The 144,179-nt window shown below is 40.2% G+C and overlaps 1 protein-coding gene and 1 pseudogene across 6 annotated transcripts in view; both read right to left on the minus strand.

The window, feature by feature from the left end:
* Positions 1-18,287, minus strand: part of LOC311068875 (protein NLRC3-like) — a 25,427-nt pseudogene extending 7,140 nt beyond the window's left edge. The window contains exons 1-3 of the transcript XR_014609522.1: positions 16,437-18,287; positions 5,285-5,458; positions 5,021-5,194 (exon numbers count right to left, since the gene is read on the minus strand). The product of XR_014609522.1 is annotated as a protein NLRC3-like (transcript). The remainder of the gene's footprint in view (positions 1-5,020; positions 5,195-5,284; positions 5,459-16,436) is intronic.
* Positions 18,288-39,521: 21,234 nt separating this feature from the next.
* Positions 39,522-97,124, minus strand: LOC311068870 (uncharacterized protein). Of its 5 annotated transcripts, XM_084091620.1 has the most exons (12): positions 96,962-97,124; positions 95,581-95,683; positions 94,243-94,340; positions 71,225-71,604; positions 70,861-71,133; positions 66,991-70,077; positions 51,822-51,995; positions 51,558-51,731; positions 51,294-51,467; positions 51,045-51,203; positions 40,553-40,599; positions 39,522-40,472 (listed from the first exon to the last, which is right to left on the minus strand). In XM_084091620.1, exons 3-12 carry the CDS (start codon positions 94,288-94,290, stop codon positions 39,892-39,894), a joined length of 5,097 nt encoding a protein of 1,698 aa, XP_083947746.1. In that variant the 5' UTR covers positions 94,291-94,340; positions 95,581-95,683; positions 96,962-97,124; the 3' UTR covers positions 39,522-39,891. The 5 variants fall into 5 exon arrangements, with proteins under 5 accessions (XP_083947746.1, XP_083947748.1, XP_083947750.1 ...); XM_084091622.1 differs by lacking the exon at positions 95,581-95,683 and having other exon boundaries at positions 96,962-97,065; XM_084091624.1 differs by lacking the exons at positions 94,243-94,340; positions 95,581-95,683 and having other exon boundaries at positions 66,991-70,074; positions 96,962-97,087.
* Positions 97,125-144,179: the final 47,055 nt, after the last annotated feature.

Here is a 144,179-nt window from a genome sequence, read left to right on the forward strand (position 1 = left end):
TCACATAGAGCCTCTTTCACCTAGATATCATCATATAGAGACTGTGTCTGTTCCCCGAACAAGGACATACAAAAAACTTCCAAACCCATCTAAGGGTAAAAATTTAATTGATGTTCAACAAATAAAAAACAGCTATAATACAGATGAGCAAATGATAAAGCTCAGGTTGCTGAATATTCGATCCCTTACTTCACAAGCACTTATTGTTAATGATATGATTACAGACTATAATCTAGATGTGCTGTGTTTGACAGAAACCTGGCTAAAACCAGACAATTATATTACTTTAAATGAGTCCACCCCGCAAGATTACTGTTATTAACATGAACCTCGTCTGAAAGGCAAAGGGGGAGGTGTTGCTGTAATTTATAGTAATATCTTCAGAATTAATGAGAAGTCTTGTTTTAAATATAATTCTTTTGAAGTTTTGGTGTTTAATGTATCAGTATCTAGTGTAAATGATAAATCACATTTGAGATTTGTGCTGGCTACTGTATACAGGCCACCAGGGCACCATACAGACTTTATCAAAGAATTTGCTGACTTTCTATCAGAATTAGTACTGGCTGCAGATAAAGTACTAATTGTTGGTGATTTTAATATACACATAACGAAAAAGATGCATTGGGATTGGCATTTAAAAACATTCTGAACAACAACAGTGTTAGACAACACGTGTCAGGACCTACTCATTCTCGTAATCACACTCTAGATCTAATATTATCACATGGAATAAATGTTGATTCTGCAGCAGAGCGATGACATCTCAGATCATTATCTAGTCTTGTGTAAACTTCATGTTACAAATATGTTAGACCTATCACTTCTGCCACTAAAGACTGCTTTATTAATAAACGTCCTGATCATTTTCATCATCTCAGCTTCCCAGATAGCTTAGAAGAACTCAATATTGCAAAACTTTTAACTCTCTCTTTTCCAGCACTTAAGACACAGTTGCTCCTTTGCGCTTAATGAAGATTAAAGAAAATAGTCCAACGCCGTGGTACAACGAGCACACTCAGGCCCTTAAGAGAACAGCCAGAAAAATATATTCCAATATATGAGTTGGAATAGTCCAACGCCGTGGGCCCTTAAAGGAACACGCCGACTTTTTGGGACTTTAGCTTAATCACCGCATCCCCTGTCAAAGATACTAGAAAAGGCAGTATCCTTGTTCCTTTTTAGAAAGAAATGGTATCTGCAAGGATTTCCAGTCAGGATTTAGACCGTACCATAGTACTGAGACTGCTCTCATCAGAGTCACAAATGATTTGCTCTTATCATCTTATCACTGCTGGCAGTAGATCCTTTTCCTATTTAGCATCAAAACTCTGGAACAATCTTCCTACCATTGTCCGGGAGGCAGACACAGTCTGTCAGTTCAAAGCTAGACTAAAGACACATCTCTTTGACCTAGCATTCACATAATACATTTTAGACTTCTATAATTCAATATTAGGCTGCATAGATTAGGTCAGCCGGAACCGGGAACACTTCCCATAAATCCTGATGTACTCGTTACATCAAAAGAATAATGTTGTCTATGCTAATATTAGTCTCTCTGTTTATCCCGAGGTTTACCGCAGTCAGCCGGATCCAGACCATATCCAGATCTGATGAAGGACCTTCGCCTGGACGTGACGACAACGCAGTCCTGAAGTGTCAACTAGTCTCTCCCCTGTGAAGGCCCCCCCCCCACTCCCTTTACCTCTGTACAGATAAAGCGTTGTTGGGATAATTACGTGGAAGCGATAAAAATTCTGTATTATAAACTTTAAGGCCAGACAAGTAGTTTGTTGAGGGTTGGTTTGTAGGAAAGAACTACACGCCTGCGCACATATATTCAAACGCACATACCCATAGACTGAACTCGTAATGCGCATGTGCACGCCATCAGCGTTCTCACTGGTTCGCGTTTTTAAATTTTGCGTAGAGAGAACTTAAGAGTTTTCTGTTAAAACGGTGTCGTGTGTAGGGGTCTGACAGGTCAATTTAGCTCAAAGGGAATTATTAATTTATAGGGAATTCGAAAGAATCACTTATTACGGTCGAGCAAATGACTCGTCCAGCGTTCATTTGAAACGGCCGTAACTACCAGCTCTGCAGCGGATATACATATACATACACACTATTTATTAGCAAGGTAACTTAAATCAGCAGTTTAAGACATTAAATTCGTAAGCACATAACACAAGAACAATTATCTTTAAAATACAAACAAGACTTTACTGATTATTCTAACACATAAAACTAATATCTAACACACGCACACACATTCATACGAGTTGCAGAAAGAAAGAGAGTGAGGAAAGAATGAGTTTTAAGAATGAGATGATGAAATACCAAGCTTCTATATGCACTTATAAGACATGCCCTGAATGAACCATCAATCATTAATTTAACCCTTCTATCGTTTCTTAGGCGGGTTATTAAATTTATATCAATGCAGCAGTTCAGCTAAGAGTCTGGAGGCTACTTGCTTGTCTTTGAGTTCCTTTTGGGGATTCCCTTTATCAGCGTAAAATACGGAAACGAAAAGTAAGAGAAAGAGAATTGAGACCAGAGTAGTTAGATGGCTTGAATGAAGCTGTTTAACCCATGTTCTTCTGAGTTTGATTTGAGTTCTTTCGTCTGCTCGTCTACATGGTTACTCGTCTGTCTGGATGCATTCTAATGCATTCTGGAATCTTCTCTAGCAAACCTAAATCATGCATTATCTGTGATCTCTTTACTCTCCAGCTCTAGCAGAGAGTACAGAGGCCACAGTTTAGACATCATTACTAGTATAAGATTACGAAACATTTTACACAGATTTCAATCAAGCCACCTTCATAATTGTGAACATACGGTCGTACTGATAGGAAACAAGACACACTTTCATTCGAACATATAATAGTTATAACAATTACATGACTAATCATAATAGACACATATATAGGTTGTAGACACAATATAAAATTATGTAGTATACGATGTTTGATTATAAGTCAGTCAAGAATTGTTTTGGGATGAATTTATGTATTTTGATATGTAAAGTCTCTGTGGTTATAAGAGATTTCAACCCTGGGGTCGTTCAGAGGTCCTTAAGAAGAAGAAGATCTGTTTTGTATATCTGTTGTGGGATCAAGCAACCTCTGCCGTTATCTTGGTCGGGCCCTGATCTTTGCCATCTCTGAACCACTCAGTCTTTTCCAAACTATCTAACATTGACAACTTTCTTCCTTTAGTTGGACTCATCTCTTTGAAGCTTACATGGCCATAAAGTTCTTAGCTGGGGTTTTTCGTTGTTTTTAGCGTAGACTGGCTGGAGCCTGGATTATATGGTTCTGGATTGGTGATTTGGGGTCTGAGGTGTTGAGTTCTGTGTGGAATTATGTTTAAATGAATCACCTGGAAGAATCATTTGTGTTTGGTTCGCCTTCATATCCTACACGTGTTAGCGGCCCCTGAGTTAATAACTAATGATCGTTGCGACGGAAATGAATCAATCAAAACTTTAGCTGGACAATAAGTTTATTCTAGAGCTGCTATAAAGCCAAAGCAATCTCTGTTACTTTAATTTCCTATTATCACTGTAAAGCTGCTTTGGAGCAATCTACATTGTTAAACGCGCTAAATAAATGAAGATGACTTGACTTGACTTGAATTTATATTTGGATTGTTAACTATATTCTAAATAAATGAAAGAGTGAGATACATATATATTTATTTTGTCCTCGCATTATTTCTAGTATTTCCCTCTAAGTGACTCTATTTCAGAAACTTTCATTTTTTTTGTTTTTTCAATAACCATGCATAAACATTATTCTCTCAAAAATACAAACATGTACATACATGTTGCTCACATATTATGGTAGCCCTGTTTGTGCTGAATAGAGTGTAATTACACCTTTGCCATTAATATGTTTATAAGCAACTAAAAAAAGCACAAATGTCAGGGCATGTCAAAACAACTCAAGGACCCCTAAAACACATTAGACCCCTAAGGGTTAAAACAATCTATACTGTTAAAAGCACTATATAAATGAAGGTGACTTGACTTGACACCATGACAGTGGCGTTTCATTTCTGAAACCACGCTTTGGATGAATCGGATGAACCAATGATTCAATTGACCAATTATAAAGATGGATCATTCCTGAATGAATCAGCCGTTTGAATGAAACTAATGAATGATTCTGTAACAGTTCATTGTATTTGGACTTTGTTTTCACCATTACTCTACCTCAGTAAGCTCGTTTATTTGTCACCATGGTTTCTAATTTGATTACTCATTGTTTTCAGCTGTAGCCTAATTAGTTCTCTTTGTTTTCTCCCAGTATATATCTGCCTGTGGTTCAGTCTTCTGTGTTCGGTTCTCATTAAGATTTGTTCTGAGTTTGGTTTAGGTTTTCCTTGTTGATGTTCATCTTGCCTTCTACCTGCACCACGCTTAGGAAACGTGACAAATTCAATGACTTAATCATCAATACATTTACCGCCACCTACTGGTAGTTTTAGTTTCTTATTTAGAGTATAATTTCATTATTATTATTTTTTTCAGATTTCCATATTATAAAAAAAAACATTAAAGGTATAGTTCATCCAAAAATTAAAATTCAGTCATCCTTTACTCAACGTCATTGTCCAAAAATGTATGTGTAATAAATTCTATGCTGAATCATATATTTCTTTCTGAAGCTACTTTTTGTAATGTCTATTTGATGCTTTACACAATGACTTGATGTGCGACTAATCTGCTATTCATTTGATTAATTAATAAGATTGTTAGATTGATTAATTGCCACATCATGTTAATAATCAGATTAAAAGTTTTAACAACTTGACAGCCCTATTCAATATATTGGTAATTAATACTTTCTATGAGAATTTATATTTCAAGTTTTGACTGTAAATGTCACGTCGATAACGCTGGAATAGCTCTACACCCAAATGAGAGTAACCGACTTGTGGTCAGATCACCTGAGACAGACAGATCTTAATACCAGGTGTAAACCAGGCCTCTTATTGTCCCACATACTTGAGTATCTGCAGTGCGCAGTTTGGATCCATCTGTTTGTCCGAGAGCAGCTTGACTCCTGATTCTCCTGGGTGATTGTAGCTCAGATCCAGCTCTCTCAGGTGTGAGGGGTTTGAACTCAGAGCTGAAGACACATAACCACAGCCTTCCTCTGTCACCATACAGCCAGACAACCTACAGACACACACAGTCAGACCATCTACAAACACACATCAATATTATGAGTGGCAGACTGTAAATAATCTCTCATATGTTCTTAAATACCTTAGGATCTGCAGCTGACAGTTTGGGCTTTTCAGTCCATCCGAAATAATCTTCACTCCTGAATCCTGCAGGTCATTGTTACTCAGATCCAGCTCTCTCAGGTGTGATGTGTTTGAACTCAGAGCTGAAGACACATAACCACAGCCTTCCTCTGTCACCATGTAGCCAGACAACCTACAGACACACACAGTCAGATCTGATCAGAGCTGATGACACAATTTCACAATCCTGACTAGTGAGATTACAGCCAACAAGACTAGAAGAGAGTAAATACTGCACAATAAGTTTGGGTTCAGGGTGCTTTTCTTTAAAGAGCATCTTGCAGGTTTTTTTATTTTTTCAAAATTAATATAACCTTGTATAAAAATACCATATGAAAAGTAAATGCAGGATTAAAAATTGTTTTGCAAGACATAAGGGCACAAATTTAATAGAAAACGTTTTTTTTTCACCATCGCGTCATTAGAGCTTAAATCAGGCCCAAAAAATCAAGCCCGACCCAACCCGAGCCCGAGCACGTTGTGTCCGAGCCCGGCCCGACCCGTTACGTTCACTGTAATTATGAGCCCGAGCCCGATTTAAACCCGACCATTTTTAATATGTGGGCCGTTATAACCAGGGGCGGCGCCAGAATTTTTTTTAAGCAGGTGCTGCTGTGCTCATTTAGGCTACAGGAGGGAGCTGCGCAGTTATATATATATTATAAATACTATTAATAAATGAGCAAAAATTGGCCACGCAATATTCAATATTCAATTATTTTAATTATCACAATTAAAGTTTTAATTTTATTAAATTGAACAAGCACAACATTCAGCATTCAATCAAATATTCTTAAATATTCATTATTATTAATAATGTTACTTCAACATATTGTTATTTCAACATAATATGTGTGAGCAACAAGCAAGATGTGCATTTGTAAATTCGGTGACAGCGTGTTTTACGAGTTTCAAATGGTGTGACCGTGGCGCGCCGGCGACTTCATGTCATGATTATAATATCTGCTATATTGCTTTTTATGTATTAAAACCAGGCAATTGGTTGATGGAAAATGTATTAAAATTAAGACAATTTATACTAAACGAAATTCACTTTAAAGAAAAGCTTTCTTCAAAACAAAACTTAACAAACTTGAAACTATGTGCTTATTTAATGGCTAAAACACGTACTACAGACTCTCTTTTTGTACAAATTGCAGCACATTCATTTTATTCTGAATTTTGCACATGTAAGTTGAAAGGCATTTGTTTGTAGTAAAACATATCTGTAACATTTATCAAGTTCATAATTGTGCGTGCATTCATTAATTATTATCTTAATGAATAGACCTAATGCGACAAGGAAGAAGCATGCAAACTAAGTTGTTTGTTTATTCAGAAATAGTTGAATGGATCGGAAAACAAAGTAACAAAAGCGGATATTGAGGACTGAGGCTGACTACTATAATAATTTCTGTCATGGCAAGACTGCTTGTCTGTTCATCGTGGAAGTCCCCGTTTTTTTTGTTTTTTTGTTTGCTGTCATAGGTGCGCATTTAATGCACGAGACAAAGCCAACACATTATGTTGTCACTCCCCACGACTAGTTTAAAATGTGTCCATACCTCCGATTTTCCTCCAAACTTGCTCAAAGTTAATTCTCCTGTTTTAATTTTTTTCTTTGCTTCTTCAAGATCCATGTCGCACTTAGAATAGCAACAGAATAGCCTACAGCACGCACAGCAGGTGTGATGCGAGACTGCGAGTGCAAGTGGACTAGACGCTGCGCATGACACGTGACGTGCTTTATCAAGGGCCCGACCCGACCCGGCCCGAGGACAGTGGCGGGAAATATCGGCCCGACCCGAGTCCAGGCTCGGGCAGAGAATTAAAGCTCTACGCGTCATATGACGTCACGAGAGGGAGTCGTTTGCCGGCTCTGTGTTCGCTCAGTGCTGAGTAGGTTGGTATTAAGTTGGAGCGGTCATGATTCAGTGTTTTCGGTGCTTATTGTATTTCAATTAATCATCGTCGTGGTAAATGATTGTGAATTATGGCCTGTCAGGACATCGAGTCCACAGGTTTCCGAATAAGAAAAAGGACGGTGCGATCTTCCGTGCCTGTGTGCGTTCTGTGCAGGGTAAGAGACGGGACTTCACTTCAGCTTCTGCTTTGAATAACGCGGTAGTGTGTAGCGTTCACTATAGACCGGATGATTATAATCCCGGCGATATGTGCACACTGTCCCGGCTCCTTCATCGGGTCGCCCGGTGACGGTCCGCCGTCAGCATGTGGTTCGGCCACCAGTGGGAAACATGACGCTCACGGATCCGTCAGAGATCACTTATTGTACATCTGTTTTACAAAATGTGCCTGTCTTAATTTAATTCATTAACATATCCTACATAAACTTGTAATGTAATGCATTTATGCGTTTGTTATTAGTCTGCAGCCGACACTTATTATTATTAATATAATATATTATGTTCTATTATTCATTTTCAATCTGTACAAACCGACTTTATTGTTTATGTTGTGTTGGCTGTTTCTACATATAAAGTTTTTATACAGTAAGACAGTTGTGATTGTGACCATTTTTTTTTATTCATCGTCACCAAATGGGTCAATTCAAAGCCCTCTTCCTCTGGAAACTGTCTCCTAATGGCTGACACACACAACACATGCAGGTAAGGGTCTAAATACTAGATTTGCTATTGCCTGATACATGATGATAATAATCTGTACAGTATTGTGATCTGAGCATAGTGTTATACATGTCGTCGGCTAACGTGAATACATCTATAAGCTAACACTGTTCTCTCGCCCTGTTCTCCTCACACCACAACTCACCGTTGTTCTGTCTAATCCTGGTCTGTCCTGCTTACTTGGCTTCATATCAGGCTCATAATTATATGATATCATCATAATTATATAAATTATATATATCATAAGAGTAAACATTTAGGCTACAATTCCCCCAGCTTTCCGAGCTGTCATTGCGATCCATTGCTTTCCTATTGTTTACTTTGACCGCTCTCCCTCCCGTTACGTCACTTCCGGTTCGGCGGTTTTCAAATGCGGAAGTAAAATTTTCTCACAAAAACGACTCCAGAAGCCTAAATAGCGTTTTATAAGTATATGTTTATATTTAAATCTAGTTCCTACATTATTTTTCTATACATTGGCTTACTGGGTACTCTAACCTGCAACATGGGCTTTAAAGGGGCAGCAGTAGCACCTTAAAAACTAGAAAAACAGATGAATAAATAATTGGCAATACAAAGATAAAATAAAGTAAAATATTGTGAAATATGTGATCGTTGTGGAGAAGTAGTCCACATTGGTGGATGAACAGCTTGACACTCACTGTCCATAGGGTTCCCTTGTCCATAGCATAGTTATTCTAAACTGAGGTAGTATCTATTACAAAAAAGTAAATTACAAAATTTCAAGTTAATAAAGGACTGTCAAGATATAATGTAGATAGAATCTGTTTCACATGGAGTTGGGCCATGAGGTCAAAGACTGTCACTTTCGGCTCTGACCACACCCCCAGGTGAAGTCACAGGTCCATTATCCCCAGAGGCCTTGAGTCTCCAACTTCAACCCCTAGATAGGGTCAACTCACAGTAACATTATATGAGATACTGAATTATAACATACACAAAGTAATCCTATTTTAGCTCCTACAGTGTTCAAATTGAAAAGCCACAATTTAAAAACAGCATTTACTTTTCAAAATGCTCTTAGTCCACACTAGTGGTTTCCAAAAACTGTCTGTCTACACTAAATCATCTAAAAATGCTTAAACCCTTTTACAGCACCAATAAAACGACCAAAGTAGACCAAAGTGCTATACAGAAGAATATACAAAAACAGAACACAACAATATATAACTCATACAAAAAATAAAATACAATATAAAACAAATTAAGAACAAAACATACGAAAAACAGCCAAACCCAAAAAAAAAAAAAGAAAAAAAAAAGTCAACCTCTGGTGTTAAAGGCCAAAGAAAAAAATATGTTTTTTTAGAAGGGATTTAAAACGAGAGATTGAAGAGGCATGTCATACAGGAGCAGTTGATCAGCTGACCTGAGAGAACGAGTGGGTGTATAAAGATGAAGTAGCTCAGAAATGTAGGGTGGGGCAAGACCATTTAACGATTTAAAAACAAATAAAATAATTTTAAAGTTAATCTTGAACTGTACAAGAAGCCAGTGAAGCAAGGCTAAAATGGGGGAAATGTGCTCATGTTTATGCGTTCCTGTTAAAAGACGCACTTGTTTTAACTACTGCTCTAATCTGACTGTCTAGCTTAAGGTCAGAGTCGATTTTAACCCCTAGATAAGTGATGACTGGCTTAGTGTAGGCTACTGGGCCAAAGCACCCAACTCAACAGAACGGGTCCCAGTGGTGCCACCAAAAATCATCACTTCTGTTTTATTCGCATTAAAACTTAAAAAATTAATAGCCATATCATATCATTTATATCATCAAGACACTCCATTAACGGTCTGACAGTGTCATTCTTTTTAAGAGGCTTGTAAATCTGGCTATCATCCGCATAACAGTGGAATGACATGCCATGCTTCCTAATTATTGAGCCAAGCGGCAGCAAATAAAGAGAAAAGAGAAGAGGGCCCAAAACTGAGCCCTGAGGGACCCCACAAGAGAGAGGTGCAGAAGAGGACTCAGAGTTCCCACAGCTGACACAGAGAGTACGACCTTCCAAATACGACCTGAACCATTCAAGCGCTATGCCCTTTATGCCCACCCAATGCTCCAAATGAGACATCAGAATTTCATGGTCCACAGTATCAAATGCAGCAGTTAAATCAAGAAGCACAAGAAAAACATAAGTCGCTTTCTGACCAAGTAGTTACAGGAACTTGGTTATAGGAACTGTCCACTTCTAAACAGTTCTATGAACTACTCTCCCCCAAACTCGGTTTTGCTGTTTGCGTTCGCACTGGCCAAGTGGCCATAGGAACTGGTAGGAGGGGTAAGGGAGTGACGCAAGCACGGTGACTTTTATTTTGATGGAGCGACGGACTTTTATTTTGACGGCGCTGAGAACGCCAGAGCAAACAATGCTCGCATTCTCTGTGTTCATTAGTTAGCAATCTGTCTAACAGTACTGTTTAACATGTTATTAGATAGAATTGTTATAGAAAGTACACAGTATATGAAAAAAAAGTTATTAGCCTATGCCGTGTGGTTGATGTCCAGTGTTGCTAGCTGAGCAGAAATACATACTCATGTTTGACTTGGTCCCCTCAAAGTTGCGTTGGATTTTCTCTTCAGCATAAAGGTTTAGATGCCCAGCTATCACTGTTTTCCATGTTTGTATCTAGTTTCTGGAGTAAATATATAGGCTATAATCTGTGTGTTTACATATAGCTGTTTTAAAAATGGCAGGTGCTGGTGTTTTGCGTGCGTTCGGTCATCAGCGTACACTAACGTCACGGGTAGTTCCTATAGCGCTGGTTTAGACCCTACTCTGTTCCTAGAACTAGAGTTGTTCCTAGTCGGCGTGTTTGCACCGCAGGAACATACGGGTACTTTAGCCAATAATTATAGGAACTGTGAAAAGGTTCCTCAGGTCGGAAAGCGGCTATAGTCACCAGAATCGGTAGCTAAATAGATACCGTTAAAAACTTTTAAAAGAGCCGATTCTGTGCTGTGTAGAGATTTAAAACCGGACTGGAAACTTTGAGGATATTGTGGTCTTTCAAAAAAGCCATTATTTGATTTCATCTTTTCCAGGATTTTTGAAATAAAACGTAGTTTGGAGATAGGCCTGAAATTTGCAAGATCTGCAGGATCAAGACCAGGTTTTTTAAGCAGAGGTTGCACTACTGCATGTTTAAAAATTTCAAGGACCACACCTGAGGACAGACTACTATTAACAACTGCAAGAACAGATGGTCCTACAGTGGGAAAAACCTCCTTAAAGAGTCGAGGAGGGATAATATCATGTGGAGAACCTGAGGGCTTCAAATGACCAACAATCACCTGTAACACACACAAAGTCACAGGCTCAAACTTATCAAAGACAGCAGAGCAGAGGACAGAGACTGAGGGGTCCCAGGCAGAAGGTGAAATTACAGCCCTAGTGGAAGTGACTTTATCAATAAAAAAAGCTTAGAAAGTTTTCACAGGCATCAACACAGACAAGTTACGGAACATTAATAACTGAATCAATAGTTTTAAACAAAACACGAGGCTTATTACAGTTTAACAGAATCTCTCTCTGTAGGCACGGCATGGTGAGCTCATACCTGCTTACGTCACAGGGCACCACAACTTCCAAAAGGAAAATTCAACTGCAGTAGTCACGTTCAACCTGAAGAGGGCAGCACTCAGATGTTTTTACACCATATATAGTAGAATTAAAACACTTTATACCCAGTCAAGCCAAACATAAGAATACTTAAATACTATAAAAGGGGCTAAATGCGCATTTGACTTTATTCTACTTTAAACCACTAGATAGCACAAAAATACAGCTCAGCACTTTTCCTAACAATCGCTTTTGATGATGCACATGCACTTGATCCTTGACTCGATCGCAACGCAAAGATGATTCTGCACTAATTTGATCTAGCTATATTATATATATATTATACTATATATTATATTATTATTGTATATATATATTATTATATATATACAAATTAAGAATGAAAAAATATCAGTAAATAACAAACAAGCTAAAACAAAATTATTTAAAGTGAAACTGAAAGTAACTGGTGTTAGGCTCACGTAGCCTTAAGGGAGTCGCACACCGGACGCACAGCGCCGCGCCACGTCTAGGACAACTCGAGGTATCACACATCGGACGCGCACTTTCTCAGTTTATGGCCAGCAATATTGTTATGTTTAAGGACATTATGAAATTAAGATAATGCCTGTACTATGTTATGATTGTACTGTACAATTAAATACAATCATTGCTAAGACTGCAGCCTGAATTCACTTTACCTCAGAGCGTCCGTTAACTGAATGAATTGAGAATATCACCTGAAAATCCGATAACATCAGCAATTTTCATCCAAGCAGCTGATTTCTGTGAATGAATGTAAAACTAAATGTATATTGCAGCACAGGGTGAAGTCAGTATATACATTAACGACGATTTGAGACAAGTAAATGTACATTTAATGTAAATCTATGTAAATGACGCTCTGTGGCGTGGCAGCATTTTGAATAAGGTCCTGAGCCATAGCTGGGCGCCGCGGACAGACGCCGCCGGTGTGTGTACACTGATAGAGAATAATGTGTTCGAATTTAAAAGACGTGGTGCTGCGCGGTGCTGAGCTGCGTGTCCGGTGTGCGACCCCCTTTACTCTATCATTCGAATCCAAATGTTTCCATATTTGTGATGTATTTGGATGTTAAATTATTATTTATTATAGGCTTCATACTTCACTAGCTCGAATGCTAAATGTGGTTGGAAACACCACAGTGGAGCGGTGCTCACGCTGAATGGCACGAATGGTATTACTGACTATTTAAACTGAGCAGTGTAATTTCTTATGTTAGGTTGACCATTTTATTTTGATAATGAACAGGCTGCGATGTCAAGTTTGCAATGCTGGAATATGATGTGTGCGCGTGTAACAGGTGTTATATTTATTTATTAATTTCACTCAATCTCTCCCTTTGTTATTACCATTTGTTATATTTATATACTCATTTATTATTCTGGAATATATTATTCTTTTAATATTTCATTTAATTCTTTTAATGTTGATTTCTTTTATTTGAGATGTCATGTTTCTATGGTTATATGGTGATTTTTCAGTATTGCTAAATATGGCGCGTGGCTCCTTTAATACTCCTAAGACCCGAGCTTTGGTTTGGCGTGCATTTTAGATTTCTTCTAGCTTTTTGGGGTTAGGAGGGACCAATACATATAATAACCAGATATTATCTTTGAACATGAAGCACTTTTTGAAAAAAATTATGTCCACATATGTGGACACTGGCTCTGTATTCACAGAAAATATCAATACACCATTGTGTAACAAAGTGCAAATCTTTTTTATTTACAGCCTGTGCCTGAACATTTTTTGTTGTTACTCTTGTATAACTTCTGAACATACATACATACATACATACATATTCCGCTTATCCGGGGCCGGGTCGCGGGGGCAGCAGTCTAAGCAGAGATGCCCAGACTTCCCTCTCTCTAGACAATTTGGAGGGACTGTAAGGGGCCGGTGCTTAGAGGATCGGGCGGCAGTCGAAGGCGGGGGCCTCGGCGACCCGATCCCTGGACCCTGGAGGGGTGCTGGAAAGTGCTCCGACTGGGGACTCCGTCGTTCTACTTGGGGACTTCAACGCCCTCGTGGGCAGCGACAGTGACACCTGGAGGGGCGTGATTGGGAGGAACAGCCCCCCTGATCTGAACCCGAGTGGTGTTCTGTTATTGGACTTCTGTGCTAGTTACAGCTTGTCCATAACGAACACCATGTTCAAGCATAAGGGCGTCCATCAGTGCACATGGCACCAGGACACCCTAGGCCGGAGGCCGATGATCGACTTTGTGGTCATTTCATCTGACCTGCGGCCGTATGTCTTGGACACTTGGGTAAAGAGAGGGGAGGAACTGTCAACCGATCACCACTTCTGAACATTGATATGGAAAAACAAAATTTATATCCAAATAAAAAACATATCCAAAAAAACTTGAAAATTTGCTTTCTTTTTTGTAACACTCCAAAACTTCAACTTCTCCAAAGTGAGCGAGCGTGTGCGTGTGTGATCCTGTGTAAGTGTGTGTGTGCGCGCACGATCGCGAGTGAGCAAGAGTGTGCGTGTGTGATCCTGTGTGAGTAAGTGTGTGTGTGCGCTCGAGTGAGTGAGCCAGTGTGCGTCACGAAGCTCAGTGCAACTACAAGTTTTCATTTTTTTGCTAACATTCTTATACAGTTTCATCGAAGCTAAGTCCCATTGTCCACATATGTGGACATCAAAGTTAGCAGCCTTGTAAATCTTTCCTGTTACAAAAGTTTGTCAAATGTGCATGCCATTTTAATCATACAACACTATTATGCATAACTTAACAAGAATCAACAATGAAATGTTATTAATTTTTTTACCTTGTGGACGTTTTGGTCTGATGTGGACGCGTGACATTTCGCCTGTGTTCTCCGCCATCTTGACATTATTATTGTTACGTTTTTCTCCTGACACCACCAGATGGCAGTGTAAGTGTCCGCGTTTGTGAAAAACATGTTCCGGTTACACAGAATGAAGTATTATGCTGCACACAGCCAAAAATGTGATGTCCACGTATGTGGACACGGGGTCGTAGCTTATGTTTCGGTTCTGGTTGCTCTCCTTCAGTTTGTGATAAGCGTGACTTAAGAGAGGTGAGTTGTGCTGAAGCTCAGTCTCAAAGGCTTGATATGAGTTTTGTTTATTGTACTAAAAGGTAATTTTGTTCTTTAATGCACTTTAGTCTTATTCAAACATGTATGAAGTTTGTGTTGCCCGGTCTCGTTCATCTACCCACACAACGTAAAGCTAAACGAAGAACGGTCACGCATGAGGCGCCGGTGCGATCAACATAAAAACATACTCCGTCATTTTGGTCATACAGATAAGAGTAGGATTGATCGAAACTGCTAAGTATTTACTTTTATTTGTGTACACTCACAATAAAACAGAACATTGTGCTTTTGTAAAATAAATAAAACAAACAGGATGTGCTTTCTGTCGTCTCGGTTTCCTTTCCGTCAACTTGTTTGTGGAGCGCCTCACAAAAATAACCCAAACTAAGCAGCGTACTGTCGCACAGTTTATTTTGTGTTATTAGTCTGTTAATTATTTAAGTCAAATATATATTTGCCTATTCCTTACTATGATTTTATGAAAAACATTTTTTTTTTTTTTTTAAATGTAACTCCATTTTCCTTAAATCATCCTGGGGACCCAGGGTTTGAAGACCTGTGCTCTAGGGAACTGAGTTTGGCACCCCTAGTGTAAGTGAACCTCAAGGAATATATTAAAACAATGTAAAAACTCCATGTCATGACTTGACCTTCAGTGAGGCGAAATAAGGGACACCCATACACGAACCCTGAGAAAAATGTGTCAAGAGCTCGGAACTGATTATTTCAACATGACACAACATGGGAAACGGGATCAAGTATGTGAACTTGCAAAGGAAAACATTTGATATGATTATTTTGCATCTGATTATTTTATTTATTTATAAATATAGATAATAAAAACATTCTAAACCAGTAGTCACGTTTTTGACAATTTTGCATGGATGGGATGATTTTATTTATTATTTTATTTATTTACTACTTAAATTGTGACTAAATTATTATTTCATTAATTGTCCCATTTTTATTTAAATAATTTCGCACCTTTTAAACTTTTAAAAATGCCATAAAATATTTATGACAGATATGATCACCATTTATTATGCATAGATTATTAATATTTATAAACGATAAATTAATAAATAAGATTAATTATAATATATTAATTAATCTGTCTAATAACGTCTACAAATTTAATAGTTACCTGTCTATCAAGCTCTGACAATGTATGGAATATTATATTAAGAGATTATCCAAAAACAATAAAACAATAGGCCTAAACGTTATACCTTTAAAAGCACAGATTTGTCTGTCATGGCACAATGCTGTAAGTCAGAAGTCCACCGGGTGAACAAATTAAACTGTGCAGTTCGCCTTACGTTCATCATTAGTTACAGGACAGACCCACTGATACCTTTTTCCCATTCAGATATCTGGAGATAAGTGAGCTCAACATTATAAAACTGCGCATTACGCCTGTTTATGGCGCATGTTCTTGAAACTGTCGCTATGGGGAAAAAGACATAACATGCGATCACGCGCTACTGAGCTTCTCTACTATATCTTGTGAAATTGATTTCATTAATTACTATTAGTATTATTCACACTGAAAAATCCTTATTTGTTTATTTAACTATGTGGGTCTATGTAATATACGGGACAAATTGCGTCCTGTATTGGTTTGATACGGGACGCATCATTTTACCTTTAAATACGGGACGATTGCGTATTCTACGGGACGGGTGGCAACCCTAGTCATGACCCCTTTAAAGATGTAAGGTGCATTATTAAAAAGGATTATTTAGCTATTAATGATTAAACACTCACAGAGCTTTTCTGCAGTTGACCACAGCTGGTACCAGTCTTCTTCAACCCTCAGCTGATGTGTTGTATTTCATGGGGTTCAGCTCATCCAGCGGCTCCTCTGAGATCTGAAGCATGTAGGAGATTGTAGAGCATTGAGACGGAGAGAGTTCCTCCTCTGAGTGTTTGTCTGATTTCACAAACTCCTGAATCTCTCTGGACAGAGTCTGATCTTTCACTTCAAGCAGACAGAGGAACAGATTGATGGATTGATCAGCTGAGAGATGATTAATATTCTGCTCATCTTTGATCTCCTGTTGAATGTACTGTGTGATTCTCCTGATGGTCAGTGAGCTGTTCATTGTGTGTGTCAGTAGATCCTGTAAGAGTCTCTGATTGGACTCCAGTGAGACGCCCAGCAGGAACCGCAGGAACAGATCCAGCCGTCCATTCTCACTCTTGAGGGCTTTATCTACTGCTGATGTTAGTAGATCATACAGAGAGTCAAATCTGGAAAAATTGAATTCATGCAGTGGTTCCTTGTTCTTTATTAAATAGCAGTAAAACACATAGAAAGCAGCGAGAAACTCCTGGACGCTCAGATGAATGAAGCTGTAGACTTTCCTCTGATGAATCACAGATTCCTCCTTAAAGATCTCAGTGCAAATCCCAGAATACACTGAGGCGTCAGTGACGTCTATGCCGCTCTCTCTCAGGTCCTCCTCATAGAACATCACATTGCCCTTCATCAGCTGATGGAAAGCCACTTCAGCAAGTTTCACAATCACTTCTCTGTTGGACTGCAGGAGTTTCTCTGGATCTCTCTCTTCATACTTCTGATTCCTCATGTTGATCTGAATCAGCAGGAAGTGGATGTACATTTCAGTCAGAGTTTGAGGGATTTCTGCACTCAGATCTTCTTCCAGGAGCTTCTGAAGCACAGTGGAGGAGATCCAGCAGAAGACGGGTATGTGGCACATGATGTGGAGGCTTCTTGCTCTTCTGATGTGTGAGATGATTCTGCTGGCTTGATGCTCGTCACTGATTCTCTTCCTGAAATATTCCTCTCTCTGAGGCTCATTGAATCCCTGAATCTCTGTCAGACGGTGGATGTATTTGGAGGGGATCTGATTGGCTGCTGCTGGTCTGGAGGTGATCCAGATGAAAGCCGAGGGAAGCAGATCTCCTTTCATGAGCTTTGACATCAACACACCCACTGATGAAGTCTCAGTCACATCAGAAACTTCCTGAGCGTCTGAAAACATCAGTGTGATTCTGCTTTCATCCAGACCATCAAAGATCAACACAACTTTACACTCCTCATAAATCTTTGAGTCCAGATCTTGAAGTTCAGGGTGAAAGTCCAGCAGAAGTCTGTGAAGACTGTACTGATGATCTCGGATCAAGTTCAGCTCTCGAAATGGAAGCACAAACATGAAATCTACATCCTGATTGTCTTTTCCCTCGGCCCAGTCCAGGATGAACTTCTGCACAGAGACGGTTTTCCCGATTCCAGCGATGCCTTTAGTGAGAACAGTCTTGATCTGCTCTTTCTCCTCGCGTCCTGGTTCAGGAAAGGCTTTAAAGATGTCATTGCAGTAGATTGGAGTGTCTTGTGAGTGTTGTGTTCTGGCTGTTTTCTCCATCTGTAAAACCTCATGTTCTTCATTCACTCCTCCTCTCTCTCCCTCTATGATGTAGAGCTGTGTGTAGATCCTGTTCAGGAGGGTTTCATTCTCCTGGAGTTTCAGTCCCTCAAATAATCTCTCATACTTGTTCTTCATGCTGGTTTTGTGTCGGTCTTTGACTCTCTGTAGTTCATCATTCACTGGTTGAGGAGAATCTCCAGTCGGATCATCTCTATCCACTACTCTGCTGAAACAACAAAAAAGGGGGAAAAAGAAGATGATTTGATTAAAATAAATGATTTAAATCTATAAATAAAATGAAAATATAGTAAATCAATACAGATGTCAATCTGAATAATTAATGTCTTACATTTCAGTTCCAGTTCAAAAGTTAGTTTTCCATCACAGCTGAAGGTGACAGAGACCAGGAACAAACTCACTAACTTCACATCAAAACCTTCATCCTCAATCTGACACCAGAGATTCTGTTAGACAATAAGTTTCTTATATCTGGACATCGAGATCAAAGTTAATTTTCCATCACTGAACGTTTGTCCACAGATTTGAGGTAAAATCAGAAATAAAAACCGAACTCATCTCTCTGTGTGCATTCAGTGCAATATATATCATATTATAACAATTAATATTAAAGATCTGGCTAATTTGGAAAGAGAAATCAAAAAGAGGGAATCAGAGATGATGAAAAAGACCACACATGAAGGCTTGAGATATACACCAAGATTGAAATATAGGTATAATGATAAACTATCTAAGAAGGTTGAGTTTAGATTGTTCAGGGCAGAAATATTTTGAATCTGGCGATAAATCAGTCAAGCTTCTGGCGAACTATATTAAACACAGAGAAATGTCTGCGCTAATTCCTGCTATTCAGTCACTGGGGGAATAACTGTTACTAAGCCAGAGGATATTAATGAAGTTTTTAGACATTTTCATTTGTATTTATCCACATCTTCCTGTGAAGCAGGGGTTGGAGATATAGAGGTTTTCTGGAACTCATTAAATTGCCTTAAGTTGACAGAAGAGCAGAAACAGGGAGTGTATTCCTCTATTACGATGAATGAAACTGTGGAGGTAATCGGGTCCCTGCCTCCTCTGAGTCTCCGGGGCCAGATGGCTTTACCACAGAAGTTATTGAGTGCTGAAGAGTCTCCATTACTGATGAACATATATAATGAGGCAGTGTGGGTGATGGCTGATGTAAACTCACCAGTAGCAGCAATTTCACTGGACGCGAAAGAAGATTTTGACCAGGTGGAACGGGGTTATTTATTTGAGACATTAAAAACCTTTGGCTTTGGGAGTTTTTTTTAATGGATACATTTACTGAACACGCAACTGGGGTGCAGACTAATAGACAGATCTCTTCTTATTTTACGTTGGTAGCATCTGGACCAATCAGAAATACACATTATTCATTATATTTAACAAATAACTCATTCTCCCAAAGTTCTGTGGTCCATCCCCCGAAAACTGCAACTATTACCCCAAATGAAGCTCACACACACTGGCACTTTAACTTCTGACAGTATAAATAACCGAAATGTTTTTTCCCGGTTTGACCGATTAGTACAGTCCAAAACTCGACCATTTTCAGCAGCAATAATCAGCCAAATCTGCGAGTCCGTTCAGTGACTCCAAATGGCCGACTTCCGGATTGATTGATGACGTGTAGTGAAAACACTCTATGTTTTCAGTAAAGAATCCGCAAATGAATCTCAACTAAAAGCAGAATCTTAGATCTGATCTATAATCAGGGATGATTATAATCCCTGTCACCAGTTGCAGAAACTGCTTAGACTAGTTTTACAGGGCAGGTTTTTCTTCAAGACTGGTCAAAACATTTAAGTCAGTTTCATAAAAAGATAGATTGGTCTCATTTGAGTCTGAAAAGTAAGACTGATTAGCTCTAAGTTACTGATAGTTGGTCAATCTAGTTCTTAAACTCATTCTTAATTTAGCGGCTCTGTTAAAACTGGCCTCTGAAGATGAACTTCTCACTATAGGCCTTAATGCGTCACAACCATAAACAGTATATAAACGGTCACAACCAGGGGCGTCGCACCCGTGGGGGATGTGGGTGTTTTAACACCCACACTTTTCCCGGTGAGAGGGTTCAACACCCGCACTTTTTCTGCAGTTTTTCCGCAGTTTTGCACAAAAGCCTTACTACAGTCGTTCGCTCGCTCCTCCGTTTCTCTGGCCGCTCTGTGTCAGCGCTCGCTGCGGCTGCCTCCTCTCCCCCTCCCTCTCAAACATGACACCGGCTTTGAGTGTGACCGGCTGATGATTGGCTGTTCTGCCTTAAGTCCCGCCTCTCTTGGTGTGTTAGATTTATCGGTCAGCTCGCGCTGAGGAGGCGGGAACTTATTGTTATGGTTATTTACATCTCCCTTTTCCGGGGGCCTGTACCATGAAGCCGGTTTAGGTGGCTAGCCAGCTATGTTTCAGTTTAGTTTCCGCCAACCCTGGGTTTTAGGTACTATGAAAGTAGCTCGGCTTTAATCGGTGTTCGTTGCCATGGTATCTTACGCTGCACGGCTAACCTGCTCCGGGGCAGGTTATGTTCTGGATTCGAGATCTCAGACTGAAGTTTGACCAATCAGCTGAGAGCAAAGAAACATATAGGTGACGTAACTTATTCACCTTTTCTTCCAAATCCGGTGACATCTCAGCGCAAATTGTTAGACGAGTACTTCGTAAAGAAATAATTTTTAGCATGACAAAATCCCCTTGCCTTTCCTGATAATTATTTGTATGAAAGATACAGATTTTCCGCGGAAGCAATGTCTTATCTTTACGAACTTCTTGAGCCGCACATAAAGAATTTAACACGTCGAATTCATGCACTTACTGTACCGCAAATATTGCGTTGCGTTTTTTTTTTTTTGCAAGTGGTACATTCTTGCACGGTGGGTGACGCACAGAAGCTAGGGGAAAACATATGTTTGTCGAACCATTCGCAAGGTGGTCCTCGCTCTGCAGGAGTACATTAATAGTTTCATTAATAGTGTTTCCCGGACATTTATCGACCATGTCCATAAAAGAGGACTTTTATAAAATTGCCGGTAAGATATATTGATAGGGTGACATCACATGAACACTTTTTTTTTTTTTTTTTTTTTTTAAAAGAAGCAAATTTCACAAATGTAGGCTTACTATACAATACATGTTAAGAATTATTTTAAATATTTTTTATTATTATTCTGTTAATCTTATGATAGGATTCCCTAGAGTCATTGCAACATGCAGTCTATTGCTCCAATCTCCACTGCTCTAGGGGAACATGAGGCAGATTATGTTAATAGGAAGTCCTATCACAGCCTTAATGTTCAAGTAGAGATGATGTGAATATGTGAGATGATTATTTTCTGAGAGATGAATCTTTAAATTAATAGTAGCCTAACATTAACAGATATAACAATGATCTACTAAACATTTCATCTGCAGACGACTTGTGGTCATGAATGTATGATCACAAGTTTGGATGCCAAATGGCCTGGCTCCAGTGCTTGTCTCACAAATTTTCCGTGAGTCTTTGTTGTGTCAGCGCTTTGAGGAAAGCAAGTTAAATTTGGTACAGTACAAAACACTGTTAATTTGAACTGAGATAGAAAAACCTACACAATAACCCCCTATCATGACCCTCAGACAGGGCCACAGCACCGCTTCAATGTGGCCCTCAGTAAAACCAGAGTGAAGATAGAGATGACCTTTGGCATCCTAAAGGCACATTTCAACTGTGTTCGGCGCTTCAGAGTCACCAGAGCGGCCCACCCAGCTGGTGCAGATGTAGAGGCAATCACCATACAATATTACACTTAATAAAAGCACATTGAAACTGCAGATAGGTCTCAAACTGTTTTATTGGTTTTGTGGGATGGGAGGGAGAAAGAGCAAGAGAAAGTTGCATTAATAAATATTCATACTAAAGTGTTACTTGGTTAAATAAATTCACATACTGAGATCAGTTTTATCCAGCTGTTTGATCTCCATTTTTTTTTTTTTTTGGAGCCTTCTCAGCTCACAGTCCAGTCTAGTTCGTCTCCTTTAGTGAACAGTCTAGTTCAAGACTCCTTTAGTGAGCAGTCTAGTTCAAGTCTCCTTTAGTGAGCAGTCTAGTTCAAGACTCCTTTAGTGTGCAGTCTAGTTCAAGTCTCCTTTAGTGAGCAGTCTAGTTCAAGTCTCCTTTAGTGAGCAGTCTAGTTCAAGACTCCTTTAGTGTGCAGTCTAGTTCAAGTCTCCTTTAGTGAGCAGTCTAGTTCAAGTCTCCTTTAGTGAGCAGTCTAGTTCAAGACTCCTTTAGTGTGCAGTCTAGTTCAAGACTCCTTTAGTGTGCAGTCTAGTTCAAGACTCATTTTGTACAGGGCCCTGACTGAGTCTGTTTCCACCTAAAACATAATTCCACCACAAACATGATCATTACAAGTTTTCTGGAGGCTCAGAAAAAGTTCCTTGACTTCCTACAAACACAGGACTGACTGTAATTTATGTCAAGGGTTTTAAATCCTTACACATTTCTTCTGAAGCCCATTGAGGTAGAGGCCTCCTTTTCTGGGGCAGGTTCTGAAAAATCCTACAATAAAAGAGATGTGTAAGGGCCAGTCCCTTTTTTATGCCACACATTTAAATGTTTGCCATAATAAAAAGCCCAGTGCATTCACATCAGAAACTGTCTGAGAACACACAGACAGAGTGTCTTCATTTCCTCCACCCTAATAAATAAAAATAGGCCAATGTAAAGCATAACTGTTGTAAAGCAGGTTATGTTTGGTGTTCTGTTTGCTGCATACTGACCTCTGTGTGGGAGACTGTGTGTGTGTGTGTGTGTGTGTGTGTGTGTGTGTGTATGTGTGCTGGCTTCAACAGGGACACTGTATTTCCCTCTACTGCAGAACATACAGTCAGCCATATTTAAAACTTAAAAAAGTAGTAATGTATTGCACACGTACCCAGTGTTACTTGCTTAGAGGAGCCAGCACCAGGGTCAGACTGTACAGCACCTGTAATCACATCCATAATCGGCCGTCCCTTATTGCCTACTCAGAGACAACTCCTCCGCCAGTGTATTCTGGTTTTCTGAATTTAACTCTTTATTTCTGTTTGCTGCAAACAAGTGTTTATGATAAAATGTTCACAAAAGTAATAAAAGGTTGCGGTAAATACTCACCACTTTGAATTATATTTTTATATTTTGTCTTTATCTGCTGCCAAGAACATTTGGAGTTGGGGTTGCATCTAAAAATCAATGAATATTAATCTTTCTTAGTACATCCATGCACATTTTTATATATTATAAAAATAGGCTATAGGCTATATTACACGTATAGGCTACACATACATAATTTTACATAAATATATAACGTATTTGTTTAACTTACACATTAACATGAATCAGCAATCTTTCTCCAACAGTCTTCTCTTGCTTTGGCAGCAGAGAACGTATTGTTTCGAGCTTGAAATACATATTTAAATTCATCGTAATTCTGAATGATTATCTCTCGTTCCTCCGCGGAAAAATATATCGCTCTCGCTCTACCCGCAATTGGTTGTTCAGTGCCGACGTCACTCTTTTATGTGCACGCGCACGTGGAGTAATCATAGCTTGAGGATCAAAGCCTGAGTTGACAGAGAAAGTTGATGAGCTGCATCATGGTACCAATAAAGCCTGATTGCATCGGTTTGGTTTTGTCAACTCAAAACTAATCCTGTAACCCCGAGTTTGTTCAGCTACCTTCATGGTACAGGCCCCAGGTAATTTGAATGAGTGTTTATGCTTTCGAGGTTTTTAAATAAGCTTGATATGTTTTTGGGAAGATGTTCTATTTATGTTTTGTTGACATGTCGAGTGTTTTCGGTAATATATTTTGTGTTTTAGACTAATGCTAATTGGGATATTGTTCAGAAGCTAGCGAAATTCGGTTGCACACACTACCAGTCAAAAGTAAAATCTTGGTAAGATTTTAATGTTTTTAGAATAAGTATCTTCTGCTCAACAAGGCTACATTTATTTGATTAAAAATACAAACAAAAACAGTCATATAGTAAAATATTATTACAATTTAAAATGGCTGTTTTCTATGTGAATATATAGTTAAGTGTAATTTATTCCTGTGATCAAAGCTGAATTTTCAGCATCATTACTCCAGTCTTCAGTGTCACATGATCCTTCAGAAATCACTCTAATATGATGATTTGATGATCAAGAAACATTTATGATTATTATCAGTGTTGAAAACAGTTATTTACATTTTTATTTCAGGATTCTTTGATGAATAGAAAGTTCAAAAGAACAGCATTTATCTGAAATCTAAAGCTTTTGTAACATTAAACACTACCCTCAAAAGTTTGGGGTCAGTAAGAATTTTAATTTTATTTTTGAGGGAAAGAAATGAAATAAATCAATACTTTTATTCATCAAGGATGAGTTAAACTGATCAAAAGTTACAGTAAAGACATTTATAATGTTAGAAAATATTCTATTTTAAATAAATGCTGTTCTTTTGAACTTTCTATTCATTAAAAAAAATTTGGAAAAAAAATTGTAGGCTACACAACTGTTTTCAACATTGATAATGAATGTTTTTGAGCATCAAATCATTATAGAGTGATTTCTAAAGGATCATGTGACACTGAAGACTGGAGTAATAATGCTGAAAATTCAGCTTTCATCTGAGGAATGAATTACATTTTAAAATATATTAAAATAGAAAACAGTCATTTTAAATTGTCATAATATTTCACAATATTACTGTTTTTTATTGTTTTGGTGAGACTTCTTTTAAAAACATAATATATTATTTATATTTTAAAGATTAGTAAAGTATTTCTGATTCTGATTCTTTAGCAAGTCTACTGTTGTGTATTTTCACAACAGAGTTTTGACTTATTTTTTCTAGTATCACTCATTTAAATGGGAAGCTTTTTATATCTTGTATGTTATACCTTTTGCACCTGTCATTGTATTCATCATTTTTATTGTTAATAAACAAATCACATCCATCCCCCGCACTTTTGAAAAGCTTGCTACGCCCCTGGTCACAACTCCCTAAAATGACCGTTAAAATATGATAGCAATCAGAAAACATTCTACGATAATATGACATGATATCAGAAGCAGATAAATGTACTTACCGTTATGGGATATTTATATCAGTTTTTAAGTCCTCAAAATGTGACTCTACATTTCTTCAGTATCGTGTCTTTACTTTCGGTTTGGACTCGGTGTTTCCTCGGAATCGCGCATGCGCAGGAGACCTCAGGTGTCAACAACCATAGATATCATATATAAAGGCTAGATGTCTCGTGCGCGCTGCTGGCCAATGGAGGTCGACGTCCGCACGTGGCGGCCATCTTGCGGCAGTGCGCTCGCTCACTCGTTTAATGGTGCAAATACTTTTAAATAACCATAACTTGCCCAATTTTCTACCGATTTTCAAACGGTTTGGTTTGTTATAAACGTCAGAGATGTAGTTATGACACTACATACATACACTGCATACATATGAAAAATTATAACATAAATGTTCAAGCATTCGGAATTATAGCCACGTTAATAACGTTTGTAAGAAACCAAACCGTTTGTAAATCCGTCAATATTTCAGCGAGATATGAGGATTTGTGTGCATGCTGATCACTCACCTTAATGCACAGAGCACTGACACAAGATGGCCGAACGGTGATGCCGGAAGTGACTGCGCCATAAGACATCTAGCGTTTATATATGATATCTATGTCAACAACAGATAAAACCCGCCCATCTCTCTTCTTCTTCTCTTAGTTTTCTGGCGGGTTTCAGTCTATGTTAAATGTGTTTAGCGCCACCTACTATACTGGAGTGTGTGACATAATGACTTCCTCAATCTCTAATTACATGTTTAGTGATTTAACTCTAATAGCATCTGCTAAATGAGCAAATATCTAAAAGTTGTCTGTGCTTTTCCTACATGTTAGGATTGTTGTCTTTGTTCACATGAGCGTTGGAGAAACCAATAACATGAACACAATATCATTTCTTTAGCGCAGATGAACAACAAACTGAACTTTAGAGGCCGAGAACTAGTGATGGAGAAACTCTGATCTTTTCCAAACTCTGAATCAACTGAAGCGATTGATTGCCAGAATGATTGGCTCTTCTGAAGCGCTGGAAACACTGGCGAACTCCTGCTGGTCAAAACTGTGTCCCTGTATGACCAAACATCTATAATGATCAATCTTTATCAGCACACTGCACATGTTTTCATCTGTGGCATTTATTACATATAATCTACCATTAAATATGACGTGTCTGCATCATTTGTGCTTTTTGTAATGCTTGTTTTTGTGTGTTTTACGCAGGGCTTGGAGAATTAACTTTCACTGTTTTTCTCTGTGAACCCATGAACCATGTCTATATTTATTTACTTTTAAATTAGACATCATTTTAATAATCATTTTACATATTCATTTAATATATAATTTTCTTCAGAATCACTGAATTCAACAGCAAGTTCTTGACACATTTCACACATTTTGTAAGTATAAATTGAAAGAACAATAATTTACAGAAAAGAATAAAAAATATTTAACTAAAATAAAGGCCATCACTAACATATGTTACATTTATCAACCCATGAACCAGTTTCTATATGTTTTTTAAAGTTTTATGAATTTGTAAATATAATATTAATAATAATTGTAATGCCATATTTGTAATAAAAAGGTAAGAGTTTTATTGAATAGTCTCTTATTGACCTCTTAAATTTCATTTATTAAATTAGATGTTCAATACAACATTTGTAATGTGTTTGTAAAGGTGTTGTTCTGTGTGTTCGGGTCAGTTTCTGCTGTATTTACACTGTTTGACCAGCAGGAGTCGCCAGTGTGTGTTTGAGTCTCGAGCGCTTCGAAACACTGAATCATTTAGTGAATCGGTTGATTCAGTTGATTCAAAGTGTGGAAAAGCTTAGGATGCGTCTCAATCCGCTCCAGAGCTTCCTAGCTGGTGAATCAGTGTATGGTGAACATGGTAAGGACAGTAAGGACAGTAAAGCTCACGACACATCGGGACACTGATGACTCTGTTTCCAGCGACGTCACAACGTCCTCAATGTACAACATCAGCACTGGTGTTTATGAACAACAGCAGAGCTCATATCTCTCTCACATTACTTGTGCTGTCATATAAAGCACATTATGATCAATACTTTGCTTGTTAAATATACACAACATTTCATTACATCTAACACTTCAGCCGTAAATACATTATAAATGTTAATTCGATTATGTTCATTACCTGTCTAGTGATGTGTGTTTCTGCTGAAATATAATAAAATAATGATCTGTATTTTAAACATCTGTCGTGTGTCATTATGTGTCCTGAGCTGATCACGTGATGTAAGTTTCGTGCTTCAGATGTTCTGTTAAGGGAATATGGTTTTCACAGTGCATTGTGGGAGTTTTTAGGAATGCTGAACCAATCAGGACGCAAGTTCTTGCCGACATTGAACGTCTCCAAGGCGAAAAACATGGACTCCACAATCGCTGTCATATTGCTGATGATGACCTTCTTTAGAGAGAAAGATGAGGCCATTTTCCTTCTTGCCGATGTAATCATTTTACTGGATTCATATAATGGCTGATGAATATATATGTTCAGATGTATAAAGATGTATTGCGGTCTCCCACATTAGCACTGCTTCTGTCTGCTCTTCTGCATCAGGACACCAGTACCCATGCAGATGCTGAAGCTCAGCTGGCTCTTCACTACACCAAGAGTCATCATGCTGGATGAGGCTGGCATTCAGTGTTCAGACTCACACCAGTGGATTTACTGCAACAGTTTCTGATTTGGCTCTAAGAGATCATTCGGCCCTATAAGGTCAAGCTTTCACATGTGTTTTTTAGGAGATTCCATCCTGACATGGAAAACATGGATGCTCTGCGTAGAAGTAAAGCTGGTCATCCGTCAGTTCACCTCAGGATGACTTCACATCTGCCCTGCTGTCTTCTTCACTTCTCTCTATATTCTCACCCTGGAGAACCAAGCTGAGGCTGATCAACCCTGGATCATCCAGAGGAACTATTGAGGAATCCATAAACATTCATAAAATGGTGTCTGTGGATAAATCCAGAGAACACAAAATGCAGAGCCAGATTTCAGCAGAGCCGTAACAGTGAGGATCGAGCAACGCTTCATTAAGGACTTCAACAGTTATGACTAGCAGAATTATCAGAGTTAGGCAAGACTTTTAATACTGATTCAGTAAAGAGGATGTAGTTAAAACAAGTGTCAACAAACAAAAGTCTAATTTCAATATTTGATTTGCTTTTAATGGGAAATACAAGCATTGCATTTAAATGTAATCAGGAGCATTTGTACATTAATTGTCTCGAGCAGGAAGTTCAGAAAGGGGACGCATTGAGAAACGCAGATCTCTGTGTAGATCTATGCAGTGTTGAACATGTGTTTCATTTCCTTCAGTGTGTGTGTACAGTTGCTCGACATTGCAGTGTTGAGTATCACTCTTTCGGTTAATACAGAGGTAAGTACTATTGTTCATACACAATATTCTTTAATACAATGTTCAGCTTTTGAAGAACGCATTAAACTTCATAAAATAAGATACGATAAGATAAGATAAGAGGAACTTTATTTATCCCGAGGGAAATTCCGATGGCCCATCAAAGAGGCATGCATGGGGTGAGAGGGGTTGTCCATGATACCGAGAAGCTTTTTTAGCATTCTCCTCTCAGTTACCTCTGTCAGGTTCTCCAGACTGACACCCAGGACAGCACCAGCCTTTTTAATCAACTTGTTCAGCCTGTTTGCATCAGCTGTCTTCACCCCACTGCCCCAGCACACAGCAGCAAAGAGCACGACACTCTCTACCACGGAGTGATAGAACATGGTCAGCATTTTCCTACATACGATAAAAGACCTAAGCCGCCTCAGTAGGAAAAGCCGACTCTGCCCTTTCTTGAAAACAGCGTTGATGTTGTTAGACCAGTCCAGTTTACAGTCAATGTGTACCCCCAGGTACCTGTAGTCCTTAACTACCTCCACATCAGTCCCTCTAATGATGACAGGGGTGGAAGGAGGAGCCTGCCTCCTAAAGTCCACAATCAATTCCTTTGTCTTTGTGATATTAAGCTGTAAATGGTTTAGCTCACACCACTCAACAAAGCTGTCCACCACACTCCTATATTCCTCCTCCTGTCCATCCCTGATACAGCCCACAATGGCAGAATCATCAGATAATTTCTGCAGATGACATGACTGAGACTTGTACCTGAAATCAGACGTGTAGAGGGTGAAGAGGAAGGGTGATAAGACGGTCCCCTGTGGCACACCCGTACTGCTCAGGATGTTATCAGAGCAGCAGCTCTTCAGCCGTACATGCTGTGGTCGATTTGTTAAATAGTCCGTAATCCAAGCTACCAGTGAGTCGTCCACCTGCATTTCCGTGAGCTTATTCTTCAGCAGTGATGGTCTGATCGTGTTAAAAGCACTAGAGAAGTCAAAAAACATGACCCTCACCGTGTTCCCAGCAATGTCTAAATGAGAATATGCCTGGTCCAGCAGGTAGATGATTGCATCCTCCACACCGATACGGGGTCGATATGCAAACTGTAGTGGATCCAGCCAAGGCTCAACCAACAAACGCAGGTGTTTCAGGATGAGTCGTTTCAGCGTCTTCATGATGTATGAAGTCAGAGCCACTGGCCTGTAGGCACTGGGGGTCGACGGATTGATTTTTTTGGGGACAGGAACCAGGCAGGATGTCTTCCATAGTGACGGGACCCTCTGCGGGACCCTCAAAATGAGAGCAGTTTTAGCTTTGTAACATGGATCGAGGAGATCAGGATCCTAGACTTTAGTTTAAAGGGACAGTACACCCACAAATGTACTCACCCTCACATAGTTTCATTCTCATTTACAGGTATTACGTTTCGGCACATCTCCTGGTTGAATGTGTTGTGGCTCCATATACTGTAAATGAAATGAAAGCTGTTTATCACACTGATGTCTGTCAAGCTGTAGTGGAACTCAGTGGGGATTTCTTTAAGATTGAAGCTCGGCTTTCCCTATAATGGCAAAGAATTAATGGTCAAATATGTACTATTGTGTTAACATTTTATTGACTAAAAATGCGTTAGAACACGTTCATCTCGAAGACGAGTTGGTTCAGGATCAGCTCCATATAGCAGGTCGGCTGACTCGATCTCCTCCTCATTCCCGCAGCGTCACAGTGCATTTCCCTGTTGAAGCCCAGCACACACACACACACACACACACACACACACCAGCGTCAGTGACTTCAGTGGAGCTGCTCTGAACAGTTTCTCTCAGCGCTTCTAGACGGTCATTGGATAAATGCTGCGATTATGTCCCGCCCGCGGACGCTCAGCGTCTCTGGAGTGAAGGAGGAGTGGGCGGGCTTCGAGCTCGGGACTTATTGCGGTCACTATAAAGGTAAACAAGGTCGCCCGGGCTAATATCTGGTCTGGGTGCACCCCGACTTCGTGGTGTTTTCACCTTAACACTGTGGGGGTGGTTAGCGAGGCGTTGTGCATGCTGCATCGAAATCAGTTCCCGGTCACGCACTGGTAATTGCCCGAGAGAGAACTGATCACGCTGCAACCACATTTCACGAGCGGACATGCCGCGAGACTGGACACGGCTATTTAACTGAGCGACAGCTACCGACAGCAGCACGGGGGTGACGATCCGCAGTGTGGTTCTAGACGCAAAATCTCGCCCTGTAGCTCCTGTATAGTCTTTTCCGCCACTGGATTTTTGTTGATATTTTTAGCGTCGCCTACCTCAATGGCCAGTCTGTGTTGAGCAAGCATTGTGTCCTTGGCCAGTGCTGAGAAACCTGGTGCTGGGTCCGTTCTAACTACGGCAAAGGGGCCATCGAGCGGACGAAGGCTAATACACATACGTATAATACCATCCCGCAACGTTTCCTTCCGTTCGTCATCAATCAACAATGCGGCTGTGAAGGATGTCACACACTCACGGACGACTAGGATGAGCTGACGTTCACGTTTAAGCAAGTCAGCCTGCAAAGGTAGACCCGACCGTCTCAGGTGGATCGCAGCTGGACTGCTCCACTGCAAACACGGGGGACTGTGCCAGTGAAGCACATTGGTGACATCCCTTACTGGTAAGCTGGATGGCAGACTCCAAATCCAGTGCATAGAAGTACCGACCGACGACAAGTCTCAACTGGTGTGCCGAGGGATGATCTAACCTAATATGCAACGACATGAGCAAACCATGCAACACTGACCTAGGAATGATGATGCACTCGACAGTGGTGTGTTACGTCGTACGACTAAAAGCCCATCTTTTGCCAAGGTAACAGTGTTCAAATAACGTTTCACATCTTTAACATAAGTAACCCTCTTGGAAGGACGCGTACCCTGCCGAAGATGCGCGTGCACCCTACGAAGGTCTGGACACTCTGCCTGAATGGACACCCACGTGGCTCGTGGCAAAGGGTACCTTTTGAGCTCCACGCAAGATGTCAGCAACGTCAGTACGGCACACCACAGAGACCATAGATTCACGGACGAAGCTACAAACTTGACATGTAGGACTATCACATTGAGCAGCATTACGACTAGCATAATCTGACAGGAGAATGGGAGCCCCGGCGACATGACGAACAGAGACCTGGAAGCGGCTTGCAGTGGACAAGAAAGTGGTAACTCGCGGGCTTGCAGAGAATTCGCCCCTGCACAGCTTTTCAAAGGCCTGTACGCATGGTTTACTGTCAGTGAGCACACATGCCTTCTGTGATGACTGAATAATGTATGGGCTGCAATGCTTGAGGGAGGCAGCTACAGCCAGGGCCTCAATCTCGCACGGAAGCCAATTAATCTGATTTTTACGAAGTTTAGCGCTAAAATATCCAGCGATCAGTAGCTTTTCCCCCCGTGTAACGTACATTGTCGCGCCTAACCCTGGATCCCTGAGAGCACCATCAGTGACAATCCAAAGCTGGTCATCAGGTCGTGGTATCGTCACGGCGCAACTAGTGGATAACGCCTGCTGAGCCTTATGAAAACACTGGAGAAGCTCATCTGACCACACAATCGCAGCTGTCGACTCACCACCAGCGACCACATTGTCGAAGGGAGCAAGGATCGACGCGCAACCCTTAAGGACACGTGCTAGGACTTTATACGCACCAATGAAGGACCGTAGGCCACGAACAGTCGCAGGGGGGGGCACACGAAGCCAATGTTGCAATGCGGTGTGAACTAGCGCAAATAATACCCTGACTCCACACCCACCCCAATATGTCGGTCTGGACCGGGGCAATGACAGTCTTACTGGGAGCCACTAAGACCTTTTTCCACACTGCAAGAAGGCCTTCAAGAGTGTCAGCCCCACAATACAGGTCATCAGCAACCTTAGCCACCTGTCCCTGTTGAAGGAGATCGCCAAGTACCCGACAGGTCAATTCTTCTAATGCAGTTTCTGAACCAGGCATGCCCATGGCACATCTGGCATACACCCGGACTCCTTTAAATGGCGTGACGACCCCGCAGTACTTCATAGAGGCTTTGGATAGTGGGATTTGGTAGAACGCCTTGGTGAGGTCAGTGGCGATAATATACCTCCACTGAGCAATCTGACGCACCGTGGCGTCCACATTTGGCATAAGGGATGGCTGGGGTTTGCTATAACGACCCACATCGGCAAAAGCTGTAAGGAGACGAAACCCCCCATTAGGTTTGTTGATAAGAAATGATGGATTGACATATTCAACATCGACGTCAATGTCTTCAGGCTTTCGAAAAACGCCTAGTGATTCTAGCTCGTCGAATTGAGCCTGCAGCTCCTGTAACTGGCCCCTGGAGTACTGCGGAACTCTTCCCTTCTGTTGCGGTGGTTGGACAGGTTCCATGTTTACCCTCGCCTGGAAGGGGCCAGCAGCGGCATTATAGCCCCCAAACTGCGGACTGAAGACCTCATCAAATTCCCTATGAATTTCATGAAATTTTTCCCTGATGTCTGCCGTCATAATACCATTGGGGTCTAATGAGATAAGGTCAGAGAATAGTGCTAAACTGGGCGAACTGGACTTGCAAACAGGGGTCTGAGGATTTTCCATTGGGGCCTGTTCGGTTAGGGACTCCGGTACGTAGGTCATGCGAACACGGCATACATGGTCATGTTTCTTAATCCCCTGCGGTAAGTCGGTCAAATTGGGAATCCTGATTTTTCCGGATACCCCTACGACCAACGATGGCGCAAACCAGTGCGCACGGCCCTCATGCGGCTCAACAGTTCTGCTGGAAGCTCAACTTCGACAAAATCCCCCAGCCATACAGTATGTGATGAGGTAGCACGAAGTACGTGAGCTCGCCGAATGGCATGTCTGTCTCCATACGTTTGACTGGCACCATACTCGTATGTGTCAGACCCCACACAGACCTGATGTCGAGCAGTCATTACATTCCATAAAAGGGATGCCAGCGAGAATGTCAGAATCCAGGTTCTCTACCACAAGTCCGTCGAAACAGAGCTTGTGACCATCTCTCTGGAAGTGTGTGCAAGTCTCTCCCACTACCTTCAATGGTGAGGAGCCATCTGCCTGACGAGCTGACTGTGTACTACTGGAGACTTTAAGGCCCAGTCTGCTGGCACATGCTGCCCTTATCATGTTTCCCATTGCACCACTGTCAATGGTCAGCCTAATGGGGATGTGCCCATGGAAGGCTTCGATGCATGGTGACTGCATGATATGAACGCGCTGTACTGCCTTAAGGTTGGATGCACTGTTCTCATTGTCGTCCTCAGACTTGCCGTCAGAGTGACTCAGTGAGCCAGCAACTTGCCGCGCCTTGGCAATGAAAGCTCTGTCAGGAGGGGGCAGAAAGGGGCATTTACTGAGAAAGTGATTGTCTGGTCTGCGAGCCTCTTTACAAAGTGGGCAGGATTTCTTTAGTCGACCCAGTGAAGCCAGCTTCTGTCTTGGGGGGTTAGACACAGCCAAGCGCATAGCTCTAGCATCCTCTGATGATTGCAGCTCGTCTAGTAATGAGCACAGGGCTTGAGATATCTCTGGTTTAATGGACGCCAGAGTGCGTGAATGTAACTCTGTGCCATACCTCTGCTTTACAAGCTTCGGCAACTCGCTGTGTATAAGACGAAGCCAAGTGAGAACAACAAAGTTTTCTATCGTGGGGGAGAGCTCCTCATCCTCTGCGATGGGTTCACCTCCGTGAGTAATGCCAGAGTCTCTGCGTAGTAGATTATCCTTAACAAAAGCCATTAATCTTTGGTACAAATCCTCTGGTCCTTCATTAGACTCTAGTTTAATAGCAGAAAAATCAATAAAATGTGCACCAGTCGACTGGAATCCATAATGTAGTCTGATTGTCTGCCATATGTTATCAATGCATGTAGAGCTCTTAACAACAGTATTTCCGGAAATAACTGGGCAGTAGTTAGCGATTTGCCCCAGCATAAGCTTAAGCATGCTGACCTTTTGTTGGCGCGTGCGCCGTTGCGCCGCGGGAACATCTGCGTCATCATCGGCAAAACCTCTGAATGGTGAAGCCCTCGTCTTTTTTTCCCAGCGCGCGCCGTCAACTAGAAATGGAGCGAACTCTGTGTCCAGAGATAAAGTGTAGACGAGGTTCTGACACCAGTTCTCAAATTAATTTACAGTCTCAACTTTTGTGAGGCACCATTGTTTCGGTGCTCTGTGTGTATTCGCCATGGCTTAAGTCTTGCGTTACACCAGCAGAGATAATCCACAACGCGGCTCGTTTATGCGCGTCGATAGTGTGAACTGATCTCACATGAACTCACCAGGCTGTTTGGGGAGTGAGTACGGTAAAGCTGCCACTACGCCAGTGTTTAATAAGGTACAAAGAGTCGCTGACACGAGAGACTGGTTTAGTCAAGCCTTTAATGGCAAAACATTCATTTTAATGGTCTCCACTCTCCCTACAAGAGAAAGGGGAAGGCTGTCCCATCGTTTAAGTCAAGTTTAGTTTCATCAACCAAATTCGTAAAGTTATTCTTAAGGAGAGAACTGAAAGAGTGTGAAATGTTTACACCTAAATATCGAAACCCTGAAGGAGAAAAATTAAAAGGTAGGGTGCTTTTAGAAATGTTCTTAGCCACGTTGTTTATGGGGAAACATTCACTTTTGGTAAAGTTTAATTTGTAACCTGAAAAAGAGCCAAAGGTGTCGAGCAAGTGCATAATCTCGCTGGCACAGCCGACTGGATCCTGTACATACAACAAGAAGTCGTCAGCATAAAGAGAAACACGATGTTCTGTGCCTCCCCTGTGGATCCCGGGTATAGATGAAGATGCTTTTAAGGCGATAGAAAGTGTCTCAATAGCTAAAGCAAAGAGCAGAGGAGACCGTGTCCCAAAGAATGATGAACTATCAGCATTAGTTTGAACACTTGCAGAGGGAGCAGAATATAAGAGGCGAATCCACCAGATAAATATTGTGTCCAAAGCCAAACTTTTCTAATACAGTGAATAAATAATTCCATTCCACACGGTCAAATGCTTTTTCAGCATCAAGAGAAATGATCATTTCAGAAGTCTTAGAGATGGACTAAAAAGTATATTTAGCAATCGCCGGATATTAGATGACATCTGACGTCCCCTAATAAACCCAGTCTGATCCTCAGAAATAATATCAGGAAGACACGCATAGATGCGCTTTGCCAGCACCTTTGCTAGAATCTTTATGTCAGCATTCAATAAACTAATAGGTCTATAGCTACTACATAAAGTTGGGTCTTTATTCTTTTTTAATAAAAGAGAAATAGAAGCTTGATTTAATGAGGATGGGAGAAAACCCTGCTCAAATGACTCCTTATACATATCAAACAATAAGGGGGCTAACTGCGCTGAAGATGTCTTATAAAAGTCTAAGGGGAAGCCATCAGGCCCCGGAGCCTTGTTACACTGATGAGGCCAATGCAAGAGGTGACTTCATCTAACCTGAGAGGAACATCTAATGTCTGCTCTGTTAGTGTATTAATAGTGGGTATATTTAAATTATGTAGGAAAGACTCCATTAAGGAAGCATCAGAAGGAGGTTGAGAAGTATAAAGACTGGAGTAAAAGGAGGAAAAGACAGAGTTACTTTTTTGAGGGTCAGTAACGAGCTCATCAGAATGGTTATCATAAATCTGTGTGATATATCGGGATGCGGACTGATGTTTAAGCTGGGAAGCAAGAAGACGGCCTGCTCTATCCCCATGCTCATAATAGGTGGCTCTAGTTCTTTTAATCAAATATTCGGCTTTATTTGTTGAAAGCAAATCAAATTCAGTTTGTAACTCCAAACGTTTCAACTTAAGATCGGGTTTGGGATCGCTGGAATACTGGCTTTCCACCTCTACAACTGAACGGATAAGCTCTTGTTGCCGAGATTTTCTAGTCTTGGCAAAGTGACCACTAAAGGAAATGATTCTACCACGAATGAACGCTTTAAATGTCTCCCATAGAAGAGAAGCAGACACGGTTTCTGTTTTGTTAGTCTCAATGAAAAAGTCTATATTTTTGTACAGAAATTCACAGAAGTCAGTTCTGGCGAGAAGCCCTACATCAAAGTTTCACTGAGGTCGGCTCTTGAAAGCGGGCAAAAAGGAGATATCTAACATATGCGGGGCATGATCAGAAATAACAATGGCAGAGTAATCTGAAGAAATAACCAAAGAAAGTAGGGCTTTATCAAGGAAGAAATAATCAATCCGAGAGTAAACATGGTGCACACCAGAGAAGAAAGAAAACACCTGGTCAGAGAGGTGAAGAAAGTGAAATTAGAGACCTGGACATAGCGGAAAGATTGATAGCACAGTTAAGGTCCCCTCCAAAAATAAGGTGATGAGTGTTAAGATTTGGGATTTTTGAGAAAAGCATAGACATAAAAGTAGGGTTGTCCCAATTTGGGGCGTATACGTTTACTAACACTACTGGAGTTTGAGAAAGAAAACCACTGACAATTTCAAAGCGTCCTTCAGGATCTGAAAGTACTTGCTCTGCCAGAAACATGACTCTTTTATGCATCAGAATTGCAGTACCTCTGGATTTGCTATTAAAACTACAGTAGAGTGAAATACTTTACCAACCCATTGTTCATGCAGTCTGATGTGATCACCTGTACACAAATGTGTCTCCTGAAGAAACATAATATCAGAGGACAGTGTTTTTAGATGAAAATTTGGCCACCCAACCCACGTACCTTCCATGTAATGATCCTAATATTGTGTCCAACCCCTCCCCCCTTAGAATTAACAGGGGGCTTATTCATAGAACTGCCATGTAGAATATAATAATCTAAATTGGGTAAAAAAGAGAAAAAACAATGCTTTTTTAAGCTCAGTCAGGTTAACGTGTTAGAGACAAAATTAAAAACTATGTAAGACAAAAGAATCCTCCATCAGACAGAACCCCCGAACATACCCAGAACGTAGAGAACAAAAACACAAATATGTTAAAAAATAGCAAAAGAAAATCCCTTCTGATACTCGTCCACTTAGACATGGCGAGTGGCCAGAAAAACTTTATTACAACCGATTGTGTAGTGGAGTTGACTCCAACAAACAAACAATTTAACACTAATAAGACAATTCACTGCTGATAAAGAGTAGACAGGGTGCAGCTCAGCAAATGTGCAAAACGAGTACACATAGCGAAGCTAGTGGCTGTAAAACTGACAAGGAAGAATATTTAAAGACTATCTATGACTGTCAAACACTCAGCTCTTCCCCCTTTTTTTGAGAGAGAGAGAGTGAGAGAGAGAGAGAGCCTTTTTCTGCAGCTTCAGGAGAGTCGAAATAGTACTCCGTATTGTTGTATGACACACAAAGTCTGGCTGGGTAGATCATGCCAAAACGAACACCGCGTTTATACAACAGGCCCTTGATGTTGTTGAACGAAGCTCTCCTAGCCACCGAAACGCAAAAGTCCTCATAGAATTTGATTCTGTGTCCCTTGAATGTAATTTCTTTTGACGATCTCGCCCATTTGAGCACAGCCTCCTTCTCTATGTAGCGATGAAATCTCACGATAATCGGATGGGGATTTTGATCTTGGCGGGGTTTGGGCCTTAAAGGACAAGTTCGGTATTTTACACTTAAAGCCCTGTTTACAGATCGTTTCTGATGAAATAGAACGGTTAAGATTAAAATTTGGACACATGCTGCTGTCCCGAGAATTTTAGGTTTCTTTCGCTTCTCCCCCCCACCTACAGAATGGCAGCCTATGGGCACTGGAACAATCCTTCCAAAAAAACGCATTAAACTTTCGTTTACAAAGACGTGAAACTTTCTATTTCATCAGAAACTATCTGTAAACAGGGCTTTAAGTGTAAAATACCGAACTTGTCCTTTAAGCTCCGATGGGCTCTATCAAGCTCCGGTGGGGAGGCAAGAGCGTCGCCGGTGACCTCGGTGAATAAATCTGTCATAAACTGCCTGACGTCCTTTCCCTCAATATCCTCCGGAAGACCAACCACACGAATATTCTGCCGTTTGGACCGTGAAACGAGATCTTCCACATTAGCTCTTAAAGCGACATTCTCCTCCGTCACCAACACCAACTTCGACTGAAGAGTAGAGACCTCATGTTCGAGATGTGTTATCCTGTCGCTGTGGTCGGATAAACTAGTTTCCATATCAGTGATGGCAGTCGCTTGAGCCGCCAAGGTAGACCCAATAGAAGCAATGGATGAGTGAATGGACTCCAACGATGAATTCAGCAGCGCGGTGAGTTCACCAGTCATGTTTCTCCTTAGTTTGTCAAGTTCGCTCACCAGTGTGTCAGTCGTTAGTGGGTTTGAGGCGTCGTCCGACATCTCGCCGCTTTCCTGCCCAGAATTAGGCGCCTTGGTTTGAGGGTTGATTTTACCACCAGCTCGTGAGGAACAGATAACGTTAAGCAAGACCAACAGTAGCACAAAAAGAGCGAAAAAGCCCCAAATGTAGTGTTAAGAGGAATAAATATGAAATTTAAGTCGGAGCACTAACACCACGCGTCTCTCCACTACATGGCAAAACCGGAAGCCCGTATGACAAAGTTAGACGAGAGATAGCCATCATTAAACAATGCCCAAAGAGTTGCAATTATGGTTGATGGCTGGCCGTCTCGTGCCACAGACTCATATGTAACTCACAGCACACTATATTGATGATGAGTGGGTATTGCAAAACCACGTTCTACAGACTAGAGTGTTCAATGAGGCTCACACAGGGAATAATCTAGCAGTTTTACTGCAGAACGTTTGCCGCGAGTGGAACATCAAAGACAAGAACACAGCGCTGGTCACGGATAATGCAAAAAACCGGAGTTGGTGCAGAGATGGACCCTCATGTGCGATGCATCGCGCACACACTTAATCTGGCCTCGCCAAAATAGCCTAATTGTATTGTTTGTTTAATGCTAAATATATTTATTTAAAGAGAGATGAACTGACCTGAAAAAAACAGTCTGTGCTTTCAAAGATAATATACTGTACAAGTTTATTTTTTATGTTTAGCCATTTTACTTCCACATTTGTTGTGAGATGTATCACATATGCATTTTATTATAGAAGTACATTATATAGAAAATGTCCTATTTTCAGTCAGAAACCTTTTGAATGCACATCTACGATGTGTGAGAAGAAAAATGAAATATATAAATTGGAGTAAAAAACATTGCTTTACTAAAACTTTCTTGATGTTATTATAATAATGTGAGTTACTGGTTCTTATTTTAATCTATGGACACTCGTAGTGTGTGTGTGTGTGGTGTTTAATCTGACAGAGACACTGAGGAGTAATAATCATGAACACTAAATCCAGCACAGAGGGGTTCAGTGAATGTGGTGTTGAATGTGTGTGTGTGTGTGTGTGTGAGTGTGTTTAATCTGACACAGAGACACTGAGGAATCATAATAATGAAGTCTAAATCCAGCATAGAGGGGTTCAGTGAATGTGGTGTTGAGTGTGTGTAAGTGTGTGAGTGTGTGTGTGTCAGAGACGCTGTAGAAGGACAGAGTGCCGGCCGACATGTCCACATACACTCCTACTCTCTTACAGGATGAAGAGACGACAGGAATAACAGTGACTTTATTATTATGATGGACAGAGAATCTGTTATCAGAGCAGAACAGACTCCAGGATTTATCATTGTATCCAAACATACAGTCCCTCTCTCCTTTCCTGCTGATTCCTTTATATGTCACTGATATATCAGCTCTTCCGCTCCATTCAGCCTCCCAGTAACAGCGTCCAGTCAGACTCTCTCCACACACAACCTGAGGAACATCATCAAATCTCTCTGGATGATCAGGATACGGCTGACGCTCATACACACGCGTCACTGTCCTGTTCTCCTCAGACAGAACGAGATGAGTGTGTGCTGTGTTTGGATCCAGTGTGAGATCACAGGCATCTGAACACAAGAAGAGAAACATTTCACTAAATGACACAAATCAACAATAAATCACTAAATGATTGTGTGTGTAGACCTACATTTGTGTAATCCTGCTGTCATTCTGAACTCTCCACAATGATCCACACTATAAAACACAAACATGATTCATATTCAATTTCTAAAAGAAACACACACACACTCACTCACACACACACACGTCTCGTATATTTACAGGTAAAATGAAGCGTCTCGTATCAAATCAATAAGGTCAAGTCAAGTCAACTTTATTTATATAGCGCTTTTCACAATACAGATTGTATCAAAGCAGCTTCACAGTATTAAATTAAAATAGTACATCAGTGCCTGTCTCTAGTGTAAAACTTCCACGCTTGGTAATGCTGATCAATAGTATTGTTGATTGATTAATTAAATTAAGTATCCCAACTGAGCAACCCAAAGGCAACAGTGGCAAGGAACCGAAAAACTCCATCAGGTGACCTAATGGAGAAAAAAAAACCTTGGGAGAACCCAGGCTCAGTCGGGGCCAGTTCTCCTCTGGCGTTTATGAACTAGAGACCGGAATTAACTGTAAGATTAAAAGTATTATACGAATGCCTGGCTGAAGAGATGCGTCTTTAATCTAGTTTTAAACTGGGAGTGTGTGTGTGAAAAGACTTTTGACTAATGAATGTTGTCGCCTAGAGTTTTTTCTTCAAAATTATCTGAAAATCATCCTGCCTAATCGTTCACATAAAACAATACATTGATTTATACTTTGTAAATCAGTTTTTTTGTCAGAAGAGGTTTATGCTTGGGAGTGGTAATGGCCCATCAATATTAATGAGATTCAGACCAGGCGTGTGACATAGACACCCCCCCAATGACTAATGGGCCATCAAGTGAGGCAGCCTGAACAAAGAACAAAGAATGAGAGGAGATTCAAAGGTTTTGTTTTTCAATCTGTTTTATTGTAATTCCTCTATGTGGAGGAACTAAATGTTCTAAATCTGCTCTAAGCAAATCAAATGTGAGCAAAATAAAAAAATAATCAGTCTGCTATAAACAAAGCAATTGTGAGCGATAAATAAACAAAAGTAAAGGCGGGTATCTCACAGTAAATGCTTATGCCCCGTTGATGTGAGCACAGAGTTGACATAGCACTTTCTGAAAAAAATTGTTTGAATAGACTCATGGGCGAATGTGAGTCAACAGAACTCGGTTGTGGTCCAGTTTCCCGTGCAGGACGGAATCGCACAGTCTGTGGAACCATGTCAACATCAGTCTCTGTTTTCCATGCCAGAGTGGACTGCCTGTTGCTTGCCTGCTGGTTAGCCTTGGCTCTCTTCAGGACAGGTGCTTGGACATGTTCATTGTCACATCTGTAAATAAAAAAATAATTAAAAAAAACAAAAAAAAAAAACACGTGAGCATGCTAATAACACAATTAAAGAAATTGTATTATAATTATCAATCACTAATGGACATGGATAAAAAAAGACTATGTTTTTTGTCATTTCACACAAGAATAGGTAGGCTACTTTTATATTATGACGATGTAAACACAATTAGGCTACATTTCATCTGTAAAATATTACGTCTATGCACTTACTTAGTATGATTCTCCATCGCACTGAGAACTGAACGACACCTGCGTGCCCCTCTGTGAGGTGCTGGAGAAGGAGAGCTTGACACATTCCTGAAAAAAAAAAAAAAAACTGTTAGCATACATTATTCAAAGTAAACTGATGAGCAATTGATGGTTATGGACGCACAATTTATATATTTGTTGATGGCCCATAGGATGGAGAAATATCTATTTATGGGCCATTGACCGCGTCACAGCGAGTATCTGTTGATGGCCATAAAGACCGCACGCGAACGACACACATCACTACATTTCAAACATTTACACCTGTATTCAGAAACATCTGTGCATAAGGCAGTATTGAAGCATGTCATAGGCTAACCAAAACCGAACATTAATATAAAAATATAATGTATTTAGACAGTATCACATATTTTACCGGAGGATGAAATATATTTGCACTAAATCACATTATAGGCCTATAACCTAAGCATATATTCGCAAACAAGCTACATTACGCAAGGCAGCATTTTAGCATGATAATGTCATATGCTAATCACAACTGAGTGAAAAATATTTAATTTACAAATATGTTTAAAGAGCAATATCACATTTAAAAAAGTTTACACTTGAGCATATAGCCTACACGAATGTTAGGGATATTGTAAGGCAATCGTTCCTGTAAGATGTCAAAAGCTAGCCAAAACTAGGCAAAATATAGTCTGAAAATTCATATGAGTTCTATATCATCAGAAAAGGAATTATAGCCTATATATATATATATATATATATATATATATATATATAATTAGGAAATATAACAGTAAACAACTTACTCCGAACGTGTGTCCTCGGCGGGATCAATTCGCTCTTGAAAATGCTGCCGTTCGTCATCCGAGTTACAATCTTCCTCTGAGGAAAAGGTGAATTCTTCCTCGCTGTCCAGAATCATCTGAAGGGCGTCTTTACCGGAGAAGCGAGCCATCCTCTCTAAACACGATGAACTATCAGTGAATCTGATCTGATAAAACTTCGTGTTTTTAAGGCATTGATCGGGGGGCGGCTTCGAAGCAGATCACCTAAACTATTTACCATGTGAATAGCGCCGGGGGCTAAATCAAAATCAAAACCTGTTTGATCAAAATCAACAGATTATTTTGGAGTCTCCTTTGCACTGATAAGGAAAAAAGCGAGCAGATCACGCCGGCGTGATTGCCGACCTCAGAGGGTTAAAGAAGATTAAAGAAAATAGTCCAACACTGTGGGCCTTTAAAGGAACACGCCGACTTTTTGGGACTTTATCTTATTCACCGTATCCCCCAGAGTTAGATAAGTCCATACATACACTTCTCATCTCCATGCATGCCGTAACTCTGTCTGATGCACCCACCGCTAGCCTAGCTTAGCACAAAGAATGGAGGTAAACGGCTCCAGCTCGCATACTGCTCCCAATAAGTGACATAATAACGCCAACATTTTACTATTTACATGTTGTGACATGTAGTCACAGCGTGTACAAATAACAAGGTCACATGAGACACAGCCATCTTCTAACCGTATACACACTGGGAAGTATATTCTCAGAAGGCGAAGCACTGCTACTTGGGCGTACCTTTTAAGCTGGCTATGATTAAACCGCTTGTTAAAAAAACGCAACTTGATCGTACAGAATTAGTCAATTACAGGCCGATCTTGAATCTACCATTCTGAGTATCCTCACAACTATGTTCCTTTTTAGAAAGAAATTATATCTGTGAGGATTTTCAGTCAGGATTTAGACCGTACCATAGTACCGAGACAGCTCTCATTAGTCACAAATTATTTGATCTTATCATCTTATCATCACTGCTGGCGGTAGATCCTTTTCCTATTTAGCACCAAAACTCTGGAACAATCTTCCTAACATTGTCCGGGAAGCAGACACACTCAGTCACATCTCTTTGACCTAGCATACACATAACACATTATAGACTTCTATAATTCAATGTTAGGCTGCATAGATTAGGTCAGCCGGAACCGGGAACACTTCCCATAAATCCTGATGTACTTGTTACATCATGAGAAGAATGGCATCTACGCTAATTTTAGTGTCTTTGTTTATCCCAAGGTTTTCCCGCAGCCTGCCGGATCCAGGCCGTATCCAGATCTGATGAAGGACCTTCGCAGGGACCCGATCCAATGCAGTGCTGAAGTGCCAACTAGTCTCTCCCTATGGAGGATCCCTTTACCACTCTACAGATAAAGCGTTGTCGGGAAACTCAATTCGCGTACCTACCCTGAATTGATAAAATAAAATAAAATTCTGTATCAAAAATGATAAGGAAACGCCAGTACTTTGTTTAGGCTTGGTTTGTAGGGAATTCCAAACCTGCGCACATACAGTGCAATGCATAAGTGAATACACCCATGCTAAAGTTGACTAAAAAGAGGAATAAAAAATCATATTTTGGAAATTGAACTTAATGCCTTAATTTAAAAAATTAGGAAAAATCCAACCTTTAAGGACACCAATTTTCTTTGTGAATGAATAATGTATCGTAAATAAATAAATGTTCTTCCTTAAAATACATGGTGCATAAGTGAGTACACCCCTATGTTAAATTCCCATAGAGGCAGGCAGATTTTTATTTTTAAGTATTTTTTTATATTTTTTTTTAGGATACTATGCATCCTGATAAAGTTCCCTTGGCCTTTGGAATTAAAATAACCCCACATCATCACATAGCCTTCACCATACCTAGAGATTCGTCTGCTCGTCTACATGGTTACTCGTCTGTCTGGATGCATTCTAGTGCATTCTGGAATCTTCTCTTTATAAATGATTTAAAAGATTTTAAACTCAAACGTTTGTCCAGCCTCCTGGATGAGTTCTGACCAATTAGGCACTGTCTTTATTTGAGAGATGCCATTTTCTTCACTTCTCATTGTAAATCATGCGTTATCTGTGATCTCTTTACTCTCCAGCTCTAGCAGAGAGTACAGAGGCCACAGTTTAGACATCATTCCTATTATAAGATTACGAAACATTTTACACAGATTTCAATCAAGCCATCTTCATAATTGTGAAAATACGATAACACTGATAGGAAACAAGACACACTTTCATTCAAACATCTAATAGTTATAACATGACTTATATGTGATCTAAGCATAATAGACACATATATAGGTTGTAGACAATATAAAATTATGTAGTATACGATGTTTGATTATAAGTCAGTCAAGAATTGTTTTGGGATGAATTTATGTATTTTGATATGTAAAGTCTCAGTCTCTGTGGTTATAAGAGATTTCAACCCTGGGGTCGTTCAGAGGTCCTTAAGAAGAAGAAGATCTGTTTTGTATATCTGTCGTGGGATCATGCAACCTCTGCCGTTATCTTGGTCGGGCCCTGAGCTTTGTCATCTCTGAACCAATCAGTCTTTTCCAAACTATCTAACATTGACAACTTCTTTTAGTTGGACTCATCTCTTTGAAGCTTGCATGGCCATAGTTCTTAGCTGGGGTTTTTCATTGTTTAGCGTAGACTGGCTGGAGCCTGGAGTTTATGGTTCTGGATTGGTGATTTGGGGTCTGGAGTGTTGAGTTCTGTGAATTATGAATTATGTTTAAATGAATCACCTGGAAGATTCATTGGTGTTTGGTTCGCCATCAAATCCTACACGTGTTATCGGCCCCGAAGTTAATAACTAATGATCGTTGCGACGGAAACAAATCAATCAAACTAACTTTAGCTGGACAATAACTTTATTCTAGAGCTGCTATAAAGCCAAAACAATCTCTGTTACTTTAATTTCCTATTATCACTGTAAAGCTGCTTTGGAGCAATCTACAATCTTGTTAAAAGCGCTAAATAAATGAAGATGACTTGACTTTCATTTATATTTGGATTGTTAACTATATTCTAAATAAATTAAAGAGTGAGATATATACATGTTGCTCACATATTATGGTAGCCCTGTTTGTGATGAATAGAGTGTAATGACACTTTTGTCATTCATATGTTTATAAGCAACTGAAAAAAGCACAAATGTCAGGGCATGTCAAAACAACTCAAGGACCCCTAAAACACCTTAGACCCCTAAAGGTTAAAACAATCTATATTGTTAAAAGCACTATATAAATGAAGGTGACTTGACTTGACACTGTGACAGTGGCGTTTCATTTCTGAAACCACGCTTTGGACGAATCGGGTGAACCAATGATTCAATGGACCAATTATAAAGATGGTTCATTCCTGAATGAATCAGCCATTTGAATGAAACAAATGAATGAATGATTCTGTAACACAGCGGTTCCCAAACTTTTTTTCATGCGCACCCCCTTCTATGTCCCAACCAGGTTGGCGCACCCCAAATCCCCACTTCAAAAAAATAACGCAACAAAGCTTTGTTTTATCGCCATATAAAGACTCATGTTTAATCATGCGCAAATAACCAGAACACGCATGACAATAACAACATCAACAAAGTTTCAATATAATGCAACAAAGCTACGCACAAGCTTCCACTTTTAAGAGGACGAGTGACAGACACAGGCTCAGTAACAGAAAGCACGGTTATTTTCAGCCGCATAAAAGAAACATTGCAGCAATATTAAATGACCGTAAATGACCGTGGAGCTAGCATCATCATCATAACACAACGGTTATGGAAATTAGAACGACAGTACATTGAATTAAATTGCAATGAAGTTACACTTCAGCTACACGATCCACAACATTAAAGAGAATAGGCTCCGAAATAGATAAAATAAATAAAAACGAGGATCAATCTGATACTTTTCAAGTGTGACAATAAAATTAGCCTACACGCGATCCACAACATAATTAAGTAACAAAGAGCATAGGCTCAAACATAGGCTACTACGTATTCCCAGTAGGCCTATATGTAGGGCTGGTTTTTGTTCAAAATCTTTCGATCCGGTGCCAATTTCGATACCGGTTCCTAACGATACTTTTTTCGATACCAATTTTATGAAATCCATTTTAACATAACACATTACCTCAGAAAAACTTTGGTTATATTTTTTTTCAGTTTGACTCATGCTCCTTAGCCAGTGCACAAAGGAACAAAAAAAGCACAAAGGAACAATATATATATATATATATATATATATATATATAAAAAAAAGACCTCACCAAAGCTGAATTTGTTTTATCAAAAATACAGTAAAACTTGTAATATTGTAATATAGTATTACAATTTAAAATCTTATTTGAATATGTTTCAAAATGTAATTTATTCATGTCAAAGATGAATTTTCACAATCATTACTTCAGTGTCACATGACCCTTCAGAAATATGAAAACAGTATGCTGCTTAATATTTTGGAAACTATCATTTTTTTCATGATTCTTTGATGTATAAGATTTTCAAAAGAACAGCATTTATTTAAAAACGAAATATTTTGTAACATTACACATGTTTTAAGGTCACTTTTGATCACTTTAATGTGTACTTACTGAAAAAAAATTCTGACTAACCAACACATTTTTGAACGGCAGTGTACATTCAGTTGGTCATTATTGCAATATAAACACTACCAGACTGATCAACAAGGTATATCTTCATTTACCAGTCGAAGACGGAGCAACTTTTTGCTATATGTTTACTCCGTGCACTGTCAAGGGCTTCATCATATTTGTCGTGGTACCGGTCTTTGCAGCAATTATTTTACCGCAAATAATGCATCGAGCCTGGAGAAATGTAGCCACACTTTTGATCGACTTTTCCACATCTTTATGGTATTGTGTGTGTGTGCTCGCGTTTCATATATGTGCGTGGAGAGTTTGTGTGTGCGCACGCGCGTCTCATATGAGTATGTGCGCGGAGAGTTCCGCGCATCTCGTGTGCGTAGAGTTTGCTTGTATGTGCGTGAGCGACTTTAGGTGTGTCGTTGTGCATTTCATATGTATTTGTTTGATCAAAAACTAATAAATTATAGTTTTTTTTTATTTAAAATAAAAGGAAAAGGAATTTACAAAGGAAATGTTTACTGTTCATGTTTTTTTATTGTATGTAAAAATCCCACTTAAAAAAACAGACCACCATTGCATTTTCCCTCTCGTGCACCCCCTGGTGGTAGCTCCACACTTTGGGAATCCCTGCTGTAACAGTTCATTGTATTTGGACTTTGTTTTCACCATTACCCTACCTCAGTAAGCTTGTTTATTTGTCACCATGGTTTCTAATTTGATTAGTCATTGTTTTCAGCTGTTGCCTAATTAGTTCTCTTTGTTTTCTCCCAATATATATCTGCCTGTGTTTCAGTCTTCTGTTGTCGGTTCTCGTTAAGGTTTGTTCTGAATTTGGTTTAGGTTTTCCGGTAACACTTTACTTGAAGGGGTGTGCATAAGACTGACATGACACCTTCATAATCATGACATGGCAGATGTCATAAATATGAAGGAGGTCTTATGCATGTTTATGACAACTGTCATTAAGTGTCATTCGCTCAAGTATGACATTTTTAATGCAAATATGACATTGTTTGAGATGTCTTTGTTATGACAACTTGACATAAACCAATACATCATAACCTGTCAGTGTCTTTGTCATGACAACTTGACATTACCAAGACAACATAACCTGTCATAAATCTGTTATAAAATATGACATAGCAGATTAACTATCAAACTTAAGAAACCACTTATCTTTATGGGTTAACATTTCATTAAACTGTCAGGTGGTTGGTTTTGACATTGGCTGTCATGAGGCCATTAAAACTGTGTCATGAATGTTTTTCTTGACCTCAACTACAGTGGTACAAATTTAATTTGTCATTAAAATGTTATAATGGCTTCATGACAGCCAATGTCAAAACCAACCACATGACAGTTTAATGAAATGTTAACCCATAAAGCTAAGTGGTTTCTTAAGTTTGATAATTAATCTGCTATGTCATGTTTATGACATATTTATGACAGGTTGTGTTGTCTTAGTAAAGTCAAGTTGCCATAACAAAGACATATCACACAATGTCATATTTGCATTAAAAATGTCTGTAATTGAGCGAATGACACTTAATGACATTTGTCATAAACATGCATAAAACCTCCTTCATATTCATGACATGTGTCATGTCATGATTATGACGGTGTCATGTCAGTCTTATGCACACCCCTTCAAGTAAAGTGTTACCGGTTTTCCTTGTTGATCTTCGTCTTGCCTTCTACCTGCACCACGCTTAGGAAACGTGACAAATTCAATGCCTTAATCATTAAGACATTTACCGCTACCTACTGGCAGTTTTAGTTTCTTATTTAGAGTATAATTTCTTTTTCTTTTTTTTTTCATATTTCCATATTATAAAAAAAAACATTAAAGGTATAGTTCATCCAAAAATGAAAATTCAGTCATCATTTACTCAACCTCATCGTCCAAAAATGCATGTGTAATAAATTCTATTTTGAATCACATATTTCTTTCTGAAGCTACTTTTTGTAATGTCTATTTGATGCTTTACACAATGACTTGATGTGTGACTAATCTGCGATTAATTTGATTAATTAAAGGGACTGTAAGTAGGAATTTCTCCCATCTAGTGGTGAAATTGTATTTTGCATTCAAACGAATAATGCTCTCCAGCGCCTCACTTTTTCAAATGCGCATTGCATCTACGGTAGCCGTTATGTACCAAAAAGCTATGACAGGATGTCTTATAATAGCACTTCGAGTTTTTCTTCGGGTGAACAGGTTTGTTATTTAAAACAAACTGAAACTTGAAACAATGAAAAAAGAATGTTACAGTATGAATTACTGACTGTGAAAAACATTAACTAAGGTAGTAATAAAGCCTTCTTTACTCGTTATATTTTTTGAAGTAGGCTACGTGCATTGTTAGATATCATCATCATCATCAGAGCCTTCTCTAATGTTACTTTACTCAATAGCTGCTATTCATCAAAGAGCCTGTTTAACTTTTACTATAAATGTTCTTCTGTCTATATAATAAAGTACTTCTCTATATAATAAAAAACTTGTATAGTTTTTTATTTTATAAATATTATATTATTATTTTTCTGTCTATATAATAAAAGACTTCTCTAATGTTACTTTACTCAATAGCTGCTATTCATCAAAGAGTCTGTTTAACTTTTACTATAAATGTTCTTCTGTCTATATAATAAAGTACACAACCAAGCAATGAAAAAAATAAGCTTGTAATTAAGACCGTAACATTGACTTACCTGTCGAGAAGAAAGCAGGAAACTTCAGCGTCTCTTTTAAAAGCTTTCTCCTGCATTAGCTATCCCGACATTAACCATTGTTTTTGTAATCTCCGGACACGTTTCCTTTTACGGTCTATTTTGGACTTTTTCGACGACGAGGCCTCCTTATCCTGTGACTCAGCATATGTATGAATGAATGGTGTATAAATAACCGTACAGTGCAGCCTTTTAAACTTGCCGCGGCAGTGACAAGCGCCTCTCTCTGCTCTGCTTCTCCGCTTCTGTTGACTTCAGTCACGTGACGTCTGGCTCTGAACGAAAACGCATTGTGAAAACGCGTTGGTCTAGTACTTTTTGTCCCTCTCTGCTATTATAGTTTTTCAAGATGGCGGAACTACATGGAAGCCTCCGTGGACCTACCCGTCCCATGTATATAAAAATAATAAATTCTTCGTTTACGAGGATTAGGCTGATCATTGGCATAGGTATTTGTACATCATTGAGGGCATATTTATTAATAAAAATATTAATTTTAGATAATAAAATACCTAAAAAGCTACATACAGTCCCTTTAATAAGATCGTTAGATTAATTAATTGCCACATCATGTTAATAATCAGATTAAAAGTTTTAAACACTTGACAGCCCTAATCAATATATTGGTAATTAATACATGCTATGAGAATTTATATTTCAAGTTTTGACTGTAAATGTCACGTCCATAACGCTGGAATAGCTCTACATCCAAATGAGAGTAACCGACTTGTGGTCAGATCACCTGAGACAGATCTTAATACCAGGTGTAAACCGGGCCTCTTATTGTCCCACATACTTGAATATCTGCAGTGTGCAGTCCTTCAGTTTGTCAGAGAGCAGCTTGACTCCTGGGTGATTGTAGCTCAGATCCAGCTCTCTCAGGTGTGAGGGGTTTGAACTCAGAACTGAAGACACATAACCACAGCCTTCCTCTGTCACCATACAGCCAGACAACCTACAGACACACACAGTCAGACCATCTACAAACACACATCGACATTATGAGTGGCAGACTGTAAATAATCGCTCATATGTTCTTAAATACCTTAGTATCTGCAGCTGACAGTTTGCGCTTTTCAGTCCATCAGAAATAATCTTCACTCCTGAATCCTGCAGGTCATTGTTACTCAGATCCAGCTCTCTCAGGTGTGAGGGGTTTGAACTCAGAGCTGAAGACACATAACCACAGCCTTCCTCTGTCACCATACAGCCAGACAACCTACAGACACACACAGTCAGACCATCTACAAGCACACATCGACATTATGAGTGGCAGACTGTAAATAATCTCTCATATGTTCTTAAATACCTCAGTATCTGCAGCTGACAGTTTGGGCTTTTCAGTCCATCAGAAATAATCTTCACTCCTGAATCCTGCAGGTCATTGTTACTCAGATCCAGCTCTCTCAGGTGTGAGGGGTTTGAACTCAGAGCTGAAGACACATAACCACAGCCTTCCTCTGTCACCATACAGCCAGACAACCTACAGACAAACGCAGTTAGACCATCTACAAACACACATCGACATTATGAGTGTCAGACTGTAAATAATCTCTCATATGTTCTTAAATACCTCAGTATCTGCAGCTGACAGTTTGCGCTTTTCAGTCCATCAGAAATAATCTTCACTCCTGAATCCTGCAGGTCATTGTTACTCAGATCCAGCTCTCTCAGGTGTGATGTGTTTGAACTCAGAGCTGAAGACACATAACCACAGCCTTCCTCTGTCACCATACAGCCAGACAACCTACAGACACACACAGTCAGATCTGATCAGAGTTGATTGCACAATTTCACAACCCTGACTAGAGAGATTACAGCCAACAAGACTAGAAGAGAGTAAATACTGCACAATAAGTTAGGGTTCAGGGTGCTTTTCTATAAAGGGGCAGCAGTAGCACCTTAAAAACTAGAAAAACAGATGAATTTAGCCGTTATTGGTCGTTGCGGAGAAGTAGCCCACATTGGTGGATGAACAGCTTGACACTCACTGTCCATAGGGTTCCCTTGTCCATAGTATCTACAAAAAGTTAGTATATATTACAAAAAATTAAATATAAATATATCAAAATTTCAAGTTAATAAAGGACTGTCAAGATATAATGTAGATAGAATCTGTTTCACATGGAGTTGGGCCATGAGGTCAAAGACCCCCAGGTGAAGTTACAGGTCCATTATCCCCAGAGGCTTTGAGTCTCCAACTTCAACCCCTAGATGGGGTCAACTCACAGTAACATTATATGAGATACTGAATTATAACATACACAAAGTAATCCTATTTTAGCTCCTACAGTGTTCAAATTGAAAAGCCACAATTTTAAAAAAAGCATTTACTTTTCAAAATGCTCTCAGTCCACACTAGTGGTTTCCAAAAAATTTCTGTCTACACTAAATCATCTACAAATGCCTAAACCCTTTTACAGCACCAATAAAACGACCAAAGTAGACCAAAGTGCTGTACAGAAGAATATTCAAAAACAGAACACAACAATACATAACTCATACAAAACATAAAATACAATATAAAACAAATTAAGAACAAAACATATGAAAAACAGCCAAACCATAAAAATAAATAAAAAAATGTCAACTTCTGGTGTTAAAGGCCAAAGAAAAAAGATGGGTTTTTAGAAAAGATTTAAAACGAGAGATTGAGGAGGCCTGTCTATTAAACTGAGGCGGATCATTCCATAATTTCGGAGCTGCCACAGAAAAGGCACGGTCCCCTTTGAGCTTACGACTTGTTTTGGGCATATACAGGAGCAGTTGATCAGCTGACCTGAGAGAACGAGTGGGTGTATAAAGATGAAGTAGCTCAGAAATGTGTGTGTGGGGGGGGGGGGGGGCAAGACCGTTTAGCGATTTAAAAACAAATAAAATAATTTTAAAGTTAATCCTGAACTGTACAGGCAGCCAGTGAAGCAAGGCTAAAATGGGGGAAATGTGCTCATGTTTACACGTTCCTGTTAAAAGACGCGCTGCCGCATTTTGTACCATTTGGAGACGGGCTTAAGACCCACTAACCCCCACATACAGTACATTACAGTAATCCAGCCGGGTAGTAACAAAGGTGTGGATTACTGTCTCAAATTGTTGTCTTTGTAAAAAAGGCTTTATTTTGGCCAGCTGCCTCAACTGGAAAAAATATGTTTTAACCACTGCTCTAATCTGACTGTCTATCTTAAGGTCAGAGTCGATTTTAACCCCTAGGTAAGTGATGATTGGCTTAGTGTACTGGGCCAAAGCACCCAACTCAACAGAACGGGTCCTAGTGGTGCCACCAAAAATCATCACTTCTGTTTTATTCACATTAAAACTTAAAAAATTAATAGCCATCCAGGCTTTTATATCATCAAGACACTCCATTAACGGTCTGACAGTGTCATTTTTTTTAAGAGGCATGTAAATCTGGCTATCATCCGCATAACAGTGGAATGACATGCCATGCTTCCTAATTATTGAGCCAAGCGGCAGCAAATAAAGAGAAAAGAGAAGAGGGCCCAAAACTGAGCCCTGAGGGACCCAACAAGAGAGGTGCAGAAGAGGACTCAGAGTTCCCACAGCTGACACAGAAAGTCCGACCATCCAAATACGACCTGAACCATTCAAGCGCTATGCCCTTTATCCCCACCCAATGCTCCAAATGAGAAATCAGAATTTCATGGTCCACAGTATCAAATGCAGCAGTTAAATCAAGAAGCACAAGAACAACATAGTCACCAGGGGCCTCATTTATAAAACTTTGCGTATGATTTGCGTCAGAAGTGGCGTACGGATGAAACATAGGACGTGCTTACGCACAGAAATATTCGGATTTATAAAACCGTGCGCACGCACATCCTACGCAGTTTTCCCTTAATAAATCACAATCAGTTGTAAATGTAGTGCAGCTTTTGCGGCTTCATGTCACGCCCATAGTTGCCCATAAATAGTCCGTGAAACACCCACAAGTTAATATTCATCGATTGCGAAATCATGGCAAACTCAGCCTGCGTCCCAATGTGCATACTATCCATCCTACATAGTATGTGACATTAGTAATTGTCAATACTATTTAGGGTGGATATTATGCATATTTGGACGCAGGGACAGAGAGGAAAACCAAGAAACGTAACTTCATTCACGTCATTACGCATTGTGATGGCATCATGGCATTTTATTACCATCCATTTGATTGCATCTGACAAGCTACAGATGTGTTATGAGGATGAATTGCATAACATGCCAATATTATTGCAGAACATATTTCACTTTTCTTTTTGCAAATATGTGTTAATTTGCATTTCTGTTGTAATCTTCATTTGATTTTGTTTGTTTTACACTGCAGATCGATCAAACGGGTGTTCGTGTTGGCTGTTAATTGTAAGACTTGCTTTGTGAAGTCTTCATGTTATTTATAAGAGACAGTATTGCCATTTCTTTTACACAACGGTCTACAGTTTCACAAACTTTCACGTGTTTCTTCCCTCTGCCGACGGTGTCGCCATTTCTCATTTCACCCGTTTTTGTGCGTACGCCTGGGTCAGAGTTTGCATGAAGGACCACACATTTTCCCGTCAAGTTTGCTTTTTCTAAATACCAATTATTGCGTAGAGAGCGGCGTACTCCTTTTGTGCGTACGCAACATTTATAAATGAGGCCCCAGAATCGGTAGCTAAATAGATATCGTTAAAAACTTTAAATTTGCAAGATCTGCAGGATCAAGACCAGGTTTTTTAAGCAGAGGTTGCACTACTGCTTGTTTAAAAATTTCAAGGACCACACCTGAGGACAGACTGCTATTAACAACTGCAAGAACAGATGGTCCTACAGTGGGAAAAACCTCCTTAAAGAGTCGAGGAGGGATAGCATCATGTGGAGAACCTGAGGGGTTCAAATGACCAACAATCTCCTGTAACACACACAAAGTCACAGGCTCAAACTTATTAAAGACAGCAGAGCAGAGGACAGAGACTGAGGGGTCCCAGGCAGAAGGTGAAATTAGAGCCCTAGTGGAAGTGACTTTATCAATAAAAAAAGCTTAAAAAGTTTTCACAGACAGCCGGGGAGGCATCAACACAGACAATCTGAGGAACATTAATAACTGAATCGATAGTTTTAAACAAAACACGAGGCTTATTACAGTTTAACAGAATAATCTTAGAAATATATATTCTTTTAGCATCCTTCACAGTTGTCTGATAATGACGTCAACAGTCCCTTAGCGTTTGAAATGACACTTGCAGTCCATCCTTTTTCCATTTGCGCTCGGCTCTACGGCACTTGTGTTTGACAGCACGAGCCGTGTCATTTAGCCATGGTTCAGATTTAGTTTTTGGCTGCCTGATTTTCAATGGAGCCACAGTATCTATAACAGATTGGCAGGTGGACTGCAACCATGAGCTAAGCTCCTCTGAATCATTACATATATATTCTGATATGACAAAATTCTGATTAAAAACAGACGAAAATTTAACAGCAGTAGAAGAGTTAATGCGACAGGGCCGAGAAGCAGTGCAAGGTTTGTCTGTACTGTATCACAAGCAAGAACAATCTCAAACAGTATAGGCATATGGTCAGAGAACACTGCGTCACCGATCTCAAGATTAAAAACAGGCAAACCAAAGGATAGAACAAGATCAAGTGTATGTCCACGTTCATGTGTGAGGCCAGACACAGACTGCGTGAGATTAAAAGAGGCAATGAGGTGTAAAAAGTCCTTTACCATTGGGGTGTCAGTACAACACACATGGACATTAAAATCCCTAACAATGAGGACGCGGGCATATTTATGCATAATTTCAGCCAGGAAGACAGAAAAATCATTTATAGGGTCCTTGTTGTATTTGGGAGGCCGATAGACCACTGCACATAATACTGTATGAGAACGACCCAGCTCAAATAAACTCTCAAGTTCAAAACTGCCGAAGGATGATGATAAAGATCGCTGTTTACATTTATAGATGGTCTTATAAGCAGTTGCTATTCCAATCATGCGGTAAAAGTTCAGAAAAAATGCTGGACTCACCAACACTCAACCATCTCTCAGTCACACAGAGAAAATCCAATCCCCAAGAGGTGAAGAAATCCTTTAGGATAAAAGATTTGTTTGCTAGTGATCTAGCATTTACTAGGCCAATCCTGGCAGGAGCCGGCGGGTCTACAGTGCCGTCTTTCCGAGAAACCCGGCACAGAGGCCGCAGGTCTCGCAGGTTCACCCCACGCCAGCGGGGGCGAGGAGAGCAGGGGCGCGGGCCTGGAACACCTCATCCGGGCCGACGACAGGTACCAGCGAGGCGTCGACAGGGTCCAGCGATTGGCGAGAAATAAAAGACGAGGCACCGCTCGATACTTGGTCCAGGAAGCCATGGAAAAGGTGCGCCAGGCAAGCCTTCATCCTCACCAGCCGTCCACTGCGTTTACCTCGCCGACGATGTTGCTTACGCCGGTGATGTAAAGCCATAAAACAGCAGAGGTAAGCTGGGATCTCAGATAGGAGCGGGGGCAATGTCTTTTGTTTACCATGATCAAACTTAACAGAAAGTTGAAGATCCAGTAAAGTTTGGCGCTCATACACCAGTAAAGAATCAACATTTTGAACAACGAGTGACACAAACACACACAGTGACTGCAGGATACAACGGCGGGCCACACACACTGGCGCCATCTTGTTCCTCAAACCAGCATAAACCGATATAAAAGATCAATAATATGGTGCGAAATCAAAATGCTAATTATTACCATATTTCATGGGATTTCCCTGTTATCAAGAATTATATGCACATTACCCTACAAGATATTTTTAAACATGTAAATGTTTTTATGTGTAGAAGAAAAATATGTTTACAGATTAATATGGTCGCAGCCTAAAACTGACTAAACAAGTCATCCACTCTTCGAGGTGTGTGTTTGTCTACAAAATCAAAGCTGTAAAAGGAGTGATCGATTCCTTGCCTCCAAATATGATTTGTTTTGATGTGCCAGCAGCGGTGGCAAAAAATGGTAACGGAAACAGACATACAGTTGTCATGGCAACAACTACAGATCAATGCAATATGAAACCTGCCACGAAACAGTTTCTGAACTGCAAGTTTAAAACAGAGTTTAACTTGCATTGCAATGAACTCTGATCTGCAAATGAACCACATTGAACTATATTTGTACTACAGTGACCTGCAGTTACATTTTGGGAAGGTGATTAGACTGAACTACATCTGTACTGCAGTCAATCTACATCAGACTTTATGCAGTTTTACTTTACTGCAGTGTTTTCAGAGGTAGCTCTTTATTATCTATCTCATAGTTTAGAAGTAGGCTAAATCTGTTCTCTCTCATATGGGAATAATTTTTAAGGGGTCATGACATAAGACATCAAGTTTTTTTTTTACATATAAGAGGTCTTCGTACCATTGAAATATCCTGCAAGTTCACAGCTTAAAACGTCCTCAGAAAAAAAAAAAATGAATGTATTCAACCAATCTCCAAAAATGGCTTGTTAGAATATTGTGGGTTTTGTGACGTCACATGGGCAAACACATTTGCATATGACTGCCTCTAGAACAAGACATCGACAAATAGTTGTACATCATTGCACTATAGGCCCCGCCCACTGGTGATCAGTTACTTTGATGTTTCCTGTTTAAACAAGAGTCTCTGTACAGACTCCAGAAAGACTCCAACGTCAGAAACAAGTGGATGGTTTATTTTGAATGGCATCCTGGATCACACTAGAGGATTATGTGTTTGTTTGGAGCATTTGACTGCAGATTGTTTTGTAAATGAGGCACAGTGTAAGAGAGAGTTTGGAAAGAAACCAGTGTGCAAATATCAAGGAGCAATTGTATTGGATCTGACAGCAACTAGATCCCAAAGCGTTTACATTTACATTTAGTCATTTAGCAGACGCTTTTATCCAAAGCGATTTACAAATTAGGACTAAATTAAGCGAGTCATCATGAAGAGGCAAAAACAACGCAAGAAGTGCTCAAAATACGAAGTTCAGGCATTATTCAGAGTAGCATAAGCCCGATAAGTGAGGTTTTAAAGGGAAAGGGAAGGGTTTTTATTTATTTATTTATTTTATGCGGTTAAGTGCTCACGGAAGAGATGGGTTTTCAGCTGTCTTTTGAATGTTGTCAGGGATTCTGCATTCCGGATGAGGGTGGGGAGAGCGTTCCACCAGCATGGAACTGTGAATGAGAATGTTCTGGAAAGTGATTTTGTGGCTTTCTGTGATGGAACCACGAGACGTCGCTCTTTGACCGATCGTAGGCTTCTGGTAGGGATATAGGCTCGTAGTAGTGAGTGAAAGTAGGTGGGAGCTGAGCCTGTGATAGATCTGTAAGCAAGCGTCAATGCCTTGAACTTAATGCGAGCGGCGAGAGGTAGCCAGTGCAGAGAGATGAACAGAGGAGTGACGTGGGCCCTCTTGGGCTCGTTGAAGACGAGACGAGCTGTGGCGTTCTGGATCATCTGTAGAGGTTTGGTTGCACATGATGGAAGTCCGGCCAGAAGAGCATTGCAGTAGTCAAGCCTAGAAATGACCAGGGCCTGGACGATAAGTTGTGTTGCATGCTCAGTAAGGAAAGCCCTGATCTTCCTGATGCTGTGCAGTGCAAACCTGCATGATCGAGCTGTCTTTGAAATGTGATCTGTGAAGGTCAGCTGGTCATCAAACGTTACTCCAAGATTTCTGACCGACCTTGATGGGGTGATTGATGATGAATCTAGCTGGATGGTGAAGTCGTGCTGTAGAGACGGATTGGCAGGGAGGATGAGAAGCTCAGTCTTTGCCAGGTTGAGCTGCAGGTGATGTTCCTTCATCCATGTCGAGATGTCCGCCAGACAGCTTGAGATCCGTGCAGCTACTGTGGGATCATCTGGTTGAAATGAGAGAAAGAGCTGTGTGTCGTCAGCATAGCAGTGGTAGGAGAAACCGTGTGCCTGTATGATGTGTCCCAGTGATGTGGTGTAGATGGAGAAGAGGAGCGGTCCCAGCACTAAGCCCTGAGGAACCCCTGTGGTCAGCTGATGTCCTCTGTATACCTCGCCTCGCCATGCGACCCGGAAGGACCTACCTGTGAGATAGGACTCAAACCAGTGGAGTGAAGTTCCTGTGATGCCCAGTGATGAGAGGCTGGACATAAGGATCTGATGATTCACAGTGTCGAAGGCAGCAGACAGGTCCAGGAGAATGAGGACTGAAGATCTGGAAGCAGCTTTTGCGATCCGTAGGGCTTCTGTGACCGACAGTAATGCAGTCTCAGCTGAATGCCCTTTCTTGAAGCTGGATTGGTTGACATCCAGCTGGTTGTTTAGAGACAATAAGGATGTTACTTGGTTGAAAACAGCTCTTTCAAGTGTTTTCACAATGAATGGTAGGAGAGAGATAGGTCTGTAATTCTCTACAAATGATGTGTTTAGTGTTGGTTTTTTAAGCAGTGGAGTAACCCGAGTCTGCTTGAATGCTGTAGGGAAAGTGCCAGTATGGAGGGATGAGTTGATGATGTGTGTGAGTGCTGGTAGAAGTGTGGGAGAGATGGCTTGTAGAAGGTGTGAGGGGATAGGGTCTAGAGGGCAGGTGGTAGGATGACTGGAGAGGATAAGTGTAGATACTTCTTCCTCGGTTAACGGAGAAAAGGAGGACAGAGGGTTATTGGCTGTGGAAGGGGTCAGACTGGGTTCCTGTGTGTGTGGAGCTGAGAACTGATGCTGATAGTTGTTGTTTTGTTGGTGAAGAAGTTCGCAAAATCGTCAGCAGTTAAAGAGGAGGTGGGTGGTGGTGGAGGTGGACAAAGGAGAGAGTTGAATGTCTCGAAGAGTGATCGTGTGTTGGAGGAGCTGTTGATCTTGTTGTGGAAGTATGAAGATTTTGCAGCATGAACATCAACAGACAAATAAGAGAGGAGAGATTTATACATACTCAGGTCAGATGTGTCTTTTGATTTGCGCCATTTCCTCTCCGCTGCCCTGAGTTCGGTCCGGTGTTCACAAAGAACCTCAGACAACCAGGGGTTAGAGGGAGTAGCGCGTGCTGGCCTGGAGGAGAGAGGGCAGATATTCTCTAGAGAAGAGGTTAGAGTGGAGCATAAGGTATCCGTTGCGGTGTTCACATCCAGAGATGAGAATTGTGAGGGTGGGGGAAGAGATGATGACACGGCAGAGGAAAGATGGGAGGGAGAAAGTGAGCGCAGGTTTCGCCTGAAAGTGACTGGTGGTGGGGTTGGTGGTGCAGAGGTAGAGAGTAATGAGGAAATGATCTGAAACATGGAGAGGTCTCACCAAAATGTTGTCTGTGATGCAGTTGCGTGTGTAAACCAGGTCCAGTTGGTTGCCTGATTTGTGAGTACCTGTGGTGATGAGTCGTTCGAGATCGAAAGAGGCTAGGAGAGAGATGAAGTCTGTTGCATGCGGCTTTTCGAGATGAATGTTGAAGTCACAGAAGACTAGAAGTGGGGTGCCGTCCTCAGGGAAAGAGGACAGCAGCACATCCAGCTCCTCTACGAAGTTACCCAGCTGACCTGGGGGGCGATAAATGACTACAGTATGGATCTTATTGGGAGTTGTAAGTGTAATAGCATGATATTCAAATGAGTTGTTGTTGCATAGAGAAGAGAGCGCTGAGTATTTCCAATTGTTAGAAATGAGAAGCCCTGTACCCCCACCCCTCCCAGACTGGCGAGGGGAGTGAGAGAAAGAGAAGTTGTTAGAGAGAGCAGCAGGGGTTGCTGAGTCTTCTGGACGAATCCAGGTCTCAGTCAAGCCCAGGATACTGAGAGTAGAATGAGATGCGAAGGCTGGAATAAAGTCAGCTTTATTGACTGCTGACTGACAATTCCATAGACCCACGGAAAGAGAGAGAGGTGTGTGTGAGGATGAGAGAATGGGACGCAGATTAGCAGTATTGCGCTGCCTTTTGCGCGTGATGAAAGGGCGTTGCCGAGAGATAACAGGAATGCATTGAAAACACATGTTGATTAAGGTGTAAAATAAGATAAAAAGTGCAAAGGGAAAGGGAAAAGGAGATACTTAAAGGGATAGTTCGCCCAAAAATGAAAATTCTGTCATCATTTACTCACCCTCAAGTTGTTTCAAACCTGTATGAATTTATTTTTTCTGCTGAACACAAAAGAAGATATTTTGAAGAAAGTCGGTAACCAAACAGTTGATGGACCCCATTGACTTCCATAGTAGGAAAAAAAAATACTATGGAAGTCAATAGGGTCCATCAACTGTTTGGTTACCTACATTTTTCAAAATATCTTCTTTTGTGTTCAGCAGAAAAATGAAATTGATACAGGTTTGAAACAACTTGAGGGTGAGTAAATGATGACAGAATTTTCATTTTTGGGCGAACTATCCCTTTAAGTGCCTTTCTGGTGTCCTTGCTCAGTGGAGTCGCGCATGTAGAGTCGCTGATCTTTACCCGAGTCAGTCTTCACATGACGCTTCCGCGACAGCGCGCAAATTACATAGATATAGATATAATGCTTTCACCGCTTGAGTGAGGACAGCTGTCTCGGTCCGGCAATTAAGTCAATAAAGCGAAAATGGGGCAAATCGAAACTGCTAGGAGTCAATACTTAAGTGCAATTAAAACTGCAATAATAATTTTCACACGCAGATGTTTATTAATGTAGCAACGCGTCTAAATAAAATACAGAATTATGTGAAGTTAAAAATGAAAAATTAGCAGAGAATCGAAGATAGGCTTACCTTGAGTTAAATACAACACTGAAATAACAGGAGAACTGAGTATTCTAAAAAACCACTTGTGCGCTCTTGCCGTGCGTCCTCTATGCTGACTGCTGGTCCAGTTTAATAATTCTTTGTCTATAAATGACCATTTTATATGGGTGTTTTCAAAAACACAAGGGGGCATTGATACTTTTTCCTATGTAGTGACATTAGGAAATTATAACACTGGTTTTTACTGAGAGATGCCCCTTGAAAACGGATAATTTCAGACTGAGGGTCAGAATGAGGTTGGAAAATCTTTATTCAGATTTGTGGATTATCAACAGCCAAACTCAGCTCCTGATTATCTTTATCAGGGTTGTTTAATTAGGACTGAAGCTAAACTCTGCAGGACTGTGACCCTCTTGGGCAGTGGTTTTCAAACTTTTTAAAGTCGCCATGAAATAAAATTTTACAATTTGTATTTTTATATGTAATATTGTAGTGTTTATTATAAATGATTTAGCTGTGCACTTCATTAATTTAAAAAAATTCATATGCCCTTATATTCTTTAATCAAATACGTTATCCTTCCCTCCCCCCTCAAAACGACTTCTCTTCTCTTCCTGTCATGTGCATCTGCGTGCGTCTCTCTGTAGGCAAGGGCGTGGTGAGCTCGTACCTGCTTACGTCACAGGGCACCACAACTTCAAAAAGGAAAATTCAACTGCAGTAGCCACCGTTCAACCTGAAGAGGGCAGCACTCTTGTCAAATGTCAAAAGATGTACTTAATAAATGAACAGCATTTATAAAGCCCCAGTCTTACAGATCATTAACTAAAAAAAGTTGTTTTAGGGTTTAGTTACTCTTTAAGCAACCCATATTGACCAGTCATATTTGCAGACAAGCCAAACATAAGAATACTTATATGCTATAAAACGGGGTTAAATGTGCATTTGACTTTATTCTACTTTAAACCACTAGCACAAAAATACAGCTCAGCACTTTTTTTAAAGGGGTCATATAATGGTACATGTTGATTTACAAGTTGATTGTACTGAAATGTGTGTTGGCAGTGCCTGTACACAACCATCATAAAATTATAAAAATCCATCCAGTGTTTTTTTTTAATCTCCTTATACATTTCCCCCTCTCTCAAATCAAGCCGTTCGATTTTGTGACGTCACAAAATCGACGCCCCTCCCACGATTGCTGACTGACAGCAGCGTTTCAACACAGACCCGCCCTCGCTCATGAGCGAGCTGTCAATCATAGTCCGCACGTCATTGTTGATACGCTGGAGCAGAATGGCGTTTAAGCGATTGTGGCGTTCTGTTCTTGGGTGCAATAAGGAACACAGCAGTCATTTTGATGTCCCTAAATCTGAACCGCTGAAGAAGCAGTGGCTGAGTTTGTTTTCGAAGGGAATATTCCCCACGATCAACAGCAATGCTTTCATGTTTGCGCGAATCATTTCACACACCAGACTACTTTACAAATGAGGGTCAGTAACGTTATAAAGCTGGTTTTGAAAGAAGCTGCTCCTGAAAATAGGATCAGTACCAACTATTCGTGTTCCTGCTGAACATTGTGCTTTTGTAAAATAAATAAATCAAACAGGATGCGCTTTCTGTCGTCTCGGTTTCCTTTCCGTCAACTTGTTTGTGGAGCGCCTCACAAAAATAACCCAAACTCAGCAGCATACTGTCGCAGTTTCTTCTTTTGTGTTATTAGTCTGTTAATTATTTAAGTCAAATATATTTAGCATATTTATTCCTTTTATACTATGATCTTATGAAAACAATTTTTATTTTATTTTACATGTAACTCCATTTTCCTTAAATCCTCCTGGGGACCCAGGGTTTGAAGACCTGTGCTCTAGGGAACTGAGTTTGGCACCCCTAGTGTAAGTGAACCTCAAGGAATATATTAAAACAATGTAAAAAATCCATGTCATGACTTGACCTTCAGTGAGGCGAAATAAGGGACACCCATACACGAACCCTGGGAAAAATGTGTCAAGAGCTTGGAACTGATTATTTTAACATGACACAACATGGGAAACGGGATCAAGTATGTGAACTTGCAACAGAAAACATTTTATATGATTATTTTACATTTGATTATTTTATTTATTTTTAAATATAGACAATAAAAACATTCTAAACCAGTAGTCACGTTTTTGACAATTTTGCATGGATGGGATGATTTTATTTATTATTTAATTTATTTACTACTTAAATTGTGACTAACTTATTATTTCATTATTTGTCCCATTTTTATTCAAATAATTTTGCACTTTTCAAAACATTTTTTTAAATGCCATAAATTGTGTATGACAGATAGGATCTCCATATATTATGCACATATATGATTAAAGGTATAGTGGAGGATCTTTCTGAATTTTAGTTAAGACCCGCCCTCTCCACTTTTTGAAAAGTTTGATTGATTCACCAGAATGATTGACAATTAGGAGGACCTAGTATAGGTGATCCACCCGGAAGTAAAAAATCCTCCGCTATACCTTTAATAATAATAAATAGAATAAGAAATTTAATTATAATATATGAATTAATCTGTCTAATAATGTCTACAAATATAATAGTTGCCGGTCTATCAAGCTCTGACAATGTATGGAATATTATATTAAGAGATTATCTAAAACAAAAAACAACAGGCCTAACGTTATACCTTTAAAAGCACAGATTTGTCTGTCATGGCACAATGCTTTAAAGGAACACTCCACCCATTTGCATTAAGCTTTGCAATGTTAGAAACCCAGTCATACTATTGAATGGTCGTGCAACATTTTCTCATTTTCCCCTGAGACGAGAGAAATCTGTATTTACCTCTTTACACTTCCTCCTACAATGACGCAAAAATCGTCATTTTGCGTCATTGTAGGAGGAAGTGTAAGAGGGGGGGATTTCTGTTAAGACTACAAGCACTAGTTCCCACCCTTTCAAATCCGCCCATAGGGGGTTGGAGCTAATGCGCTAACAGACCTATCACAGATCAGTGCCAGTGCGTTTGAGTTCACTGGCAGAAACCTGCAGAAAACATGGATGAAGAAAGCTGAGTAGTAGGGGTTACCATACACTTTTTCCCGGACATGTCCGGCCGTCGAGATCGTCCAAAATGTCTGGGATTCAGCTTTTGCGTTCTACAGTCGCCATTCATCATGTTTACTGTGGCGAGCAGGACGAGGCTAGGAGAACGACGCGAGGCCGGTGGCGTGATCGGTTGATGTGTGTTTTACCATTGCTAAGAAAATACCCGCTCCTCCGTGAGAGATATGGGACCAGTGCGTCTCACAGGCGCTCATCAGTAATCACACCACCGGCCTCGCGCCGTTCTCCCGCGGCCCTAGTCTCGTCCTGCTCGCCACAGAAAACATGATGAATGGCGAATGTAGAACGCAAAAGCCGAATCCCGGACATTATGGGCGATCTCGAAATCACGGGCAAACTCGTCACGGAGACTCACTCGTAGCCTAGTAGGGCTGTCAAAATTGCTCAAAAATGACGTTCGAATATTCCCTCTAAAAAACACACGAATATTCGAACTATTCGAATGTCTGGTTGCGCATTTTGTCAATGACGCGCATTACGTCAATAACAGGACAAATTAATACAAAGAGACATAACTACTTGTATAGGTAGTTTATTTAAGTTTAAACATATTTGACAACGTATTGGCTACACAAAAACAAACAAGTAAATCTCCTAATGGCCAAGACCTTAGACCTCACTCTCGCTCGCTCACTCGCAGGCACTCATCTCTCTCTCGCCCTCACCCGCTGCGTTCACACACCAAACGCAAATAGAGCGTCTGGCGCGAGTGATTTCAATGTTAAGTCAATGTAAAGACGCGTTTACGCGCGTCTGGAAGTCTTGTGGCGCGAATGAGGCATCACGCTCTCCGCGCATCAGACTTTTGCTTTTGACGCGCGAATTCAAAATGTTCAAGAGTCCAACTTGACGCGAATCCGACATTGAGCGCTCCGAGCGAGCTGTGCTATGGTAAAAATTGAACTTTTCCTTGACATGAAACGGTAAATAATCAAACCAGTGGAAGCCTGCAGTGCATGAAACTGCTGTATCTAACCTACCTTATTCATGCTGCACAATATCTATTCAGTCAGTACAGTAGCCTACTCTTTAGTAATGTTTCTGTTTACCGTTAACGCTTATTCATGTGACCTGTCCCTGAGGCAGCGCGCCTCTGCTACCGCGGGCGTTTTTCCACATTCGAATATTAATTTTCACATTCGAATTTCTGTTTTTTAAAACTATTCGAATATATATTCGAATTTAGAATATTCGTTGACAGCCCTATAGCCTAGCCTTTTGTTGTTTTCAACTGCGCTCTCTTACCGGTAGGCGTGGCTTGGGAGTGGCCTCATAGGGCAGCGAAGCAAGTGCATTCTGGGAGTTGTTGTCTTTCATCCACATAAGCCAAAAATACATTTTCTGGCTTTTCTCAGTCTAGAAAGCTCCAAATTCAAAAATAATTTCACATTTCTTCTACATAAATGACCTATTTTAAATACACATTCATCTTTCCAGAGGTGGAGTGTTTCTTTAAGTCAGAAGTCCACCGCGTGAACAAATGAAACTGTGCAGTTCGCCTTACGTTCATCATTAGTTACAGGACAGACCCACTGATACCTTTTTCCCATTCAGATATCTGGAGAGATAAGTGAGCTCAACATGTTTTATAAAACTGCGCGTTACGCCTGTTTATGGTGCATGTTCTCGAAACTGTCGCTATGGGGAAAAAGACATAACATGCGATCACGCGCAACTGAGCTTCTCTACTATATCTTGTGGAATTGATTCATTAATTACTATTAGTATTATTCACACTGAAAAATCCTTATTTGTTTAAGTAACTATGTGGGTCTATGTAATATACGGGACAAATTGCGTCCTGTATTGGTTTGATACGGGACGCATTATTTTACCTTTAAATACGGGAGAATTGCGTATTCTACGGGACGTTGGCAACCCTAGTCATGACCCCTTTAAAGATGTAAGGTGCATTATTAAAAAGGATTCTTTAGCTATTAATAATTAACACTCACAGAGCTTTTCTGCAGTTGAGCACAGCTGGTATCAGTCTTCTTCTACCCTCTTCTGATGTGTTGTATTTCATGGGGTTCAGCTCATCCAGCGGCTCCTCTGAGATCTGAAGCATGTAGGAGATTGTAGAGCAGTGAGACGGAGAGAGTTTCTTCTCTGAGTGTTTGGCTGATTTCACAAACTCCTGAATCTCTCTGGACAGAGTCTGATCTTTCACTTCCAGCAGACAGAGGAACAGATTGATGGATTGATCAGCTGAGAGATTATTAATATTCTGCTCATATTTGATCTTCTTTTGAATGTACTGTGTGGTTCTCCTGATGCTCTCTGAGCTTTTCTCTCTGTGTGTCAGTAGATCCTGTAAGAGTCTCTGATTGGACTCCAGCGAGATGCCCAGCAGGAACCGCAGGAACAGATCCAGCCGTCCATTCTCACTCCTGAGGGCTTTATCTACTGCTGATGTTAGTAGACCATACAGAGGGTCTTCATCAGAGAGAGAGTCTTCATCAGAGAGAGGGTATTCATCTTCTGGTGATGTTCGTAGATCATACTGAGGGTCTTTATCTCCTGCTGATGTTAGTAGATCATACAGATGGTCTTTATCTCCTGCTGATGTTAGTAGATTATACAGAGGGTCTTCATCAGAGAGAGAGTCTTCATCAGAGAGAGGGTATTCATCTTCTGGTGATGTTCGTAGATCATACAGAGGGTCTTTATCTCCTGCTGATGTTAGTAGATCATACAGAGGGTCTTTATCTCCTGCTGATGTCAGTGGATCATACAGAGGGTCTTTATCAGAGAGAGAGTCTACATCAGAGAGAGGGTCTTTATCTCCTGCTGATGTTAGTAGATCATACAGAGGGTCTTTATCTCCTGCTGATGTTAGTAGATCATACAGAGGGTCTTTATCTCCTGCTGATGTCAGTGGATCATACAGAGGGTCTTTATCAGAGAGAGAGTCTACATCAGAGAGAGGGTCTTTATCTCCTGCTGATGTTAGTAGATTATACAGAGGGTCTTTATCTCCTGCTGATGTTAGTAGATTATACAGAGGGTCTTTATCTCCTGCTGATGTTAGTAGATTATACAGAGGGTCTTTATCTCCTGCTGATGTCAGTGGATTATACAGAGGGTCTTTATCTCCTGCTGATGTCAGTGGATTATACAGAGGGTCTTTATCTCCTGCTGATGTCAGTGGATTATACAGAGGGTCTTTATCTCCTGCTGATGTTAGTAGATCATACAGAGGGTCTTTATCTCCTGCTGATGTCAGTGGATCATACAGAGGGTCTTTATCAGAGAGAGAGTCTACATCAGAGAGAGGGTCTTTATCTCCTGCTGATGTCAGTGGATTATACAGAGGGTCTTTATCTCCTGCTGATGTCAGTGGATTATACAGAGGGTCTTTATCTCCTGCTGATGTCAGTGGATTATACAGAGGGTCTTTATCTCCTGCTGATGTTAGTAGATCATACAGAGGGTCTTTATCTCCTGCTGATGTCAGTGGATCATACAGAGGGTCTTTATCAGAGAGAGAGTCTACATCAGAGAGAGGGTCTTTATCTCCTGCTGATGTTAGTAGATTATACAGAGGGTCTTTATCTCCTGCTGATGTCAGTGGATTATACAGAGGGTCTTTATCTCCTGCTGATGTCAGTGGATTATACAGAGGGTCTTTATCTCCTGCTGATGTCAGTGGATTATACAGAGGGTCTTTATCTCCTGTAAAAAACTGTGATGTCAGTAATTTATGCAGTTGCGGTTTCCTGTCCTTGATCACATGCGAGTAAAACACATAGAAAGCAGCGAGAAACTCCTGAACGCTCAGATGAATGAAGCTGTAGACTTTCCTCTGATGAATCACAGATTCCTCCTTAAAGATCTCAGTGCAAATCCCAGAATACACTGAGGCGTCAGTGACGTCTATGCCGCTCTCTCTCAGGTCCTCCTCATAGAACATCACATTGCCCTTCATCAGCTGATGGAAAGCCACTTCAGCAAGTTTCACAATCACTTCTCTGTTGGACTGCAGGAGTTTCTCTGGATCTCTCTCTTCATACTTCTGATTCCTCATGTTGATCTGAATCAGCAGGAAGTGGATGTACATTTCAGTCAGAGTTTGAGGGATTTCTGCACTCAGATCTTCTTCCAGGAGCTTCTGAAGCACAGTGGAGGAGATCCAGCAGAAGACGGGTATGTGGCACATGATGTGGAGGCTTCTTGCTCTTCTGATGTGTGAGATGATTCTGCTGGCTTGATGCTCGTCACTGATTCTCTTCCTGAAATATTCCTCCTTCTGAGGGTCAGTGAATCCCTGAATCTCTGTCAGACGGTGGATGTATTTGGAGGGGATCTGATTGGCTGCTGCTGGTCTGGAGGTGATCCAGATGAGAGCCGAGGGAAGCAGATCTCCTTTCATGAGCTTTGACATCAACACACCCACTGATGAAGTCTCAGTCACATCAGAAACTTCCTGAGCATCTGAAAACATCAGTGTGATTCTGCTTTCATCCAGACCATCAAAGATCAACACAACTTTACACTCCTCATAAATCTTTGAGTCCAGATCTTGAAGTTCAGGGTGAAAGTCCAGCAGAAGTGTGTGAAGACTGTACTGATGATCTCGGATCAAGTTCAGCTCTCGAAATGGAAGCACAAACATGAAATCTACATCCTGATTGTCTTTTCCCTCGGCCCAGTCCAGAATGAACTTCTGCACAGAGACGGTTTTCCCGATTCCAGCGATGCCTTTAGTGAGAACAGTCTTGATCTGCTCTTTCTCCTCGCGTCCTGGTTCAGGAGAGGCTTTAAAGATGTCATTGCAGTAGATTGGAGTGTCTTGTGAGTGTTGTGTTCTGGCTGTTTTCTCCATCTGTAAAACCTCATGTTCTTCATTCACTCCTCCTCTCTCTCCCTCTATGATGTAGAGCTGTGTGTAGATCCTGTTCAGGAGGGTTTCATTCTCTTGGAGTTTCAGTCCCTCAAATAATCTCTCATACTTGTTCTTCATGCTGGCTTTGTGTCGGCCTTTGACTCTCTGTAGTTTATGAAGACTGAAGACTGAGGCTGCTCGGTCTCTATTTATTCTGCTGAAACAACAACAATAAACAGATTAAAAAAATTATATAAAGGATTTAAATGTATAAATAAAATCTAGATATAAACCATATAGTAAAATAACATATATGTCAATCTTGTAAGACATTAATTATACAGAAAAATACATTTAAATTTCAGTTTACCATTAAAGTAAACGTTCAAAAAGTTAACAAAAAAGATAAAGTCCAAGTTAATTTTCTAGCACTGAACTTTTGTCCGTAGATTTGAGGTAGAAAAAATAAAAATAAAAAAATCTCTGCATTTAGTGTGTTTCTGAATCCCATAGAGCAGTTAAATGAATAGTTCACTCAAAAAAAAAATGATTTACTCTCCCTCAAGCCATCCTAGGTGTTTATGACTTTCTTCTTTCAGACGAATACAATTAGAGTTATATGAAAACATATCCTGGCTCTTCCAAGCTCTGAGATTTTGAAGATCAAAAACAGTGCATCCATCCATCATAAAAGTGCTCCACACGACTTCAGATGTTAATAAAGGCCTTCTGAAGCAAAGCATTATTTTTTGTAAGAAATTATCCATATTTAAAACTTTATAAAATATAATAACTAGCTTTCGGCAAACGGCCATATGCATCAAGTACAGTGGAAAAGAGACCCGTTTATGATAAATGGATGTACAATTCACTGGCACATCGTCTGAAAGAAGAATGTCATATACACCTAGGATGGCTTTAGGGTGAGTAAATAATGGGATCATTTTCATTTTTTGGGTAAACTATCTCTTTAAATCCCCCACTACATGTTTACCCTCACCTGGGGTCAGAGGTCACTGCTTTATCACTGAATTTAGGAGGCTGAGGCATTAATCTGTTACTCTTCGGAGACACAAAGCTGGGGACAGAGGTCACCATTTCATCACTGAATTTAAGAGGAGGACTCATGGATCTGTTACTCTTCAGAGACACAAAGCTGGGGACAGAGGTCACTGCTTCATCACTGAATTTAGGAGGAGGACTCATGGATCTGTTACTCTTCAGAGACACACAGCTGGGTTCTGGATATGAATCACTCTGTCTCCAGAAGATCCTAAGAAACACACAGAAGTAATTCTTCCTTTAGTTCTGTCAGCTATTTTGTTTATTATGAGTAAGTCTGTTGTCTCTAATACTGGACTCACCTGGGGACAGAGGTCACTGCTTCATCACTGAATTTAAGAGGAGGACTCATGGATCTGTTACTCTTCATAGACACACAGCTGGGGTCAGAGGTCACCATTTCATCACTGAATTTAAGAGGAGGACTCATGGATCTGTTACTCTTCAGAGACACAAAGCTGGGGTCAGAGGTCACTGCTTCATCACTGAATTTAAGAGGAGGACTCATGGATCTGTTACTCTTCAGAGACACACAGCTGGGGTCAGAGGTCACTGCTTCATCACTGAATTTAAGAGGAGGACTCATGGATCTGTTACTCTTCAGAGACACACTGCTGGGTTCTGGAGATGAAGATCTCTCTCTGCTATCTCTGTTCTCCATAATGAGAAACTGACTGCAGACCTGCACATGGAAAAATAAAGAACACATCATATATAATATTGTATATTGTAAGCCCGTCAATCGGTCCAATGGCAGTTTCAGATAGAACGGGTGAAGGTCTCTGCGCGTTACTGTCTTTTCCGAGTGGCAAAGTAATCTAGTTCCAATTAAACTTATCTGACTCCATTTTATCACAACCTCGAATTTAGGTTTGAATGCCAATTGGTTAATGGTCATTTATATAATAGTTTAGCAGCACATTTGATTATTCTTTTCAACTCTTTACTTATATTCTGCAGCCTTCTGTTTAACGCGGGTCTCACGATCACAAACTCGCCAGCTTCGGTCACTAAACAGAGGTAATTGGCAATTGGCTATATATGTAATTATTATTCGAAAAATAAAATACTATTCGAATTTTATCGAATTTATGAAGCCGTAAATACTTTGCGGGTCGTAAATGCAGTGAATCCCTGATAAATCCCAAGCACTAACTCGCAGTTATAATTAAATGCACTGGGTGGCACGTGACGCGTTTAACAAGTTGTTTGTATTTGATCATAATGTCGTCGTCTGCCTCGCGAAAAATACTATTCGAAAATGAGGTTATTAAATGATCTTACAAAATGGAATTACTTTTGATCAAATTAATTAATTAATCTGGAGTTATAATATCATCACCACAATGAGAAATCACATGAAATCCAAACTGCCGTCGACTGAGGAAAGACAGCTGTCTATCACTGCATCACGACTGCAGGTAAGCGCAGCTGTAGTGCGAGTGATCCGAGATGATAACTTATAGCAAAATGAATTCGAGACATATTCTTCCTTTAAGTTTCGTTGAGGGAGAGGTTTAAGAACAGAAAACGCAAAGTGCTGTTAGAAACTTAGAACTAGAACACCGTTCTTTGTTTCTCTGAAACGTCTGTCAGCGCAGCGCGTTTTCTCACTCGAGCATACATTTCTGGCGGCGCCCCTGTGGATATTATTGTTTTTTTCAACATAAACGTGAAAAAATATAAACACGATAATCATATGCTGACTCAAGTGTAGGGTGTACGTTCTGTACGATAACTGGCGCAATCTGTTACTCTGCTTTATTAGCTGTTTTTTTTCGTTCGCGCTGCTTGAGCTTAAATCCTTTTGTTCTTTATATATTTTTGTTTACACATAGGCCTACTCTTTAATGTTTTCAATTAAAAGAAAATATTAGGACATATATTGTAAGCTTTATATTAACATATAATATATATTGTGTATATTGCCTAATCGTAAGCTTCAGAAATGGTGACAAAATCGTAAAAAAAAAAATTACTTAAAAAATAACGTCTTTTTCGTTAAAAGTCATTTAAATAAACGAATATTCGAATATTCGAATTTTATGAGCCCGAATATTCGAATGCAATATTTTTGAAAAATGCCCATCCCTAGTTTAAACCCGACATAAACCTGAGACATTTCAAATGATACCAAACATGTGTAATACTGTATGATAATTATTCACATTAAACCATGTAGGCCTAGATTTGTGGGTGAATTTCAGGTGATCTCAACATGAGAGAGAGAAGGAACCCTCGTTGAAATGGGGGGTCAAGGGAAAGAGATTTAGATTAGGATGATTCTGACTTGAGTCTCAAATGCTGATGCTAACTTCACAAGAGAGAAATGTTATTTCCTTTTGTTGGATTACATTTTTATTAAATGTTTAATTTAGTTAGTATATAAACTGAGAAAGTGATTACTGAGTTTACAGCAAGATATTCCTGCCCGACCTGGTTTTCCTTTGTTCTCTAAATGAGTCAATTCCTGAGACTCTCACCCTCACCCTTTGCCCTTATGCATTTCCTGCCCAGTAAGCTCAATGTACAGCTGTGCTTTTGTCTCTGTGATCATGTGAAGATATGGGTGATACCGTCAGGCTGATTGGATCATTTGAGTAGTTATGCTGATTCAATTGGACTCAGAGTAGGGTGTGTTCCTACTTCATTTGCATGCTTTGTTCAGAGTCTCCACCTCTATGTAATCCCTCCCCCTTGGAATGTATATAACTACAATGCATACTGTATTAGATTAGATCATGTTGGAAGTTTCTACAGCCGCGTACAGCAGAGTTCAATAAAGAATAACTTCTGTTGAACGCGATCCCGACTGTCTCACTGGTCTCTGCTTCGAACAAAGAAAACTTTACAACAGATGGTGCCTTGTGACCCGGATGGAGAAGGAAACTCAAAGAATTTTAAGCTCAATGAACTGAATCTTGAAATTTCAAGCTCAACAAAAGATTTGACAAAGATTGCCAGACTGAATCTTTCCAGCTTCCTCCAGATTGAAAACTTCAAGCTCAAAGATCTCAACAAAGCTGACTGAGTTCCAGACTGAATCTTGAAACTTCAAGCTCAAAGATCTCAACAAAGCTGACTGAGTTCCAGACTGAATTTTTCTGTACAACCAACGATTCGGTGAGTTTACACTCCATTCAAAGAACCAATGCAGACCAGTACAAATGTTTTCCTCTGCGCCGTTCAGAGAAGTAGTTAACAAACAGCTGTAGAGTTTGGCTAACTAAAGATGAGCCTCTAAAAAAGTTTTTCTTTTAGAGATGAAATTTACCCTCTGTTGTTGGCAGGGAAGATTAACAGTTACATGTTAATATTGTGTGTATGCTCTTGCTAGAGAAGACCTATCTGTAAGATAGAGAATTAGCTTTAGAATTAGATTTAGCCTCATGTGCTAATAAGATTGTACCCTCTGTTTGCAAGACAGTAGAGAGAAGTTTTTTTAGTGTTTGTTTGTGGTAACAAAAATTCACAAAATGTTTAGGAAAAGTACTAGACAGATTACACCTTTTTGGACAGATAGTGAATTCAAGTCTTTGTTATCAGAGCACATGGACTCAATCGTGACTGAGGAAGTCAGATTGAATTTAACAAAGAAATTTGACATTAATCCAGTCAAAGTTTGGTCAATTGAAGATTGTAAGAAGGTACTAGGAGAAAGTATTCGCAAGAACAGTGTCAAAGGCATTATCTTCTGTCACAGAGAGTTTAGCTTATCCATTGTACAAGAACAAGCTCGTTGTATAGATAAGTTGAAAGAACAGAACAAACAATTGCTTACTCAAGTGTCCTGTTTCACGAAAACGGTGGGCCTCAAGGCCTCAACCAAATGTGATTTAGAAGACCAACAGTCAGATGAAAGCTATTCTGATTTACAGTCTTTTGATAGTATAGAGGACAATGTCAATGCAGATGTAAATGCAGTTGAAGTGTGCGTAGCTAGACAAAAGCCTCAGGGAAAAGGTGTTGATACAGTTTCATTTGCAACCCCCATATTGCAGCCACAAGCAGTCAAAACATCTTTAGGTCCTAAAGAGATCGAGAGAATTGCTGAAAGTTTGCCATCAGTGCAAATAAATTTTTCTGAGTTTAGGAGAGAGTTGTCCAAAAAGATGCGGCTCTACGATATGTCTCTAGCTGAAGTCACTCAGCTAATATCACAGATCTTGACTGAGTCAGAATTCAATGATTTTGAAAGTGCTGTAAACAATTCTGAGTTTCAAAATGCCAGAAAAGATGAATTGAGAGATGGAGTTTTGAGAGTGTTAACGAACATTGTTGGACCGAACGTGGACTGGTCAAAGATTACTAGCTGTGTACAAGAGAAAGAAGAAACTGTGAGTGAATATACTGAGAGGTTCTGTCAGGTAGCGGTAACGTACAGTGGAATAGTGGATGATTCCGAAAGTGTGTTAGCTGACAAAGGAGCTCTAATCCGAATTTGGGCAGATGGTCTTGTAGCTGAGTACAGAACAGCCTTGCCATTCCTAGATATTACGTGGGCTAAAAGAACTCTCAGAAGTAACCTAGAAAGTTTAGCTATTTGGGAAAGAAATTCTGATGTCAAAGAGAGAGTAAGAATTGCAGCAGTTTCTGTTAAGGTCAACTCAGAGAAGCCAAAGAAACGCAAAAGTCCTAGAGAAGCCAGTTGTTCTTACTGTGGCAAGCACGGACATTTTGGAAAAGAATGTAGAAAAAACAAAAATAACTTAAGACAAGTTAACAATGTTATGCAGCTCTTACTACATTTGTTTGCTACTTTAAAGCAGCCTCTTCCCTCCTCATTAAACTCGTGGGGCAACTTGATACGGTGTTAACCATTTAGGCTGTGAGTGCTTAATTTCCCCAGTAACTCACAACAAAGATGAAAGACTTATTTTTGTTTAATAGAACAAAAGGAAAGTGACTGTCACAGCCTTTGTTTGGGGGACATTCAGAAGACTCACAGCCTTAAAATATTATACCACAGAAATATTCCAGTCAGACCTCCATGCTCTATATGATGTCTATTAAGACTGATGTTTCACTGGAGAATGAAAATGTGCCAATTTTCTCACACACTGTACAGTGTGTACACAACACAGGGACAGAATAGGACACGGTTCAGTGAGGGCCCTGGAAAGAACTGACGCAACAGGCGTCGGGGGCCAATCCAGGGTGAAGACAACCTCATAGGCCTTTCCCCATTTAGTCCATCCTTACCTCACTGGTCCATAGGTGTCAAATCAATTAAGAAATAGGGAAAGAATGAAACGACAACAGTAGACTCTGAAAACGATAGAACCATAGTGTTTAAACTGCTACAACCGTAGTGTTTTGAAGAAATACTGCTCTCTGTTTTTCTGTTTTCTGTCTTACAGTGTGCAGATAAAACTTGATGTTCTTTTCCGAGATCCATATGCAACGACCGTCTCATCTGCGTATGAAGCCCCAACCTCAAGAAGACAACCAGACCCACTGCTGAACGAACTATCACAAAAGAAAATGAAAAATACACAACGCAGAGAAATTCACGGACCCTAAATTGCATGTTTTGTTTCTGTGTCAGCATGCAATTACAGATGAACAACACAGAGCAAGTTATATGTGCCTGTAACTTACACCAGTTACAAGAATGAACTTTATAGTGTATAAATTTGTATTTTTGTGAGAGTTATTAGAACTCTCAAAGGGGGAAGTGTTGGATTACATTTTTATTAAATGTTTAATTTAGTTAGTATATAAACTGAGAAAGTGATTACTGAGTTTACAGCAAGATATTCCTGCCCGACCTGGTTTTCCTTTGTTCTCTAAATGAGTCAATTCCTGAGACTCTCACCCTCACCCTTTGCCCTTATGCATTTCCTGCCCAGTAAGCTCAATGTACAGCTGTGCTTTTGTCTCTGTGATCATGTGAAGATATGGGTGATACCGTCAGGCTGATTGGATCATTTGAGTAGTTATGCTGATTCAATTGGACTCAGAGTAGGGTGTGTTCCTACTTCATTTGCATGCTTTGTTCAGAGTCTCCACCTCTATGTAATCCCTCCCCCTTGGAATGTATATAACTACAATGCATACTGTATTAGATTAGATCATGTTGGACGTTTCTACAGCCGCGTACAGCGGAGTTCTCAATAAAGAATAACTTCTGTTGAACGCGATCCCGACTGTCTCACTGGTCTCTGCTTCGAACAAAGAAAACTTTACAACACTTTGCTTTCTCAGAGTTGCCCTCTCTTCCAGTTTTCCAGTCTTACAATATTTAGACTATTTTATTAAAGTAGTACAGTAATGACATTCTAGAGATTTAGAGAACAACTGTGTAGTAGCAGCAGTTTGTGGAGGACAGGATCCTTTCTTCTGAAGTCTATAAAGTACTGGTTTACTGTGGAAGAACTGGTCTGACTGCACAAAGCCCAGATCTGAACCTCTGAGATGAACTGGATAAGTGATTCAGAGCCCAATCTTCACACAGGTCTTCAACAGATCACAGTGTGAAGTTCCCTGCTGTTTCAAACGCTCTACTATCATCCTGGCCTCCAGAAAACACACTGGACTTCAGAGGCTCCTGTCACTCTCACGTCTGTGGCCATGAAGTCATTTGAAGGACTGGTGAAAGACCATTCTGTATTTGCTCTAAGTATTGAAATTATGCAAGGGCAATTCCACGCAAAAGTCATTCTTACCATTTCAAAAGATCAAAACCCTTTTTAAGTTGTCAATTTAGGTCTGCAATATACTGTATAAGGCACATATGCAGGATAACTATGGATCAAATGTGTTGCAGTTTTAACAAATAACTTATTTTTAAATTGGAATTTCTCAAAAATATGATTTTCTGAGCCCGAATTTTAGCAAATCTTTGACATGGCCTTACATTTTAAAGATATCAAGGTTATATTTTCACAGAATGTTCTTTACATTGTGTAGGATGATTTTATGTAGAAAACATTGAATCACAAAAAAATTACTTTAGCTGGGTTTTCACAGGCAGGGTCACATGTTAGAATAACACAGTACCAATGTCAAATTAAATCATTAAATTAAAATCCATCCTTGCAGTGCAGAGGTGACACAGAAGCGGCATAAAAACTGGCATTAGCCTACTATATTTACACTTCATTTACATTTAAATATGAAATGATTTATCATTTTAACATTTTAATTAAAGGATACTTTAAATATGAAACTGAAACCAGTAGGTGGCGGCAAGTCACTGTCTTAATAAGCGAGTTGTTGGAGTCAACCGATTTGTTCAAACGGCTGATTCGTTCAGAAAAACAAGTGATTGTTCATTGAATCGTTAAAATGATTAATTCAAAACGCGGATTTCAGTAAAAAACAAAAAATCATCGCTGTCTGTTGGACCACGGCTTCATTATGAAATTCTCGTTGGCGATATAAAGTGAAAATTGACAATATTGTGTCCAAAAAGTAACTCACAATGTTAACATTATTTTTAATTTGACTTGTATAAAATAAATAGCACATTTGCAGTTGTGCACAGGAAAACGGCACTCTTGCTCATGTGATTTTCTAATATAACAACATAATATGATATAAATATAAGACAAAAACTAATTTGGGGACATCTATTAAACTGACACATCACGCAGTGACAGCAAGCATGAGAGACAAACGCCATGTCAGCTCGCACTCATAGTGCCTCGTACATAGTTAAAACAATTATTACAATATCATCATAGTTCATAGACAATATCGCACACTCCTAAGCACATAAAGACTGAACTTACAATCGAACTGACATTAGGCTTGTTTGAGATGAGCAAAATCTGCGCAGAACCGATCACCGGTGATCAGCGCGAGATGCATGCCGGTTAGAAATGTGTCCGAGTGCGGTCCGCCTTGCTCTGATGTCATGCTGACGTATGTCAAAAATCTCTCGCGAGCGCAAGGCACACCTCTCGGATTCTGCAGTCGAGCGCAGTTGCTCTCCACCGACTGCGCTGATCAGAAGCATGATGGGAAACGACTTGCTGACGACACAGCTTAATGTTCATTGGTTTAAACAACCGTGATGTATTGTCCTCTTTTAAAATGTTTGATTTTAAAACTCTGATATCATGTTTTATGTGTATACGTTATGTGTGAATATTCCCAAACTATCTAACAGTGCGATCTCTATGGGTTATGCAATTTAATTTTTATAAAAAATAAATAAATAAAAACACGTATGTCTGTATTAAAGAAAAAAATATTGATAAACATGTATTTGGAATGGAATTAAATAACAAGTACTTTGGGTGTCTTGTTCATTTTATTTATTTTCATATAAAAGCAACATAAATTGAATTACATCCAGTTTATTAGCAACACTGTGCACGAGCGTGAATCCCGCGATATCCATCTTTGATCTCGCAGGTGTCAGATCCACTACGAGAAGAGAGATCTGTCCGGCTTGCCTGCGCTTTTTTCACTCCTCCCCTCACTGCAGCCGCCTACTCTCGACTACATTTCAGGCGAGGCAAGGCGCATCTCAAACAAGCCTATTTACTCGTTTTCTTCTCTCCTCTCGCGTGCAGGAGACAGACGCAGGTTGATATGCCGTAAGTGACGCGAATTGTCACGTGAACAAGCAAATCCACAAAGATAGAATTAAAAAAATAATACGTAGGCCTACGCTAATTAGATAGTTTTAATTTCGAAAGCATTTAGATAAGTATAAGTCATCTAAAATTTAAGACCTTTCATAAGTAAAAATAAGACATTTAAAAATAAAAATAAATGATTTTTACGACTTTTTATGACTTTTAATTTGAAAAATCTAATTTAAGACCTTTTAAGACTTTTTAAGGATCCGCGGAGACCCTGATGTCATGTCGACATATACTAATCTTTGTATAGATAGTTTTGTAAGACTGCCGAGAGCCGACTCTGTAGAAGCGGCAAGGGAAACGAATGTCCGTCGCCTACTGAGCGGGGTAAAGTTAGTTTTAGGTTCGATATTCGCTGCATTCACATAGTCTGCTTTAGGGAACGTCTGCAAATTCAGCTCACAGTGCAAACCGTTTCAAAGGTTGTAGTTGTTCCAAGAGACGACTTTGGCTTACTACATATGAGATTTTGCCAATACCTGGCTTACTGTATACAGTACAGAAATATTTTTAGAATCAAATTAAAGTAATTCACTTAAAATGTTTTTTCATGTTTCAAAGGTTGTAGTAATTCCCTAGTGACCAGACTGACTTACTACAGGTGAAATTTAGACCATAACTCCCTTACTGTGCGTACAGTTCCCTGGTCACTAGGGAATTACTACAACCTTTGAAACAGGAAAATAACATTATGAACTACAGTAGTTTTTTTCATAAAAACATTTGTTTAATGTACTTAAAGTAAAGAAATGTATTGTCAAAATTTCACCTGTAGTAAGTTAGTGCTGTCACTAGGAAAGTACTACAACCTTTGGAATATGAAAAACCACTTTAGGTGAACTACAGTCACTTTTTAATAATAAAAAAAGTGTTTACTGTAGTAAATACAGTAAACACTTTTAAGGCAGGTATTGGAAAAATCTCACCTGTAGTAAGTCAGTCTGGTCACTAATAAACAACAACCTTTGGAACATGGTAAACACTTTAGGTGAATTAAAGTATTCTATTTGAATTAAAGTATATATTTTCATTAAAATATTTATGTACTGTACAGTAAGGGAGATATTGGCAAAATATCACCTGTAGTAAGTCAGTATGGTCCCTATGAACAAACTACAAGCTATAAACTTAGAAAAAAGTTTTTGGTGAGTAGTAGTAGGCCTAGGCCTAACTTTTTTCTGAAAATAATTGTGTAGGCCTACTGTACATGGGTGTTTCTGCAACTACGGGCACTTTTAAGTCCCAGGAGTGAAATTTTAGATTTATGTTAAAATTTGTCATTTGATGTTTCATAAATATAAACGTAGTGTCAATACACACCTTGACATAAAAAATAATGAATAAATAATATGATTTAATGTAAAATTATGAAGCATTTATCGGTCCAAACACCATTTTTGCTCATGTCCCACACCCGTGGTTTCAATGTTGAGATACTTAAAATTAGCTCCTTCTTTTACAATATGACATTATTTCAAATGGAATTGTTTAATATTCAGCTTCATTTACAGCATCTTAAAATTATTTGTATTATTTACTGATAATTTTTATGATTTTTTTAACTAAATGTGCCTGTCTCACACTTTTGAGTCCTTACCGCAACGATGAAAAAAAGCTTTTATTATGAATTTTTATTGAACACAAACAAGTCTAGTTTCTATGGAAACAGAAATTATCACTTGAGCACATTGCTGACAAACTGGGCCACCACACTACCTCACTCACAAGATACCAAAAAAATAAGGTAAACATCATCTTTTCTGCTCTAGAATTTATTGTGCGTCCTTACCATTCAGCTTAATAATTGTGTATTTTTGAACTACATTTTAAAAATAAATGTATATTACTGTTGAATTCATGTATATTAAGATGCTAAGAGTCAAATTTAATGTGGTAGGCCTTGCTAGCTGCCAATTAGCTAAAATATTAGCAAAAATGTCATTTCCGCAACATGTCTTTACCACAGCAAATTTAGGTGTTGCGGTAAAGACCTTGTGTTGCGGTTAGGGCTGGGCGATATATCGATATAAAAAAATATATCGATATATTTTTTAAATGTGATATGGAATTAGACCATATCGCATATATCGATATAGTTCAAATTTGCGCTGTGATCCTTGCTCCAAGCAAGCTGCTGACCCGGAGCTCTCTGCACTGCTCCCCGCTCCCTGCGCCCCCGCCCCTCCTTTTCCACTCTGCGTGTTTAGAGCATGTTATGTTATGAGAGGCGAATCATGACTACTTCAGAAAACCCAGCACAATAGGAACTACCAGGCAGTGACATAAGTGTACGCTGAAATAAAGTCTTTCACCTCAGAAAAACTGACTTTCTTGTCCTGTCAGCCGTTATACTACTCGTCAATTGAACGTCAAGGCCCCTCCTTGAACTGCCACCTTACCGTGGTGGAGGGGTTTGAGTACCCGAATGAACCTAGGAGCTATGTTGTCTGGGGCTATATGCCCCTGGTAGGGTCTCCCAAGGCAAACAGGTCCTAGGCGACGGGTCAGACTAAGAGCGGTTCAAAACCCCTTATGATGCCCAAAAAAAGGAGGACCGTGACGTCGCCCGGTATGGCGCAGCCGGGGCCCCACCCTGGAGCCAGGCCCGGGGTTGGGGCTCGTATGCGAGCGCCTGGTGGTCGGGCCTCCCCCCATGGGGTCCGGCCGGGCTCAGCCCGAAGGAGTGACGTGGGGCCACCCTCCCGTGGACCCACCACCTGCAGGAGGGACCGTAAGGGGCCGGTGCTAAGTGGATCGGGCGGCAGTCGAAGGCGGGGGCCTAGACGACCCGATCCCTGGACGCGGAATCTAGCTCTAGGGACATGGAATGTCACCTCTCTGGCGGGGAAGGAGCCTGAGGTTGTGCGTGAGGTTCAGAGATTCCGACTAGAGATAGTTGGGATCACCTCTACGCACGGCTTGGGCTCTGGAACCACACTCCTCGAGAGAGGATGGACTCTTCACCACTCTGGAGTTGCCCATGGTGAGAGGCGGCGGGCTGGTGTGGGTTTGCTTATAGCCCCCCAGCTCAGCCGCCATGTGTTGGAGTTCACCCCGGTGAACGAGAGGGTCGCTTCCCTACGCCTTCGGGTCGGGGATAGGTCTCTCACTGTCGTTTGTGCTTACGGGCCGAACGGCAGTGCAGAGTACCCGGCCTTCTTGGAGTCTCTGGGAGGGGTGCTGGAAAGTGCTCCGACTGGGGACTCCATCGTTTTACTGGGGGACTTCAACGCCCACGTGGGCAGCGACAGTGACACCTGGAGGGGCGTGATTGGGAGGAACGGCCCCCCTGATCTGAACCCGAGTGGTGTTCTGTTATTGGACTTCTGTGCTAGTTACAGCTTGTCCATAACGAACACCATGTTCAAGCATAAGGGTGTCCATCAGTGCACATGGCACCAGGACACCCTAGGCCGGAGGTCGATGATCGACTTTGTGGTCGTTTCATCCGACCTCCGGCCGTATGTCTTGGACACTCGGGCGAAGAGAGGGGCGGAGCTGTCAACTGATCACCACCTGGTGGTGAGTTGGATCCGATGGCGGGGGAGGAAGCTGGACAGACTCGGCAGACCCAAACGTACTGTGAGGGTCTGTTGGGAACGTTTGGCCGAATCTCCTGTCAGAGAGATCTTCAACTCCCACCTCCGGCAGAGCTTCGACCAGATCCCGAGGGAGTCTGGAGATATTGAGTCCGAGTGGACCATGTTCTCCACCTCCATTGTCAACGCGGCCACTCGGAGCTGTGGCCGTAAGGTCTCCGGTGCCTGTCGAGGCGGCAATCCCCGAACCCGGTGGTGGACACCGGAAGTAAGGGATGCCGTCAAGCTGAAGAAGGAGTCCTATCGGGCCTGGCTGGCTTGTGGGACTCCTGAGGCAGCTGATGGGTACCGACGGGCCAAGCGGACTGCAGCCCGGGTGGTTGTGGAGGCAAAAACTCGGGCCTGGGAGGAGTTCGGTGAGGCCATGGAGAAGGACTATCGGTTGGCCTCGAAGAGATTCTGGCAAACCGTCCGGCGCCTCAGGAGGGGGAAGCAGTGCCCTACCAACGCTGTTTACAGTGGAGGTGGGCAGCTGTTGACCTCGACTGGGGATATCACCGGACGGTGGAAGGAATACTTCGAGGATCTCCTCAATCCCGCCGTCACGTCTTCCATTGAGGAAGCAGAGGCTGAGGGCTCGGAGGCGGATTCGTCCATCACCCAAGCTGAAGTCACCGAGGTAGTCAAGAAACTCCTCGGTGGCAAGGCACCGGGGGTGGATGAGATCCGCCCTGAGTACCTCAAGTCTCTGGATGTTGTGGGGCTGTCTTGGCTGACACGCCTCTGCAACATCGCGTGGCGGTTGGGGACAGTACCTTTGGACTGGCAGACCGGGGTGGTGGTCCCTCTTTTCAAGAAGGGGGATCGGAGGGTGTGCTCCAACTATAGGGGGATCACACTTCTCAGCCTCCCTGGGAAAGTCTATGCCAGGGTACTGGAGAGGAGAATCCGGCCGATAGTAGAACCTCGGATTCAGGAGGAACAGTGTGGTTTTCGTCCCGGTCGTGGAACACTGGACCAGCTCTATACCCTCTACAGGGTGCTGGAGGGCTCATGGGAGTTTGCCCAACCAATCTACATGTGCTTTGTGGATTTGGAGAAGGCATTCGACTGTGTCCCTCGCGGCGGCCTGTGGAGGGTGCTCCGGGAGTATGGGGTCCGGGGCCCTTTGCTAAGGGCTATCCGGTCCCTGTACGACCGGAGCAGGAGCTTGGTTCGTATTGCCAGCAGTAAGTCAGACTTGTTCCCGGTGCGTGTTGGACTCCGGCAGGGCTGCCCTTTGTCGCCGGTTCTGTTCATAATTTTTATGGACAGAATTTCTAGGCGCAGCCAGGGGCCGGAGGGGGTCGGGTTTGGGGACCACACGATTTCATCTCTGCTCTTTGCGGATGATGTTGTCGTGTTGGCCTCATCAGACCAGGACCTCCAGCATGCACTGGGACGGTTTGCAGCCGAGTGTGAAGCGGCTGGGATGAAAATCAGCACCTCCAAGTCCGAGGCCATGGTTCTCAGTCGGAAAAGGGTGGTTTGCCCGCTTCAGGTTGGTGGAGAGCTCCTGCCTCAAGTGGAGGAGTTCAAGTATCTTGGGGTCTTGTTCACGAGTGAGGGAAGGATGGAACGGGAGATTGACAGGCGGATCGGTGCAGCTTCTGCAGTAATGCGGTCCCTGTACCGGTCTGTCGTGGTGAAGAAGGAGCTGAGCCGCAAGGCGAAGCTCTCGATTTACCAGTCAATCTACGTTCCTACTCTCACCTATGGTCATGAGCTGTGGGTCATGACCGAAAGGACAAGATCCCGGATACAAGCGGCCGAAATGAGCTTTCTCCGCAGGGTGGCTGGGCGATCCCTTAGAGATAGGGTGAGAAGCTCGGTCACTCGGGAGGAGCTCAGAGTAGAGCCGCTGCTCCTCCACATCGAGAGGGGTCAGTTGAGGTGGCTCGGGCATCTTTTCCGGATGCCTCCTGGACGCCTTCCCGGGAAGGTGTTCCGGGCATGTCCCACCGGGAGGAGACCCCGGGGAAGACCTAGGACACGCTGGAGAGACTATGTCTCCCGGCTGGCCTGGGAACGCCTCGGTGTCCCCCCGGAAGAGCTGGAGGAAGTGTCTAGGGAGAGGGACGTCTGGGCATCCCTGCTTAGACTGCTGCCCCCGCGACCCGGCCCCGGATAAGCGGTAGAAGATGGATGGATGGATGGATGGAATTGCACGCTCAACGGCGGCGCGCGCTGTGTATCGCCTCACTGTATATAAAGTGCAAAAGAAACTACGAGCATGCAACGCCGTTACGTTGTAAATTACACAAAATAAAAGTAATGCAGGTATGATTTTCATTCTATTCACCAGGAGCAGTTCCCATGTTTCATTAACAGTTCTTGTTAGTATATTCACCATGGTAAAACTGTCGTTTCCATATTAACCCCAAAATGCCACTTTATTTTCCTTTGTGCTATTTTTTTATATTTTTAAATGACTGGGACTGCTTTAATAGCTTTAGCATAGGCCTAATGTTTATTTATTAGTACTAGTATTTACTATTAGTCATATTCTTACAATTTATGTGTATCTTAAGTAAAGGGGGACAGTACTTGTGTGTGTGGGAGTAAACAAATTTTGTGTAAACGTGTTATAATTTGCCTATATATATATATAGGCAAATTATAACACGTTTACACAAAATTTGTTTATATATATTAAATGTAAATTTTGATAATCATAATTAATAAATCGCAAGTACAATTCCAAGGGAATAATGCAGCCCTAAGCCTAAGGTGAATAAACCTGTTTATTATTTATTCATTTAATTTTGCAACTGTTTGCCGGTTTCAATAAAATTATTTGTGACATGTCATATTTGGCTTTGACTTTGACTGAACATTTGCTCTCACTTTGCGGAAAAAATATCGGGATATATATCGTATATCGATATTCAGCCTAAATATATCGGGATATGACTTTTGGTCCATATCGCCCAGCCCTAGTTGCGGTAGAGACAAATTCAAGGTTTATTGTATATTAAATTACAAATATTCAGTATATTATTAGTACTGAAGTATATATTAGTATATATATTAGTATATATATATAAACATGCCATTTTTTACTAGAGGTCGACCGATATGTTTTTTTTCAGGCCGATGCCGATGCCGATCTTTTGAAATCCGGGTTGGCCGATGGCCGATAAATGCTGCCCATTTATTTTGGCCGATTATGTGCTTGTTTTTAACCTCTATTTGAAAGATAAAATGTAACACAAATAATTACTTAAGATAGACAAAATTTCTCAACAAAAACATTTATTCAACACTTATTTATTGACCATCTGCACTTGTGCAAAAGACCTTGAGATGTGTTTGGTAATTGTACCTGAATGAATTGAAAATTAATTTGCTACATTTCAGATTAATATATTTGTTTTCCTTAAAATTTTAATTAACAGTAGGCTAACTTAAACACTTTGCAGTTTGAATGATGTCCTGTAGCCTAGATAAACAACATGACGGAGTATGTTTTTATGTTTCCACTGTTCGATCGCGCCCCACACACACACACTCACGCGCACACAATAAAGTAAACACTTAATGACTTTAAACACATGCGACTTTTCGATCGCGCCCACTGTAGCGCGCCTAGTCTACAGTGAAACATTACACTGTTTGGCCAGCATTTTAGTGTTTAATCTAGCAACTAGCTAACTTAATGCTGAAGTTAGCTGCTGACTAGCCTCACGTGCAGCGAAGCGATCCCAGCTAACAAGGGACGTCCCCCGGACTTTTCGAACGTCCCCTTAGGTCCGCATTTGGTCCGCTGTAACGTTCACTGACAGACGTTCTGAGGACGTGCACTGACGTTCGCATTTGGTCCGCTTTGTAACGTTCGCTGACGGACATTCCGATGACGTTCGCATTTGGTCCACTTTGTAACGTTCGCTGACGGACGTTCTGAGGACATTTGTCCGGGCCAGTTTACGAACGTCCCTTTTTCGTCCCTCACCTGCCATTTCCATGACAACACTTGCAAAATCCAGTCACCCATGCGTTTGCTTTTATCATCAGACCTTACACCTTGCAACTCAGACAAAAGAATAATTAAGCTAAAATATAAATGCAAATAAACTATAGTAAACATATTATTTGAATTAATTGTAAAATTAAGTTCATGTTAAAAATGTTAGTGTTTTAATGTTAATGTTAAGATAATAACTTAATGCTACTTAGTAACTTCTATCACTAATTAAAGATGTAATCAAATCACGAGTCTGTTTTCAGCGTTAATTTAAACATCAAAAACATGATACTTGATTCAATTGAATATAAGCTACAATTTACATTCATGCATGAAGAAAATAAGGTTGAATCCCAGGACAGAGCTCTAAAAGAATGCATCGACTTCAGAAAACATGAAGAATGGAAAAGCACATTTCTGGGAAGAAAGTGGAAAATAACACAGGTAAGACAAATTAAATTATCAAACTGTTGGTCAGGCGAAGGTGACGGGTTTTATTCAAAAGAAGTTATTTTAGGAAAAATATTATTCCACTTATTGCACTTAAGACTGATAGCACATGCAGCTCAAATAACAAAAAAAAAAGTGTAATATAGCTACACTGGGAGAAACAAGCAAGTGACGATCAAGTGCACCTAAGCGAGTGACGTCATTCCTTATGTTATGGTACGCAGCATGTATCCATGGCAACGCTCAGCTGCGTAGTGACGGTTCTCCTCAGACGCAGCCTTGTGTTTTCTCTTTCGTCTGTCTAAAAGGTATTTTTAAATTTTAGATTAGTTTCTGTTATTCTAACGTCTGTTTATAAAAGTGAAAGGTGAAAAGACGTCTTTTTCAGGTCGTTGAAAAGACGACAATAAAATGACGTCCCAATCGCGTCTAAATTAGGTTGTAAAGTGAGTTGAAAAGACGTCTTTTTCAGGCCTAATTTCAACCGTGAATTCATGATTATATTTAATATTCATAATACGAAAATTCACAAAAGAGTTTATAAAACCATTTATTGACACATCAAATACATCTTTCACATAAAAAACACTTTCCTGATCACATCTTAAGCCTGCATTTGATCAAGCATACCCTAAAAAAGTTATATTGTGAAATATTACTAAATAAAAATAACTTTTCTTACATATACATGTAAATATACAGTATAAAGTGTGTAATTTATTCCTGTGATGCAAAGCTGAATTTTCAGCATCATTACTTCAGTCTTCAGTGTCACATGATCCTTCAGAATTCATTATAATATGATTATTTGATTCTCAAGAAACATTTATGATTATTATAAGTTGTACAGCTTCATATTTTTGTGTAAACTACGATACAGTTTTCAGTATTCTTTAAATAGAACTTTCAAAAGAGCAACATTTATTTGAATCATTATTTTTTTAAACATTTTTAAAGTTTTTACTGTGACTTTTGGTCAAATTAATCTATCTTTTCTGTATAAACATTTTTTTAAAAACAATAAATCTTTAAAATATTGAAAATGTTTATAAAACAGAACAATGACCAATTATAACCACATTAGAAAACAGTAAAGGGATAGTTCACACAAAAATGTAAATTCTGTCATTAATTACTTACCCTCATGTCGCTCCAAACCCATAATACTTTTGTGGAGAGCACAAATGAAGATATTTTTAACAGATGCCTTGTGTGCGCAAACATTTACGTCTTTATTCACAAATGATGTATCTCCGACGCATGAGATGGCCGGCTCTCGCCAACACAACCCTAATGAATTGTGGTGCTCCGTGAACGTGTCAGAGATGTATATTTTGTGAATAAAGATGCCATGGTTTTTTTTTTTTGCACACAAAGCATTCACTTCGCTTCATAAAGTTGAGGTTAAACCACTGGAGTCATATTGATTATTGTTATAATGTCTTTACTACCTTTCTGAAGCTTGAAAGTTGTAGTTGCATAAATTGTTATATGGAGGGACAGAAAGCTCTCAGATTTCATTAAAAAGATCTACATTTGTGTTTCAAAGATGAACGAAAGTCTTACAGGTTTGCAACGACATGAAGGTGAGTGATGAAAATGTTTGGTAATGTTTGACGCATTAGGTAAATCAGTTCCTCAGGGGCACCAGTAGATCTCTGCCTGATCTCTGATCTTCTGCTCCTTCCACCATCCCAATCCTGGATTATTGAGCCACGACAGAAGTTTCCACTTTGAATGCTTTAGCCTGGCTGTTTTTTCTCCAGCATCTAAAGTGAGAAAGAAAACAATAACCAAAATGTAAATGTAAAAAAACAATGGTTGTCCAAAATGTGAAGTATACACTTCAGTTTTCCCTCTACATATTTGTGCAAGATTTAAGTCATAGATAAATTGTAAATGTTTGCTTGATTAGACATTACCTGTCTAGCAACGTATGTTTATGCTGAAATATAATATTGGTTTGTGAATTGGTTTGGTTAAATACACCTATCACATGTCATTTTGTAGCGAACTGTCTCGTGTGATTAAAGTTTTGAGCTTCAGAACTGTCGATAACATAGTGAGTTTTTAGGGAGCGAATGTTTCAGTGCACGTTAAGAATTTTGTGATTAAGACGGCCTTTAACCACTGACTACTGAGCTAGAGACCTGAGTGATATGCACCCAGAGTTATGCACCTTGATTAGCTTGTTCAGGTGTGCTGGACTAGGTTGGAGTAAACCTCTGCATGTAAGTGGACCTTGAGAGACAATGTTGAGATCTCCTGCAATATGTTCTGAACTTACAACACTGGTGTCCAGACCAGAGTTTCTGGTGGTCCTGGATCAGCTGCTCAGGTCTGCTTAACTGGGTTTGGAGCTAAACTCTGTGATTAGGACTAGATGGCAAACAATACTGTAAAGGGGAGAAGACAAACAATATTATTATGTTATAAATAATTTGTTCTGTGTTCATCTGCTTACCTGTACAAAGTATGCATCATGAATAAGCGGTATATATTGAATTTGATCTTTTAATTACACTGTTTAACTACATTACTAACTACAAACCTGATAAAAATGACTGGTGGGCAATGGAAAGCCTCCAGGTGGGCGTAATGGTGTGACGTCACGTGATAACTATGAATTAACCATACAGTGCGTACTTTTAGGTTAAATAAATTAGCTTATTTCCATTCATCCATTGACCAATTGTCAGCAAAACCTTTACAAAACTATCAAAATATCTCATCTACACATAAGATGTGATTACAAGCCCAAGCTCAAGTCTATAGTTATCCTAACGTTACCTCTAAGTTAGTTAGCTAGAAGCTAACGGACTTTTTCGAAGACACTAAACCATTTCTATAAAGTAAATATTCAACGGAAGCGAGTGATTTACATGAAAGAAAGTCTCAGAAACATTTGTATGTACTATTTGTGTAATTTTATGGACTGAACTTACCTTAAAGTAGTTAAAACAACAGTGAGAGACGGAGTTTCACTGATTGTCAGTTGAGCTGCCGTCTCGTTTCCATGGTAACGCCCTCCGCTCCAGTTCAAATGCGGCTTGAATGTTCAGCACGCGCGCCCATTAAAACACGTAGAAGTCACGCAGCATTTACATCCATTTAGATTGATGGAGTGAATTATTTGATAAATAGCTAAAATATCCTGAAACCTGATGTATTATTAAGTGGATATAGTAGGCCTGTGGCCATCGCAAACTGTAAATGGAATGAAAATATGAAAGCATTGAAAATGTAAAACAATGTTTGAAGTAGGCTATAGCAAAGTCCTTTTAGGCAAGTCGTGCCACTCGGCCGCCATCTTGGCAACGCCTCCGGGCAGCTATTTCGGACTAACAAGACCAGGCTCCTATCTAAATGAATGGGCAGAGAGTCAGAACTGCACTTTCACTGGTCACCGGGACATAAAAACTGCATGTATAGAAACAACAGTAAAATATGATAAAAATCGCTGAAAAAGTTTGATGACTTTGCCCCAAAATAAGGTTTAAAATGCCCTTTTCCCCACAGGTTATACCTTTACTACGCATGCGCAAGGGTTCACGTTCACGACACCAACTTCATTTACGTCTCTATCCAGAATGCCGGTGTTGTGCCAAGCACTTAAACAATTATATGTATTTAAATGTCTGAAACCTAAAATAAACATTATGTGGTTAAAACACTGAACAGTTGTGATAGAGCCTATGACAAGCGCTGAGCGCGTCCGTCTTTGGCACAGCGCGAAAGCACAGGTTGAATATGGCAGTTATGTCACTGTACATTCGCTCCTTAGTGGTCAGCTGCTGACTGTTAAAAGCAGATGATTGGCTTTCCGGCGGGAGGGGCGGGACATGTGCATACAACCGCCATCTTTGCCGTTACGGGTTTTCCTTATATAGTTGTATTGAGGATTGAGGAAGTGGCATGTCTCATATAAATTGTCTCTGGCTATAGCCTATAATAGGCTACATTATAATACAATATATAGGTCCTCCTTTAGAAATGGTAAACGTGGTGTAGAAATAAAATAGCAAAAACTACATGATATAATTATGAACATATTTTCTCATAGGCTATGCAAATTTACAGATGTAACACGAGGAACAAGCTTTTAAGTATTTTTTAAATGTATTTCAAATATACAAAATGTATTTCAATATATTTAACAGTGCTTCACATATATGTGAATATATTAATATTCACATAGCCTATATGTGAATATATTAATAGTGCTGTTGTTTATCGGGGTCTACGTGCTTAATTTCTAAAGGGAGGATCCTTACACTGCCTAGCTTTACGGCACCAGAGAATTTTTAACATGTGCTGAGGGGGTGCTAGATCATTGACGGGGGGAGCTGCGCAAAACTTGGCCACTAAATATTTAATATTCAGTTATGTTATTGATCACAATTAAAGTTTTAATTTCATTAAATTGAACAAGCGCAACATTCAGCATTCAATCAAATATTCTAAAAGATATGCTATTATTAACAATAATGTTATTTCAACACAATATCTCGTTATTTCGACATATGTGTGCGTGCAACAAGCAAGGTGTGCATTTGTAAATCCGGTGACGTGTGTATTGATTTTTATTAATAAACAAGTGTTTTCTCTGATAGTGTAGACTCGGCTGCAAAGATGAAGTTGACGATCGCCATCTCCTGAACGTGCCTAGAGAGAAATGCACATAGGCCTAATGGATTACATAATCATAGAGTAGCCTTTTTCTTTTTTCGTTTTGAATTATTTCGTTTAAAGACATTTCAAGCTTTGTGTATTTGATGTATTTTTCATGTCTGTGTGAGGCATACACTGAATTTCGTTAAGTTAGGATTAGATGCGCTCCAGTTCACGTGCAATGCAAGTGACCGCGCGGGCGCCTCCAATTGTCTGTTATATTTGCTTCTTATTAATTAAATCCAGGCATTGTTGATGAAAAATGGATTAAAATTAAGATACAATTTATACAAAACGAAATTCACTTTAAAGAAAGGCTTTCTACAAAACAAAACTTAATGAAGTGGTCAAAATCATGTCTGACCCGCATGTTTCATATTGCGCATCCTATAACTCGGTCATGCTGTTCACTTTTCATAATCAACATAAATGGAAAATAAAAATAAAAATAACATCATAATATTTTAACAAATATGAAACTAAATGCACTTTTTTAATGGCTAAAACAGTATAGTAGGCCTACATACTCTCTATTTGTACAAATTGCTGCACATTCATTTAATTCTGAATTTTGCACACAAGTTGAAAGGCATTTGTTCAAATCAAGTTCATGGATAATTGTGCATGCATTTATTAATCATTATTATGATACTAAAATCATAATGCTATGTACAAAAAATCAGACGAGCCCAGAATATGAACGCAATTACACGTTAAGCATTTTCCTCCTATAGAAAACCATTATAAGAACGCTTAATGTGGCTTAATGCAGATTAGAATGTCCCCTTATTTTGTCGAAATAACGAGATATTATGTCGATACTAGGCTACTGCTGTGTCCACCGTGGTCTCCACATTCTTGATCAGCGGAAACGATTTTTGCTTGTTTGGGATCTGACTGGCCAGGAATTTTATGCCAAATCATGTAGGTATATGGTTTGCGAACGTATAGGTGCTAATGTATTTCTGGCATGTGCAGTGACACGTAACTTTGAAACTATTTCTACCCACCCAGCACCAGACGTCATTAAGACGTTGTTTTTTGGGCTAAATCAAGTCGGCCCGTCATAGTCTTCATTTAGCCCAAAAATAGACGTTGAAAATTGGGCTTTGTTTGGTCCGTCTGATTTGGTCCAAATTTAGCCCAAACATAGACGTTGAAAATTGGGCTTTGTTTGGTCCGTCTGATTTGGTCCAAATTTAGCCCAAACATAGACGTTGAAAATTGGGCTTTGTTTGGTCCGTCTGATTTGGTCCAATTTTAGCCCAAAAAAAGACTTGAAAATTGGGCTTTGTTTATTTAACCCAAGACGCTCGTCTGTTTTGGACCACATATAGCCCTAATGTAGCATAAATACAATTAAAGTCTATTGTAGCAAGTGAAGAAATAGATTGTAGAAATAGTTTCAAAGTTACGTGTCACTGCACATGCCAGAAATACATTAGCAACTACGTCTTCTGCTGCATTGCACCTTTGGGCTTGCATATCAAAGCAAAAACAGTGAGTGGTGTTCAATAGCACTAAAGACTGCAAGTGTACAGTTGCACGTGACGTGTTGTTTGTGTGTTTTTGCAGAGTTCCTCAAGCCAGTCCATCCATGGCACCCAGGTTCAACGAGCTAACTACGTCTGCTGCGTTGCACCTTTGGGCTTACATATCAAAGCAAAAACAGTGAGTGGTGTTCAATAGCACTAAAGACTGCAAGTGTACAGTTGCACGTGACGTGTTGTTTGTGTGTTTTTGCCGAGTTCCTCAAGCCAGTCCATCCATGGCACCCAGGTTCAACGAGCTAACTACGTCTGCTGCGTTGCACCTTTGGGCTTGCATATCAAAGCAAAAACAGTGAGTGGTGTTCAATAGCACTAAAGACTGCAAGTGTACAGTTGCACGTGACGTGTTGTGTGTGTGTTTTTGCCGAGTTCCTCAAGCCAGTCCATCCATGGCACCCAGGTTCAACGAGCTAACTACGTCTGCTGCGTTGCACCTTTGGGCTTGCATATCAAAGCAAAAACAGTGAGTGGTGTTCAATAGCACTAAAGACTGCAAGTGTACAGTTGCACCTGACGTGTTGTTTGTGTGTTTTTGCAGAGTTCCTCAAGCCAGTCCATCCATGACACCTAGTCCAGCCTCCTCGCCTAGCAGGTCACGCCCCCACCATCTAAAGGGGAAATTGACTGACTGCATCATCTAGGCCTTAGGATGGTTCCACAAAGAACTGACTGCACATACAACATGAATTTACTTCAAACTAGAGATTTGACTTTTCATACAGCAAAAGACACTGCATCTATTTGTGTCTCATTAGCTCTCAAAAAACTTTAACCTTACAGTTCATTAAATATTTTACACAGCTAACTCAACATTAATTGTTTTTAAATCTTCACAATCTTCACAATGTATAGCCAGAGGACTATCACAAAAGTATTTAGAAAAGTAAAGACATAGCATGTCTGTTTAAAGCTGCTTTGTATTGTTGTGTATTTTAAAAAGCTCTATAAATGTCCTAAACCGATGTGCATTTTGCTTGTAGTTTTGTGTTAATAAAAATGTAATATATTACATCTCATAATTCAGTTGAATTCATTATGTATTGTATTGTGTAATTTAATTAAATTTTTATATAAGTTTTGGTTCTCTAATTTTATTACATTAAATGTTATTGTGTTGTATGATGTTCTGTATTAAGAATTAATTATGACATAAATCATATGCATTAGTACACAAATGACATGCTTGTAATAAAAAAAAGCATACTATGCCCTATTGCTTAATAACAAATAACTGCGTCACAAAACATACTTATAAATGTTATTTCTTTAAAATAAAAGAAATATTATATGAATTAAGGGGTTTGATTAATTACATTAAGATTGTGATTCCATAATTGTATTATAGTGTTCTTTAGTCAAGGCTAGACAACCAATTAATATTTATACCCACAAAACATAGCTAGCATTTTGTAATTTATTTAAATGTCTAAACTGTTAATAAGAAAAATAGTAATATACACAAATAAACATGTTATGCCTCTTTTAATAAATAAAAGTGTACTTGTAACGTATTGCGCTGATTATTGCGATAAAAAATAATGACATAATTATAATTGCATTACGAATGGCTGTGAATACGGTAAGGCAGTCTCAGTGCAGTATAAGCTCACAGCACGATCATGGGATAACGTTAGCTGTATGCTATGCTACTATCTAAGCTAACTAAAAAACACACTAACAACGAGAAATGTTTAATTTCACAATCTATAGCTTCGGTTAAATACTAGTATATGAAACGTATAATTTAAAATACATTAAATACATTAATGACTCGTTATAACGTAGTACAAACGTCTTCTATAATAAAATGATTTTGTATGATTTGTAACCAGGCACTAAAGCGATTACCCATAAAACGGGCTTTGAGCCAATCGGATTGCTTGGGTCCTCAGCCCGGACCCATTTCTTCAGCCGGACCCGATTATTCACCATAGTGATGGGAAGTTCGGCTCTTTTCAGAGAGCCGGCTCTTTTGGCTCAGCTCCCAAAGAAGAGCCGGCTCTTTCGACTCCCGAAAGGCTCTTAATTTAGGATTTTTTTGTAGGCCTTTATTTTACCATAACTTTGCAAAAATGAATGGTTTGTGTGTTGAAAACCCTTTCATGTGCAGTGTTTTTATGCATTTATTGCACAAATTAACAACAAAACAGCAAATAAACAGCTCTGTTGTCATTGAATGCAAGTTTTTTAAACCTAGGGATCCTAAATAAAGCGACGAGAATACTTTTTGTGCGCAAAAACAAACAAAAATAACGACTTTATTCCACTATTAATTTCCTTCTCTCTGGGCCTCGAGTCTTTTCACGTAGTGTTTTTGCGCAGCGCGTCAGTGTTGTACGACACACGCATCACACACATGACCAGCGTCGGCCAATAGTGAGCCTACGTGGTGACGTGTAACACAGACACGCTGCGCAAAAACACTACGTGAACTAACTCGAGGCCCAGAGAGAAGGAAATGAATAGTGGAATAAAGTCGTTATTTTTGTTAGTTTTTGCGCACAAAAAGTATTCTCGTCGCTTGATATACTTAACATTGAGCCACTGTAGTCACTTAGACTATATTAACGATCTCTTTAATAACTTTTCTGGGCCAGCAAGTTTCAATCCCTTATAAGCCTATGGAGAAGTGATCCAGCTCTCAAATTTAATCAAAAATATCGTCATTTGTGTTCCGAAGATGAACGTAGGTCTTACGGGGTTGAAACAACATGAGGGTGAGTAATTACTGACAGAATTTTCATTTTGGGGTGAACTAACCCTTTAACGTTGTTACGACTCGTTAACTTGCAGTGGAGTGCTGCTTCGCTTCACCCACCTCTCTGTTTTTACATAATGGTATGATCCCATATCCTCACATCTGATTGGCCGCGATGCGATTGCTGACCAATCAAAACAAAGTTCTGCCTTGAGGAAAGCAGAGAAAGGAAAAAAACTGGGAGCCGGCTCTCACTCGATGCGAGCCGGCTCTTCTGATTCACTACAAAGCATCGGCTCTCAGAGCCGCATCTTTTGCGCATGACACATCACTAATTCACCACACCGGCGGCTCTGTTGAAACCATAGACAGTAAAAGAAAGGTTGAAACTGGCCTCTGAAGATGAACTTCTCACTCACTATAGGCCTAACTTACTTGCGTCAGTAAAATGACCGCAATCGAAAATATGATAGCAATCAGAAAACATTCTACGATAATGACATGATATCAGAAGCTGATAAATGTACTTACCGTGATGTGATATTTATGTCAGTTTTTAAGTCCTCGAAATGTGAATTTACATTTCTTCAGTATCGAGTCTTTACTTTCGGTTTGGATTCAAAGCTGTTTCCTCGGAATCGCGCACAGATAATGGATAAACCCCGCCCATCTCTCTTCTTCTTCTCTTGGTTTTCTGGCGGGTTTCAGTGTATCGTTAAATGTGTTTAGCGCCACCTACTATACTGGAGTGTGTGACATAATGACTTCCTCAATCTCTAATTAAATGTTTAGTGATTAACTCAAATAGCATCTGCTAAATGAATAAATGTATAAAAGCTTTCTGTGCTTTTCCTACATGTTAGGATTGTTGTCTTTGTTCACATGAGCGTTGGAGAAACCAATAACATGAACACAATGTCATTTCTTTAGCGCAGATGAACAACAAACTGAACTTTAGAGGCCGAGAACTAGTGATGGAGAAACTCTGTTCTTTTCCAAACTCTGATCAACTGAAGCGATTGATTGCCAGAATGATGGACTCTTCTGAAGCGCTGGAAACACACTGGCGAACTCCTGCTGGGCAAACCTGTGTCCCTGTATGACCAAACATCTATAATGATCAATCTTTATCAGCACACTGCACATGTTTTCATCTGTGGCATTTATTACATATAATCTACCATTAAATATGACGTGTCTGCATCATTTGTGCTTTTATTAATGCTTGTTTTTGTGTGTTTTACGCAGGGCTTGGATAATTAACTTTCACTGTTTTTCTCTGTGAACCCATGAACCATGTCTATATTTATTTACTTTTAAATTAGACATCATTTTAATAATCATTTTACATATTAATTTAATATATCATTTTCTTCAGAATTACTGAATTCAACAGCAAGTTCTTGACACATTTAACACATTTTGTAAGTATAAATAAAAAATATTTAACTTAAAAATAAAGGCCATCACTAACATATATTACATTTATCAACCCATGAACCAGTTTCTATGTGTTTTTTAAAGTTTTATAAATTTGTAAATATAATATTAATAATAGGCTAATTGTAATGCCATATAGGTAATAAAAAGGTAAGAGTTTTATTGAATAGTCTCTTATTGACCTGATTAACCAAGCTGCGCATAAAAACCCTATGATTTAATAAAATAACAGATATTATACAGACACTTCATATTTAATGGTATTAGATGATTTGTTAATTTCATTTAATAAATTAGATGTTCAACACAACATTTGTAATGTGTTTGTAAAGGTGTTGTTCTGTGTGTTCGGGTCAGTTTCTGCTGTATTTACACTGTTTGACCAGCAGGAGTCGCCAGTGTGTGTTTGAGTCTCGAGCGCTTCGAAACACTGAATCATTTAGTGAATCGGTTGATTCAGTTGATTCAAAGTGTGGAAAAGCTTAGGATGCGTCTCAATCCGCTCCAGAGCTTCCTAGCTGGTGAATCAGTGTATGGTGAACATGGTAAGGACAGTAAGGACAGTAAAGCTCACGACACATCGGGACACTGATGACTCTGTTTCCAGCGACGTCACAACGTCCTCAATGTACAACATCAGTCCTGGTGTTTATGAACAACAGCAGAGCTCATATCTCTCTCACATTACTTGTGCTGTCATATAAAGCACATTATGATGAACACTTTGCTTGTTAAATATACATAACATTTCATTACATCTAACACTTCAGCCGTAAATACATTATAAATGTTAATTAGATTGTTCATTACCTGTCTAGTGATGTGTGTTTCTGCTGAAATATAATAAAATAATGATCTGTATTTTAAAACGTCTGTCATGTGTCATTATGTGTCCTGAGCTGATCACGTGATTTAAGTTTTGTGCTTCAGATGTTCTGTTGAGGGAATATGGTTTTCACAGTGCATTGTGGGAGTTTTTAAGGAAGCGAAGGTTTCAGTGCACTGGAAGGATTCTGTGATTGCTGTACATATACTAATGTATTGTATATATTATGATAAATGACTAATTAACTGGTAAAAAATAACTTATTTAAATGTGTGTTTTGCTTTATTTGATACATTTATGTCTGATTAACGATTCTCTCCAGCAAGTGAATCCCTGTTTCCTCTGTTTGCTCTGATCTTCTCTCCTGCATCAGACCTCTGGAACTCCACAACTGGATCCTGCGCTGACTTTGTGCCGGCAAGCGGGTCTCCTCCTGTCTCCTCTTTCACCAGGTCTGTGGAGCTGGACGGGGGGGTGGTGGAGGCCGATGCTGAACCAATCAGGGCTGCGTTTCCCAAAAGCTTCGCTCGCCAAAAATGGGCGCAAGTTCTTGTCCACATTGAATGTCTCCAAGGCAGAAAACATGGACTCCACAATCGCTGTCATATTGCTGATGATGACCTTCTCTAGAGAGAAAGATGAGGCCATTTTCCTTCTTGCCGATGTAATCATTTTACTGGATTCATATAATGGCTGATGAATATATATGTTCAGATGTGTAAAGATGTATTGCGGTCTCCCACATGAGCACTGCTTCTGTCTGCTCTTCTGCATCAGGACACCAGTACCCATGCAGATGCTGAAGCTCAGCTGGCTCTTCACTACACCAAGAGTCATCATGCTGGATGAGGCTGGCATTCAGTGTTCAGACTCACACCAGTGGATTTACTGCAACAGTTTCTGATTTGGCTCTAAGAGATCATTCGGCCCTATAAGGTCAAGCTTTCACATGTGTTTTTTAGGAGATTCCCTCCTGATATGGAAAACATGGATGCTCTGCGTAGAAGTAAAGCTGGTCCTCCGTCAGTTCACCTCAGGATGACTTCACATCTGCCCTGCTGTCTTCTTCACTTCTTTCTATATTCTCACCCTGGAGAACCAAGCTGAGGCCGATCAACCCTGGATCATCCAGAACTATTGATCAATCCATAAACATTCATGAAATGGTATCTGTGGATAAATCCAGAGAACACAAAATGCAGAGCCAGATTCCAGCAGAGCCGTAACAGTGAGGATCGAGCAGCTTCATCAAGGACTTCACCTTATGACTGGCAGAATTATTAGAGTTAGGCAAGACTTTTAATACTGATTCAGTAAAGAGGATGTAGTTAAAACAAGAGTCAACAAACAAAAGTCTCATTTCAATATTTGATTTGCTTTTAATGGGAAATACAAGCATTACATTTAAATGTAATCTGGAGCATTTGTACATTAATTGTCTCGAGCAGGAGGTTCAGAAAGGGGACGCATTGAGAAACGCAGATCTCTGTGTAGATCTATGCAGTGTTGAACATGTGCTTTCAGTGTGTGTGTACAGTTGTTGCACATTGCAGTGCTGAGTATCGCTCTTTCGGTTAATACAGAGGTAAGTACTATTGTTCATACACAATATTCTTCAATACAATGTTCAGCTATTGAAGAACGCATTAAAACTCATAAAATGAAAGCGGTTTTAGCTTTGTAACATGGATCGAGGAGATCAGGATCCTAGACTTTAGTTTAAAGGGACAGTACACCCACAAATGTACTCACCCTCACATAGTTTCATTCTCATTTAAAGGCATTACGTTTCGGCACATCTCCAGGTTGAATGTGTTGTGGCTCCATATACTGTAAATGAAATGAAAGCTGTTTATCACACACTCTAAAAAATGATGTGTTGGATTTACTTAAAATATATATGCACCATTTTTGCAACACACTTTTTAAGTAATCCCAACTTGGAATAATTTTACTTAAAATTAACAAGAAAACCTTTGTTATATGTACTTAAATATTTGAGTTCACGCAACATTCTTTATTAAAAAATGTAAGTACATATAACAAAGGTTTTCTTGTTAATTTTAAGTAAAATTATTCCAAGTTGGGATTACTTAAAAAGTGTGATGCAAAAATGGTGCATATACATTTTAAGTAAATCCAACACAGTGCAGGCCATGTGAGATCAAAATAAATCTTAGTTGTGTTAACTTAACATTTAAGCTAATTTATAAATAAAAATAAGACAATTAAATGAATTAACGTTTTTACTTAACATTTTTAACTTATTTTATATTATCTTCAGCTATTGGTCTGCTTGCACTGCTTTCAATGTCTTAAAATAAATTAAACATGCAAATCACACACAATAAAGCATTTCACTTTATTTTTTGCCACAGGCTGCAAAGCCTGAAACCACACATCATGAAATGTACAACAAAATATGGCAAATTGACAAATGGAAGTTCACTTACAACAGGTCATGCACTTTTTCACCCTTTGCAACACTTAAAAGATTTTCTGTTGAGCCACCTTTCATGATGATCCTTCAATGTGAGCTGTTCCAGTTCCTCTTCGTTTCCATGAGTATCCTTAAATAAATAAATAAATAAAAAACAGCAAATCTGCATTTACTTGCAAGATCACATGTTATTGTTCAGATTGTCGCGAAAAATACATTGCATTGAAAATACATTGTATTGAATCACAAAATTAGAAAGAAATGTACCTTTATATTTTAAAATAAAATTAATATCTTACAACCTCTTACATCTAATTTGGTTAAATTAATTAATTGCCATTATACAAGTTGTTTATTTAGGTTTGGAGCTCAAATTTTAGATGCTCACCTGATAATGCTTGATGAGATTCTCAGGATTTTCCGAGAGGTAGACAATTATCCTAGTCTGTAAGACTGTACATTTTAATATAAGTGCTAATAGTACAAGTTAGATGGTATATAAACTACCAGTCAAAAGTTTTTGGGTGGTAATATTTTTTAATGTTAAAGATGTCTCTTCTTCTCACCAAGGCTTCATTTATTTGACCCAAAATACAGCAAAAACTGTAATATAGTGAAACATTTTTACAATTTAAAAATAAACTTTTCTATTTGAAAATATTTTAAATTCAGTTTATTTCTGTGTTGGCAAAGCTGTATTTTCAGCATCATTACTCCAGTCTTCAGTGTCACATGATCCTTCAGAAATCATTCTAATGTGATGTTTCGATGCTCAAGAAACATTTATTATTATTATCAATGTTGAAAACAGTTGTGTACAATTTTTTTTCAGGATATGACAAATAGAAAGTTCCAAAGAACAGCATTTATCTGAAATAGAAAGATTTTGCAACATTATAAATGTATATACTGTCACGTTTGATCAATATAATGCATACTTGCTGAATAAAAGTATTAATTTATTTTATTTCTTTCAAAAAAAAAAAAAAAATCTAACTGACCCCAAACTTTTAAATTGCATCTTAAAATATTTTCAAATAGAAAACAGTTACTTTAAATTGTAAAACAAATTCACAATATTACAGTTTTTGCTGTATTTTGGATCAAATAAATGAAGCCTTGGTGAACAGATGGGACTTCTTTTATAAACATTAAAAAAATCTTACTGGTTGTGGTTGTGTGTGTGTGTGTGTGTGTGTGTGTGCGCGTGTGTGTGTGTGTGTGTGTAATATCTATATAATTATTATTTTGTCTGTTGATCAAAAATCTATCCAAAAATAAAAAATAATAATAATTAAATGTTACAAATTAGTCCATTATTAAATGCCTATAAATATAAAAATGAGTCTATTAAATAATATTGATTGATTAATTAATAAATAAATAAATATAAATATATAAAAAAAAAAATATATATATATATATATATATATATAGTATAAGTATAAGCTACGCGACAACTTGTTAATGTAAAGTACGAATTTCTCCGTGCTGGAGAGCGAGCCTCCCAATAGCGCCGTCTGAATTGTCCTCTTAATGCAATCTTAATGCATACGTGCCAATGCGATGCATGGTCATATCCCACGAAATAAACAATAAATACTCTTGTAACACTTAACACTTAACCTTACATTCGATGGAAGCTCACTTATGGAGAGAGAATTGTGTCTTTATTACATGCGAGAAAATAAATGATCTGAGAGAAAAAAAAAAGTTTGAGAGAAAAAGTTATCACACTGATAGCAAAAAAGCATTTCATGAGAGAAAAAAAAATATTTGAGAGAAAAAGTTTTCACACCAATAGCAAAAAATAATAATATTTGAGACTAAAAAAAGTTTTGAGAGAAAGTATTTTCTCATAGAACATAAAAAAATATAAATTTGAATTTTTAAAAATTATTTCTGAGAAAAAAAATCTCTCTCAAAGTACTTTAGAAAAAAATCTCTAATATATATATTTTGCTATCAGTGTGAAAACATTTTCTCTAAAAAAAAAAAAGTGTTTCTCTCAAAACGTTTTTCTTTGCTCTGGATGCAATTTCTTGCTCTCGTGTCAGGATTTTGCTTTCACTGTGAAAATTGTGTCATGGGCGGGGCCACGTTCCTATTGGCCAGTCGGGTGAGCATCGTCTTGTCTTGGGAGTCGAACTGAATCATTATACTATTGTTCGGTTCACCGGCATAGATGCCGCCTCTGCCTTAGTTGAGCACGGACACTCCAATGTTTGGGTAAGATGATTCACGGTGATCTTAGATGATCACGGACGTATTGCCTGCGATAATTAATGCGATATTGCTCAGCTTGTCAGTGAACTACGGCTCTGTGTTAATGCCGCTTCATCTGAAAGCAGGCGATGGCGATTTACTACTAATCAAGGAACCGGCTTTACTGACGAGATGCGCATAACAATGTCATCCGATATATCGCCCAGGCCCAGCCCTAGTTCATCATATACAATAATAATAATAAATAATTTGTTACATTTATATAGCGCTTTTTCTGAGACCTCAAAGCGCTTTACATAGAAGGGGGGAATCTCTATAACCACCACCAATGTGCAGCATCCACCTGGATGATACAACCTCCATTTTTTGCACAATGTTTTTATTATGGTCGAGGATGGTGAGGTGGGACCTCTTCCTCATTCCATGGTATGAGAAGACCTGCCGCTTGGGGAGGTATTTCAGCATAGCACTATGAAAGTTCAGTGGCCCTGTGTGCAATTACAAAGAGGAAAAGAGGATGGATTAAAATATGTTCATTAGGATATAGAAAAATATGCAAGAGTAAAAGTGCATCTATTCTCACCAGTATGTTTGAACAGTGCCATATGGTCGAGGTCTTTCAAGAGCCTTTTGTTTAGGACGAGCGACGACAGGGCCTGAAATGCCACTGAGTCCTAGTCCTGAGTCCTCTGGTCCTGGGCGGTAAGAGGAGGATGGTCACACCGATGCCGTTTTCCATCATCATCTCTCCACTCGTGTTCGTTGCAAACATGGTGTGTAATGAATTTCCACCGAAAGATTTTCAATAATACTAATGCTAAAAAAGAAACAAATCAGATGTAAACTTTATTGCAGCTTTTGATTCCTTACCTCTATGTTCCCCTTACTTGTGGCACAGGTATACCACATGTGGTTTACGACAGTCCTGTGAAAGATATTGAAATTAGTACTTTCCAACCATGTAAACCAATGTAACTTCTGCAAGATTACAAACCAACACTGACCTGGACCATGCGAGAAGGATTGCATTATCCTTTTTTCCCCCCTTCGTCAGTATTTTATTCCGGAAACCTGTGGTCGTAAATGCAGGACAATTTTGGTCAAACACCAGCATTTTCCATTTATTTCTGTATTGTCCCCATTCACCCTGTCAGAGCAATTTATATCAACCTTATAGTTTAGGTTTATTTACAAGAATGGCCAAAAATACATACCTTTGGCTGTGTGCCAGATGTCAAATTCGTGCTGGATATCAGGATATTCTTCCCTCATTGTCTTCCGTATTGATGAGGAGCGATCCATGGTCATCACCTCCACGTCAAGGCCCAAGTCCAGAAGCTCTGTCATTCCCCTTCTAAAACCCAGTGGCTCCATGTTTCCAGAGCTAGTGGCCTCTGTAGACTAAAGATTCAAGTTTGATGTTATAAAAGTTTTCAACATAGCAGCAGTAATTTTCAATTATTGTTATTCTCTATCCATTTATATGTATCTTACCTGCACCAGTTCTGTGTGTAGTATCTCCTTTGTATCGTCTAACATAAACGTGTAGTGACAGTATTTTGCATTGAAACCTGGCGAGTCACATCGGCCATCACCCAAAAAAAGTGTGGCCGCTTCCCATCCTCCTGTTCCAAATAAACTCTTGCCAAGATTTCTGTTCTTATCTCCTCATACAAGTTCTCAATAGCAGGGTGCAAGTACGTGTTCTGGATGGCATAAAATGCAGTTGTCCAATCATTTGGACACCCATGGTTTTGCACCAGTCTGAAAGTTCCATGTATGTTCCACCCTTGAACAGAACAGCTGCCGCAGAAAGGAGATTCACCTCAGGCATTCCTCTAACATCAGGTGAAGATGTCCAAGTCCCCAAATGGCCCCCAAGACAAATCCATTTCACCTTCCTCTGTGCCCCAGTATCACAGATGAACTTTGAAGAAATTGGTTTCCCGCACATCTGGCAGAATTTGAATAGTGACATGAGGCTGGATTCATTGACAATGATCTTCTTTTCACGCCAGTCCTTTCGACCTTCATCTTATGATGATGACGATGATGTGGGGATGATGATTGACACAAGCTGATAGCTTTCTTCGGTTAGACAAACTTAAATGCTGCTGGCACTTGTATTGAGGCCTCCAGGTGTACTTGGGCATGGTGACTGTAAAACCAAAAAGAAGTTTCTTTTCAGTGTTAAATTCCAATAATTTCAATTATACATTAGTTTTAGAATTCCATTAGAGACAATATGCTGTACAAACTCACAAACTGTGCTGCTTGGACAGGGGTAGGTTTCTTGACTGGTGTTGAGTTTAGAAGACATTGTTCATCATCATCTTCCGACAACAACGACACCAAAGTGGTCAAAATGGATGGGAGTCAATGGAATGCTAACAGCCGGTGGATTAGTGGGAGTGGCTTGCGGAGCTGTGCAATGTGGTGCATTGTGGGAGTTGTTGTCTTCGATACAAATGCGCCCTAAAGTTACTTTCTGTCTTTCCTCGGTCAAGAAGGCACCAAATTCAAAATTTTTGTTACATTTCGACTACATATATGACCCACTTTCAATAAAGATTAATGTTCCCACGGGTGAAATGCTCCTTTAAGAAGTATGGAAAAATAAACTGTAAAATTTCAATTTACAATCGAAACAAAACATTGTGCTTTTGTAAAATAAAGAAAATAAACAGGGTGTGCTTTCTGCCTCTGCGTCTCCGTGAACTTTTTTTCTGGAGCACTTCTCTAAACTTAAACAAAACTCAGCGAATACTATTCACCCAGGCTTGAGCAATGTATCTTTATAATCATTTAAGTGTCTACTATTTAATTATCTAATTCAAAACGAAAAATAAATATTCTCTGTTTATGTAATCTATATAAAAAGAGAGAGATGTCAGACATTCTCATTTCATCTCATTATCTGCTAATGTGAACACGCCTACTGAGAGCGCAGCTATTCAAATGCAAATGTTCTGAAGCAATCCATGCAAACCTGTCAACGCCCACATCAGCTCGATCGTGTTTCTGTGTGTGAATGAATAAACGGCACAAATGCATTTAATATGCGCACAAATTGTTTATAGGCACTTACATTAGTAAACATGTTATTTTCACATGAACACATCTACTAGTTTAGCTTTTACCAAACTATATTGCTATACTGAGATGAGTAAAAATCAACTGAAATATGTTGAAATAAAATGTCTTTGAATAAGCAACGTATTAAACATAAACGATATGTTACGGACAAAATATGAAAGACAACATTTCGTTGACTAGTTTTGGATAGATTATAAAGTTTTTACTGTAAAATAGACTACTGACACATCAAATAAGCTTTTGTTCGCCAATTTCTGCTCATATGTTAAAGGAACACTTCGACTTTTTGGGACTTTAGCTTATTCACCTTATCCCCCAGAGTTAGATAAGTCCATACATACCTTTTTCATCTCCGTGCGTGCTGTAACTCTGTCTGACGCACCCACCGCTAGCCTAGCTTAGCACAAAGACTGGAGGTAAACGGCTACAGCTAGCATACTGCTCCCAATAAGTGACAAAATAACGCCAACGTTTTCCTATTTACATGTTGTGATTTGTATAGTCACAGCGTGTACGAATAACAAGGTCACATGAGACACAACCATCTTTTAACCGTATACATACTGGGAACTATATTCTCAGAAGACGAAGCACTGTTACTTCTGCGGAGTGATTTACTCCAATTCTGAGCGAACTCTGCTCTTCACCACGGGGCTTCTCAGGCGCTGCGAGCAAATCACTCTGCCCAAGTTAGCAGTGCTTTGCCTTCTGAGAATATGTGACCATGTTATTTGTACACGCTGTGACTATACAAATCACAACATGTAAATAGGAAAATGTTGGCGTTATTTTGTCACTTTTTTTTTTTTTTTTTTTTTTTTTTTTTACAGATTGGGCTTTGGTCGGACTCGGGCTCATTTAGCTTTTCTCCTTTCATCGTGCCCATAATATACGTGCCAGAGGTGGACAGTAACAAAGTACATTTACTTGAGTACTGTACTTAAGTACACTTTTTGAGTATCTGTACTTTACTTGAGTATTATTTTTTCTGGAAACTTTTTACTTTAACTTCACTACATTTGAAAGACAAATATCGTACTTTTTACTCCACTACAATTCTGTCAAGGTCCTTGAGTAGAAAGTAACATCAGTCAGTGGATGATTTTGGTTGCAGGGGTTGCATTTTGGTTGGAAATGAAAGTCGGGTTGACGTCAGAACCCTGCATCTGATTGACATCAGAACCTGACGTCAGATTGACACTGGATATTGATTGAAAATAAAAGTCGGGTTGACGTCAGAACCCGACTGATGTTGGTTTCTGATGTCAACCTGATTTTCATTTTCAACCACAATACAACGTCTGTCCAACGTTGGAGATCAACGTCAATCTGACATTGGATTCTGACATAAACCTGATTTTCATTTTCAATGCTGGGTTTGGTCTTCTAAATGCGACTTTTGTCACTTTTTTGGAGCACACTAGCTTATAGATAACAGTAAGGCTAACATATTCATACTAAAAGCCAAAAAACTTTAAATAGGGCAATATTTGAGGGAACAGCCATTTGAGTGTCCGAAACCATTGTGGACATTATTGAGTGCACTTATTCAATCTCACATTCAATCCCACTACTGGAACTGTGCTCTAGAAATACATGTGATATTGATATGAGGGTAGGCAGGCGTAGATTCAGAGGCATACGGTACTTTAAGTATTACATACAACAATAATAAAACAATGCACTGACATTTACTTTTTACTTTTGATACTTAAGTATTTTTAAAAACAAGTACTTCTGTACTTTTACTTAAGTAAGAATCAGTCTTTACAACTTTTACTTGTAACGGAGTAATATTTGACCAGTAGTATCTATACTTTCACTCAAGTAAGGAAGTTGTGTACTTCGTCCACCTCTGATACGTGCAGAGTGCAGGCTACTGTATGGAATATTGTTATATTGATAGGCTAATATTATAAATATGCAACGCAATATGCGATCACAAGCGAGTAACACAACGCGCATGCAATGCATTAGGTGACAGTTGACCATGCAGAGCATCAGGGAGAAGTTGGAGCGTAAGGAGTCACTAAAGTTCCCAATACTTCAGGAAAAGCTGCATTTTGAAAGAGTTTTGATTTGATTTCCGAGCCTGAAGCCTTCAACAGTGGATGCTATTCTTTTTCTTCACAACGATCACAAATAAACAGTGAATGAACCTACTCAGTTCAACAGATTTTTTTTTCTTTATTATATTTGTATTATTATTTAACGTTAGCCAGTTGGCGAAGAGTTCTTTGAAACGTTGTTCTTCAGTAAAGTTACTTGACATCAAAAAAAGGTAGGCCATAAATCTTTATTTACTGCTGGATCACATTTGGCTATATAATATTCTCTACTGCATGCTTATGCTTCTCTGTAATGGACAGTCTGTATTAATATTTGTGGGCATAATTGTCGGTGGTGGTAGTTATGTTTGAGGCCTATAATAAAATTTTACCTAGTAGCGTGTGTGTGTATGTGTGTGCGTCTAGCAGAGACAGCGTGCATCAGAGAGTGCACGTCAGAGAGCTCAAAGTGATATTGATGTTGGTCTCGGGTTGGGTTCGGGCTGAAAAATTGCAGACGTTTTCGGGCTGGGGCCGGATTAGGGCTTGAACACCACGGGCCAGGTCTCGGTTATGGCTGGATGTTTTGCCCCGTGCAGGGCTCTAGGCAGTATGCTAGCTGTAGCTGTTTAGCTCCAGTCTTTGTGCTAAGCTAGGCTAGCGGTGGGTCAGACAGAGTTACAGCACGCACGGAGATGAGAAGGGTATGTATGGACTTATCTAACTATGGGGGATATGGTGAATAAGCCAAAGTCCCAAAAAGTCGAAGTGTTCCTTTAATTATATAGTATGTTTTATCAAAAATAAAGTCATCAACTAAGATGTTATTATAGTGTTTGTTCCAGTGTAGGCTATATTCAAACTAATGAATCCTTAACTTTGAAATATGTATGTGTCAGGGATCCACCAGATCTGCACACTCCGGCCACTCGTTCACTCTCCCCGGAATACTGATTCACCACACCTGCACCTCATCATCACCCCATCATTCACTCCCTTTATATACAACCCTTCACCTTCTGTTCAGTGTCTGATCTCGTCTTTACATGGACGCACAAGACTCACTACCTGTTACTTAACCGACCTACCGACCTGAGATACTCATCTTCATTCTACATTCCGATCTGCCATCTGCCTTCTCCGTTGATCATCTTCATCATCCGTTCTCCTCTCTGGTTTCCACTCCACCTGCAAAGACATTCATATTACTCTTCAGCTAAGTTCTATCTCCATCTCAAGTCTGCATGACCTACTCACCATTACATCTGCTGGTTCCGTGCTTCTGTTCTCAATAAACATTGTTTATATTTACTCACCTGTTTGAGTCTTCTCTAAACCTGACAGTATGATAATGTATACTTTAAAAAAAGAAAGATTACACTTGAAATATTGTTAAAATTGTAATTGTTGTTGATTTACATGTGAAAACCTTTTAATAAAATAGCAAAAAATATTTACAAGGTAGATGTAAACAAAATCTTAATAGGTCAATATAAGCCTTCTCATTAAATTATTTATTATTGTTTTTTATTAGTGACACATTTGGGGGGAAGATAAAACTTTCTGAAAATACAGTATGAGAATTAACTTCACAATTACTAGAAATGTTTACCGTGGATATTATACAATTTGCATGCATACAAGATTTGTGGAAAAGAAAATGTTTCAATATGTTTCCAACTCTAACTTTGAACCAGTTCTGTAGAATGGCCCATATAGCCTATTTGAACAGGATTTGTTTCCAGGTATGACTATGTACTAAAAATATGCATTTGACTTTCATTTATATTTGTATATATATATATATACAGTGAGGAAAATAAGTATTTGAACACCCTGCTATTTTGCAAGTTCTCCCACATAGAAATCATGGAGGGGTCTGAAATTGTCATCGTAGGTGCATGTCCACTGTGAGAGACATAATCTTAAAAAAAAAATCCAGAAATCACAATGTATGATTTTTTAACTATTTATTTGTATGATACAGCTGCAAATAAGTATTTGAACACCTGAGAAAATCAATGTTAATATTTGGTACAGTAGCCTTTGTTTGCAATTACAGAGGTCAAACGTTTCCTGTAGTTTTTCACCAGGTTTGCACACACTGCAGGAGGGATTTTGGCCTACTCCTCCACACAGATCTTCTCTAGATCAGTCAGGTTTCTGGGCTGTCGCTGAGAAACACGGAGTTTGAGCTCCCTCCAAAGATTCTCTATTGGGTTTAGGTCTGGAGACTGGCTAGGCCACACCAGAACCTTGATATGCTTCTTACAGAGCCACTCCTTGGTTATCCTGGCTGTGTGCTTCGGGTCATTGTCATGTTGGAAGACCCAGCCTCGACCCATCTTCAATGCTCTAACTGAGGGAAGGAGGTTGTTCCCCAAAATCTCGCAATACATGGCCCCGGTCATCCTCTCCTTAATACAGTGCAGTCGCCCTGTCCCATGTGCAGAAAAACACCCCCAAAGCATGATGCTACCACCAGTGATGGAGTACTCGAGTCCTGGACTCGGACTCGAGTCCGACTCGAGTCCCTATTCTCTGGACTCGAGTCCGACTCGAGACTCTATTCTCAGGACTCGTGACTTGACTTGGACTCGCGGACTGATGACTCGTACTTGGACTCGGACTCGAGGATATATAAAATCGGACTTGAGCATTCATCAAATGAATGATGCTGGATGAAGTTTCTGACTAAATAGGTTTTAAAATTTGATATAAGATGTTACACTTTTCCTGTTTTGGGCTCCAAGACCGGACGGAATCTCTTTTTTTCCTGCATATAAGAACGAGCAGAGAGAAAGCCCCAGCCGCGCGCGCGCGCGCTCTCACCGTCTTCAAACAACACAAGCGGTGCTCCCTCCTCGCGCATATTAATCAAAATCAATTGACACGATAGTAAAAGGTCGGAAGACCGAAGTTTCACGTAGATCATTCAGAGATTTTTTCTCCTGAATTACCGCGGGGTGTGAATTGTGCTGAAAAAAAAAAAAAAAAAGTTTGCCTTATCTTCTCTGAAAAGCGTTCCGCACATTCAGCTGACATTAGCCACAATTTCAATAAACGAAAAGACCTATCTAGTGATGAAATGTTTTCTGTGTTGACACAAATCTTGTCCTGTCCTAAACTGCCGAGATAATCGCACAAGGCGTGCAGTAGGGTACACGTCCAATAATGACACGTCCGATTCGCGAACTAATGACTCCTTTGAACGATTCACTTTAATGAATGGTTAAAACAACTGTCCATCTGTCCAACAACGAACTCAAGAGACGTCTGAATGGTGTATAACAAATCGGTAACACTTCACAATAATGTTCCATTTATTAAACTCTAGTTAGTTAACATTTAGGCTACTATAATAAACTGCACTTCTACAGAATTGTTAATGTTAATTTTAACATTTAGTCTACTAATAGCCTACATTATTGAAATCAAACGTTTTTATTTATATTTATTTATATTGTATTTATTTATTATTTAGCCTATATTTGTTAACACAGTGGTGTCATTTTTGTTTAATGTAGACCCTCTTTTATAATTATATCAGCTCTTTAAAGGTGCCAGAGTAGAGAAATGTAGGCAGTCTTGAAATATAACACAGATTCAACCTTGATGACTCGACTCGGACTCGAACACTGGGGACTCGAGACTCGACTCGGACTCGATCTCAGGTAATGGTGACTCGACTCGGACTCGACTCGGTCTCTTCTTTGGTGACTCGGACTTGGACTCGGACTCGAACACGGGGACTCGAGACTCGACTCGGACTCGACAGTTGGTGACTCGACTACAACACTGGCTACCACCCCCATGCTTCACAGTAGGGATGGTGTTCTTGGGATGGTACTCATCATTCTTCTTCCTCCAAACACGTTTAGTGGAATTATGACCAAAAGTTCTATTTTGGTCTCATCTGACCACATGACTTTCTCCCATGACTCCTCTGGATCATCCAAATGGTCATTGGCAAACTTAAGACGGGCCTTGACATGTGCTGGTTTAAGCAGGGGAACCTTCCGTGCCATGCATGATCTCAAACCATGACGTCTTAGTGTATTACCAACAGTAACCTTGGAAACGGTGGTCCCAGCTCTTTTCAGGTCATTGACCAGCTCCTCCCGTGTAGTTCTGGGCTGATTTCTCACCTTTCTTAGGATCATTGAGACCCCACGAGGTGAGATCTTGCATGGAGCCCCAGTCCGAGGGAGATTGACAGTCATGTTTAGCTTCTTCCATTTTCTAATGATTGCTCCAACAGTGGACCTTTTTTCACCAAGCTGCTTGGCAATTTCCCCGTAGCCCTTTCCAGCCTTGTGGAGGTGTACAATTTTGTCTCTAGTGTCTTTGGACAGCTCTTTGGTCTTGGCCATGTTAGTAGTTGGATTCTTACTGATTGTATGGGGTGGTCAGGTGTCTTTATGCAGCTAACGACCTCAAACAGGTGCATCTAATTTAGGATAATAAATGGAGTGGAGGTGGACATTTTAAAGGCAGACTAACAGGTCTTTGAGGGTCAGAATTCTAGCTGATAGACAGGTGTTCAAATACTTATTTGCAGCTGTATCATACAAATAAATAGTTAAAAAATCATATATTGTGATTTCTGGATTTTTTTTTTTAGATTATGTCTCTCACAGTGGACATGCACCTACGATGACAATTTCAGACCCCTCCATGATTTCCAAGTGGGAGAACTTGCAAAATAGCAGGGTGTTCAAATACTTATTTTCCTCACTGTATATATATATATATATATATATATAATTAATTTTCTTTTCTTTTATTTATTTTTTTTGTCCTCACATTCTTTCTTGTGGTACTCTCTCAGTGACATACCTGACTGAAAGGCTCATTATGCGGGTCATTGTCTTCTCAGGTGTGAACCACATCATTATTCATGATCATTCACGCCCCCACGCATATTGCCTTTCCAAACAAAATGCCTGGGTTCTCCCAAGGTTTTTTTTCTCCATTGGGTCACCTGATGGAGTTTTAGGACACCATTAGGTCACTTGATGGAGTTTTCGGTTCCTTGCCACTGTTGCCTTTGGCTTGCTCAGTTGGGGATATTTTGGGGATATTAATTTAATTTTATCAATCAATAAATTTACACTAGAAACAACCTTGTTGTGTTATTTTGGTTTAATGCTGTGAAGCTGCTTTGATGCAATCTGTATTGTGAAAAGCGCTATATAAATACACTTGACTTGACTTGACTTGATGATTTTCACATCATTTTGAAGCAAAACTTTAGGCGACAACATCCATTAGTCAAAAGTCTTGTGGACACATATTTAGTATGTGTTTTGTGGCCTTATTTCAGAAACTTTCATTTTAATTTTCTTCAATAACCAAACATTATTCTGTCAAAAATACAAACATGTACATAAATGTTGCTCACATATTATGGTAGCCCTGTTTGTGCTGAATAGTGTAATGACACCTTTGCCATTAATATGTTTATAAGCAACTGAAACTGAGCAAACATACTCTTTAATTTGCCATTTACTCTCCTGCTTGTGATGTCCGCCAAGTGTGCTATTTCAAAAAATCTTGAGTAATAGTCCACTACTACAAGGTATTGATGGCCACCTACTTCACAGAGATCTACCCCAAGGTATCTACATGGACCTGGGGGTAACTTTGTCACCAGCAATGGCTCCTTTCGTTGAGTTGGCCTATTAATCTGACACAACTGACATTGACTCACTTTGCGTTTTAGATGAGTGCTAATGCCCGACCACCATACTGACAGGCGAGCCCACTCACGACACTTGCTAAGTCCTTGGTGGCCTTTGTGAATGCGAGTGAGTACTTCATCTCTCATCTTTGTTGGGATCGTGATTCTTGACCCGTGCAAGAGAAGCCCTGTCGCTCAAAAAACCCTGTTGGCTAAAGTAGACTCGCAAATCGACAGGCACCGCTTTTACATGTTTAGGCCACCCTTGCCGGACATATTTAAGCACACTTTGCAGCACCTCATCTGTTTTCAATTTATAACTGTATCATTTATCTCTTTTTATTTCCTTTTATAAATGTTTTAATTCTCCTTGGTTTTATTTTGTGATTATTTGTATACCTTTCTACGTGAAGCACTTTGAATACCCATATGAAATGTACTATATAAATAAACTTGTTATGCTTTGCGTTGTCTATATGTCACAGACAAAGTTATATTTAATTGTTTTCACCAAGGTACTATTTTTTTAAATGCAGCAAAACAAAAGAATGAAGACCATTTAATTATTATTATTAATATTATTATTATTATTATTTAATACCTCCTAAAGGATCAGGGTTGTATGTTGTGTAATACTGTTTTTATGAGCTCAGACATTACCACATAATTTTTTTTAAATAATTTTTATTTCATGCACATACAATACAATATTGAATATATATTCATATATTGAAGCGGTAAAGAAACAATAAGTAAAAGTAAAACAATAGTAATGACATTAAAGTCTGTCTAACCATGTTACGGTCTAGGATGTAATTGACCGTCGTTTTGACAATTCTGTCGATGTCGTCATCGTCAGCATTTTTTGAAAACAGTAACACACATAGATCTGTTACAAATGTACACATACAGAGAACTACAAATTCGTCACTGCAATCAAACATCACACCCAGAACTTTTCTGAGGATTACAAAGATTAGCTCTTTGGTGTTAAGACACAATCGTAACATCATGCCATGAATTTGTTAGTCCTCTTACAACCATTTCATTTTTGAGATTTGTTACACGTTTGGTACCCGTTTGATTCGTTATTTGAATCACACGCAGCATCGATGATCTTATGCATCAAGTCAACCATCTGGCCACTAAATAATCTTTAAACATACAGTCTATGGTAGCTCTTAAACAACACTCTTTGCTCGTGGCACACTCGTACACCGTCGGCTTGTGCGCAGCATCTTCAGAACTCAACGGGCAGTCGCTCTTCATCAAGCTTTTAGTTAGAAGTTTTTAGATTTTTTAGAACAAAACTTTGTGGATGGTATAAACTTTGTCCCCTATTCGATGTTGAAAGATTCGGATAGTTCCTGGAATGTCATGTGATTGAGTCCTTGTGGCACTATCGTCCAAGTCTTGTGCATTAACGCTCTGAAGTTTGGGTTTATGGGTCAGATCCTCCAAAGTGTTATTAGTCGAAGAAGAATGTTGGAGCGGTCTTTGGTAATCCATGTAACACCCAGACAATGTTCCTTCAACCTTTGATCGCTGAGATGTTGCAGTAGCACAGGTGTCTGCGCTGGAATTTGCACTGACCTGGTAGGTCAGCTCTGTCAGGAGGTCAACTGAGCTCTGTGTATCTCTGTGAGATTATCAGTTTGGATATACAACCCGCTGGAGGGGGTTGTATTGGGGGGTGTAACCGTCATGACATCGTAAACAGTGGGTGTAACTGTTGTTTAGTGACTATAAGTGTAATAGTTAGATGAGTTTGAAGTGTAACAGTTTTATTGGTAACAGAAAAACAGCAATACTCATTAGTGTTGTCAGTTAAACGCGTTATTAACGGCGTTAACACAAACTCATTTTAACGGCGTAAAAAATTTTATCGCAAGATTAACATTCTTTTTGGCCTAGCAAACTTTGTCGTTTTTTTCACATGCTGTTGCAACAACTAGTAATGTTAGAAAAACTACAACACCACACCGTATCTAGCTAGACCGGAAACAAAACAACAGACACGCCGCACACACTTGTTTGAGCTTGCGAGCCAGCCAAAGAGTAGTAGGCTAAAGGGGGTCACACACTGGATGAGAAGCGCAGCGCCGCATCTTTAAAATTCGAACACATTATTCTCTATCAGTGTACACACACCGGCAGCGCCATTCGGCGTCTGTCCGCGGCGCCCAGCAACGGCTCAGGACCTTGTTCAAAATCATGCCGCGCCACAGAGCGCCATTTACATAGTTTTATATTAAATTTACATTTATTTGTCTCAAATCGTCGTTAATGTATATACTAAATTCACCCTGTGCTGCAATATACATTTAGTTTTACATTCATTTACAGAAATCAGCTGCATGGATGAAAACTGCTGATGTTATCGGATTTTCAGAAGATATTCTCAATTCATTCAGTTAACGGACGCTCTGAGGTAAAGTGTTCAGACTGCAGACTTAGAAACGATTGTATTTAATTGTACAGTACAATCATAACATAGTACAGACATTATCTTAATTCCATGATGTCCTGAAACATAACAATATTGATGGCCATAAACTGAGAAAGTGCGCGTCCGGTGTGCGATACCTCGAGTTGTCCTAGACGCGACGCGGCGCTGCGCTGCACTTCTCGTCCGATGTGCGACCCCCTTAACGCTACGTTTTGAGTGGATGGCGAGCGCGAGACGCCGAAATGGATGCCAATAAGAATCTGAATGGAAAGTTTACTTTTAAAAAGTTGCCAAATGGTTCCATTGACAAGACCAAAGTGATCTGTGTGTTTTGTTGTTGTGAACTGAGCTATCATCGCAGCACGACACGTCCAGTCTGAAATTCCATTTGACGCGAATGCAAATTCTCTGATGTGATTATTTGCTCCGAGTGTGAATGTAAGTGTGAAATTGAACACTACAGTATATGCCAATGTTGTTTTCAATAAAAAAAAATTGCACAAAGCAAGCCGATCCACTTTTCCATGTTGATAAGAGCATTAAAATGAGAAAAAAATAATGGGACAAAAAGAAATCAAGGGACATTTAGAATAGATAAAAATGTGCGATTAATTGCGATTAACTGCGAGTTAACTATGACATTAATGCGATTAATCGCGATATATTTTAATATTTTAATTGTTTGACAGCACTAATACTCATCTTTCATGTCGATGTTTCGTAGACATAGCAGAAAGATGTTCTAAAAGAAATATGATTTGTTTAGTCTTAAACACTCTCATGTAGAATGATTGTCATTTAATTCTCTTTGTGCTATATTTGTTCATGTTTTTCATAAATTCCTATATGAATATGTTTGACCACGCTCGGAGACGATAGTTTTTGCAAACTGTGCAAAAACAAAAAAGGAACTAGATGTAAACAACGTAATCGATTAGTATATAAAATGTCGATTACAAACATTCAAAACTGATCACAAGTGGCTTTTCTGTATTTGTTTTAAATGGCTCATGCTGTATTTACTTTCTAGTAAGTTGACCTCTAGATTTTCCCAGCTAGATAAATGATTTAGCGGTAACACTTTAGAATACTGTATCTTACTTACTGCATAACTAATAAGTAATTATTGAAGAACTAATAGGTAATTATTCATTAACTACTTCTTCACTACTGTTAACTACTAAGGAAGATGTGTTAACTAATCAGTATGTAATATATTTTTATGATTGTGTTAAGTAACAGTTAGTTAATCAATAAATAATGAATTCTGTCATAACTCTTGAAGAACTACTACTAATTATCTACTAATTAAGGTTCAAGAAAAATAACTAAGAAGTAACTACTAATGAACAGTCATACAAAACTAACCTCAGATTAGTTTTTATATTTTATATACAGTACTGTGTGTGTCTGTTTTCCTCAGCATAGAATGCCATTGAGTAAATTCATGTTTGAGGCAATGACTGAGGGAAACTGAAAATATAGGGAACTTATTTGTAATTCATAAATAATTATCAAATAATTCTGCAGGAATTACTTAGAACCTGGAACAGTATTCTAAAGTGAGAATATAGGGAACTCATTAGTAATTAATAAATAATTATCAAATAATTATCCAGGAATTAGGCTACTTATAACCTGAAACAGTATTCTAAAGTGAACATATAAGGAAATTAATTGGTAATTAACAAATAATTATTAGATAATTCTTCAGGAATTACTTGGAACCTGGAACAGTATTCTAAAGTGAGAATATAGGGAACTCATTAGTAATTAATAAATAATTATCAAATAATTATCCAGGAATTAGGCTACTTATAACCTGAAACAGTATTCTAAAGTGAACATATAAGGAAATTAATTGGTAATTAACAAATAATTATAGATAATTCTTCAGGAATTACTTGGAACCTGGAACAGTATTCTAAAGTGAGAATATAGGGAACTCATTAGTAGTTAATAAATAATTATCAAATAATTATCCAGGAATTAGGCTACTTATAACCTGAAACAGTATTCTAAAGTGAACATATAAGGAAATTAATTGGTAATTAACAAATAATTATTAGATAATTCTTCAGGAATTACTTGGAACCTGGAACAGTATTCTAAAGTGAGAATATAGGGAACTCATTAGTAATTAATAAATAATTATCAAATAATTATCCAGGAATTAGGCTACTTATAACCTGAAACAGTATTCTAAAGTGAACATATAAGGAAATTAATTGGTAATTAACAAATAATTATTAGATAATTCTTCAGGAATTACTTGGAACCTGGAACAGTATTCTAAAGTGAGAATATAGGGAACTCATTAGTAATTAATAAATAATTATCAAATAATTATCCAGGAATTAGGCTACTTATAACCTGAAACAGTATTCTAAAGTGAACATATAAGGAAATTAATTGGTAATTAACAAATAATTATTAGATAATTCTTCAGGAATTACTTGGAACCTGGAACAGTATTCTAAAGTGAGAATATAGGGAACTCATTAGTAATTAATAAATAATTATCAAATAATTATCCAGGAATTAGGCTACTTATAACCTGAAACAGTATTCTAAAGTGAACATATAAGGAAATTAATTGGTAATTAACAAATAATTATTAGATAATTCTTCAGGAATTACTTGGAACCTGGAACAGTATTCTAAAGTGAGAATATAGGGAACTCATTAGTAATTAATACAGAATTACCACATTCTTCTGACTCATATCAAACTTACTGTAAAAAAACACATTATTAACGGTATTATCTAAACCTTTGTAAAATAGATAAGTTATCATACATTATGATACATTTTGCTAATTAAATAAAAAGTTTGCTTATTTGCAGATCAATATATAGCCTAAATGTCTGCACTTATCTTTCTTATTAGTTCTGAAGAATGACTAAAACTGGCTAGAAAATAAAATAAAAAACATTGATCAGTGCTTTTTACTTTTCAAGTAATTACCTTATACATTTACTAAGGTAATTTTGAAAATGAATAGGCCAATAGTTTATCATTTTACTGGAGTAATATTTTATTGGGTTATCTGTACTTTTACTCAAGTACTTGATTTGTGTACTTCATCCACCACTCCACTGCTAAAATAAAACGGTTTATTGTAGTAACCACTGTGTATGACTGTTCATTAGTAGTTACTTCTTAGTTATTTTTCTTGCACATTAATTAATAGATAATTAATAATAGTTCTTCAAGAGTTATGACATAATTCATTAGTTATTGATTAACTAACTGAAACTTAACACAATCATACAATTCTATTACATACTAATTAGTTAACACATCTTCCTTAGTAGTTAACAGTAGTGACTTAAGTGTTAATAAATAATTATCTATTAGTTCCTCAATAATTCCTTATTAGTTATGCAGTAAGTAAGATACAGTATTCTAAAGTGTTACCGATTTAGCTTATGGTGATAATTGTCGACTACGCCACCCTGAATCAATCAAGGAATATTAAAATAACCCAGCAACTAACACTAGGTCACACAGGTTTGTGTGTGCCAGGAAGGTCAGAGACATGAGTACAAGCAATTTACAAACTGTCTTTATTGATGTACAAAAATAGTTAAAACAGTATATTCCTTAAAAAGGGCGCTCAGCGCTATATGTACAGATACCTTACTCAAATCATCAGTAGGTGCAACAGTATACACAACACCACCTTCCTGAGGCGCCTTCACGACCTGATGCACCACCGAACTCCACAGGTCCTGGATTTTATGTCAACCTCTCACGCCATAATCACAGAGATATACCAGCTGACCCTCCTTCAGTGGTGCTTCCCGTACTTGCTCATCATGTCGGGCCTTGCGGCGGTCTGCCGCCGCCCCCAATCGTTCACAAGCCCCCTCGAAAGCAACTTGTAAACGATCCTGATGCTCCAACATCCACCTGTGTACACTACCTGCCAACGGGGCTTGAATTCTACCCAGCAAGAAGTCGACTGGAAGTCTAGGCTCCTGCCCGAACATTAAGAAATACAGGGATTCCCCCGTTGACTGATGAGGGCTAGTGTTGTACGCAAAAAGTATCTGAGGGAGACAAGATGGCCAATCCCCTTTTTGTGATACAGGCAGTGAACGCAACAAATTGTGCAGTGTCCTGTTGAACCGCTCGAACTGACCGTTTCTCGATGGATGGTATGGGGTAGTACGCGACTTCTCCACTCCATATAAGCAACAAAGCTGCTTAATGAGGGCTGACTCAAAGTTGCGTCCTTGATCTGAATGGATGCAGCCAGGAACGCCAAATTTACGAAACCATTTTACCACAAAGACTTGGGCCACAGTCTCAGCTCGCTGGTCCCTAGTGGGCACAGCCAGGGTGTATTTTGTAAAAATGTCGGTCATAACCAACACGTTTTCAAGACCAGAGCGAGAGTACTCCAACACCGTAAAATCCATCGCCAAAATCTCTTTAGGTCGTGCGGCCAATAAATGCCCCATAAAACTACCAGGGGTGGGCTGAGTGTCCTTAGCGCACTGGCACCCCTCACACTCCTGACACCAACGAGCAATGTCATCCCAGGCCAGTAACAGCGCTGACACACCAGCTGTCCTGTGCGTTCCACCCCCTGTTGATGAAGTTGAGTCAATACCTCCTGCTTCATTGCCACCGGCAACAATACTTGGAGGACCTCCTCACCACCGTCCGGGCGAAGTACCCGACGGCAGAGCAGTCCCTCAATCTCCACGAGGCGATCCCACTGCCGAAGCAGAACCACGGCCAGCCTGGAAAGTGCCTTACGTTCTTCAGAGCTTGGGGCGACCTCTGCCTCCAAAACACCAACAGCTCCTGGATGGTTGGGTCGGCCTTCTGTTGAGCACTCATATCACTCCCAGAATGACAGGGAAACAAAGTCATTTGATTTACTTGTGCCACCCATTCGCTTTGGGTGGCACGCTGTAACAAGACTGGGATCGTCGTGCCCAAACACAAATCCCGCACTCTTCCGAAACCGGAGTGTATTGGCGTGATAAGGCATCGGCATTCCGGTTGCTCCTTCCTGACCTATATTTGAGCTCAAAATCAAAAGCTGCCACCTGGGCAGCCCAACGCTGTTCCATGGCACCTAACTTCGCTGACATCAAGTAGCTAAGGGGGTTATTGTCGGTAAACACCACACACTTATGCCCCAGAAGGTACTCCCTAAACTTTTCGGTCATAGCCCACTTGAGTGCCAAAAATTCCAGTTTCATTGAACTGTAAGTAGATGTATTGCGCTCAGTGGGCTTAAGGCTACGACTACCATACGCTATGGGACGTACTTTACCGTGCTGTTCCTGCGAGAGGACTACCCCTAGCCCACCATAGCTGGCATCCACCTCCAGGATAAAGGGTAGTGAAAAGTCAGCATAGGCAAGCAATGGGGTGGTGGTGAGTTTACTCTTTAAACCCTCAAAGCTATTTTCACACTCCACAGACCAAGCTCTAGCAAAGCCCTCCCCTACATGCGTGTTAGATTTTGGTGCTGCCAGCTCTGCCACCAGCCATTGCAGAGGGGCCACCAGCCTGGAAAATCCCTCCACAAAACGGCGGTAATAGCTAGCAAACCCCAAAAATGAGCACAACTCTGCAACACTGGTTGGACAACACCATTGTGCGACTGCCTTGATTTTATCCGGGTCTGTTGAGACTCCTTCTGAGGAAATCACATGCCCCAAATACCGTACTTCTTGTTTGAAAAAGGCACATTTACTCAGTTTGGCCTTCAACCCCTCTTTCTGCAGGCGTTGTAACACAACCTCCATACGATTAAGATGTTGCCCAACGGAGGAGGAAAACACAACGATGTCGTCTAAATACAAAAGCAATGACTGACACTGTTGGTCACCAAACAACCGCTCCATTAGGCGTTGAAAGGTGCCAGGAGCATTGCACAACCCGAACGGCATCCTATTCCATTCGAATAGGCCGAACGGTGTACAGAACGCAGTCTTAAGGTCTCATTATGCTTCTGCGTCAACTCCACGGCGTAGCTAAGCCGTCACTCCTACGGCGTCGTGGCCGTTTTATGGTTCTGCGTTGGGTTGCGTTGCATCGCGGTGCATTTCACCGCCAGAACGCTAGGGGGGTGTGTGGTTTGCGAATCTCTTTGCTAGTTTGTTTTGGCTCCGTGCGCCGGTTCCGCTTTTTCATTTCCGACAATGGCGAGTGAAAGAGATAGAGTGTTGTTGCAGCTGGAGCTAATCGACGTTGAACAACAAATGATTTTATTGCAAATGTTTAATCGCAGAAGAAAAAGAAGACGTCAGCGAAGGTGGTCTGTACGACCAGTGCACGAAGACAGGGAAAGGATTGGCGAATTTGTTACGGTTGTTCGACCGCTGAGGGACTTGGATCTGGACTAATCTGACCAATCACAGCCCTTGCGGTCTGCGTCGCCTCGACGCGTAGTTACAATTTTTTGGAGGTGCACGTCGAGCTACGGCGGAGGGGTCGGAGAGGGGTTTGCGGCGACGCAGAGGGGTCTGCGGGGGTTTGCCGTCGATTCGACGCAGAAGCATAAAACAGGCTTTAGGCTTGTCAGTCTCCTCAACAAGGACCTGATTGTACCCACTGGCCAGGTCCATGGTGGAAAACCAACGGGACCCAGCCAGCGAGTCCAATGTCTCCTCAATACGAGTTAGAGGGAATGCATCCCGCCTGGTCTTAGAATTTAGATGACGGTAGTCTACACACAAGCGCAGACTACCATCCTTCTTCTTGACCAGGACAATAGGCGAGGCATAAGGACTACAGCTTTCTCTAATTACCTGTGTCTCCAACAACTGGTTGATGTGTGCGTTCACTACCTCATACTCTGAGGGAAGAATCCGCCTATAACGCTGACGCACCGGAACATCATCCAGTAAAGGAATGCCATGGGAAATAAGGTTAGTGCAGCCCATATCCCCATTCTGCATGGAAAACACAGATGAATATTTCTCCAGCAAAGCCCACACTTTACCTTGTTTTTCCAAAGGTAACACAGACAAATCAATTGACCCTATCTGCTCTTGTTCAGTAAGAGTAGCCTGTGCGACCTGTGCACTCACCATGGCAGTAGCCAATGAAACTTCCGTCACCTCTGGGGGTAAACTGACCATGTAGACATGGTTTGCAGTACCCATAACAGTGCTAGCATAGAGTACCACATCTGCTGTGCCAACATTAACTACAGGTACATAGACGGTACCATGATTTACCCTCACTAGAGCAGGAGATACCAGCAAACCAGCTGGGAGGCCTGAATCTATTGGTTCGAACAGAACTGTGCCATTTGAGTACTGTACAGAACAGGTTGCAGCAACCAATTTCATGGTGCCACCTGGAATGCGACTAGCCCGACGTCCACATACTTTCAATTGCATTTGCGGCTCGGAGTTGTAACCAATGGCACGACTTAAGCTGTTCCTGGCCCCAAGATCCAAAATTTGTCGCAAAACAACTCTCCGTAATGGTAGACATCATCGAACCGGTGTCGACCAGGCAAGGTATCTGAACCTCGACCATGCGCATGACGAGCTGAGGACACATTGACATGAAATGAGACATAAAATCTGAACCAGTCGAAACACGCGAGCCTGTCTGTTCCCCAACCAAGCTGCGGCCCTGCAGCTTAGCGGGCACTAGTTTTCCGACGGTTGCTCAGACTGGGACTGCCCAGTTAAACCTGCACGAGCCTGCGGAACCCGAGAGGGTCTATGCAATCCCTGGCAAAATGGCCAGGCCTCTAATGGAACACTATTAGCCACTGTCTGCTGGTGCCCCTGTACCCCATACTGGATGCCATAAGCAGACGAAACTGACTGGCTTCGAGTACGCATTCCCTCAGGCATTCCTTCCCGCTCCCAGCGAATTGCCTCACTGTGAATATCCAACAATGTAGCGGTGGGTTGACGACGAACTAATTGCTTAAGTTCACGTCACAGAGCATTATCACTCACGTACTCGACAAATTGATCACGCAGTAAATGTTCAGCGTTAGGCATACCATGAGACGATTTGCATTTAACTTTTTCCAGGGGGTTCATCAAAGCAAAGGAGAACTCCAATAATGTCTCCCCCTCCTGCTGTCTCCTGGAAAAAAAAGACTCCTGAAGAGCTACATATGATTGTGTACACCCATGCAGATCGCGCAACGCCTTAATAATTTTATTTGGGTCCTCCCTCTCAACCTTCGACCGATATCGAATCTCCTCCTTGCTTCCCCCTCAAGATGATAAAACAGGAAGTATGCTTGATCAGTGAAAGAGAGGTAGCGAACCCGCATACAAGCCTGGGCCTCCTCTACCCACTCGTTGATGCTAATGCCCACACTACCACTAAATTTTGGGCACTTTCGGTCCCTAGGAACAAAAACAAATAGCTCAGTTGTGGATGCATGAGCACCAACAAGTGGGGGGTCCACAATTTCAGGGATATAAACATTTGATGGGCCAGGTTGTACAACGGGCACTTGATCTTGCCGTAATTTTTCATTATCTGCTTTTAATTGCGCTACCAATTCTCTCAATTCACGCAATTCGTCTTCCATAGCTACGAACCACGCAATCACTTACCACCATAGAAGAAACACCAACTCAGAGGGTTGACTTGTCATGCCTACCCTTTTCAACAGGATTGCTACCATCCACTCCCTGCCACACAGACACAAAGAGAAAAACAAAAACAAAAAGTTTTTTTAAACACTCACGTCTCTGCCTTACACAACTGACACAACCCTGCCGACTACACAAAATGTGGCAAAGCGGTATATGATTTTAATAAATGATTTAGCTTATGGTGATAATTGTAGACTACGCCACCCTGAATCAATCAGGGAATATCAAAATAACCCAGCAACTAACACTAGGGGCCCTATCTTGCACCCAGCGCAATTGACTTTGTACACCAACGCATGTATCATTCATATTTTACACCCGACGCACAGCGGACTTGTCCCTCCACAGACGCACGTCGGTAAATTAGGGAATGAATTTGCGCTCCCGGGGGGCGGTTCAGCGTAAAGAGGAGGCGTGTTCCAGCACAAAGGTTCCCTGGTGCTATTTTGCAGTTCCAGAAAACAATTCCACCACAGACCAGGAAAAACCTAGTCTAAAGTCAGTGGCGCGTTGCACATGTTATTCAAATGCTATTTTGAGGGTGCATGCTTGGCCATAATGTAGCGTGTGCACAACTCGCATACACTTTGATTCTCTCATCTACACAGAAGCAGCAGTTTTCATTTTTGCTAATCATAGGCTACATTATTACAAGGAAAAATATTAACACACAAAATCATTGTTGTGTCCATGAAGATGTGAAAAAATAGGCATAAATCTAGCTTACATATTAACCCAAATTATCATACGCCTATTTAACCGAAGCTAATTCGGGTGGGTTTCTCCATCCCCAATGTCACTTCTCTGTGTTTTACGGCCCTGACGAGAACGTCGGTCTCCTCGGCTGTGAACCGCTCCTGGCGTGCGTCTGGCAATTTATTTCACATTACGCCCAAACCACACCTATGAGTAATGAAGCTACTTCAGACCAACCCATTTTAGATTTGTGTCGGGCGCAAGAGTCATCGCGAGATCCGCCCACAAAGTTACTTGCGTTTCGCAAGTGTAGGAGGAATTTCAAGAAAAATCTGTAAATCCCACTCACCCCAAGGTCAGACAGAAAGAATTAAACCAAACAACCAGGCCGAGTATACCGGCGGAAGAACCACTTAATGGCTTTTCCAAAAGCACAATCCTACTCTCACACACACACACACGTCACCGTGCACTTGGATAACACACGCAGGCACTCCAAAAAGTGTCACCCACTGCAGCACCACCACCACAGGGAGAAGGTCCTTCCGCCTGGCCACCTCAGTTCCTGGGAGAAAACAGAATAAACAACTGAGTTTGGTAAAACCCCAAAAATAAATAACCAAAGAAAGTATCACAATCAAAATACAAATATACAATAACCAAGGTCAGTGACGACCCATTAACTTAGATAACAAAAAACAAAGTCTAAACAAGATACACAACGGTTGAACTAAAGAAAAAAAAACATTACAGAAGATAGAGCTGGGGCAGCACAACACGCCCACACACACACTAGTTCTCGTACAACTAACGGTCAGTCCAGTTTATAGCTTTTTCTATCACTCTAAAAGGAAGTAGACAATACAAATCCTGTTAATTTGTTGTTGGCCCACGGCGCTATCACCCCGATGCGGAGGACAGCGCAAACACTGTGGTTATCAAGTTGGACTAGGGTCATACGAAGCACAATCACTGAAGAAACGAGAGGGAGATCGTGCCGAAGACCAGAAAAATGGTCCCGAGGATGAGAGAGAAGACCCACGCTTCACGAACGCCTTAAAGGAAGCGAGATGTTACTAGTGCTTCTTTTTGCACTACAATTTCCCACCCATCTTACATAACACTTACCAAAAGAGGATATCACCCCACATATAATTCCCACAGGCTACTGTTTACAGCAGTCATCAAAACTGCCAATTAACTGGGGTACAGGAAGCAACACATTAACAGTGACATAGCGACCCATTACACCGCACGCCATCATAACCCACCACTCAATACAGAGACAGATTACATAAATGAAGGGTGAGCAGACACCTAATCTGAGCTGATGAAATGCACCGTTGGAAAAGTACTGATGAAACGCTACAATCTGAGGAGATGACAACACATCAACAGTGTTCTAAACACACGATTTAACCCAACCCGCTACCAGCACATACCTGAGGCGCTAGTGGATGACTCAAGAGGGGGAGGACAAGACGTGACGCATCTCAGGGTACAGCCAACCAGCATTAAATAGCCCATGCTCTTCCCTGATAAGACACCACAACTGTCACTCACTTAACTAATTCTGTCACACTAACATTCCCCACAAGTTTGGTTAATGTTTTAAAGAAAACATTTGAATATAATGTTCAAAGAATGTTTTAAGGATGTTTTTTCATTTCAAATAATGTTCCTATAAGGTTAAATGTAAACAAAACAAAATAACGTTTTAACTGTAACATTTTGAGAATGTTTTGAGGATGTTGTTGAGATAACAGATTATATATTGTTCTCAGTAAAACATTGGCACAATGTTCCATAATAACAGAGGAGGAACATTATCAAATCAACGTTTGTAAAATGTTTTGAGGATGTCACTGAGGCCTGAGATGATGGAGGGCCCTATCTTGCACCCAGCGCAATTGACTTTGTACACTGACGCATGTTTCATTCCTATTTTGCACCCGCGCAAAGCGCGCTTTTCCCTCCACAGAAGCACGTCGCTAAACTAGGGAATGAACTTGCGCTCCCTGGGCGGTTCAGCGCAAAAAAGGAGGCGTGTTCCGGCGCAAACGTTCCTTAATGCTATTTTGCAGGTTTAGAAAACAATTGCGCCACTAACCAGGAAAAAATAGTTTAAAGTCAGTGGCGCGTTGCGCATGTTATTCATATGCTATTTTAAGGGCGCATGCTTGGCCATAATCAATGTAGCGTGTGCACAACGCGCATACACTTTGATTCTCTCATCTACACAGAAGCAGCAGTTTTCATTTTTGCAAATCATACATTATTATGATAGATAGATAGATAGATAGATAGATAGATAGACAATTTATTATAAAAGCATACATCTAGCTTACACATTTACCCAAATTATCATACTCCTTTTTAACCGAAGTTAATTTGGGTGGGTTTCTCCATCCCCAACGTCCCTGACGAGAGCGTTGCTCTCCTTGGCTGTGAACCGCTCCTGGCGCGCGTCTGGCAAATCCGCCGTTATAATAGGAATCCGCTTTAGAACAAAGAGCGTCTGCTCTTAAAGGGAATGTGAGATGATGCTCTGATTGGTTTATTTCACGTTACGCCCAAACCACACCTATGAATAATGAAGCTACTTCAGACCAACCCATTTTAGATTTGCGCCTGGCGCAAGAGTCATTTATCCCGCTGGGAAAATAGCAACAGCGCCAAGACCCGCCCACAAAGTTACTTGCGCTTTGCGCTTTGACACTTGCGTTTCAGATCGTTAAAATAGGGCCCGGAGTGTTTTTTATAAAACGTTTGTGTAATGTGACGTGTTAACAAAGCTAGAACATTTTAAATGTAGCATTTTGAGGATGTTTTGAGGATATTATTGAGATAACAGATTATACAATGTTTTCAAAAAAAGAAAAAAACATTGGCACAATGTTTCATAATAATAGAGGAACATTATCAAATCAATGTTCGTAAAATGTGTTGAGGATATTCTGAAGTCCTGAGATAAATGTTTTCATTCCTGTCAATTGACTTTTTAACAAAAGTAGAACATTTTGCATGAAACATTTTGAGGATTTTCTTCAGGGATGTTGTTGAGCTGTGAGCTGACTTTTTTACACAATTTTTTAATTGTGAGCTGATGTTTTTTACAGAATTCACCCTTCGAAGGAGTTTTATTGACAGGTATTTATTTTTTACATTTATTAAAAAAATTACACAATTTAAACGTTGAGACTTTGTTTCATATCAAAAGTAACCAGCTCTGTCCTGTCTCTGCACGTTGTCTGTTTTTTCTTTGTACTTTTCATTGCGTGACAACATGATGTGTGGCGTGAGAGCGCCATGGCTTGTTGGACATAGCAACAGTAACTAAAGGGGCAGGTCTTTGCAAATGGTCAATTGGACTTGATAACTTGCAATTGCAACTTTATATCTCACAATTCTGTCAGCAAAAAAAAAAAAAAAAAAAAAAAAAAGCCAGAATTGCTTTTTTTCTCAGATTTGCTCATTTATCCTGTGATTCTGACTTTCTAACAGCCAAATGTGAGTTTATATCTTCTGAGAAGAAAAAAAAGTTAGAATTGTGAGAGTCGCAATTACCTTTTTTAAAAATGTTATTCCATAGCGGAAACAAGCTTTCATACGCACAGACAGTAGCTCACATTTAACGTGCAGATTGTGCGCACACAGAAACCTACTGGAGCACAGAAACTTAGTGTCAACACTGTCCTGTGATTTCCCAATAAGAAAACAGTAGAAACAGAAGTTATAGCATATATTTCTTTCTGCTTTTGAAGTAACTAAAACTTACAGCTTAGCTAACAGCAAAGAGACGTTACACAGGTATGATTAAATCACACTAGAAATTGTTCTATCGCCAATGCATTCAAATGCAGTGCTACTTTATCTGTGTCTGATTTAAAACAAGCAGAAATCTGTAAGAAATGTAACGATCCATAGACAATATAACTGATGAAAATGAGCTGTTACGTCAGAGCAAAAGCCTTGTGGGCAGTGCTGTGACATGCTGCAGCTGTGCTCAAGGCAACCTGAGTTTGAGTCTTGGTTCGAGGTTCACACTTCTCAAGCCAATATCAAAGTTTGTTCACATAATTTAGTCAAGCAGTCAAGACGTGTGATTGCACATTGGACTTTACTGAGTTCTTCATGTAATGTTGGGCATCTACTGTACGCAGAACTTCTAATAATTTATGTGGATGCCATTTATAAACTTGTTCGATTTTGATGTTTTATTTTTGAGATTAATAAAATTGTATGTTTTAACAATGTTATAGCTAAGCATTTTTTATGTTTAAGAGAACATTTTGGGAACAAAAATAAAACTTCCCACTAAAAACTTTATAAGAATGTTAAGTAGTATTTTTAAGAGTATTTTTAGAGAATGTTATCCTAACTTTTAGAAGAACATTCTAAGAATAAAAATAAAACTTCCCGCTAAAAACTTTATAAGAATGTTAAGGGATAATGTTCTAAAAATGTATGATTAAACCTTTATAGAAGGTCATCACAAAACATTTTTAGAGTGTTCTTAGAGAATGTTATCCTATCTTTTAAGAGAACATTCTGGGAACAAAAATAAAACTACTCGCTGAAAATATTATAAGAACATTAGGGAATAATGTTTTAACAATTTAATCATTAAACATTTTTAGAATGTTTTTAGAGAATGTTATCCTACCTTTTAGGAGAACATTCTGGGAACTTAAATAAAACTACCCACTGAAAATGTTATAAGAACACTAGGGAATAATGTTTTAACAATGTTATCATTAAACATTTTTAGAATGTTTTTAGAGAATGTTATCATACCTTTTAGGAAAACATTCTGGGAACTAAAATAAACCTACCCGCTGAAAACATTATTAGAACACTGCATGATAATGTTCTCAGAACATTTTTAGAACAAAAAAATTATAGCTTGGTTACTTTTGTGCAATTTTATCTGCAGGTTTTACCAGAGTGTGGAACTTTAACAGTCTCAACTGTTGGAAACTCAGAATCGAAGACCAGGAGATTTGGTTCTTTCTTCAGCAGGATTCTTTATTGAGAACACAAGCTGTCGTAGCTGCAGTCATCAAGTTAACTAACGTAACTTTATATGGTATCTTATAGGCATTCAGTGGGCAGTCCTTAAAGGTGCTGACAGTCCTTAAAAGTCTTGACGTTACACACTGCCTTAGAGAAGACCACTAAATCTAATCATCTAAAAACAATAGAGGCAATTACCCCCAACTGGAGATAATGGTACCCCCCAAATTGTATAAACAACACATGGTCACAAGAACTAAGACTATGTAAACATTCACACAACTCTCAGTAGGAAGATCAAAGACTAACAAAATCCCTTCAATGGAAACTATATTGAATCTAATCAGTAAATGGATACCATCATGTTCACCTTGAATGCCCAATACAGTGTAGTTCACTTTAGTTTTTCATGTGATGTTATGTAAGTTAGTAGGATCAGCAGATCTTAAACATATTCTTAAATTTGTAATCCCACACAACCTTTAATGTATATACATCTCTCTCAAGATGTGAACAGTGTCATCTACTATCTGAACAACATGACTAAAACTAGTGGAGTAATGAAACCATCATTTGCTAACTTTTGTGTATTTATTATAAACAGTGCTTTTCAACCCTCTTTTCTTAGCGATTTGGTCTTTTGAATCACATAGATGTTTTGGAACACGTGTGATTCCCGTATAAAGATGATGTTTTAAAGTTAGTCATAGGCTTTACAAGAGTGTGGTACTTTGCATCACTACGGTGTGACAAAATATGTTGGATTTAGGAGATTTAAGCACAACTATTTACACACATACTAAGCAGGAAAATATCTAACTCTATATTGTAGATTGTGAACATTCCATTACCTGTTTATTTTGGGTCAGAGAACATCCTTAGCTTGGATGTCTCAAATATAATAACAACTCATATAATAACTCAAATATATTATTTCCACAAATAGGCCTTTTTTTTCCAATAATTTAATGAGGGCCCAGTTCTGGGCCCCCCCCTACCCTGGGCCCGGGACAACAGACCGGTTTGTCCCCCCCTGTCGGCGGGCGTGGAATGGTTACATTAGTTTGTTGAACAGCCATGTGATAGAGAATTTTATAATGAGCAATTAGAAAAAGTCATACTGGATTTGATACGCGTAATATAGCAGTTAATGCAGAGATGAGCAGATAGATAATACACACAGATTTGAGATGCTCCACTTGTGATTGACTGTATATTGTCATATCTGTCTTGCAGGTTTGCATGCAATATTTCCCTATTAAATGTGTTGCACCAGAAACGACACCTGCTCCTTTCTATATGTGTAACATGTGCAGAATGTTGAAGTGTTAGTTAAAAAAGGTATTAGTTAATAACAAACAAACAAACTTTAAAACAACATGGAACCATAATATTAATATATAAAATATGGTATAATTACATGTTGAAGCATACTAACAGTTTGAAAATGACTAACATAATATTTTCTTTTAGTAAAGCTATGTCTGGATCATCCCAACGCAAAGTTTTGCATTTGTGGGTGAGACCTCTCAAAGATTACACCAATATTAGCCTTGTCGAACACTGCATGTTTTCACTATGCCTGAAACTTGGTAATCAACATGCATTCCCTATATGTGGTTGTTAAACGCCTCAGGTAATTCATATGAAATGTAAGTTGGTCAGAAGAAAAAAGGAATACAATGTTTTGTCACAAACACATCTAAAGCAAGATGTTGGCTGTGCGCTTGCTCAGTTGGAAATCACGTCTCCGTTTCCGGTGTGAGTACGCTGTGCGCGTCTGGCTGCCGCTTCACGCTGGAATTTTTGTTTGTTTGTTTCACGTCTACCGTGTCATCTCCTTTCTTGTTGAACTGGACATTTGCTTGGACTTCATTACTGTCATTTTCACTGTGGATTTTACTGGATATAAAGCGGACACTGACAACTTGAACATTTGCTTGGACTTCATTACTGTCATTTCACTGTGGATTTTACTGGATATAAAGCGGACACTGACAACTTCCCAACTCATTACTGGTACTCATCCAACTTGCACAACTCTGCTGCTATCTGCCGATCTTCGCCCTACTCTGTTGTACCTTCTACGTAGGTGGCCGGTGAGTCTCCACTCCCTTGCTTATCTATCGTGGACAGTTTGTTGAATGGTCGGTTACCCCCTATCATTTAATTATTCTGATAAGGTCTTCATGCTGCGTTGATCGTGCAAAAATTAGCGCTGAGAGGGTTGCTGCTTTCTGCTTTCAATTGCCAGTGATGTCGTGTTGTTTCTACGTGTCCGCGGTCTAATTATGCATACCGCACGCAACGTCCCAGTCCCTGCATTGCTTAGAGTTTTAACTCTGGGCTTATTACTCTGTTGTGTCATATCCATGGCGCTTAACTACTCGCTACTCCAACTGCGTTACATGAAAACTCATCCTCGTCTCGACGCGACCACATACAGGCTCTGCACGGAGCTTGGGATTGCTAGGCGACCGCGCTATGTCCATCGTTCCTGTCGCCTCCATTTCTCATCACGTTGCCCGTCGTCTTCAGCCATTCCTTCCATCTGGTCGAAGCGCTCGGATACCCGCTTTTCTACACTGCCGTCTACTCACCGTGGAATAAATTTTGCCTCATTAAAAACTGTTTCCTGTGATCTGTCTCTGACTAATCTACATACACGCAATGTCTGCGCGTTTCATCCTGCAGTTGCGCTGTTTAACTGTCGGTCTCTCACAGATAAGGCTACTGTGCTTTGCGCTCTACTAACTGAGAAAAACTTCGACTTATTGCTCCTCACTGAAACTTGGCAAACTCCTAATGACTATTTCCACCTAAATCTTCTCACTCCCTCTGGATACAGCTACCTGGCCAAACCTCGTTTGACATCTAGGGGTGGTGGCCTGGCTGCTGTTTACCGCAGCAGCATCCCAGTCAAACCTATTGACTTTCATGTGACTTCAACCTTTGAATATTTAATTCTCAAAGTCTCTGGTACATCTTCAATGCTCTTGATTCTCCTGTATCGTCCACCTAAATCTTTCTCAAATTTCTTCAGTGAACTGCATGAACTGTTAACCCTTTCCTCTGCCTTATCCCCCTGTATCATATTACTTGGTGATTTCAATATACATGTTGATACTGTTTGTGCAGAATCACGCGAACTCTTGTCAGTATTTGAATGTTTCAATCTTGTACAACATGTCGATTTTGCTACACACACAAAAGGTCACACACTGGATCTTGTCTGCACTGCTGGTCTACACAATGTTTCCGTGCTTGGTTCTCAAATTGGACTGTCTGATCATCTCCTCATTGAACTAAACTGTGAAACGCCTCTTCCCCGCCTCAGGGTGAAATCCACTATAACCTATCGTAACGTCAATTCTGTTAATCCTCTACTGTTTTCTGAATCTGTACAAGCTCATCTCTCTGATATTACTGAACACACTAGCTCTCACGATATTCTTACCAAGTATAATACCTGTATTTCCACTGCCCTTGATTTACATGCACCTCTTAAAAGTAGTGTCGTACCTTCTGCACACACGTCTCCCTGGTTTACCCCTGCACTTCGCAATCTAAAAACAGCTGGTCGTCGTCTTGAACGGCATTACAAGAAAACTGGTTTGACTGTTCACCTTACTGCTTACACTGACCATATCCAGTTGTACAAATCTGCTATAAACACTGCACGCTCTACTTACTACTCTACTATTATTAATAATGCATCTTCTCGACCCAAAGCACTTTTTTCTGTAGTCAATAAACTCACCAACTCTCCAGCACCTGTCATCAGTAACTCAGCAGACCTCTGTGAATCTTTCCTGCATTTTTTCAAAAATAAAATTGATAACATTCATAATCATTTCACATCCATGATCTCTCCTGTCTCTCCACACGACTTTCCCACTGCTTTTACATCTGGTACTCTCACTGATTTTGCTGCTCTCACTGATTTTGCCCCACCAACTCCTGCTTATATCTCTGAGCTAATCATCAAAGCAAACGCATCTTCCTGTCATCTTGATCCTGCTCCTACTACTTTACTTAAAAAATGTGCACCTGTTATTTCACTGCCGATTTCACTTCTCTTCTCCCAACTACTAAGTTCTGGTGTTGTTCCTCTTGAATTAAAAACTGCTGCTGTCACTCCTGTCCTTAAGAAACCTGGCCTCGACCCCTCTGACATGGCCAGCTACAGACCAATCTGAAATCTACCATTTCTTTCAAAATTGCTTGAGAAAGTGGTCACTGCTCAGCTTCAAACACATCTGTCATCTAACAACCACTATGAATGTTTTCAATCCGGTTTCCGCACCCTCCACAGCACTGAGACAGCACTCCTTAGGGTTGTCAATGATCTCCTTATGGCCACTGACTCAGGCTCCACCAGTATTCTAATTCTTCTAGATATTTCCTCTGCATTCGACACAATCTCTCACAGTATTCTCATCTCATGGCTCTCTGCTCTTGGTATTTCTGGAACTGCCCTATCCTGGTTCACCTCCTACCTGTCTGATCGCCAGCATTACATCTCTATCCGCCAGGCTAAGTCCACTACTGCCTCTGTCCCGCACGGTGTTCCCCAGGGTTCTGTTCTCGGGCCTCTTCTCTTCATCATCTACATGCTCCCACTAGGTAACATCATCCGTCTTCATGGCTTTAACTTCCATTGCTACGCAGACGACACTCAACTATACATCCATTCTCAACGCAATGCTCCTTTCCCCTCAAATTCCATATCAGCTTGTATTGATCATATAAATGCTTGGATGACCAGTAATTTTCTCAAACTCAACACTGATAAAACAGATCTACTTCTTATTGGTTCACCTCAAATTACATCCCGTTTCTGTGTCGACAATGTTAACATTGCTGGAGTTTTTGTTCAACCTTCCACCACTGTCAAAAACCTTGGTATAATCTTTGATTCCTCTCTTTCCTTTCTTCCACACATCTCCTCACTTAAGAAATCTGCCTTCTTTCACCTACGCAATATTGCTCGCTTACGTCCATTTCTGAATATCAAAGATGCTGAAACTCTGGTTCACGCTTTCATCACTTCACGGCTAGATTACTGCAACTCTCTCTTCTATGGCTTACCCAATTCATCTATAAATAAGATCCAATATATTCAGAACTCTGCAGCTAGGGTCCTCACTTACACAAAAAAATCTTCTCACATTACTCCGATTTTACACAGACTTCATTGGCTACCAGTACACTTCCGTATTCAATACAAGATACTCCTTATCACATTCAAAGCACTTCATGGCCTTGCACCCTCCTACATTTCTGATCTCATCCATACCTACTCCCCAGTTCGCACACTTAGATCCTCCGATACCGGTCTGTTGACGATCCGTAGACACAAACTATCATCTTTTGGTGGAAGGGCTTTTTGTGTTGCTGCCCCAACTCTCTGGAATTCTATCCCCCAACACATCCGCGACCTTTCATCATTGCATGATTTCAAAAACCAACTTAAAACATATCTTTTTGCTACTTGTTTTCCTGACCCCTGACTTCATGATCTGATTTCTATGTTTATGTACCGCTATCTATTATGTTGTCCTTCTCTGTTTATTTGTTTAGTTTCATGTCTTGTTTCTATGTCATGTATATTGTACTTTATTGTAAAGCGACCTTGAGGCTCCTGAAAGGCGCTATATAAAACAAACGCATTATTATTATTATTATTAAAGCGTTTTTACTCGTATGAGGAATCCTCTCGCAACATTACTAATCAATTAACCACAGAAATAATGCATGTCATTGTCAGGTTTAGAGAAGACTCAAACAGGTGAGTAAATAGAAACAATGTTTATTGAGAACAGAAGCACAAAACCAGCAGATGTAATGGTGAGTAGGTACTGCAAACTTGAGATGGAGATAGAACTTAGCTGAATAGTTCAATGTTCAATGTTCAATGTTCAATTTATTTATAAAGCACACAATAATACAACAGAAGTTGACCACAGTGCTGTACAAAGAGTAAGATAGCAATCATAAAAACATATTTAAATTCTAAACATTGCCATAGACAACCTCATAATCCAAGCGGCATTAATAATTACCTTACACTAGCACAGCACTCATGAATGATCAAATGCCAAAGTGAAAAAGTAAGCTTTCCGATGTCGTTTGAACTCTGTAAGAGAGGAACATTCTCTGATATAAGGAGGTAAATTATTCCACAGCTTGGGAGCAGTGGCTGCAAAAGAGCGATCTCCTCTCATTTTCCTATACGTCCGCGGGTCTACCAAGAGGTTTAATGACTCGGAGCGCAGTGCTCTCTTTGGTTTATTCACCTGGATTAGATCAGCTATATATGTCGGAGCACTACCATGTAGGGCCTTAAAAACAAATAAAAGTATCTTAAAATGAATCCTATAGAAAACCAGCAACCAATGTAGTTCTCTTAATACAGGGGTAATATGCTAATTTTTCCGAGTGCCTGTCAGTAACCTTGCGGCCGCATTTTGGACTAGTTGCAGTCTGTTTAAACTTTTGTGTTGAATACCATAATACAATGCATTACCATAGTCCAATCTTGAGAAAATAAATGCATGAACTATCTTTTCCAGGTCCTTCCGTGTTACTGTAACGGTCACCAGCTGGAGTGCCCTTGAGAACCACCAGAGGGCACTCCACACCCGACTATTGTCACTCTCTCACTAACTACATTTCCCATAACTCACTGCCCGGACTCATCATCACTAATTGCATTCACCTGTGTCTCATCATCCTTGTTAGTTTCAGCCTATTTATTCCTTGTTCATTCATTCAATCATTGCGAAGTTTTGTTTAGTGTCACACTGCAACTCTGAGCGTTTTTCCTGTTTTTCTTGTTTCTTGGTTTTCGGATTTCTTGCCTGTTCCTTGGATTACTCTCTTGCCTCTGACCCCTGCCTGTCTTGTTTTGTTTTTGTTTGTTTGTTTGGACTGTTTTGACCCACTGCCTGTTTATTGGATTACGTGTCTGGATTGCCTCTTAATAAAAGCTGCATTTGGATCTACCTTCGAGTCTCGGAGCAGTTCATGACAGAAAACTTCGCCACACCTAGATCCAGCAGCTATGACCTCCAGGAATCCAACAATACGGATCTCGCCTGATCTTCCCAGCATGAGCCGGGAGTTCGCTGGACAGATCGCAGCCTTGGCCCTGGATAGCCTCGATCTGTTCCAGTACACCTGGGGGTTTGTTCCTCTCGCTGCCTCTTGCTCTCTGGGGGACGAGGCAATTAAGTTGTGTTACCGGCTGGGGGCTAAGTAGGTCGACCCGAGGGAGCTCCCCGATCTCTCCGGTCTGGATTGGAGAGAGGCACTCTCCAGATGTCTGGAGAGCTTCCTTCCGTGGCATGCCATGTCACCGTCTGCACTTCACGCCAGTCCAGCCGAGCCTGCACTTCATGCCAGTCCAGCCGAGCCTGCACTTCACGCCAGTCCAGCCGAGCCTGCAATTCACGCCAGTCCAGCCGAGCCCGCACTTCACGCCAAATCTGCCGAAGCCAAGGCAGTATGCGTCATGCCCGCTGCCCCTGAGACTGAGAGCGTCATGCCCGCCGCGCCTGAGACATCAAGCGACATGCCCGCCAAGCTAGAGCCTTCACCGCTGGTCTCGTCCAGCACAGAGCCCTCTTCACCGCTTGTCCCGTCCAGCACAGAGCCCTCTTCATCGCTGGTTCCGTCCAGCTCAGAGCCCTCTTCGCCGCTGGTCCTGCCCAGCTCAAAGCCCTCTTCGCCACTGGTTCCGTCCAGTTCAGAGCCCTCTTCATCGCTGGTCCTGTCCAGCTCAAAGCCCTCTTCATGGCTGGTCCTAACCAGCTCAGAGTCCTCTTCGCCGCTGGTCCTACCCAGCTCAAAGCCCTCGCCGCCGCTGGTCCCGTCAAGCTCAGAGACGCTTCACTTCCTGCCTGCCGATCCAGAGACTGTTCACGTCAGTCCTGCCGAGCCAGAGCCAGAGCTTCACGTCAGTCCTGCCGAGCCAGAGCCAGAGCTTCACGTCACTTCTGCCGATCCAGAGACTGAGCTTCACGTCACTTCTGCCGATCCAGAGACTGAGCTTCACGTCACGTCAGCCGATCCAGAGACTGAGCTTCACGTCACGTCTGCCCGTCAAGAGTCTCGTCCCGCCGAGCCAGAATCCGATCCTGATACTGAGCCTGAATCTGTTCCTCTTCCCGCGCCTGTGTCTTCGGACAAGATGGCCGACTCCACGCCTGTGTCTTCGGACAAGACGGCCGACTCCACGCCTGTGTCTTCGGACAAGATGGCCGACTCCACGCCTGTGTCTCTTGACAAGATGGCCACCGCCGAGCCAGTGTCTCCGGACAAGATGGCCGCCTCCGAGCCAGTGTCTCCGTACAAGATGGCCGCCTCCGAGCCAGTGTCTCCGTACAAGATGGCCGCCGCCGAGCCAGTGTGTCCGTACAAGATGGCCGCCGCCGAGCCAATGTCTCCGTACAAGATGGCCGCCGCCGAACCAGTGTCTCAGGACAAGATGGTCTCCGCCGAACCAGTGTCCCAGGACAAGATGGTCTCCGCCGAACCAGTGTCTCCAGACGAGATGACCACCGCCACGTCGCTTGAGCCCTCAGCAGAGATGGCCGCCGACACGGTGTCTGTTCTTGCTCCTGAGCCGGTGTCTGTTCCTGTTCCTGAGCCGGTGTCTGTTCCTGTTCCTGAGCCGGTGTCTGTTCCTGTTCCTGAGCCGGTGTCTGTTCCTGTGCCATGGTCGCCTCCTCCCTGGCCGCCTGAAGGGTCGTCTCCTCCCTGGCCGCCTGAAGGGTCGTCTCCTCCCTGGCCGCCTGAAGGGTCGTCACCGCCCTGGTCGCCTGCACTGCCTGCTCCGCCCTGGTCGCCTGCACAGCCTGATCCGCCCTGGTCGCCTGCACAGCCTGATCCGCCCTGGTCGCCTGCACAGCCTGATCCGCCCTGGCTTCCCGTCTTGCCGCAGTCTCCAGGTCGTCTTCCGCTCCACGGGCCTGGCCCTCCATCCCGCCCCCGGGTACGCCTCCGCTCCACCTCCCTCCTGGAAAATTTCAGAGCGTCTGGAAGCCGCTCCTTTGAGGGGGGGCTATGTAACGGTCACCAGCTGGAGTGCCCTTGAGAACCACCAGAGGGCACTCCACACCCGACTATTGTCACTCTCTCACTAACTACATTTCCCATAACTCACTGCCCGGACTCATCATCACTAATTGCATTCACCTGTGTCTCATCATCCTTGTTAGTTTCAGCCTATTTATTCCTTGTTCATTCATTCAATCATTGCGAAGTTTTGTTTAGTGTCACACTGCAACTCTGAGCGTTTTTCCTGTTTTTCTTGTTTCTTGGTTTTCGGATTTCTTGCCTGTTCCTTGGATTACTCTCTTGCCTCTGACCCCTGCCTGTCTTGTTTTGTTTGTTTGTTTGGACTGCCTACCTGTGTTTTGACCCACTGCCTGTTTATTGGATTACGTGTCTGGATTGCCTCTTAATAAAAGCTGCATTTGGATCTACATTCGAGTCTCGGAGCAGTTCATGACAGATACAAAGGACTTAATTTTAGCAATTAATCTTAACTGGAAAAAACTCATTTTGACTACTTGATTTATCTGTTTATCAAATTTCAGTGCACTATCGCAGATTATACCTAAGTTTTTTAGTTGATGCCTCAGATAAGGGGATAGTGTGCCCAATTTAATTTTAGATGTGTCAGTAGACTCTGAGGGACCAAATAAAATCATTTCAGTTTTTGATTCATTTAGACACAAAAAATTTGCAGACATCCACCTTTTAATCTCCCCAAGACACTCTGCCAGCCTTTCAACAGCAGCAGGGACAGTTGGTTTTAAGGGTAGATACAACTGAGTATCATCTGCGTAGCAGTGAAAAGAGACGTCATATTTACTCATGATCTGACCTAAAGGAAGCATATAAAGAGAAAAAAAGACTGGTGCTAAAATAGATCCTTGTGGAATACCGCATGATAAAGGCGCTGAGCTCGATGTACATTCTCCCATTTGCACTGAAAAACTTCTATTTTGGAAGTAGGACTTAATCCAATTTAAGACAATACCTCGAATACCTACATAGTTTTCTAAGCGTGAAATTAAATTATTGTGGTCAATTGTGTCAAACGCTGCTGTAAGATCTAATAGTAGAAGTAAGGTCACGTCCCCAGTGTCTGTGGCCATAAAAACGTCGTTAAATACTTTTAATAATGCAGATTCTGTACTATGTTGTTTTTTGAACCCCGACTGAAAAACTTCACCGATAGTATTGTCAGTAAGGAAAGACTCAAGTTGGATAAAGACTGTTTTCTCCACGATCTTAGCTAGATAGGGAAGCTTTGAGATTGGTCTATAATTGCACAGCACACTCTTATCTAAGTTTGCATTTTTCAGTCAGCAACGGATGCACTATAGCATGTTTACAATAAGTTGGAACAATTCCAGACAATAGACTCTTATTAATTATTGATAATACAAATGGACCAATCAGTTCAAAAACTTTCTTAAATAGTGATGTAGGAACAATATCTTGTGGAGAGACTGTCGGCTTTAACTTACAAACAATATCTAAAAGTGTGGATAAGGAAATAGGCTCAAAATCAGACAACACAGCATGAGTTACAGGTATATCCATAGGCTCATATGAACACTGTTGTATATTCCTTCGGATGTCCGATATACGTCCGACAAAGAACTCCAAAAGATTCTCACATAAATCCATAGGTATAACTCCAGGGACCTCTAATCTAGGGTTTAGAAATCCATCAACTGTTGAAAAAAGGACTCTTGGGTTTTGACGATTCTTCTCAATAATGTCTGAGAAAAATCTGAACCTAACAGTTTTCACAGCCTGTTGGAATTTACCTAAGGAGTCTCTTAATATTTCATACGAAATTTGTAGTTTGTCTTTCTTCCATTTACGTTCACATCTTCTACACTCTCTTCGCACCGATTTAACATGTTCATTGTACCAAGGGGGAGACTTATTTTTTTTGCTCACCTGTCTCAAAGGTGCAATACAGTCTAGTGTTTCTGTGCATATAATATTAAAACTATTAATGGTTTCTTCTACACCAAGATGTGGAGATACTAGGTCCACTTTCCTATACTGCAGCTTCTCCACAAAAGACACATTAAAATCTACATGTGAATTAGGTATTAGAGGACGATACAATCTTTTAGCTGCACAAAATTTTCTCGGCTGACAAGGAAGAGAAACAGTACATAAAATCGGATTATGGTCAGATAACACAAAATCCTCAATGATAATGTCCTTGACAACTAAGCCAAATGATAATATCAAGTCCAAAGTGTGGCCATGATTGTGTGTAGGGCCATTCACCATTTGTTGGAACCCAAAGGAATCAATAAGATTTATAAAATCTTTTGCTAAAGGGTTTGATGGACAACATACATGAATATTCAAATCCCCCATTACTAGAATATTATCGTATTTTAAAACAATGTCAGATAAGAAAGCAGCCAGTTCTGAAATACAGTCCTTATTTGCTCTCGGTGGTCGGTAAATAACCGCACAAAGAACAGGTGTCGTTGACTGAATTTCAAAAGCTTGAAGTTCGAAGCTTGAAAACGGCTCAAATTGAAGTACGGTACAAATAAAATTGTTCTTAAAAATAGAAGCCAGTCCTCCACCCCTTCCTATTTGTCGAGGAGAATTAAAAACTGAGAAGTTATTTGGTACGGCTTCTCCCAAAACGTATGTATTGTCAGTGTTCATCCAAGTTTCCGTAATAAAAGCAAAATCTAGATCCCAAGTTCTAATAAACTCGTTTAGGATGAAAGACTTGTTTTTCAGAGAGCGTACATTCATCAAAGCCAACCTTATAGCTGATCTCTCGACGTCCATAATCTCCAACGGCTGTCCACGTCCAAATGGGACAGGGCGAAGATTCTGCGCGTCAATTCCATTCCGGTGGAAATATCGTGCACGCCGAAGATGATTCGCCACAGGCCCCTCCGGCACAACAGGCCGAATCCATCGAGACACCGCGCTCTCCGCACGCCAACACAGCACCCGACCGCCGCTCCAGCCCCACAGTGGCACAACCGCAAGTCGCAGTAGATCAGGTATGCTTTTAGTTTGACCAACCTTCCTCCTCACTTTCCACGGCGACGCCATCTTTTTTTCAGCAAAGGGGACCAGGGATCATGTTGCAACCACGTAGGAATCCTTAGCGGCGGCTTTATAACATAGGACTGGATTTCCTGCTGAGCTTCTTTGTAATGTTTCTCAAATATATTTAGGATATTTAAAAGTGTAGAACGATCATACACCCGTGCAGTGCTAGAGTCATGTATAAACAAAGTCATAAGTAGAACGAAAACAGTGATAAAAAACAGACTATACACGGGCAGACGGCATGCCATTGACATCGGCGCCATCTTGCCTCGTTAAATCTGCGAATAGTAATATGAATGTCTTTGCAGGTAGAGTGGAAACCAGAGAGGAGAACGGATGATGAAGATGATCAACGGAGAAGGCAGATGGCATATCGGAATGGAGAATGAAGATGAGTATCTCAGGTTGGTAGATCAGGTAAGTAACAGGTAGTGAGCCTTGTGCGTCCATGTAAAGACGAGACCAGACACTGAACAGAAGGTGAAGGGTTGTATTTAAAGGGGACCTATTATGCAAAATTCACTTTTGTATGGTGTTTGGACATAAATGTGTGTTGGCAGTGTGTGTACACAACCACCCTACAGTGATAAAAATCCACTCACTCCTTTTTTTTAAATCCCCATAAATCATAAGCAGTCTCTCCAAACGACCTGTTTTCAGAATGTGGCTTTAGTGACATCACTAAAGCCACAGGCCCCGCCCACGAGTGTTGACTGACACTGCCGTTATAACTTAGACCCGCCCTGATCGAGTTCACTGCGAGTTGTACACATCAGCCATTGCTGCAGCAATGCACTCACGAGAAGCGTCGAAGCATCTCCCAAGCGTTGAAGGTGTTGTAGCTGGATGCATGGTTCGAATTACGTGGGAGCCAGTGGGAGCTGAGCTCCCATAGAGAGAGGATGAGCTCCCATGAAAGCAGTAAAATCATACACCTGTGGGGGTCTCTAAAAATCATCAGCACCATTATTTTAAATTACAAATAAAGCACTTTTTCCTTCAGACTACTGTAGCATGACTTAAAAGATAGGACAAGATGCCAAACACATGGATCTCACGGGATCTCGGATCGTCATCACACTACATCCTTATGC

The sequence above is a fragment of the Abramis brama genome (assembly GCF_963993115.1).
Source record: "Abramis brama genome assembly, chromosome: 18".
NCBI classification, from domain to species: Eukaryota; Metazoa; Chordata; class Actinopteri; order Cypriniformes; family Leuciscidae; genus Abramis; species Abramis brama.

Bases quoted from the DNA above. Each gene is read 5' to 3' on its own strand.
- LOC311068870 (XM_084091620.1), bottom strand. From the start codon at position 94,290: ATGGACTGGCTTGAGGAACTCTGCAAAAACACACAAACAACACGTCAG. The intron at 71,605-94,242 runs GTGCAACTGTAC...TTCCATGTGCAG, and splicing joins ACACACAAACAACACGTCAG to GTCTGCAGTCAGTTTCTCAT. The intron at 51,732-51,821 runs GTATTTAAGAAC...GTTTGTCTGTAG, and splicing joins TGTCAGCTGCAGATACTGAG to GTTGTCTGGCTGTATGGTGA.